We start from the raw sequence: 144,179 nt of genomic DNA on the forward strand, positions 1-144,179 counted from the left end.
GCTGGGGATCATGGGACGTGTAGTCCAACACATCTGGAGAGACACCAGGTTGGTAGGTAGGCTGCCTTAAATCGAGAGAGAGCAATTGCCACTGTCACCGTCCAAAAGCTACAATCGCTCCCCCTCCCCCACCCAACGGTAAGATTTCGAACGGTCGCTTCAGAGAGCGGAAAAAAGTGGGAGGAGTCAGCGCGCGAGCCTGGATGGTCTCCTCCACACCCTACACCCCACCCTCCTACCCTTCCTCCTCCTCCTCCTCCTCCTCCTCCCCCTTAGCACGTGCTCCTCAGGCATGGCAACCTCACTTCCGGCAGCACCGAGTGGAGTTGATGGAGGAGGCGTGCTGAGAGGGAGGGGGGAGAAGACGAAGGAGGCAGCGGTGGCGAAGTACACGGTATCTAGAAGAGTGAGAGTAAAAAGTAAACAACGCGCGTGCGCGGATTATCTCAGGCTTTCTCCCCCTCCCCCCTCCCCCCTCCCGTGCCCCACCCTTCCCTTAGCTTGCGAGGAAAAGCCAAGCAAGAGCGTTGGAAGTGGTGAGAGCGCGAGGAGGAGAGGGCGGGAGCGAAGTCCAGCTCGTGTCTTCATCACCGTCCGCCGCCACCTCCTCCTCCTCCTCTTGGCGCGCGCAGAGCTAGCGGCGGAACGTTAAAGGGCGGTGCGCGAGCACCTCCAGCCTCGTTCTGAAGCTGGAGGGGGGGAGGGGTCTCTTCTCTCCCCCCGGCCCCGCTTTTCCCTTCAGAGCTACGTTGAGTGTGTATCTGTGAGGGAGGGAAGGAAGGAAGAGGCGGAGGAGGAGGAGGCGGCGCTGCAGGCGGGGGCGGCCGAGGCTCGGCTTCCCTCACACGGACTTCCCGCTCGGAATGTGAGGCGCGGCGCGGCCCCCGTTGGCGCTGACGGTCCCTTGTCAAGCGCCGTCCCCCCACCAGCCGCGGCCTCGGGCTTCCCAGTGCGGGGCCGGGCGACGGACTGGCTGGCGGTGTGAATCTCCACGCTCCCGGCCCCTGAGGGAAGAAGGGGCGGCTCCTCGGGCGGCGGCGGCGGCAGCAGCTCTTGCTCTGTTCCTCCTTCAGCCACTTCCCCGCGTCCCTCCCGAGCGTGAGACGCTCCTCGCCCGCCATGAAGAAGTTTTCTCGGATGCCCAAGTCCGACGGTACCGGAGGGAGTAATAGCAGCGGCGGCGGAGGACCGCTGGCGGCGGGTTCGAGCTCTGTGGCTGGAGGCGGCCCGGCCGTGGGCAGCAGCAGGGTCTTCTGTGTAGGACGTTTCCAGGTCACCGTGGAGGAGCTGCTGGCGGAAGGTGAGCAGGGAGAGGATGGCTAGGATCTCCCTTTCGGGGGACACCATAGGTACACCCCTCGAGGTGTGTGTGTGGGGGGGGGGGCTTGGAAAACGCCTAACAGCCTCTACACGTCACTCTTGGGTTCCTGCAGGCTCCGTTGGAGTCGTAAATGCCGCTGACATGTTCTCTCTCCCCCCCCCCCCGCCCCAAACTTACGCTATTCTGATGTAAGAATCTCACACCCACTACGCCGGGGAAAGAGAGGTGCTACTACCAGACGCTGATGTCAACAAGACACTGTTTCATCGGTATAACGCACCTGGTAGGGCTGGCCGCCTTGCCTTTTTAGCAAAATCCCAGTGTTGCTCATCTAATAAAAGGCAAGCCAGGGTGTGTATACATTGGACTTGACTTTCGAGCTGCACAGGACCAGCGGGCTCTTTCCTGAGGGAGGTGTGAAGTGGGGTGTAAGTCCCAGCGTTGTATTTATCCTCTGGGAATAGGGGGAGAATCTTAGACACACTAATTAAGTTAAGATCCTGCTCCCTTTTTGTTTGGCCCGGAGACAGCCACCAAAAAGTCCATTTCAATTGGTTTTATCTTAGTGGGTTCTGTAGGCCTTTGGGCAGTGGAGTTAGGAGTTAAGTCCATTAATGGTCAGATTCAGACTCTGGCTGTAAGTATCTATTTCTTACTATTATTCAAGATATTTATAAGGGTTTTTTTTTAGAGCCAATCCCTTACATAGTGGCTTTTAGAAGAAGAGTGATACAAGATTATTAGACACTTTAGTGGTACCAAATGCATGAACAGTTATTTTGAATCATATGTTCTAGTTGCATCCTTGAGGAAAAGCTGTGGTGAAGAAATAAGTTAATAAGGCCCTCCTAACAGCCTGAAATGAAGGGGCTAAGAATACACAGGCTGGAAGGTAGTTCCATAACTGTGGGGCCACAATCGAGAGGACCCTGTCCCGCGTGCTTGCCAACCTAACCAGTTTTAGTGTCAGGTACTCAGACGGCCTCCGAAACAGAACGTAGTAATTGGGCATGGAAGTATGGTACAGGTGAAGGTGATTCTTCATTTAACCGAGTTCAGAATTGCTTTGAATGTTAACACCGGAATTTCTGAATTGGGCCTAGAAATGGACTGGCAACAAGTTCAACTGGTGCAAAAACGGTGTTGCATGCTTAGATTTTCTAACCCTTCTTAACTCAGTTTTATTTCTGATGAACATATTTAAGATCAGGTGCTGTGTGTGTGGAGGGAGCCTTCCCTCTTCAGGTCAAAACACAGAAACAAGCAGGAGTGTGTGTTTCCTTGGAGTTGCTCTGGAGTTAAATCACACTAATCCTTATGGGGGAACGGGGATGAGTGTATATTATGTGCAGTGTGTACTTGAGTTTGAAGGACAGTTGCTTCTTATATTACAGATTTCATTTAGACACGTTCTCAAGTCACACCTGTAATTAAAATAATGAAATTGAAAGGATCTATCTTAAAATAGTGGTTTACAGGAATATTCTTGTGAGCAAAAATCTAATTGGGAAGTAGTCCTGAAACTTTGGGTTTGACTATAACTATATACGTGTATTGCTTATCTTGCAGTAATTAAAAATGGCACTAGTCCTCAGGCAGAAGAAAGGATGCATTGCCTCTGCTTTTGGGACATAGCTTAATCTTATAAACAACTTGTTTTCTTTCCTGTTTTTATTTGCTTTGCTTTTCTGAGGAGAAAGGTGATATTCCTTTCCAGGTTTGCAAGCACTCCACTCATCTAGGGGCCTTACCACTGTACATAAATCGTGAGAGTCTGTTTAGGCGGTTTTGTGAGCACATCTGTCATTTATGACTATTGAATCCTGTAAATCACTTTGCTGTACTGAGACTTTTTCCTATCATCTACCCTGATGACATTGAGAAAAAAAATGAATATGTATTTTATTATTCTTAGTACTCATTTGCCAACCTACATAAGCTTCAAAGCCTGCAAGTTTCTCTCCTTTTCTTAGGATTTAAGAGATGCTCTTTATAAATAATGGCTGTTATTTGATTTATAACCCCTCTTCCTTCAGGGCTGGGATATAAGTTAAATCAAATGTGGAATCCTTTTTAAGGACTTGTTCCTTTTGGAGTATCTATTTCTAAGTTTGAGAACCGCTGATTTGTAAAATGTCTATAAAACTCTTATGGGCTTGTTAGAAGTATTAACCTAAAAACTATATCTTGTGAAGTTTTCTCAAAAGTTCCCTTCCCTTCTGTTGATTCACCTGAAATCCTATCCCCACTTGTAAATGCATAGACATCTTTCTACAAATATCTCTTCCTGTGGTCATGCAAATGCTGTCCTCTGTTACAGTCATAAATGCCAATACTTAATATAGATATCTTGTGTTCTTATTCAAGTTAGGAAAAAGAGGTAAAGAACATGTACTTTGAGCTAAATAAAATAAACTTCCTTAACTTGGAGCAGCTGAGCATTCTTCAGTTCAGAAATACTGATCTACTTCCTCCATGCACATAACACCATACATGTTGGATCTGAATTTATTCAGTAGAGCCCTGTTTCTCCCACTGCCTATATATATAGATATATACATACACACACACACACACACACACACACACACACACATATACATGCAGGCAGCACATAGGATGTTACGAGAAATGGGAAACGTATACATATATACATATATTCATCCAACCCTTCCTCTCTGCCTGTGGAGTTAAAGTCTCGAGATATTCCTTACTTATATATATTAACATTTTGTTTAGTAGGTTGTAATGTATTTTGCTATTGTATTTTATTAGTTTTCATTAGTAATCTGTGATCATACAGAAGTTCTGAAGTAGGTAATTAGCCCAATTATATAATGTTTGTGATTACCAATTTTAGTGAAGGGCCTCTTAGGGCATAATCTGCCACCTGCGAAATATGTAAGGAATGTTAGCACTTTTCTGTGATGCTCTGCAAAAATGTCTTCAAGTTGCACTGTATAGGATGATGCAGTTTATTCAATTTGAAGTTTAGAGAAGCAAAGCTAATTGTAGCAGTGTTTTTCAGATGCATTGTAAATAGTTAACTGAAAGTGAATGTAGCTGGCATGGATTTAATTTTGATAAGTTGTCCAAAGGGTATGATCCAATCAAAGTTAAGCACTTAAGTCCTAGTGACTTCAGAGAGACAAATTTAAACATGTCCCATTGAAATAACTGGAAGGTAGAGCTGCTTAGCATTGCCTGTATCTGCCTTGAGAATGAGGTATCTTAAACTCATCTTTCATAAATACGTTAGAACATTTTCAATTCCCTTAACTGGATTGAATGAGTTGCAAAGTAGTTCTGGGCAATTTTCTGTCTTGCATGGCTGACAATATTTGAGTTGTCATTGCAAAACTGAAACTGTATATGTTAAAATAAAGGAAATACTGATATGTGTGTGCATGAGGGCGATACGTTCCTCTATAAATGGCTTCTTGGCATTTGATGATCTCTGGGGTTCTTTAGCTTCAAGATTTATCTATGTCCATGTCTTCTTCCATATAGCTCACTTGCGTCACACCATGGCTGCCTTGTCATTTATTATTGGTTGAGAGGCTGACTTTAGTAATCCTAAACACTCCTGCGACTAAGTCTCATAGTTTGATGGGAATTACTTCTGAGTAGGCATGCATGGAATTGTGCTGTTAGTTGATTGAATTCATACATCGTTTATGGCTTCTTGGTTATGGTATTATTGGATTCGTTTAGAATGGCCTATTGCAGAAGATAAAGTTTACATTCCAGCTTGGTAAATAAATGCTAAGAAATTCAGTAGTGCTATGATGGCCAGTCCTGTGATTCTTTATAACTCTAGTCAGCAACATGTTTTTTCAAAAGGACCAGTTTTAGAAGGAAGAGAGAGCCAGTGCCTAAGCCATCACTCCCATGATGATGATGATGATGATGAGTTGTTTCCCACAGCAAAAAGCAGTTTCAAAATTACTTGTATACAAGATACATAAATCTATCATTAATATAACCAAGTGGGGTGGAGGATTCAATATAAAACCTGTTTGACCTGCCAGCAAGTTCTATTGTTGCAAAACCCACTTACATTTATACCTCTTTCATCTCCAAATTTGTGTGTTTTGTTTTGTTTATATATTTATATGAAGATTTATATCCCCCTTTCTAGTGTTTACACACAATTAAAACCAATTCTAAAATACAAGAACAGTAAATAAAAATAACTAAAATAAAACAGTCAGCTTCAGCCGATAATCAAAGACATTGGATAGGAAATTATCTTCCTGGTAAAATAAAGGCCTGCTAGAATAAAAACATTATTACCATCTGGCGTAACAGCAAGTGAGGGGGCCAGCTGAGCCTCATTGGGCAAAAAAAAATATCCATAATTTTGGTGTGACCACTAAGAAGCCCTTTCACTTGTCCACATCAGCTGAGCTTCCATCACAGGGCATAGAAGGACCTTTCCCCTCAATTTTAGGGCATGTGTAGGAAGAGGTTCCTACAGTGCTGACAGCTAGGAAACTATGGGGTTGGATTAGCTCAGAGGCCTTTAGTTGCAAACCCTTTAGTTGCAAATGGAGGGCTTTTTAAACCAATGGTCTCAATCATTATAACGCAGCTTCATACTTTCAGATGTTGTTAACCGGTGAAGAAACTGCTGCATTGTGATGCAGTAGCAAGTGAATCAATTTTTTAAATGCATTTCAAATTCTATTAGTAATCTATATTGGGTTGGATCCAAATATATATATGAGCGGAAGGAGCTTCCTCATTTGTGCTGTTGTACGAACTTTTGAGTAAATAATTATTGAACCTGTGTTGCAGTATGCTTGCAACTATGTGTCAGTACACACAGTGCATGCAGTTTCCCTGTAGAAAGTAAGCTCTGGTGGCTGGGGCACATACAGTTCCTAAATAGAAAGTCACAAGCACAGCTGCACTGTAAGCACTGGACTGAGAAGTAGGAACTAGAGGGAAGAGCTAGTGAAGCAAAATAAAGCATGTTCTTGTTGCTTTTGTTTGTTTTGTCTAGGATCTAGGCTCGGGGTCTCCAACCTTTTTGGACCTGTGGGCACATTTGGGAATTTAAGATACTGCTGTGGACACCACCACAAAATGCTGAATCAGTTGATTGCTTCTTTGGCATCTGCCTTTTGTGTCTATGAATCTTAGTCTGCTTCTTAATCAGCAAAAACATTTGCTTTGTGTGTATTGGACAACATCTCTTTAATAAGGGATTGTCTAGTTCAACTAATTGCTGGCAGTGCAATTCTTTTAAACATACCTTTTGGCAATGTCTAGTAGTTGCTTATTTTTATAGGGAGGTTACCTGCTTCATGGAAGTTAACAAATAGCGTAAATAGATTTTCTGTCCTCTTTTGACAGCTGAAAGACTGATACTGCAACATTGGAAGGATAAACACTCACCTTCTATAATGCAATGGATCAAGGACCTTACAACATTTTCAGTATTTGAAAGAGTAGCATATAAGATGCCACCTTCAAATGGATACTTATTTGGATGTTTGGTCCACATTTGTTGAAGTTCATGTATAATTGCTATATTTAATTTTGGGTGCCCATGGGCATCATATTAGGGAACCCTGATCTAGACATTGGACTGGTTTGCCACAAATAATGGGTTAATTAATTTGTTTATTAACCGAAGATTTGCCATGGCACATGCCTGGTGGGTTCTGCAGCCATTTTGAATATTTACTCCCTTATCAGAGGTTGCTATGTGATGTCTGAACCCAGACACTATAAGTTAATTGTGGATTAAATAGCCACAGTTAACCTACAATTAGTAGTTAGGTGAACTGTGGATTATTTAATTGACAATTAACCTATAGTGTCCAGGTTTAGCCGTCAATGCGGAATGTGCTCAGCACACACCACAGCAAATCATGGGTTAAACGTCTGATTTGCCACTGTTACATGAAAACTGTCCCAGGGCTGCTATAATGTTCGAATTTGCATTAGGAGAAATTCTGCAAATTGGCTTCTACAGTCGCTGCAGACAATTGTGAATTTGTGACCCTAAGGCAGAAATGACCAAGAAGCAGGTTTGGGAGTTGAATTCACATTGATTTGAACTAACCAGTCAATTCTCTGTCTGCCGGCTCTATTCACTAACACTTAACTGAGATGCTATCTGAAATATGGTGTCCTTTCTCTTAGTTTATTTATGACATTTGTATGCTATATCATAAAACATTACCTGGATGGCTTACAATAAATTTATACATCACTTAGAACAAATAGATTCCAATTTTCTACTTTGTTCTAATGGTTTATTGTTTAGCTCTCTGGACTTTGATGTGCAGATACGTTTGATGCTCTAAAATCTCATAGTAGGTTTTTCTTTTAGATCTGGTGTGTAGAACCTCAGTCCTGAGGTGCCATTCTTGCCCTGTAGTCTTCTTCATATGGCCATTGCCTCCTTTTCTTGACCACTGATTGTTGGTGGTTTCCATTCTGAAAGTTTGAAATGCTGCTCCTAAAGTTTTAGTTACTGGCAGTAAGAATTGTGAGCTAAAATAGACTTGTGTTGCTTTAGGCCCTACCCACCACTGGAACCCTTGAGAGCTTCTCCAAATGAATTCAGCCCTTGGGATGAAAGAAGTTCAATACCAATCTTTTAGAGCGAAGCAGCTGCATATGTCCTGGATGGGGAAAGCGTTTTTTTTTAACCTTCCTTAGATAGCTTTCCGTATTTAAATGGTCCCACATGCTGCTACTTGTCCCATGCTCCTCCAAGTGCCAACTGAGTCTTGGCCTGGGAATCCCTGCTGTTATCTTAATCACTGATTGGAGATAACGGGGGATTCTTCTCCTGGACTGGGAACAGGAGAAGTGACAGGCCCTCAGATGAAACCTCTATGGGTCAGATATTGACCTTCCTTCAGCTGCATTTGGTCTCTAAGTTGGAGGTTCTGCACCCTTGGTGTAGGGCAGTTTTAATTAAATACAATTGCAATTTACCTGAGAAGTTTACTTCACCTTAATTTTGGGAAGGATAGATTTTAAAATAATGTTTAAAAACTGATTTAAATATATATTTAAATCAAATTATATGTATGGACATTATTGTTGAGCTAAAGTATTTGCTTGCAACTAAATATGATAGTAGGTGTGTAGATGCCCTAATCTAGACCTTTAGTCATTTAGCCTATATTCCAATTGTATTATAGAATTCATATTGATCTTGGAAGGAACTACACATAAAAAATATCCCACAAATACACAAGGTGTTTTTGAGTGAGAGACAGGGGTGGGAAGTGTGAGAATTAAAATGAGGACTACAAATGTGCTAAATTAGTTTCAGTTTCTTATTCTTGTTTAGTGTGTTTTGAGTACCGTTTAATTGACATATGTTGCATCTTGAAAGGAACCCCTTTGAAAGAATTGTTCAATTTGTGGGCTGTATTGTTGCAACACACTTAAGTTAAAGCTAAAGATGCTGCCAGATTACTTTACCACCCCCAAATTACTTTACCAATTTGGGGGTGGGGGAATTTGTTTTCCTGCAACAGTACCACACCTGAATAGACTTGGGCCTTACATCAGGGATAAAGTAGACTTTCTGTAAGGTCTCCATAAGAAAAGAGGCTTCTGGAATACAAAACACATTTTGGAATGGGGGTGTAGAATTGTGGAAGATATCTATCAAAGTCTTCTAAAACATGAGCTCAGTGATTCAGCTCATTTCTAATCAGAAGTCACTTCTGGTAGTGGTAAGCTGTTGCACCCTACTGCTATCAATGTATAACAGCAGTTACTAGGAAATAATGTCAGAACTCTTTAGTTCTTGGATTTAACAACAAGATTACTGTTTTTTAATTAGAGGCATATCAATAGAGTGAAAGCTTGGATGTGGGGCATCAAATCAAGAACTGAGTGAGGTGAAGGCAGACAGCATACAAGAATTGTTCAAAGAGATTGAAGTTTAGGAGGAAGGTAGAATGATTGTTAGATGGCAAATGAATATACACTGTAGATATGCTGAAGCTAGAGATGTAAATAATAAATCACAGTGGAGTTATTGCAGAACTACATTCAAAACTGATCTAGCCCAAGAGTGTGAGGTATGATTTGAGAAGTCTTAGATTCAAAACTCTCCTCTGTCAGGAGCTCATTAGGTAGCCTTAGAAAAGCAAGTCATTCTGTCTCAGCCTCCCATGAGCAATATGTAGATTGGAGTAATTTATTGGGTTGTTACAACTTGAGAGAGCATCTGTGAAGCTCTTGAGTATTCAAAGGGCCAAGCTAAGGGTGCTTTCTAGATAGAGGTCTCCTATCACTACCAATCAGAAGGTATTGTGCAGCAATTCCGCCTTTTGTCTTTAGCAGATTTTCTGCCGCAAGAAAAAAGGTGGAAGAAGCAGTGGAAAACATGGAAGGGTTACAATTGAAAGAGGATGACATCTTCCCTGCTCTAAAATTTTGTGAATGAGACAGGGCAACATTGCAATAAAAGCCTTGTCTGCAAGCATTCTAAGTACAGCTGTGCCTTGTCTCATATAAGGGGGGATTAGCTTTAAAAAGCAAAAAAGGTATTTGGGTGAGGTGCTAGATATTCCCTATGCATACAGTTAAGTTTTTCCACGGATGGCGCTTTTCAATAGGCTCCAATATCAAATGTGTGGACAGCTAGGAGAAAAGGGCCGTTTGAATAGGGCCCTTTACCCCTGCTTTATACTTGATTGGGGCAGGTGTGCATTTAAGGAGATATGTCTGCTCCTGTTGCATCTTATTTGGCCGTATGATACTAAATAAATGTTGCTCTTCCCATATTAAGGGAGCATCTCAATGTGAACAAGCTGAGAAGAAAAAAGTCCTAATGTTCTGTAACATTTTGATACTTTAAAAATGGTTTATTACAGCATTACAGCCATCTCTCTATATTGTAAACATAGCCATTAAATATGACCTGGGGAAAATTTAACAAGTTTTATAACTTTGAGAAAACATTTCCCTACGTTTATAGAATCAGTCAGACATACAAATTGAAACTAACTAAAATGTCAAAAGGTTTGGGGCTCCGATATTGGCAGTTTTAATTAAAGCATTTAAAAAAACAGAATTCAAAACTGTTGTGGGTTTGCAGTGGATTGGCTTTAATGTCTCAGTGTGATCTAACTTTTAGATCACAGAAGACTTGTGTGGCTCTAAAATTTAAATTAGTAATGCAAGATAGACTGCAGTTCTTAGATGTTTTGAACTAAATCTCCCATAACTCCCGGCCATTGGCTATGTTGGCTGGAACTGATGGGAATTGTAATCCAAAACACATGGAAGGTATGAGGTTGCTTTTCCCTGGGTTAGAGCATAGGGGTCCAAACAACTCTTTCCCCAGGTAGAATCTGTAGGTAAATATTTGAAAAGATCCCTGAGCTTGTCATACAAAGAGCAAATCTGCTCTGTCTTGACCAATGAGTAAGAGTAATCTGTGTGCCTCTAAATCTTAGAGGTATTCAGTAGCAAAGCCCAACAAATCAGATCTTTGTGCAGTACTGTGTTGGTTCTTAGAATACTTGTCTGATCTTTAAGATATCTGATTTTTATTTACAACTATAATAAGTTTCATACTTGAATAATGTATTTGAATGCTCTTAAATTTTAGGATGCTACACACTCACTTTAAAACAACCTAAAATTTATAGTTTGACCATAAACAAGTATTCCACTTACTTGGGAGTAAGCCCCATTGAAATAAAATGAGTCTTCTGAGTAGTCATGTATAGAATTGCTCTGTGAGGCATTTTAGAAGTGCTTTTTGGTTGCTTGAGGTGATAAAAATCAGTTCTTCATGGTTTCTGCGTATCACATACATGGTCTCTGCACCTGTGTGTGATTTCGGGAAACTTCTACAACTGAGGAACTTTGACAAGATAACTCCCCCACCAACTCAGTCCATGTGTCCCTAGTGGGTTCTCGGTTATTTAGTTCTCTTTTGACCACCGTTGTGGTAGCCTTGTTGGGGAACATGTCTGCATTCAATCAGTCTAGCCCTGCTGAGGATGTGTCTGCCTATACAAGTGTTGGGGTTGGAATTGCCCATAGTCTAGCTCAGACCTCACAAGAAACAGAGTCTTGTCTAATACAATCTGGTCCAATCTGCCCACTGGGCGGGGGTGGGGGAGGGGAATGATAGCTCCAGTATCCCTTCCCCTCACAGCTAGCATGGAAAGAACTGCGCTGGCTGCTTTCAGAGGTCAGGAACTCAACCTCGGTTTTAGTGCATGGGGCGGGGAGGAGACTTGTGGGGCCGGGATACGAATTCTCCTGAGGCCCTTCCAACATCCTTCCCTCCCCCTCTGTTGCGCCTTGGCTAGATGGGCAAAAAAACTTGTCTAGCGAAAAATGCAAAGTGAGAGGATGGGAGAGAAGGAAGCTGGAGAGGCCTCCGCCGTTCCTCCAGCCCTTCATAGGATGCTTGTAAGCCTCTGAGTTTGGGGGTTATGATCGAGGGTACAACCCATAGAATTGCACCCTAAAATATATTGTCAGTCTAGTAGGTAACACTTGAGTAAAGGATGATAGAGAAGTGCAGTGCAGCATTCTGAAAAATGTCTGGGTTGTCCAGATGTGATTTTACAATTCATTAAGATATTTCATAAAGTATATTTTTCAGAATTAGGTAAGGGAGGTGCATGAGGAAAGGGGATTGATTACAGAAAAGAGCATATTAATGTATATATCCATCACAGAATAAACAGCAAAAAGATAAACAGGTGAAGTGGACTCTACTTCACAAAAGGTTATGCCATAATAAACTTGTTAGTCTTTTAAGATGTTTCAAGCTACTCTTTGCTGCAGCAAAATTAACTCTTTTACCTCTCTAGAAGTTGTGTCCATTATAGATGTGCTTTCAAAAATCTTGACCAGAGCAGAATGGAGAACTTATGGATCAGTAAATTGAGGCATGTAAAATTTTCATAGTTCTTTACATCTACAGACTAGAGAAATTGTCCTGCTGGCTTACATCTACTGTCCTGCCATGTGCATGCTTGTTCCACTTGATTTTATACAGGAAATGTAATTAATTGATCCTGTTAACTTTGTTTTAATAGTCTATAATATACGTTCACTATACTCTTTGTAGAGTGTTTCATCTTCTTTCTTTACCATTTTCAAAAGCTATGGGAACACAAGTCTTAGCTATCTCCCTCAGGCTTCCTTAATCAGAATTAGAAAACGGAGTAGAAGTAATGGCTTTCTAGCACTTAGCTTTTGTCTGCTATTGTATAAGAGGAGCTGTATCAAACCAAAAGCCTTATATAGTCCAGAACCCTGTTTCTCATAGTGAAAGAGATGCAGTAGCTCTCACCTCCTTGTTTCCAGCAACTGGTATTTAAAAGCATGTGGCCTCTGGGTAGTATATAGCCATCATGACTTGTAGCCATTTTTACTCAAAGGTAAATCCCACTGGATTCAATGGCGCTTATTTCCAGGAATGTGTGTAGAAGATTGCAGCTTGAATAAAGAAAGCTGCACACTTATAGAACTTGTACTATGTTTAGTATTTTACAGATGTCAGGTGTCTGAAAATGTAGCTCAGCAGTTTCAAAAATATAACATAAATGTTAAACTGCTTTTGCACATTATAATTTTAGTTCTTACTGTATAACTACATATGCAGAAAGAACGTGTCACATCGATGTATGGCATGACTTGACTTGAGTGTCATGTCAAAATTTCTCATGGGGTGCAATGCTGTGAATAGAACTTGCAGTGTGGGGAACTACATTTTACATTATTTGGATGCATATTTTAAGGAGATAAAAGTCTGATGTCTGGGTTTTGCATAAACTTGAGTATTTCTCCAGGTTTTATAGTAAGGAAGGGATTAAGGGTAGCTAAAATGCCCTCAGTTCTCTGGTAGAAAGGGTTTTGTTGTATAGTAGATCCTTTATACCACATGTGGGCAACCTGCTGTCTGTGGCTATTCTTTATGTGGTCTGTTGAATCACTGGGTGCCTTGCCCACTTGCCCTACTGCTTAGCTGGTCAGCTTTTATTATTATTGCTATTATTTACATTTCTATATCACCCCATAGCTGAAGCTTTCTGGGTGGTTTGGGGGGCAAAAAGCAGATAGTGTGGAAATGGCAGTCCTGATCAGCATCGTAGTGTGGGGGTTGGGAGGCACTTACATTGCTGAGAGGGGGGATTTCTGTGATGTGGGAAGAGGCCTTTACCTTGCCTTCTGCCCCTTGCCCAATGATCTTGATGAAGATAATTGCAGCAGGGAATTAGCAATCTTGAGCAGGATTGCTGTGGGGAGTATTGAGTTTAAAGCTTCCCCTGGGATCAGGATCAGGATCACTGAGAAGTAGCGGGGGAGAGTTCAGAACATTTCCCTCCTCTCATTGATTCTAATCAAGATAGCTGTTTTTCCTCTACTAATAGCAATGAGAAAACAAGGATCTAGGTCAGGATTTCTGGGAGAGTGTGTGCACACAGGATTGTGGCCCTTGGGCAAAAAGATCGTCTAGCCTTGTGCTCTTAAACTCTTAATCCCCATAATTACTTTAAATATTGAGCAATTTGACAACGTTTCTTATATTTTACATAGTTATATAAAAACTATTGATTCCATTATTGAACAAAGCTCAGTGTACAATTTTTTTTCTTGTCTCGCAGAACAAAAAAACAACTCTTTGATATTTTTCTGATTATTGCAATATAGAATCTGGTACTGTGATGGATTTAAAGGTCTCTGTGTTAGGATATGTTGCCACCTAATGGTAAAAGAGTAATTATGTAGATCTCTACTTCAGTCGTTTTCAGACTGCTCCGTGGAATCCTATTTGTTTCTCAATGAGAAGATGAAAAATAGTGTGCAAGCTTTCTGAAAAACAACCTGCCCAACCTTAGTGATCTAGCCTTGTAACGTGCAACCACAGCGGGCCAATTCAGACAACACTCTAAGCCATGGTTAAGCTTCTAACCCTTTTGCATGTTAGTGAGTGGGTTTAAACCATAGTTATGTATCCACCATGGTTTGGTTCACATGACATGCTAACTCAACGCTGTTCAGATGACACGCTGAGCCATGGTGGTTAAGCATTTTGAGCTAAACATTGTGGCTTAGCATATCGTGTGAGCCATGACCTAGCATGTCATGTGAACCATTCCTAACCATGGTGGCTTCATAACTACAGTTTAAACACACTAACTAACCATTTGCCAAAAAAGGGTTAGTGGTCTAGCAATGGCTTAGCATGTTGTCTGAACAGGCCCATGATGTTTAGCTCAAAATGCTTAAATACTGTGGCTTAGTGTGTCAGCTGAACAAGGTCATTGGAATGTTGTGTTTTCTGGTGCACATTTTAATTTGTTTATTTTATTCAAAGATGTGTTTATTTTATTTATTACATTTTTTATACTGCCCAATAGCAGTATATAAAAAAATTAAAACCATAATAAAACAACCAACAGGTTAAAAACCCAAATACAAAATACAGTATAAAAAGCACAACCAGGATAAAACCAGGCAGCAAAAATGATATAAGATTAACAGAGTTAGAACAGTAAAATTTAAGTTAAAATTAAGTGTTAAAATACTGAGAGAATAAAAAGGTCTTCAGCTGGCGACAAAAGGAGTACAGTGTAGACGCCAGGCGGACCTCTCTGGGGAACTCATTCCACAGCCAGGGTGCCACAGTGGAGAAAGCCCTCCTCCTAGTAGCTACCTGCCTCACTTCCTTTGGCAGGGGCTCATGGAGAAGGGCCCCTGTAGATGATCTTAAGGTCCGGACATCCTTATAAAGAATTTACAGTACTTAGAGCAGCTTATTACAATCAAAATACCACAATCAATTATAAAACAATATAAAAACAGGCTCAGAAAATAATAATAATAAAGCTCTAAATAGGGTTCACTATATGAAACCGTATTTGTACAGGAAGACTAAAGCTTACTGAAAAAGTAAAGATTTCACCAACTGATAGAAAGCAGCAAGGGAAGGGGCGAAATGAGTCTCATGGGGCAAAGTATTCCATAATGTGGGTCCAGCCACTGAGAAGGCCCTTTCTCTGCCACAGGCGAGATACAGAAGGGCCTCTCCACCAGATTTTAGGGAGTGAGTATGTTGGTAGGGAAAGAGGTGGTTTCTAAAGTATCTTGAACCCAAGCCATTTTGATCTTGATAGGTGATCATTAACAATTTCAATTGTGTTCGAACAAATTTGCAATTAGTGCACCTGTTACAGGATGGATGTAAGATGGTATTGTGGGTAGGCTCAGGTTTCCATGTTCTGAACCAATTGAAGCTTCAGAAGACCCTTGAAAGGTAGCCCCATGTAGAGCATATTGCAGTAATCCAATCTGCATTTAAGTAATGTTTTGGTTCATTTAGGACTGCCAGGTGGTTCTTTTACAGATGATTTAATCCGAAAATAATTCTCTTACGATAGGAAGCTTGAACTATTTCTCTAGCTGAGTAAGTGTAATTTGTGCTAAAGCTTTTGTCCCTTATTTGGGCTTCAATTTTTTTTTGAGAATTTTAAGCACTTTTAGGTTCAAATTTCCTAGACATTTGGTAGGAAATGTAAATACAACTTTCTTTCAGGGCGGGTTGATCAAGGTAATATAAAATTAATGATCAAGAGAAAAGACTGGTTTAAATCATTATGTCAAGTTCCCACTGATACTTAATATTGTTTAAATGCTACAAATTCAGATAGTACAAATCTGATCACTAAACCATGTTATTTCACATCTAAACAGAGTATTATTTACACATGGTTTCATTCTTCTGTATGTCACATTGCATATTTTACTTTCTTTCTTTACCCATATAGCACATGTCTTTAAAATGTTCTTATATAGAGGGAGAGTTCGAACAACACAATAGTCAACCATGTGTTAATAGTCAACTCCATGGTTGACTATGTAGGAGGTACTCCCCACACATCATGATAATAATTGACTGTGAGTTGACTCTTAACACTTGGTTGAATGTTGTAGCTGATCCCCGTTCACTCTCACCCCTTCTCTGCCCTCCGATTGAATGGCAGTGCAGGTTCCCATGAGAATCCCCCTTTGTGCTGGGTTCCCCCACTATTAGTACCTGGCAGCTTGCGAGAGCCTGCATGGGCTCTCTCGGCAAACTGGAGTCACACTCTGCTCCTCCAGCTCTGTTGTGCAGCCGTGCTTCCTGAGAGGTGCACATCCCATCCCTGGGTGGGGTGCTACAATCGTTGGCTCCCCAGATGCTTCCTTGGAGGTGCATTTGCCCTCCCTGGGTGGGGCGCCCTGATATCCACAAATGCGCTTCAGAATGGAAGCCCGTTTGTGGATATCAGGGTGGGGAGAGGGAAAGCTGCAGGAGAAATCCTTCCATCCGCCTCAAATTCTCCTGCAGCTTGACTTTACATGTCAAGCTGCTCAAGAAATCCTTTCACTTCCCTCGCCCCACCCAGGGATGGCAAGTGCATGTCCCGGGAAGCACGTGGGGAGCCCCCGATTGCAGCGCCCCACCCAAGGACAGGATGCGCTCACCCCAGGAAGCTGACATATGTCTATGGAGCTCCGCTGGGCAAGAGCGGCAGGAATTTATGCTGCTCTTGCCTCACGACTCTTTAGGCATGTGAAATGGAGTCAATGGAGCCTGCCACATATTTTTCAACTGTTCATGTTGTTGATACTTTTCAGCCCTAGGATATGGACAATCTAGTTTGAGGTTCACCATATGATCCTTGCCCATCCTGGCTGTTCAAATATGCCAGAGCTCAGTTGGAGATATTTATTTATTTATTATTGCATTTATATCCCACCTTTTTTTCCTCCAATGAACGCAAGGTGGCATACATAATCTTCCTTTTCTCCATTTTATCCTCACAACAACAACCCTGAGAGGTGGGTTGGGCTGAGACTCTGTGACTGGCCCAAAGTCACCCAGTGGGTTTCCATGGCTGAGTAGAACCCGGATCTCCCGACTCTCAGTCTGATACTTTAGCCACTACATCACCCTGACTTCAGATATGGACTTCAGAGGTGGTTAATGTCCCTTCGAGGAATGGTGTGGTTCCTACTGGGGCTGTCACACATAACACAGCATTCAGCAGCAAATGGTGGGTCATTTAATCCAATAGAAAGAGAGGTAGGCTCTAATGTGGAAGAGTAGAAAAGTTTTAAAACCTCTCTTTTTATTGGTTCTACATAGTGTTTTTCCTTCATCATTTTGACGGGTCATTTAATCCACAATTTGCTGGGGATGCATTGATTGTATGAGCCACTTCCAGATTGCAAAACAACTCATGAATGCTCCATAAGATTCTTAATCACATGGAGCACCTTCACAGATATAGGGCACTCTGCTTTAGATCGTCACCCTACACAAGTACAAAGGGATGGAAACTCTTGAGGAGGGGTGTTGGGGCTAGAGTGCTCCTTCTCCTCACATGTTGATTCTACACAGATTCTCAATGCCCAAATAGCACCAGTTTAGAAACTTGAACTGATACAAAATGTGTCTACTAGGAGCTGGGTGATAGGATTGTGTGACACTTATATTGTACCAGTTGCACTTGCTGACAGTGTGTTTCTGGGGCCAGTTTAAAGAGCTGGTGTGGCCTTTAAAACCCTAAATGGTTTGGGTCCAGTTTACCTGAAGGACTGCCTTAAGCCATACTAACCTACTGCACTTTGAGATCAATATCGGTGGCCCTACTTGAGTGCCTGCCTGTCATAGAAATTAAGTTGGCAGGCACAAGGGATAATGCCTTCTTGGTAGTAGCTGCTTACTTGACGTTTTGATTAGATTATTTTTAGCATTTTTTTAATTTTTATTTTGTAGCTTTAAAGTTTGTATGGCACCTTGGAAGAGTTTCTCCTAAAATACAACTTCTAAAACTGAGGGTAGTAAAATTAAGGATAATTAGAATGCTGCTAATAAATTTACTGTTTTTAAATAGTGAAACTTCAGTTGTTTAAACAGGTGAACTTGTTTATGATTTAGTCTCTGTTCTTTCAGGTGGCTTTTCTACAGTGCTCCTTGTGCGCACACATGGTGGCATCCGGTGTGCATTGAAACGAATGTATGTTAATAATGTGCCTGACCTCAATATCTGCAAAAGAGAAATAACAATAATGGTAAGTAAAATCATTGTTACATTATGAATTTATGCATTGGTTTGTGATTTTAAATGTTTAAAATGTGAGTTTGTTACCTCCGCTCAGGTTACTTTGAAAGGCACGCATGAGCTGCTAGATGGGGCAGTATATTACAATTTGAGGAAAAAATACACTTTAAAACAGCATTTCTCGTGGTGGGGGAAATATGTACTCCAAGATTCTAGATTAGTTCTGTAATTTATTGTTATTGTCCAAAAAGAGGTTCAAACATATTTCAAATGTGGGTGCTGTGAGTGTTTTCTAAGATATGTGACAAGTCTTCAAACTGTATTGTAAAAAAAAAAAGCTTACTAGAGGTTATCATAACGTTGAGAGGCAGCACACAAATTACTCATGTTAATTTCAGTGGATTATTGTGAAAGCAATAGTAAATCTTTAGTTGTCTACTTTTTTTAGATCTTGGACCTACCTTAATCCCAACCTGTAACATGGGGCCCAGTTTAATGTTGTAATGCATATGTCCCCTGCTCAGTTCTCTCACTACGTTTTTCCCTTGGTATCTTTCTCAGAGCTCACCTACATTTAACAGTTATTCATTCTCCCTAGGGATCCCATGGAATTGTGGTTCTGGTGGTGAGGTAGAGATCTCTCAGAGCTTTACCACCTACATCAAACTGGTATTATTTGGAATGGAGAAGTCATGACAATTGAACTAGTATAGAATTAGTATAAGTTTTTATTGTAAAGATTCTAAATGTTTTGCAGTCTCTCCTCCCATAACCACCTTTCTACTTAAAAACTCCAAAGCCAAATGTTGTGCTACTGGACCATCTTGAGCCAAACGTTAACCTACTTGAGGGTCTTCACCCACTAATGTCAGGGTTTGACAAATTAATTCAGGAGAGACTACTCTGAATTGATTTACAAGTCCTTTAGTCAAGATGATCATGAGAAGCAAATGTTCAGGAATTTTGGGATGCTGCTCTGATTAACTTATCCCATTGGCTGGTCTCATTGTAGTTCTTTCCTGATTTTCTCTACTTTTCCCCCAAACTTTTTTTTTTTTTTAAAAAAACAAGCAAACTAAAAAACCCAAAACTTCTTTGCACTTAAGAGTGTTTTTCCTGTTTCAGAAAGAACTATCTGGACACAAGAACATTGTAGGGTATTTGGATTGTGCTGTCAATTCTGTTAGTGATAATGTGTGGGAGGTGCTGATCTTAATGGAATACTGTCGTGGTAAGTAATTTTTTGTAATTTTAAATATAAATAGTTCCAGGAGAATTGAGGGGCTACCCACTTCCTGTTTCATTTGCTGGAGCTCCTGCACTTCACCTCTTTGAGAAAGCAGGAGCAAAACGGGGCAGCTACACCTTATTTATGTATTACATTTCTCCCCATTAACACTGTTCTGTGTTTCCATAGTGCTGTGCTAATGGTGATTATTTTTTTTATCACACAGCTTTCAGAAAGCAGACCTGGATTGAACAGGACTGTATTATGGGGGCTGCAGGTAGTGCTGTCTAGTCTAGTTATTCCGTCCTGCTCTTTCAGAAGCTTCCCATCTAAGAGCCTGATCAGGTTGACACCTTAACTTCAGCAATACTGCAGCTTCAGATGCTTTTGGACTGTTCTCTGGGAGCGATTATAGAGTTGATAGCTCTATAATACTGCAAGGGAGAATGAGGCCTCTCTAGGGGAGCCTGAACTAGATATAGTTTTGGTATTCTACCTAACTATAAATGGACTGTGTTTTCAGTTAATTTGTTTTCATTGTAGAAAGTAGAGTGTACAATTCTATTCTGTCTTTGAAATGTTGAGGATATTTAGTCCACTTTAAATTCCAATACACATCTCAAATGTCTCTAATGATCTGTGAATAATCTTACTGAAAAACCTTCAAAGAGCACTCCTGAACCAGTGTAAACATGCCTTTCCTGCTGGGACATTATTGCTTTTATTTTGTAAAGTGCCATGCATAATGATAGTGCATAATAATAATAATAATAATAATATTGTCTCCCTTAATTGGTATTTAGCTTATGCAGTGCTTCGCAAAGGAGATCACTTTCATCAATGTAGGCAGATGCCTGGAGAGATTTTTTTGCTTGGTAATCAAAACTGGTAAAAAGAAAAAAGAAAATTACTTGAAATTGGAGACACAGGCCCAGTTTGCATGACAGATGGGTTCACTGTGGGTTGTTTAACCTCTGATGGGCCGTTCTGTATGCCTGGTGCCATTTTGAATATGCAACCCCCAATTGGGGGGTTGTTGTGTCCAAACCTGGACACTGTGGGTTAATTGTGAGTTGAACAACCCTCGAGTAACCCTAATACAAACCGTTGGTGAGCCCAGTGTGTCATGCAAACTGGATCACAGTGCTAAACTTGAAGGTACTATCCAGCCAAATATGAATACTTTCATTCCCATTTCAGTTGGGAGTGTGAAGCATGTGGTTAAATTTCTCCATTGAAGTCAGTGTGATTTATGCCCAGTTCAAATGTAGAGACAGCCCATAGGAATGAGCGTGCTCACTGCCTCCTACCTGCTTGCCACTTCCACTTTACATCTGGTTTCTCAAACAACCCAAGGTTGTTTGATGTGATGGCAGAACCTATATCTCTGGGGTGTTGAGGACAAACAACCCCGAGTTTGAACTCATGGTTTGTTGTTGGGTTAAAATTCTGGGTTATTTGTCCTGCAATGACCCAGAGTTCTAGGTTCAGATGGCGCATCAAACAATCCAGGAATGGGAGGTTCCTGGGTTGTTTGAGAAACAACCCATGAATTGCCATTATGTCAAGGGGCTTGGCATTTTGACCTGTTTCACCCCACCTAACCTCGGAGCCTGATAAGCCTGCTGCCTGAAGACCTGTGCTAGAAGGAGTATTTGGTGGAGAGGAACTAACATCAATGGTGTGAGCATTTCCACCTGCTTTGCCCCACCCACTCTCACCATGTGCATTTCATCTTGGCTAATTGTGGAGAACCCTCATGTGGAATGGAGATTTATTTATATATTTTAATATTTCTGCATTATGCTTTATTCTTTCCCTGTTTATTGCTCAGTTGTTTATTTTATTTTATTTGTACTGTTTTATTGGAAATTGTATGTATTAACACTTGTGCTATGTATTTAACTGCTGACATTATGGTTATTTGTAATTGTTTTATTGCATTTTTGAATATTGTTATATTTATTGCCATTTAATATCTTGTAAATTATATTGCGAGCTGCTTTGGGCACAATTTTGTGGAAAAGTGGCATGCAAATAAATGATGATGATTACACGTGAACCAAGTCTTAAAGTGCTTAGCTTTGTCTGGAAGTCTCTTGATTTTGATGCTGCTGACTGAATTGGCAAAATCTGTTAACACTTCAAAAGTTACCTTGCTGGCAATTACATCTTAATTTCATTGGTCTAGCTTGACCTGCAGGAGAAATGGAACAGAATTTAGTATAAGACTTTGATTCAGTTTATTATTAAGCCATATAAAAGCTACACTATTTATATTTTCTTGTGATGGTCTTTCTCTATTAAGTATGATACCCTGAAGATAGATTATTTGAGCTCTTCTTTTAAAACGTAGAGCTGTTAGCTGTTCAGAATGTTAAATGTTTTAGTGTTCTAAATAACTAGTGTTTCCATTCTTACAAAATTGTATCACATCTACCCTGTTAAGACCCTCTTTAAAGCAATACTGTATTATTATTTTTCTTTCCTTTTGTAGCTGGGCAGGTAGTGAATCAGATGAACCAGAGATTGCAGTCAGGCTTTACTGAGCCAGAAGTGCTAAGGATATTTTGTGATGCCTGTGAAGCTGTTGCTAGGCTGCATCAATGCAAAACTCCCATTGTTCATAGAGATTTGAAGGTGAGAGGAATCATTGCTGTTCTTGGCTATGAATGAACGTTCCCTTATTTGGCTCCTGTTTTCTTCTTAAGTATGACAATGCTAAATTTGAATCAGCTTTAGATACAGCTGCCCTTCTCCTTTTCAATTCACGAACTTGCAAACCCTTGATGCAGACATTTTTGTGGGGATGGGTCAGGGATTGCTTGTCGACACAGTTGCTCCCAACATCTTCTGTTTGGTAAAAGCATAGACTCTTCATTCTGGCTTTAAAGGCTACTTACCTTTAAGGCTAGGAGAGAGTGAGCTCCTCTGTAGTTTGAAAAGTCCAAATATAGGCAGCTCAAATAGCAAGTTATTTTTGGGAGAGGTACAGGCAGATTGCGGGAGAAGGCATGAATGAGTGAATCTCCATAATGGTTTTGAGAGGGATGGGCAACCTTTTTTTCTGTCAAGGGCTGCATTCCGTCAAGGAAATCTTGACAGAACGCATGCTGGAGTTGGACAGGGCTGAGGCCAGTGTTGAGCAGGGCAAGAGCCAAAATGGTGGTGGTGAATCTCTTCTTTCTCTTTTCGGCCATCCTGTTTCTTTTTTCCATCCTTTTCCTCTCCACCCAGTAGGCTGCTGCAGGAGGGACAGATTGCCCTTGCCAGAGGTCTGAGCTGATCATTTGCAGAGGGCTTTTGAAATTAGGCTGAGGGCCTCAGGTTGCGCACCCCTGGTTTAGAGGATCTTAAACTGTTGGCTACACCCTGAACACCAGTACTTTTTCTTGGGGGAACCGACATTCAAAGTTTGCTTGTGTGGAATGGTAATAGTAGTCTTTGTGCAAAACATGTTGGCTGAACACACAATATTTTGGTTTGTTTATCTGGTCAGTAGAGAGCCTTTAACCATAGAGTATAAAGCTTATGTGCATATAACAGTACCATAAAGATATACATCTTTGGAGAGCGTCAATAAATTTGGTCTCCAGTATCGTTGCTGATGTGTGAACACCGTAGGCACTGCTTATCTGTCAAGTTGAGGATTAAATAAGTGAAAGATCCCTTGCTTGAAATGAAGGAGTGTCTTTGATTTGTATATATGTATGTGTTTTAAATTGGCTTCTTTCTTTCTTTCTTTCTTTCTTTCTTTCTTTCTTTCTTTCTTTCTTTCAAGGTTGAGAACCTTTTGTTGAATGACAGTGGGAACTATGTCCTGTGTGACTTTGGCAGTGCCACTAATAAATTCCTTAATCCTCAGAAAGATGGAGTTAACGTAGTTGAAGAAGAAATTAAAAAGTAAGTTGCATTTCTTAAGGCAGCTATTTAACGCCAATGTTCTGACAATCCTAGAATTAACTTCATAATAACATTAATAGAAACACATACTTAAAATGCTTAACAATTTTAAATACTGATTCCGCAACGAGTATTTTAAACTTCATAAGATCAACAAAGATCCCATTTTCTCTATCTGAATACCAGTTGGTGTCACTGTGTCCAAGTAGAATAAATATTACCTCTCCATGACTATGGGAGTTCCAGATTTTCTGTCTTCTTCTCTTATATACATACCGTTATGGTAATCCTTTTTGTAGTCTCTCCTTACATGGGCCCAGTCCAGGAAAGAAGATTAGTTCAGTCCTTTATTACAAGTTGTTGAAGCTTTTCCAGCCCAAGGAATTCCATTTTGGTGACGCTCTCTGGAGCCACATTTCAGTATTGGGTGAGACCAAAGGCAAAAGGGGCAGGGTCCCAAATATATACTAGCATATTTAAACTTAAAGCTCTAACTGCCAGTAATGAAGTCTTAGGAGAGGCATTTCAATCCTTTTGAACGGGGGAAAGCTGCACAAAAGCTGGGAAAGGAAAGAGGTTGGGGCCAGAGGAAGGGCACATAGCCATCTGGAACCCCAGGAGGGCTGAATTTGGCCCATGGGCCTGAGGTTCTGCACCCTGTTACACTATTTAACACTAATTTGTATATGTTCCATGACTAGTGGACTGCTTGGATATTACATTATGGTTGAGTTTTGAATTTCCAGTTTCCTTTTTCAAATTAGAACTTTCCAAGAATATAACCTAATTAAAATGAAATGTGTTAGTGTAAGTTGAGGAAACATTTGACCTCTCTTAGGGCACAATCCTATGGTCCCTGGGGGTTTGCCCTGGGGCCTGTAGGATTTTTCACATCTCACTTTCTGAGAGCGGAGAGGGAGATCTGACTTTGCAAGCCTTCTACTGCAGTGGTGGAAAGGTCTGCAGCTGTTGTTTTTCTGACGGAGAGGGCACAAAGGAAACAAGTTGGGAGAGGCTGTGGATCCACAAGATCTAAAGCCCTCCTTACGTGCTCCTGGAAGGTGGGGAAAACTATGCCAGTCCTGGAGCCGGTGTAGTGGGGGGGAATTTTTTAAAATCAAAAATATTACTGCCTATTGGAAGTACTGTTGTAAAAACAACAACACAAATTCAAAGTGGGGAAGCCTTTTCTCTTCCACCTGTTGATAAGAGCAGGCAGGGTACAGGAAAAAGTAGTTCATCTGCCTAAGCTTCTCCCTCTTCACTGCAGCTTTCGTTATTTTCTATTTTCAAAAAGAAGCCTTTTGTCCACAAGGCTGCTTGGGTCAGTTTGATAACCTGATTCCAGAAATGGTAAATGAGTGAAAGCATGTCAAATGGAAAGAAAAGTAAATTTTATTGCAAGTTAGCTGGTTGCTAAAAATACAGTTGCAGTAAAAAAAAAAGGTATTCTGCTTAGTTTCATACTGAGTATTAATTGAGAGAATAAGATTGTACATACTACAAGATTCTGTGTTACGGAGAGAAGTAAAATTTACACAAATATAATGGATCGGTCTAGTTTACATGTTACAGTTGTATACAGTGCAGAAGGAAAATAATTAATTAGAAATGTCAAAAGTACATCCTACCGAGATACATTACATTTTGAATGCTTTTTCAAGTCACTACAATGAATTTTGTTGCTCTAAATATGACATCACTTAACAGCTCCGACTGGGCAGTAAAACCACTAATTACTCATGTTTGAATTTCCTTCTGAATTTTAACAAGAATGATATTTAGCTCATGGTTGGTTCCAAGTACATTTCACACTCCAGTAAAAATGTGTAAGATGCTCCAGCACTAGTGAATTACACAAACACTTCAAAGGATGTGCCTTCTATGTCAAATGTAGAAAGTAATAGGGAGATTGGCTTTAAAAGTTCATAATTTTTCTTCCATTTTGAGGATTCTTGTTTGGAATAAGAACTAAAGTGCAATGTACCCACCAACAGAAATCTTCCACTTCGCATGGTGATAAACCAGTTATAAGCAAATTAGTGTTACCTCTTCGACTCAATTTTAGCCTTTTGCCTTCAGTGCTAATTCATATTGCCCCAGTATTCATATTGCCCCTTCCCAGTGAGTATCAAGTGTTTGCTCTTGTTACTTAAAACAAGTTACTAATTTTTGAATTTACATTTAATCTTTATTCCAATTATTTTCTCTTAGGTATACTACATTATCATATAGAGCTCCTGAAATGATCAACCTTTATGGAGGAAAACAAATTACTACCAAGGCAGATATCTGGGTAAGGAAAACTGGATAATTTTGCTATAGTTAATAAGAAGTAATTAGTCCTGTGAAGAAATACATTGGGGAAATGTCGTTATGAGGTTGGGTCCAGACTTAATCATAACTAAGAATAGACCTATTGTAATCAATGGGACTTAAGTCACACTGATTTTAGTGGGTCTACTCTTAAGTATGACTAAGTCTGAATTCAGCCCATAGTATTGTAAAGGCTTTATAAATAAAAAAATGAAATTGCTAGCATATATTCAACCAAATACAGAGTAAAATACATCATTTCACTTAATAAAAAACATCATGATCAGTTATTTACTTAACGTCCTTTGTTCCAGTGATGGAATTTACAGAAATAAACATTTGGATCCAATCCAATATTTTTGTAGAGTGCTTAAGATGAAACCACTCTCAGTAATTCTACTGTATATTTTAATGCAAAAAATTAAGGACCTTACCTTCTGTAAAGCTTCATTGGGCCAAAGCGTAGCAAAATATTCATATTAGGAAAGCTTTGTGTAATGAGGGAGCAGATTTGACAGAACTCCCCTTAATAAAATTGTGTAAACCAGATTACTGATTGAAGTTCAACATCGCTGTCAACAAGTGCCAAATGAGATGGCCCTATTAGCAAAAAACCAAAACCCTACCCCAAAAACATTTTAACAGTCTTGCTATTGTTTACATTTATTTAATAAGCTTTGAAACACCTTTTGCTAATTAGCGTGAAATCTGTGATGTTTGAATTATCATTGAAATGTTAAGTTCTAAAATGTTGTAGTCTTACATTTAAGTTGCTGTGGCGAAATACTTGTTGGTGCTTTTCTCTCTAACACTATGTTTCTCTTCATAGGCCCTTGGCTGCTTGCTATATAAGCTTTGTTTCTTCACACTTCCCTTTGGTGAGAGTCAGGTTGCCATTTGTGATGGAAACTTTACGATCCCAGACAATTCACGCTACTCCCATGGTACACATGGTTTAATAAGTAAGTAATTGAAGCAACTTTCCAATGCAGTTTTGCTTAGATTCTACATAATGTACTGAACCAAAACAGATTATCTTGGATTGTAGATTTCATTGTCGAGAACTGTACTCAGTACATCTGTAGCAATAGCATGTCTTTGTTTTCATGCAAGGTCATACCAGTTCTGGTGTAAAAGGCAAGCTATTCATGAATTGAGATAGTATTTGGGGAAGGAGGAACTTAGGATGAAATGCTCTGGTCCCCAAGAAGGTATAGAATTTGGATCTCTATCTCTGAGGGGGGATTGAGAGAGAGAAAGAGAGAGAGAGATCCAGCCTCAGAGAGGGAGATCTGACCTTTGCAGTTGTGGAGAGGTCTGCTCTGGAACTCCAGCACAGAACAAAATGGGAGGCACGTCAGGAGGTGCTGTGATGCATAAAAGTCCTCCTGTTTGCCCAACATGGCCCTGGAATGGGAAAAAAGCTACACCAGCCCTGGACCTGGAGTAATTTATTTCTCTCCTGTTTGGATAGTATGTAGGAAAAGGCAGTTTCTCCACTTTGGTTTCTCTCTCTCCAATAGGTTTAGTATATGGCTAATGGGTTTTAACTACTCATTTGGGGCAACAGTAGAATAAATTGACAAACAAACATTTTTATTATTCAGCACCTCAGTGGGCCTGTTTAGATGACATTTCAGGGTCTGTGGTTAGCGAAACAGTGGTTCTCTGGGGTTAGCACTAACCACAAGCCATGCTGTCACACAAGACACCATAAACCTTGCCCATTTCCCAGTTTCCTAAACCACACATTAACCACAAACCTTTCTGCTGAACTCCTGAGTCCTCCGAATGCTCCACCCCATATTCCAGGATCCCTTGTGGTACAAGCCCCTTAGTGCTTGCCATTTTAGGTCCGCTTCTTCTCTCATCAGCCATTCGTTTTATGCCAAGTGCTTTGAAGCTGATGATCGCTGCCTCCATCGCTGGAGAGGACATTCGCTGTTCAGGAATATGCATTCCTCCCCCTCTCTCACTGGCCATGACAGTCACCGGCAGATTCAAAACCATTTACAGTGCAGAGGCACTGTCCTGTTCACGCCACCATTTTGAGAGGGTCGCCCACTGTACTTTACACTGGCGGCCATTTTGAATGGCTGCATCAGCACAGCAGCGGAGATCAAGCTTGCGAGCGAGCTCTATGCGCCGCTAACGCTGCTGCAGAACAGCATTAGTGAAGATGGTCTGAATGTGGTTACAAAGTGACCAGGGTTTTGCAAAATGCATCACACAAGACACCCTAAATCCTGCTGCTTAATCAAAAAGTCTTAATCTGCAGGGTTTAGGGTGTCGTCTGAACAGGACCACAGCGACTCTATTCAGACGACATGTTACACCACGGTGGTTAAGCATTTTGAGCTAAACGTTATGGCTTAGTGTATTGTGTGAACCATGATTTAGGATGTTGTGTGAACTATTCCTAACTATGGTGGCTACATAGCCATGGTTTAAACACGCTCACTTACCATTTGCTGCAAAAGGGCTAGTGGCCTAACCATGGCTTGTCATGTTGTTTGAACAGGCCCAGAGTTGTAGCTCACACAACACGCTAAGCCCTAATGTTTAGCTCAAAATGGTTAACCATCATGATTTAGCGTATTTTCTGAACAGAGCCAGTATCAAGTTAATTAATAGTCCACAGATCTTCAGATTTCCAAAACAACTATAGAATTTCATACAGTCATGGAAGGGAAACTAAACAAATTCAAGGAAGTCCACTAAAAATATATTTACAGTCAATTCTTAATAAGCAAGATTGAGACTAAAGGAAAACAACCTGTAATAAATAAAAACAACCTGTTCCTTACCAACTCAGCAGAAGCAGTTCTTTATGGCTTGGATTACAAACTTTGCAACTAATTCAGTTAAATAATAATGTTCTCTTCCTGACTTCTTTATCATGGTTACACAATCAAGGACAAAAATCTGGTTCTTTGATCTATATAAAAATAACACAATAGCAACACATAGAGTTTCTAACTCTTAATTATCACCCAGATATATACTGTTCACATATGGAATGCCATAGAATCTTCCTTCTGAGATGGCTGAAGGAAGAACAGTCAATGGAACCTTATGGAACTATAGCAATCCCCAATTATAAGTGAGACTAAATTTTCATAGCACATGTTATCGAGCTCTGATAATACCTTTAACCCTCTGGGATAAACCAGTGCCACTACGTAGCTCAGGGGGAAAAAAACTATATTTGTTTTCCAAAGAATTCTTCCCAGTCACTCCTATAAGAGTCTTCACACACTAAACATAACAAATTAGAATTATCCTCAGTGAATAATAGAAATCTCAAGTCAACCCTTTCCTTCTATTGAAATGGAATCAGCTTCTGTCCTAATTATTATTATTTATTTATTTATTTATTTATTTATATAGCGCCATCAATGTACATGGTGCTGTACAGAGTAAAACAATAAAATAGCAAGACCCTGCCGCATAGGCTTACATTCTAATAAAATCATAATGTAAAATCATAATGCATGTAAGCACTACTGCTTACATGCATTTGGGTAAACAAAGTATTTTATGCAAAAAATAAATAAAATAAATTGGGACAACCAACTCACATTAAGAATTTACTGCTACAATCCATGTTTGACCCCAAACAAAATTTGTGCCAGGAATTTAGTATAGAAGACCTGTAAAGCATATGGACAAAATTGCCTTCTTTTGTAATCTAACTATAGACTTGGGATTGTTGGATGCATTCTTGAAGCAAAAAGCTTGAGCTGAACAAGGTAAAGAAGACTGGCGACATACCACTCCCTTAATTCCCCAACATCATATCTCTTCCTACTGATGACAACACTAATAGGACCCCTCATCCCTCCCCAGGTTAGCTAATGAATCCCTCAGCTATATAACAAACAGCCATTGTGACTGGAAAGACCCCCCAAGCATCCCTCAATCCAGTATACCTCAGTTAAGCTAATAAACAGCTCAACTAGTACATATTCAGATAAAACTTTTTGAAAGCTCTAGCGTTATACTAGTAAAAGGGCCACTAAATGTTTTTGAAGGGCTACTAAAGTGTTCAGCAGTCTCACATCAGAGGAGTATGCTGCCATGTTTCACCTGGCAGGAGATACAATTAGTCCATGGGGTGGTGCTTGTCTTCCTTCAGGTCCTGGCTTGTTCCTTGGTGCAACAGCAGTGGGAGATCTGAGGGGGTAATGTTGCCAAAAAAAAAAAAAAGTCATGCCCTCAACTGAACTTTGCAGCTGTTTGCTTTTTGTCTGTCAGCCCTCAAAATTAACTAGAAAATCAACTTGTGAAACACTTTTATTGAATTTAGTTTTCTTATTATAAATCTAGACTTCTAATTTTCTTGTTAGAAACTTAATTTGCTGTAATCTACAGGGTATATGCTCGAACCAGATCAAGAACGGAGACCTGATATCTTTCAAGTATCTTATTTTGCCTTTAAACTTGCCAAAAAGGACTGTCCAATATCAAACATTAATGTAAGTAGATCTGTATTTGAATCTGGCTTGATACAATACAATGTTTCAGTGTAGCCAAAAAGAATGGCAGTGATTTTTTTAACTTTTAAAAAATGAGAATTTTTAAACTTTTTTAAAAATGAGCCATTTTACAGCATATACTGAGTTTCTTAACTGACCCCAGAATAGTTATTTTAAATGGATATTGTCTGTTTTTGTTTGTGTTTCATGCTTTTTATGATTTTAAATTTTGTGTATTTCTTTTTAATATTCACTGTTTTTAACTTTTGTAAACCGCCCAGAGAGCTTTGGCTGTGGGGTGGTATATAAATGTAAATAATAATAATAATAATAATAATAATAATAATAATAATAATAATCATTCTCCACATCTTCAAACACATAAATGAGTTTAAATTGGTTCAGAAACTTTAGATTACCTTTGCACTGATAATATTGATAAAACACCTCCTGATATGCTTTGAAAATACTAAATAAGTTACCATATTTTTATTGATCATATCAAATACATCGTACAGTTATGTATTTCACTTGCTGTGCTTGCTCCCAAGAGTTGTTGAATGACCAAGTTAATAGCTTTTCAATAGACTTGGTTCCCACCAAAAAACTATGCAAAATTCAAGAACATGGTAGAACAGAAGAGTATTGCTCTAGCAACGATCTAGAGAACTGCATGGATAATTTTGCAAGCTCCGCAGGGTTACTGACTTAATCCCTACCCCACCCTATCCCAGTAGCCTTTCTGCTCCAGGCCATTGTTGAAATTTAGGGAAACTTCAAATGCTGTATGAGGGCTGCTGCCAGCTTCACAGGCAGTATGTAAGCTCTTGGGCTTCCTTAATGAAATGTTCTGGATTGTGGCATAAAGATTGGATCCAGACATCGTTCTATGTAGAGTAGATCCATTGAATTAAGCGGCAGTGATTTTGATGGATCTACTCTTAAGTATAACCAACAAGTGTTTTGTCTTTGACCATGTAGGTATTTAAATGTAGTCTGCTATATTGGTTATAGAATTTCCTATCATAGATTTAACAATGGGGGTTAGGGAATGTAGCATTCTCCCCCCCCCCCCCCACTCTGAAATTAAGTTCTTATTGATGATTTAATGCCGCTCTCCCCATTTAAATAGGGAAGATGGGAACCTGTAACATAATTTGTAATACATTTATTCCTTCACTAGTCAATGTTCTAAGGTATGTTCCCTGAGTTAGGATGGGTGAACTTTTCAGAGACTCTAGTTCTATATCTTGGTTCAAAATAAGAGAACATCAATAATCTGCAGAATCTGCCTTATGTGGTATGCCTGAGCTTTGGACCTTTAATGACATTTGGTAGGAAGTTAGTGAAAACCTTTGTTTTTAGGAAGGTTTGTATTTGGCTTAGGTTTGTAGATTAATGTGGTTTAACAGTTTAACATTATAAAAAATATTTACTGCTATTGTTGGTGTATTGCTGCTTTTTTCCTACTGCTATTTTAGGGTCTTAATATTTTTAGAATTGATGTTTTAAATTGTTTCTTTTTTTGGTTTTGCTCACCTTGAGCTTTTTCAAGGAAAGACGAGATATAAATACTTTAAACAAAAATTAAACGGATATACATCAAGACAATCCAAGGTTTGAGTACAGGCTTGTTATAGCTAGCCTGCAATAGGACTTTCAGTAGTCTTGAAATATTTATGTTAAATGTATCTCTTCAAATTTCTAAAACCAGCCATTAGAACAAGAGCATACTTTGCATCTGTACTTCTTAGAACACTATGCTTGAGTGTACACCTTGTTCTCGGATGAGACCTTCGCTCCAAATATGCTTTGTGCTCTGTGGAAGAGGATTATACTATCCTAATGGACAGTTCTTCTTCGTGGTCATCTATGCATTCACACATATGGGCTTTGCGCCTGCGCAGAGACCAGACCGGAACCTTCTATAGCTGAGTGGAACGTTTTTGGCGGGAACCCCTCCCCCACGCTACCGTGCATGTCCATGGGGTTCCCGCCCTTACCTCAGTTCTTCTTCGTCCGCCATTGTGCACAGACCTGTTTAACCGAACCTCTAGCGTTTTTCTTATTAACTTTATTCTCTCTTTTACGATCTTCTTCGTTTTTCGATCTTTTTCTAAGACTCTTCTTACTACTTTTCTTATATTAAAATATATATATATATATATATTATTGTAGATAGTTTTCCTCAGCGACTTCGGTCGCGTGAGGCCTGTATGGCAGTTGAAGCCCCGTTTACGAAGTGTGTGAAGTGTGGGGCCAAGCTTCCACCTATTGACGGACACTCCCTCTGTGTCCTTTGTTTGTGCTAAGGCCATATCGTTGAGGCCTGCCATCATTGCATGTCGTTTACAAAACAAACGAGGAAAAGCAGAGCTGACGACCTCCCTCCATCTTGGGGGGAAAAAGCTCTCAGAGCCACGGAGGCTCCTACTATGGATAAAACGGCAGTCAGTAAGTCCGTTACCGACAAAACGGCAGCGAGTAAGTCCGTTACCGACAAAACGGCAGCCAGTAAGACCGTTGATGACCGTTGCACTGAGGTGCCTGAGAATTCCAGAGCGGCTAATAGGGCTCAGATACCCCTAACGCCTGGACGGTCACTGGTGAGTTCCGCGGCCAGGAAAATCTCCAAAAAAGGCCCGGGCTCCCAAATCTTCGACGATCGACAAAACGGCAGCCAGTAAGTCCGTTGATGACCGTTGCACTGAGGTGCCTGAGAATTCCAGAGCGGCTAATAGGGCTCAGATACCCCTAACGCCTGGACGGTCACTGGCGAGTTCCGCGGCCAGGAAAATCTCCAAAAAAGGCCCGGGCTCCCAAATCTTCGATGATGGACAAAACGGCAGCCAGTAAGTCCGTTGATGACCGTTGCACTGAGGTGCCTGAATATTCCAGAGCGGCTAATAGGGCTCAGATACCCCTAACGCCTGGACGGTCACTGGCGAGTTCCGCGGCCAGGAAAATCTCCAAAAAAGGCCCGGGCTCCCAAATCTTCGACGATCGACAAAACGGCAGCCAGTAAGTCCGTTGATGACCGTTGCACTGAGGTGCCTGAATATTCCAGAGCGGCTAATAGGGCTCAGATACCCCTAACGCCTGGACGGTCACTGGCGAGTCCCGCGGCCAGGAAAATCTCCAAAAAAGGCCCGGACTCCCAAATCTTCTTCGGAAATGGAGCGGCGGAACCGGCTAGGAGTCACTCTACTCCTCCTGCCATACCGACCGCTTCGATACCGAGGCCTCCCTCGGTATCGAGATTCCAGCCGCTACCGAGGGCTACGGTACCGACGCACCCTCCCAGTCTATCGGAGGGCGAGTTGCGGGATTCGGTTTCAGCGGCCTCTTTCCGAGAGCCTACCAGGCCGTGAGAGGTTCAGGGACTAATCCCTCTACCGCCTTCGGAATGGGATCGATATCGCCCACTTCCAGGGTGACCACCAGTACCCTCAAGAAGAGTATTATGCGCACCCTTCGCTTACATCGAGACCACGATACCGACGGAGCATGTGTCATCTACCGCTGCCTCCACCGCCCGCCCACCAATGTCCACGGTGTCGACGCCTCGACACCGTACACAGCCATCGGCATCGACTGCCGCGGTTACCACGATACCGACGGAGCATGTATACCTCCAGGTGGTTACAGTATCCTTGCCTGAAGAAAATTATTCATCGGATTCTGAATTGGGGTTGTCGGCTACTCCATCGATGCCTTCACCATAAGATGAGGTTCATGACAACGACCCTTCTTCCCCTTCCGACGATATGGTCAGATCTTCTGACCATATGCTTAGAATGGCTCAGGCATTAGGACTGGTGACCCAGCACCACATGCTTTAAAGCAAATGGCTCAATTATTCTGGAAAACACCGGCTATGTCTCAAGCCACATCGTAAAGGCTAGAGACCCTCTATCGAGTCTAACAAGAAAATGTACAGTTTCTGGTCCAACATCCCAAACCTAATTCGATCGTAGGGAGTCGGCTCAAGGCCGCTCACAGAAGGCACATTCTGCACCCGTGGACAGAGAGGGCAGAAAGTTGGACCTTACGGGCCGGAGGATTTACTCCTCTGCTTCTTTGGGCATCAGCCTACGAGGCTACCATGGCACGATACCAGCTCTTCCTCTGGGAGAAAATAGGATCACTAGGTGAACATCTCCCAGAGGACAAAAAAGAGCGGGCATGAGTCTTCCAAAGTGAAGCTTCAGCCATAGCCAGGCAACAAGTGTCGACAGCGCGACACCAAGTTGACTGCCATTCCAAGTCGATGATGGGATCCGTGTCCTTGAGGAGACATGCTTGGCTCCACTCCGCTAATCTGGCTCATGACACCAAAGCCAGGATTGAGAACATGCCTTACGATGGCGAGGGCTTGTTTAATAGCAAGACGGACAAGACCTTGGACTCTATATACAAGGCTCGCACAACAGCCAAGAAAATAAGTTTCTCTACTCAGCCTGCCCAATACAAGCTGAGACGGTGAACAAGACCGCCTGCTCAACAACAACAGCAGCGGCCCTACTATCAAAGCCAACAGAGGCAGCAACAACAACAACAACTCCAGAGTAAGCGGCCATATCAGTCTACATTTCAACAAGACAAGCGTCAGCCTGACTTCACCAAGAAGCAGCGACTTTGACTTCTTTGTCCCACGTCCACCTCTCTTTGCGAACCGCCTAGCACCCCATTACCATCAATGGGAGTCAATGACATCAGACTCCTGCGTGCTCACTATCATCAACTCGGGGTATGCCATCGAGCTCGATGTCCTTCCGCCTTCTTCGGGGGTGAAAGTAACGGCGCCATCCTTTCCTCTGCTTCCGGAGGTACAGACCTCTGCTATCGAAGAGAGCCATCTCTCCCGTACCCGCAGAGGAACTCAACCAGGGTTTTTTCTCGCGCTACTTCACGGTCCCGAAGAAATATGAGGTCTTCGGCCGATCATGGACTTAAAGCAGTTAAACAAATTCATCATTCCAAGGAAGTTCCGTATGACAACGGTTACTTTTATTCTGCAGCTCCTACACTTGGACGATTGGCTTCTGGTAGCGGACAGCAGTTGCATGCTCCAGAAGGACATTTCAATCACCCTCAACCTGTTGGACTTGTTGGGTTTGTGGATCAACGAGGAGAAATCCATCTTGACCCCACATCAGAAGCTCGACTTTATAGGGGTAACTCTGTCGTCTCGAGATGTGAGAGCATACTTACCGTCGACCAGAGCGAACACCTTACAGCAGTTAGCCATCGATACCGAGAGCCGCCGAAAAGTTTCGGCATGGACAATTCAGAGACTATTAGGCTTGATGCAGTCATCAGGTTTGCAAGACTCAGAATGAGAATATTGTAAGCCTGGGTTTTAAGAACTTTCGATCTTCGAAACACTCCTTCGGTAACGATCACGACGGATGCATCGTTGATCGGATGGGGAGCACACTGCGACTCCCTCACAACTCAGGGCCGTTGGCCTCTTTCCCAGAGGGAACATCATATCTACCACCTAGAACTGCTAGCGGTGGAGAATGCAATAAGAACTTTTTCACAATTGATCGAGGGCTGAATCGTCCTGATCGCAACAGACAACACCACAGTAGTGGCGTACATCAACAGACAAGGTGGGACAAGGTCTCATCCTCTGAATCGATCGGCACTCAGGATTTGGAACTGGTGCATAAAGAGAAATACTCACCTGACGGCGACCCATGTAGCGGGCAATGAAAACATCATCGCGGACGCCCTCAGCAGGTCTTTCCACGTCGACCACGAATGGGAGCTCGATACCGAAGTAAGAGACGTTCTCTTTCGGTACTGGAGCCTCCCTGCTGTCGATGTCTTCGCTACCGAAGAAAACGCAGCTTGTTCCAGGTTCTGCAGCAGAGCAGGAAGAGGAAAGCACTCGCTAGGAGATGCTTTCACCAGAACCTGGAAAGGAAATCTTCTTTACATCTTTCCTCTGTTTCCACTGTTGACGAAGGTGCTGGCCAAAATCCAGTCGGACAGGTCGGACTGCATCCTTATCACACCGTGGTGGCCTCGATAGACGTGGTTCTCCACGCCCTTCGACTGTCGGACAGGAATTACATCAGACTCCCGCCGATACCGACACTGTTGTCTCGACACCAGGGCAGGGTTCGACACGCAAACCCGTCGACCCTCAAGATGATGGCATGGAGGATATCATCCACTCCTCCTCTCGTATCAAAGATTTATCTGTAGACCATATATTTTTGGCATCACTAAAGCCTTCAACAAGAAAATCTTATGCGGCAAAGTGGCAAAGATTTCAAACTTTTGCCTTGGAAAACGATCAAGCACCTGAATCTTGCCCTTTAGCGTTAATCCTCAAATACCTACTGACACTTTATCAGCAGGGACTCGAACTCACTTCCATCAGAGTTCACTTAGCAGCTATTACGTCTTTCATCGAGGCATGATTGGTTTTACACCTTTTGTGCATCCAACATCGGGGAGATTTTTAAAAGGGCTTAAAAATATGATACCGACAGTAAAGAGTATCGTTCCACCATGGAGCCTATCAGTGGTGTTACAGGCATTGACAAAGAAGCCCTTCGAGCCCATGGCCTTATCTGACCTTAGGCTTCTAACATTCAATACTGTCTTTTTAGTAGCCATCACTTTTGCTAGACGTGCAAGTGAGCTTAGAGCTCTCAAGATAGTTGCTCCTTACACTATCTTTCACAAAGATAAGGTTGTGTTACGCACAGACCCTGCCTTCTTGCCTAAGGTAGTGTCAACTTTTCATCTGTCCCAATATATCACTCTACCAGCTTTCTTTCCGAATCCTACATCACCTGTAGAGTCTGCTTTACATACACTTGATGTAAGGAGAACTCTTGCCTTTTACAAGGCTAGGACAGGGAATTTTAGAAAAACAAAGCAATTGTTTATTTGTTATGGGGAGCCTTATAAGGGACTCCCTGCTTCATACCGGCGTCTGTCACGCTGGATTGTAGAGACAATTGAACTTGTCTACTCTATCTCTAAACTAGAACTGGTGAAACCTGTGACAGCTCATTCTACCAGAGCCGTCACAACATCTGTGGTTTTCGGCAAAGGGGTTCCTTTGACAGAAGTCTGTAGAGCTGCAACGTGGTCCACTCCATCCACGTTTGTTAGGGACTACAGTTTGGGCACCCGTGCGAGGCAGGACTGCTCATTTGAAGGACAGTGCTCTCGGAGATCTTCAGATGATGCACCAACCCACCTCCAAATATATGTCAGCTTGCTACTCGCCCATATGTGTGATGCATAGAGACCACGAAGAAGAAATGCAGGTTGCTTACCTGTAACTGTAGTTCTTCGAGTGGTCATCTATGCATTCACACAACCCACCCACCATCCCCACTTGGTGGTGTGAGACTTATAAATGACACAGTTATATGTGGAATGTACTTGTATTTTATTTACACTCATGTTTATGGGGGCACAATGTCGGACTCCTGTAAACTGAGGTAAGGGCGGGAACCCCATGGACATGCACGGTAGCGTGGGGGAGGGGTTCCCGCCAAAAACGTTCCACTCAGCTATAGAAGGTTCCGGTCTGGTCTCTGCGCAGGCGCAAAGCCCATATGTGTGAATGCATAGATGACCACTCGAAGAACTACAGTTACAGGTAAGCAACCTGCATTTCTATGATTACTCTGAAACCCACATCGATCGTTGTCACTCAGATATTCAGGATTTACAAAAACAAGGGTGTCCTGTAACAGTGTTGCCCTGTGGAGTGCTCCTGTTCAGGAAACCAGCCATGCCCTCAATTTCATTCCCCATTCCAATAGACAGCATTCCATGGCCACTGAGCATGTTCATTTCTTATTGGGCTGTTATAGGTCCTGTTCTCCGCTTGAGGTCCTTTTTCTAAAGTTTGTACTTCTGAAAACCTTGGGGCTCCCCCAAGCCTGCTAATCTCTTCTTATGCATGGATGGTGCCCTTTTGGCTGCAGAAGGACAAGCACTCAGAATTGAGTTTGCTATTAGTGTGTGTGTATGTATGTAAGTGTATGAATGATTGATCTTTACTATTGGTTTCTTATTTTATTTTCCAAAATCTATTTAACATATAGTAACTTATTTTCCAAAGAATTCTCCTCTCCCTTCAACTCTTCCTGAACCATTGACAGCTAGTGAGGCTGCTGCTAAGAAAAGCCAAATAAAAGCTAGGTGAGTGTAATCTTTTCTTGGAACGTATTATACATGGTTTGCATAATAATATTGCATTTTAATATTATAAAATGTATTATATAGCTTTTTTGTGTGGCAATGCAGTTCAAAAGCATGTCAGACATTTTCTATGAAGTGAACACCAATGTTGTTGATCCCTCTCTCATAATGTTAGAAACTAGGGTAATCAGATGAAGGTGAATGGTGGGAGATTCAAGATAGATAAAAAGAAGTACTTCACACATCACATACTTAAACTGTAATTGATTACCACAAGATGTATTGATGGCCACCAACTTGGATGGCTAAGGGGATTAGACAAATTCATGGAAGATAAGGCTACCTCCAGTACTGGCAGTACTGGAGGCAGAATGCCTCGTTGTATCAGTTGCTGGGGAACATGAATGGAAAGGTGCTATTGGAATCATGATTGACATGTGGGCTTCCCACTGGCAGCTGGCTGACTACTGTGTGAAGAGAAAGCTGGACTAGATACGCCTTTGGTCTGATCCAGCATGTCTGCTGTTATATTCCCATTGTTGGGGCGTAGTCCAGACGTCCAGTCCCAAAGACTACATAAAGCAAAAGGAACAGAAGAAAGCATAAGGCACAGAATACTTCTTTATCTTGTTCTGGCATAATATAAAATAAAACAAACGTATCTACTCCCTGCCTTTAATTTGCCAAACTTGTTTCCAAGGAAGACCTTGCGCTTTCTGCCCCAGCATCACTCCTGAGTGGCCATGGTGGATTTTGGCATGTGCCATCAGCCATTTTGAATATTCAACCCCCAGTTGGGGATTGCCATGGTTCGGTGGCAGGGGTTGTTGGAGGGGCAAACAATCTTCAAATAATCCATAGTCTGTTGTAAGGTTGTTTTCTCCTTCAGCAGTCCCTGCCGCTGGGGGTTGAACATTCAAAATGGCTGCTGGCACACACCATTAAATAGGCCATGGTGGGCTGCAGTGATTATGCGAACCTGGTCAGTGTGTGCAGGGAGGAGGAAGCCAAGAGGTTGGGAGGAGGAGGAGGAGGGAGAAAGATTTGATAATGCCACTCAGAGAGCAATCCTATGGCCCCTAGGCAATGTTTGTGGCTGGTGGTGGTGGGGACTGTAGGGTTGTTCACTTTCCTGCTTGGGGCAGGGAGGAACTATAGGATTGTTCACCCTGCCAGCTACCTCTCTGCGCTAGGGAAAACGGAGTGCAGAGACAGGGAAAAGGGGGTGTTCCCAGGGGCAAGGAAGGGAGGAGACCAGGGTGGCTGCAGCATGCCTTTTACTGTGACCACCCCAGCCTCCTTTCCTTCACCTCTGAGGCACCACTGCTAGAGAGCGAAATTGTCTGTCTAGCAGAGCAGCTGGAGTGCGAAGGAAGTTTGCCTCCACTGTCCTCTTGCCCTACATTGGATACTTGGCATGTAGCCTCTGAGTTTGGAGGCTGCTGATTCTCCGCATAGGATTGCACCCTTAATCAATAGCCTTAAGGGGAAAAAAACCTGGGAAAATGAATAACATGAACATAAAGAGAACACTTATACTCACCACTGGTGAACAGGGACAAAGCTTCGAGTTAGAGGAAAGCAGGGACAAAATAGCTAAATTTTATGGCTGAACCAAGTAAAGGGATTCCCATCTATGGAAATAGAATGGAACCTCACTTCTCATAAGAATTAGTCCATGCACCCAAAATAGAAACTGTTGGGTTCCTCCAGCCCCCCCCGATGTAGGTTTGAAAGAGTAATCCAGTAGCTTTATACATCAAGTATTTACTCCTGAACTAAGAAAAAGTGAATAACAATATTTTCTTACATGAGTGTGCATTTGTGTACTCAGTAAATTCAATGCAGAAGTATGTGTTGAATGGCACATTAAAGATGTCAAATCATTCTGTTGCTTCTGGAAAAATATTGCTTAAGCCCCCTCTTGTGGTAGTTATGTGTATTGAGAGAATATATGAAATAAAATTGAATATTCAAGTTCTGAAGAAATAAAAAGTGTAACTTATAAATAACATTCTTAGAAGATATACTTCTTAATTTAAACTTGTAAACCTAGCCTCAAAGTTACTAGCTTGCAAAATGTTTACTCACCTGCCTTTTATTATACAGGAGGCTGGTGGAGGATGGAATTAAGCACCATGTTCCTCCTTTGCCAGTCTGTCTTATGTGTGTGAAAAAAGTGGTGAGAAAAATATTTTGCAGAATAGAAATGAACCCTCCCTGTTTCATCTTTCTACTGCTAAATACCTCAATTTCTAAGCTGGACAAGCAGGAAGGAGCTTTGGCTCCTGTGAATTCAGTAAGGAAATGTAGCGGACTGCTGATAGACGGATGAAATACTTCATGCCTCAGCCAACAGTCACCTTGGATGCTTTGGTGGGTGGGGTTGAGGAGGGAGCTTGGTATAGGAATGTGATAGACTACAGGAGGAGGGGCCAAGCACACATTCCCTCTTCTGGCAGCCAACTTCCTTACCTGGTAAGGTTCTTAGACACCTATGAGACCCAGGTGAGTGGTTAAAAACAAAGGCTGTTCTTTACCCTTTTTTGAAGTATGGAAATGTCTCAGATCTCTTTCTTTCTAGAATAACAGATGCCATTGGACCAACAGAAACCTCAATAGCACCACGACAAAGACCAAAGGCTAATACAGGCACTGCCAGTTCTAGTGTACTAGCGATCCAGAGCTCAGCGACACCAGTGAAGGTGCCAGTCCCTGGTGATTTTAACAGTGGGCAAAAAGGTATTTTTTCAAACTAATGGAGTAAATTGAAAAAAGCTTCTCTCCTTTAGTACTTGGGGAAAATCAAGTATTAACTTTATTTAAAATTAGATACCACCACCTTGTAAAAACCTTGGTAATTGTAGGTGTACATGAATCGAAATAAAGTAATTTTTTTATTTACTGCATCTCTACTCTCCTTTTCAGACAATTATTGTCTCCCAAAACGGCTTGCATCAGTTTTAAAACACCCACCCACCCACGACCAGCGCTGACAAGACACACAAGGGAAGGGTAGAGGAGTAAGCCGGGGGGGGGGGGGGGTGAGGAAGAGGAGGGAGATCAGGTTTCAAGGCCAGAGCAAGGTGGTGTGCTGTAAGTGGGAATTTGAATGCACTTTGGGCTAGTCTGAATTTTCCTTGCTGGTGTTCTTGCTTGAATGAGGCTCTTGTTCTTTAGGCCAATGGATGAGGCCAGGGCGTTCTTTCCCCTAACTTTTGCAGCCCAAAGGCAACTGTCAGCTGGAGCGGAGTGTTCTTTCTGGCAGGGAGTGGGGATCGAGCTTCCTGCTGCTGTTCCTTTTCTGTCTGGTGGATGGGCCATGTTGGTATTGTATCGTATTCTTCCTATACCACATTGCCTGCGTTTCAACACAGAATGAGTTGCCCCACAGAGTTGCAAAAACACAGTACTTGGAAAAATACAACCGGGTGATGACTACTTCTTCTTCTTCTTCTTCTTCTTCTTCTTCTTCTTCTTCTTCTTCTTCTTCTTCTTCTTCTTCTTCTTGAGGCAGCCTGTTCACTCACAAAATGAACACGTAGATTGATACACACTTTTTAAGGAAATATGTTAAATTGCATATACTTGTGATTTTCTGTACTGTGTGAGAACAGTATGGAATTTCATTACAATAATTATTTAATAGCCAGTATTAATTGAAGCATAATATTACAGAAACCTTATTATATAGTAAATTTTAACAGTTACAATGCCAGGAACAGTGGTGCCTCATCTTGTCTGCCTGAGGCTTTACTCCAGATCTATAGTTAGGATTTATCCCCTGCCCCAAGAAACAGAACTTCAGTTAGAGAGTGTCTCATGACTGAAGAAAAAAGCTTGCAAACTGTTCTGTAGAGAAATATTTTCCATTTCTTTGCTAGATGTGTCTTAAAATGGAGGAATTTTATTTATTTATTACAGCCAGTGTGGTATAGTGGCTAAAGTGTTGGATTGGGAGTCGGGAGATCCAGGTTCTAGTCCCCACTTGGCCATGGAAACCCACTGGGTGACTTTGGGCCAGTCACAGACTCTCTCAGCCCAACCTACCTCACAGGGTGGTTGTTGTGAGGATAAAATGAAGAGGAGGAGGAGGATTATGTATGCTGCCTTGGGGTTCATTGGAGGAAAAAAGGCAGGATATAAATGCAATAATAAATAAAATAAATTTCTATACTGTCTAGTAGCTGAAGCTCTCTGTATTGTTCATAACAATTAAAACCATCTAAAAATTATAAAACCTAATATAAAAATTTAAAACTATAGTATAAAAGCAAAATGAAAAATAAAAGCTAAAATAAAAGATAGCATCCGTGTGAAGGTTTAAAATAAGTAACTTATTTAAAAATAACAAACCGAGGGATGAAAATGCCTGGGAAAATAAGTTTATTTATTTATTTATTTATTGCATTTCTATATAGCCAAAGCTCTCTGGGCAGTTTACAAAATCTTGACCTGGTGCTGAAAAGACCACAATGTAGGTGCTAGGTGACCCTCTCTGGGAAGAGTGTTCCACAGCCAGGGTGCTGCAATAGAAAATGCATTCTTCTTAGTAGCCACCCACCTCACCTCCTTCGGTGGGAGCTCCTGGAGAAGAACCTCTGAAGATGATCTTAGGGTCCAGGCAGGTATATATGGGAGGAGATGATCTTTCAGGAAACCTGGCCCTAAGCCATTTAGGGCTTTGAATGTTAACACCAGCACTTTGAATCAGCCGTGGAAATGAACTGGCAGCCAGTGCAGATGGGAAGAACTAGCATAATATGATCATGTTGTCCAATCCCTGTCAACAAAAGGTATAATTACTAGGAAGAGTTTTGTGTTTGGATTTTAGAAATGCATTAAGCAGATAATGTGCTTTGAAAATATTCTAGGAGCCTTAAAGCCTGGAAATAGTCAAGATAATGTGTTGTCCCAGGGAACTAATCAGACCCCACAGCAAAATAGAGTACTGCAACAACTACAGCAAGGTGACTGGAGACTACAGCAGTTGCAGCAATTACATCACCAGCAACATCAGCAGCAACAATTGCTTCAGGATGCATACATGCAGCAGGTACCAAGGTGTTTTGGCTATTGTGTAAACCAGTTTGAAATGTGCCTCTTCTCTTACCTAATCAGCCTGTAAATATTCCCTCCGAAGACTTAGTGGATGGGTTTTCCATACTGCCATTGGGAAGAATTCCAGCACATGAAACTAGAGCCTGGGACTTCTTTTGACTTCCTTTGTAGTTTAACTCAAGTTAAGTTTTGGGGAGCTATTTACCTTGCAGGCACCTTTCTGTAGTACATGTATTCTCTACTTGTGGCTTGCTTATCTGGGTTATATTATTTTGGAAAACAATTGGGTTGCCGTCTCCTCTTACTTAAGATTAAATGATTGCATTAGAATAGGGGTCTCTGACCTTCTTGAGCCCATGGGCATATTTGGGAATTTGAGAAACTGCTGTGGGCACCACCATTCCTGCCCACACCAATCCCATCCTTCTGTCCTAAGATTGCATACTGAAATAGAACTCCTTGGGACTGAGTTCTGAGTAGGTCTACATAGGATTGGGCTCTCATCCTATCCACGCACAACCTTTCCCCAGCTCTAAATGAAAGACAAATGCCCTCCCCTCCTCCAATTCCAAAGGAAACTATTCCAGAGATTTCCCTATTTTGGCCCCAGGCTCAGCTACTCTGTTCCCTATCTACCACTCCTGCCTCCTTTTCTGATATCCATGCCCCTACCTGGGAGAGGTGCTGTGTGTGTGAGTAGGTGTTGAAAAATGAAAGAAGAGGCTGGGAGGGAGATGAAAAAAAACAATTGAGGGTGAAAGGGGAGTTAAATAGTGAGGTAAAATGGTTAGGGGGAGAAAAAACAAGGCTCTAGGCTCGGAGTTGCACGGGGAGAGAAACAGTGAAGTAAAGGGTGAGGGAGAGAACTAAGGTTAGAGGCTATGAGGGGGGAATAGTGAGGTAGAGGGGAGAGGGCAAGGCAAGTGACTGGGAGTGGGGAGAAGCAGTCAGATAAAGGGGTGAGAGGGAGAAAAAGAACAAGGCTAGGTGCTAAGAAGTGGGGAGGGAGACAAAGAAGAAGGCTAGGGACAGAGGGAAGGGAGAGAAATAGCAAGATAAAGAGGAAAGGTCTGCATGGGCAGAGGCAGATTGGGCAGGGCCAGGAAGTAACTCTTTCCTTCTCTACCTGCCTGCTGAACAGCTGATCAGCAGCAGGTTCAGGGCCAGGAAGGGACAACATAGCGCTCCAATGTCTTTAAATTTTTTCAATTAAAAATACATTTTTGAAGGGGGCAGGGAGTGGGAAGCTTTGCAGGTGCAGTTGGAAATTCCCAATGGTGTCTTTGCACCTGTGGGCGCTGTGTTGGAGGCATCAGCCTTAAAGTATTCTTAAGTGTGGTTACGCGTTAAAGTGCTACTCATATTGCGAGGACAGTTTTTAATGTGCATGATTTTACTTGATTAGGTGGTATTCTTGTTTTACTAGTGTAAAGCCCGTTGCCAAGGACGGTAGTAGTCTGAGGATGATTCGATGAAAATACGTTTGGCCGTTTCCCTTGTGGCAGGAACAACTTTCAGGGAGCATTTCCTTCTTCCCTTCCATCTTCATTCAACTTTCCAGTTATGTCCCATACCAGCTTCCCTTCCATTGAGCACCCCAATAATATGACCTCTTCCCCTCCACTGTCATAGCAAGTGGAGTTTTCCAACCCACCCTCTTCCCTCTCATTCATCCACACAATTAGCCTCTTTCCTTCCAATAAGAACCGTCTCCCATTACATAAAGCATAGACAGACCCACGCCTCCTCTTTTGCAGGAAAAGGGGGAATTCCAAGCCCCCGCTTGAAAAGCCCTGTGCCCACCTTCACCTGGGCCTGAAAAACATAAAGGGGGGTGGTGGAAGAGAAGAAAAAATGTCTCTTTTCTCTCACCTGCCCTGAGCCAGAGCCATCCATTATGCAGCTGGTGTTCCACCCCCCCCCCACTGCCCACCTCTCTCACACGCAAATACACAAACTCCACCTGTGCACAGGGCATCATGGGAGACCCAGCCCCTCTGATTTGTCCCACTTGAAACCGTGCAGTCCGAGGGGGAGAGCGGGGCTTTTGCACCCAGCAACCTCCCCAAGGCCTAGCAGCAGCCTGTGAACCCTGCCTGTGAAGCAAAATGAATTTTTAAAAAAAGGAAAGCAGGACAATGCAGGTAATGGAGGTCAAAAATATGTGATTGCAGATGAGGTGCTGTTTGGCGCAGAGGAAATAAACTGGTGCTGAACTGTCGTGCAATAGCAGACTTTTGTTTTTTATTCGTTCAGTCGCTTCCGACTCTTCGTGACTTCATGGACCAGCCCACGCCAGAGCTTTCTGTCGGCTGTCGCCACCTCTAGCTCCCCCAAGGTCAAGTCTGTCACCTCCAGAATATCATCCATCCATCCATCTTGCCCTTGGTCGGCCCCTCTTCCTTTTGCCTTCCACTTTCGGTAGCATCAGCCTCTTCTCCAGGGTGTCCTGTCTTCTCATTATGTGGCCAAAGTACTTCAGTTTTGCCTTTGTATCATTCCCTCAAGTGAGCAGTCTGGCTTTATTTCCTGGAGTATGGACTGGTTTGATCTTCTTGCAGTCCAAGGCACTCTCAGAATTTTCCTCCAACACCACAGTTCAAAAGCATCTATCTTCCTTCGCTCAGCCTTCCTTATGGTCCAGCTCTCGCAGCCATAGGTTACTACGGGGAATACCATTGCTTTAACTATGCGGACCTTTGTTGTCAGTGTGGTGTCTCTGCTCTTAGCGGAGCAAATAAACATACTGTTTTGCTATTTAAGTTCCAGGTTTGAGCTTTCTTGAAACTTCAGATGTTTTCTGCATGTTTACACCGCTCAAACTTCATTTTTTTAAAAAAAAATTAGCAAAATCAATTTGGTAGATCTCTAGTTACAGCCATTACACTGTTGTATTCTTATATAGATAAGAATCTGTCCCTTTTTAAATTGTAGTATCAACAAGCAGTGCAGCAGCACATGATTCAGCAGCAGCTTTTGATGCGTTCGGTGTACCAGCAGCTACCTCCCCCATCTCCTTATCCTGCCATGGTAAGTTACCTTTGGATACAAAATTATCTGCCTAAATCTGCTTGATTTATTTATTTATTTATTTCATTTCTATACCGCCCAATAGCCAAAGCTCTCTGGACAGTTCACAATTATTATTATTATTTATTTATATAGCACCATCAATGTACATGGTGCTGTACAGAGTAAAACAGTACATAGCAAGACCCTGCCGCATAGGCTTACATTCTAATGAAATCATAATAAAACAATAAGGAGGGGAAGAGAATGCAAACAGGCACAGGGTAGGGTAAACAGGCACTGGGTAGGGTAAAACTAAGAATTAAAATAGCCTAAAGTATAGAAGCGTAAAACCAGAATATAAAAGTACAACCAGAATAAAATCTAGCAATAATATAGAAATTCAAAATAAAGATTTAAAATAGCAGAGCTGAAAGCTGTATGCTAAAATGCTAAAAAACCAGGAAAAATAAAAAAAAGTCTTCATCTGCTGCCGAAAGGGATACAAGCTAAGGTGCGTGGCCAACCTCCCAAAAATTGTTGCCAAAAGCCACATTACACCTGATCAGCCCCAGTGATTCATGTTGAACTGATTGAATTATTTCCCTTGTATAGCTTTTCCACTTAGCGAAAACAAGTATAAAATTACTTTAATGCCATTTCATGTTTAGCATAATATGTAACTAAATGGATGACCACTGCATTACTTAGCTATGCCACATTTAATTGGCTGAACTTATTTTAACAAGTGACTTATTTATATTATTGCTTAGTATCACTAGGGTATGCAAACTTTTGTGTTGCTGCTTTGGCTGAATTCTGATATGGTAGTTAAGCAGTTCACTACAAGGTGAAATTGAATGGATAATTGAAGGGCTATATGATGTATAATCTTGCAATGTTGACTTTCTCCTCCCTTTTTCTTCGAGATGCAGCAGTACCAACAAGCTCTTCTACAGCAACAGGCCCTTGCAAAGCAGATGCCCCCACCGAAACATTCTCCTGAATTCCCTTCCTCTCCTCAGGAGTTCTCACCAGCCTTAATCTCTCATTCTAAATCCTTTCCATCTCATGTTGGTGCAGCTCTGGACACCTCTTATACTACAAATAGGCAAGCATCTTCAGTTGATGTTAGTAATAACTGCACAGACGTGGTTTATGATTGTTCTTCCCCAATTTGATTCTTAGACTGTCACTCTGGTTTTTGTCAGACATTCTGCTTAATCATTTTAGACTAAAACACAGTGCCCTATTTTTTCTCTCAGTTGCAAAAATAATTACATTAATCGCATCATGAGTATGTTCTGTATCATGTAATGTATTTCAAATTCTGTTAATAACACCGTAACTCATTTTCACAATCAACTTCTATAGGTCATCTTCCTCGGACGCAGAGTCTGTTCCCAGCTATCCAAAACAGAACATCAGTAACCCTCCTGATATGTCTGGTTGGAACCCATTTGGAGAAGACAATTTCTCCAAGCTAACAGAGGAGGAGCTGTTGGACAGGGAGTTTGACCTTCTGAGATCAAGTAAGGGACGCTTGAAGGCTTATTTCACTTCACAATAAATAAGAGCTCTTTAGGTACAACCGGCAGTGCCAAAGACTGTTCTGTTCAAGGGCCACACAGTCTGTTGTAGAGAGAACTCTTTCTGAGCATTTGAGGGCAGATCTAGGCCCGCTGTGTGTCTTGTCCTTCTGTTATAAAAATGCGTACAATAGAAACTAATTGTTTAGCATTTGTAATACCACAAAAATGTCAAGGTCATCTCTTGAGTACTTATTTTTCTTGAGTGTCAAATGCAAAAAGAAGAAAAATAACAGAATGTCTAACAATGCAGAACACCAGTCAGCTGCTTGCATTGCTTCACTTTGCAGTTTTGTTCCCTTGCACACCAGAACAGGAGATTCTGTGGGTCTGGAATGCCTTTTGAAAATGCCTGAAAGAGGGAAAATGACCTAGTACATTATGTTAATGTTTTGTAATGTCTTTTGAGTGGCTTAATGTTAAAGGCTGCTTTATTGTTCTGACACAATAATAGTTGAATAAACTCTCTTCAAGTCAAAAAGCCAGTGTGTTTACTTGAAATCTTTTGCTCTTTTTTCTGCAGTGGATGAGAATATCTTTGAATGGGTTGCTCCTGCCACTCGCTGGAGGAGCAACCTATAGGCAGAAATATATAAATTAGTGCACTCCTTAGTGGAGGAGCAGCCTACTTCCAGTTTTGTTCCTGCCTAGCTCTGAGGCAGAAGTTTCTAGACAAGATCCTGAGATCTCTATCCAAACAAACACATTACTGAGGAGAATTTCTTTTGCATCGAACAAGTGGCCTACTTCCATGCATGATATCAACCTTGGTTTATCTGGTGATTTCCCATGCGCAAGTCTGATCCTCCTAATTGGGAAATCCAGCACAGGAGGACTGTAAGGAAGCTAAGGAGCTAGAGTGCACCCATACGGACATGTTCCTCCACATCAGTTAGGAGACTCACTCAAGTTCATTTCCTGTCTTCACAACTTCCAAACATTTTAGGGACAAAATGGGTTGCACCCCACTCCCCACAAGCTGCCAGACTGAGTTTATTTCCAGCCTCTATATCTCTGTTGTAGGCTATGGGAGCAGGGTGTTACTGGTGGACAGATAACTTCCCACCCTGGTTTGGGCACAGAAACAGTTTGGAGGTGGTAAGACAAATGGCAGTATATAGATCCTGGATTTGGCAAAAAAACAAATCTCATCTCAAGTAAATAACGGTTGCAATTGACAAAACTAAAGCTGCATTTCTGGTACGTTAGTTTGAAAGTAACACTAATTTGAAAGACTCAGACTCCAGTCATAAGAACAATCCGTGGTTTATTACAAGCACAAGCCCTGGGGTCATATGTTCCCTCTCTCCCTCACATGTGAAGGGATGAGATTTAAAACTGGTTCTAAATGACTTAGCCAGTGTTCCTGCTATGTAATGTTTTCCACATAAAGGAAAGTGCAAACAAATAACATACAAACAAACAAACAAACAAACAAACACAAAAAGACATTTTTCTAAGAAAATGAAGCATGCATTCCTCAAAACGACAATTCTGTGAGCTAGAGTTCTGAATTTAAAACTACTAGTTTTGGTAGACATGTTAAGAACATGACTGGAGACCTTGCACATTTGCATTGAAATACTGCTGATGAGCTGAATACAGCTCTTTAAATGTTAAATGACTTTGAAGAGTTGTCCACTCTTACTGTCAACTGCCTCATTTAAACACACTGTACTTAGAATCCAAATGAAGTTTGACATCTGGTGTTGCTGTATATTTGTTAACAAATGGAACTAAATTAAAGTATGTGGAAGAGGAAAGCATTACAGGAGGTTTGACAGACCTCATTCTTACAAGAATGTCCAGATGTAGTTAATTTAGCTGAACATGAACACGTAAAATGGCCGTCACTCTCTACAAAGTTAGATTCTAAAACTCCAGAAATCGCAGTTTATGCCTTGAGTGACTTAAAAAGGGTTCCAGAGCATAACTTTGGTGCTATTGGGAGCTTAATTTAAAAATCATATCAGGAGCTTACATAGCTTTGCATTAGATCAAAGGAGAATAATGTTCCGTAAAACAACAAAGCAAAGGTCTCTGATATTTTGGTCAGGTATTAAAAACCCGAGTAAGTGTGGCATGGAAAGGCAGGAGGACTCCTACATTTGATAATAATTTTTGGATTGGTTTTACAGCTTCTTTTGAATGTATTGTATTTATTATGTAATTTTAATGCTTTCTAATGAAGTTACTTCAGGCTTTATGTTCTTGGTGCACAGTGACACTGATCCAGAGTTTACTTCCCCTCTTTTGTGAGGAAATGCTTTAGATGTCCCCAAGTATTTTCCATTGCATGCTGAGAATGTACTTCTCTTTAGAATGAGAAGCCTCTGTATCTTTGTATGTTCCTTTGCGCTGCTAGATGAACAGCATGCCGGAAAATCCAATATTAGTGATAAAACTTCTACTTACTCTGGGAAAATCGTGCAGCAAAAGTATAGCAGGGAATAGAGTGTGTGTGTGTGTGTGTACTAGATAGGAATTCAGAAATGTTTTGCTTCTGTAGAACTACTGTTACATCTGGAATTATGGTATGAGTCCTGGCTATCTCTAACAGATGCGTATTTCGGCCAACATATAACTTGTGCATTTTGCACTGCTAGTAATTGTGTTAGGTTCTGGTTCTATAAATGGAATGGTATTTAAAATGGATCTAGTAGAACTGCAGCATTCTTGTTGCAGTACATATTAGTTAACACACCCAAAATAAACTATGGCCTTAGCTAGACCTAAAGTTTATCCCGGGATCGTCCCTGCCTGCTCCCGGGATATCCTGTGTGTCATTTACATGAACAAGTATGACCCCGGGACAATCCCGGGATAAACCTTAGGTCTAGCTAAGGCCTAAGAAACCTATAGAAGTGGGGCTAGTTTTGATAATAGAGATCCATGTCAGTAACCTGGGGAAATCTCCATTCTTGCCTATTTCTGTCTTGTCCCTTAGGTATAATTGTCCTAGAGGTGGAATAAAAATGTGTGCATACTTTATTGCTGTTTAATAATTGCATTGACTGAATTACTACTAGAAGAGATACACTTTCTTACATCGTGGATTGAGGATTAAGCCTGAAGAAGTCATCCATAATTCTAGCCTCAAAATGTATACTACTAAAAACAACCACCACACCTTCATTACTCATGAGAATTTTCTGCATTTAATCTTTGTTGTCCCTATCACTTTTTGGCAATCAAACTTCAAACAGAAATATTAAGATAAAACATAAGTTTTTTCTCCTACGGCTTTGGTAGTGTTTGGATCTATAAAACAGGAACCTTTATAAAAGCCTTGATTATTTACAAAGGCAAAATTACTTTTGTATAATTAGCTGTGTATTAAAGTAATGCAGCATAATAAATAATCTGAATGTTTTGATCATCACTGTTTGTATGTTGCACTGTGAATAACTATTGCTATTATACCCTTCAAAAAACATTTTAATTTGTATGTACAAGAGTAACTTTCCTGTATTGAAACCTGTTTATTGAATATGTTAAGTTTTTTCTCTCTTTCTTTTCTTGTAGAAGAGGGAAAATTAAACTAGGGAGACTTAAGCACTGTTTTGCTTTTCCAAAACATGGCAGCTGTCAACTTACGTAAAGACTTGCATAAAAACATTTTTTTAATTTGCTGTGTCTAGAAAAGGGTTGGAACTTACAACTGAACTTGTATTGTCCCTTTTAATGTATATGCCAATTAAAGTATTTACATTTTTCTGTCTTCATTTATCACTACATGCTGTTGATTCTATGAATATTCAACATTTTTTATTTCAAGTGGCAAATAGATTGTACAAATTCATATGCAAACTAATTGGCTCTGAGCAATCAGGTCATGTACAAAAAGGAAGACTGCACTTCTAAAGTTGCTTCTTAAATTGTTTTCATGTGAGAGGTTGAAATTTGACTTTAAAGGAAATGTGCTGAATTCAGAGTTCCCATGAGTGAAATTCCACTCACAGAATACTCCTTTTAAATGAAGGGGTGAGAAGGCAATTTTTGTGGGTTCCTCTTTCCCTTGTGCCCCTTGGAACACTGCCCCAGACTTGGTGGCCCTCTGGACCAGTGGATAAAAGTGGCACAAGGGATTGCAGAGGGTTGGGGGAATCTGATGAATTCCATTTGTGAGCAGAAGGAGCTTTTTGGTTTGTGGAAGGGACACTGAGGCCATAGCTAGACCTAAGGTTTATCCCTGGATCGTCCAGGGGTCAAACCTGTTCATCTAGGTGACACACAGGGGATCCAGTGCTCAGGCGGGGTGAACCCTGGATGATCCCATGATAAACCTTAGGTCTAGCTGTGGCCTGAGTCCAAGCTTGCTCAATTGGAAGGCAGCTTTTCCATTCAGTGTCCTCCATAAAGTTACTCCTGTGGGTTGGGGGATCCTTGGGAACCACATTGGATGGGACCAGGGAGGGCTGTAGCAGGAGAAAGATTTTAAATAAAAAGTTAGGCAGAGGCATCTTGCCATATAGATTCAGGAGTGGCTTTTGGGGGGGGGGATACCAGGGACTGCAGTACTGAGGAGGGGGTGGTAAGTTCCCATTGTGTGAGCAGCCATATCGTTAGAACTGAATACGTAATTATTAGGAATATTTGTGAAGCACATGGGCTGGGATGCAGTAGGCATGCCGAAATACTTGCATGTGCATTGTGTGTTTGACTTTGAACAACAGTCTCTCGTGCTGTACTAGAAGAGGAGCTGCGGCAAAAGGACAGAGCCAGTTGATTCAAGGAAATAATTTCTTCAATTAGTTTTAATACCTCATAGAACTCCAAACAAGTTCTGAATGACTGCCAAATAAAATTCCTCAGGGAACTAAATAGTCTTTGTCAGTTCTAACTGATCCAGTCTTATTTGTGCTCGGTGATGACCAAACTATGATCATTTGGTTTTTCTTGATTTTTGCACCCTCATTGTGAAGGCAAGTTCTCTGTGGCTGCTCTGTATTTGTGTGATCCCTTTCCCTTGGACACTTGCAGAAACCTGGGCAATTTCTGGATATATTGAACCTTGTTATCTGGCTTGACTGAAATACTGGATTATGGCAAGGTGACATTGAGGTTTTGTGTTTGCTGTGTTTATCTGTACGCTTCTGCAACTCTTTTATTTCGTTTGGGCTTCCAAGATGAGTTCTGGGATATTGTACCCATGAGCTCCTGTAAGAGCTGGTATTAAAAGAGACTTCTAATTATATCTTTAACTGGCATAAAAAGCTGCCATTTTTATTTTACTTTTTTTGTTTTGTTTCATTTTTATTTTTGCAGACAAGCTCGTGGAGAGGAGAACATCCTCAGATAAGAATGTGGAGCTACATTCTGCTCCACAGAACCATCCTCCAGAAGATCCCTTTGGTTCTGTACCTTTCATTTCTCACCCAGGCAAGTTACATAATGTAACATCACTTTTTTCATGTAAATATATCTTGATAGAAAAGAAATGGGTCTGGTTAGATGGCACAGCTTCTTTCCTGAAGTCAAACATTCCAGAGACCCAAATTAACTTATTTCTTCAATATCTTGATTATTCCCAGTGCATATCTAACCCAGTTTAAATCAAGATGCTTTCATGCCCGATAACTAACATTTAGTATCTAATACTGAATTTAAACGGCTTTCTTTCTCTGGTCAGCTATTGTATTGTGTTAGTCCTTAAAGTATGTTTGTATGTTTCCATCTTTCTACTACAGTCACTACTCAACAGCTTATACTTATACAAGTTCTGGGAATAGTGTTTATCACATGTCTTATAACATGTGATTGATGCATCTCAGAGGAGATTGGAAAGATCCTACAAGTTGCTACATACAGGTTTCACAATTTGAACTTGATAGAATCTTGACCGTATTTCCATACTTGATTGGACTCTAGATGTAGTAGTTCCTGCCAATGTTTGCTGAACAAAGGCTCAGTTATTTGAAATGATTTTATATATCCAATGCAATTTTTGCTAAGTTGTTCAGTTTTTGACAGACATCTTCAGCTATGCCCATTTTTCTGTTTAGCACAAACCTTTCCTTTCACTGTGCTTTGCTAGGATGTAACAGTGTATTAGGTTGTCCTATCTAGTAACTGGTTGAGCCTCATTATTTCCCATGCTATTTTGTCCTCTAGAGTCCTTTTTTTTTTGGTACTGACTCTTGCTGGATTCCTAGGCTGCCTACTGTATTGCTACTTCCAGCTTTCATCCATATTCTCTTATAAACTGAGGCAGGACTAAGGCTACCATGTCATCCTGATTATACTAAAGTAACTAAGCCTTAAATTATGTGTTTTCAGCTGTGAATGTTGCCTTTGCCAGACTTTTATGCCTGCAATATAATTTAGCCTTATTTTCAAAGCAGGTATACTTGATCTCAAGTCAGCAGTAGTGATAAACTGTGAACCCAATAATACAGGCCGCTAGTCTTGACCATTGAGCAGTTTTGATTGTTTTGATTGCAATACTTAATCTCTTGTACACCTTTGCTGCTGATCTATAGAAGTCCAAATTTAGCTCTGGGAAAATGGTATTAAAGCTTTTTTATTCAAATGCAATCTTATGGGAGTGGAATGATGGACGTGTGTAGGGGAAGATATCCAATAGGCATTACTATTTACTATATTTCTATCCTATTTTTCAGACAAAATATTGGCCCCAAAAGCAGCTCACATCAGTGTGTGTGTGTGAGAGAGAGAGAGAGAGAGCGCGAGAGAGGAGAGAGAGGCCCTACCCTAAGGCAAGACAAGACACACAGGAGAAGGGGAGTAGAGGAGAGAGATCAGTTTAACAATGCCAAAACAAAGTGGAGGACTTTGAGCCAGCTACAGCCCTTCCTGGACTGGGATAACCTGGCAACAGTTGTCCATGGTCTGATAATTTCTTCATTGGACTTTTGCAATGCTCTTTATGTGAGGCTTACCTTGTAGACTGTCTGGAAGCTGCAGCTGGTCCAAATGTTGCTGCCCATGTGTTGACAGGGGCAGTGAGATGTGAGCATATCACACCAGTTTTGGAATCTGCCAGTGAGCCACCAGGCTCAATTTTTATTTATTTATTTATTTATTTATTTATTTATTTATTTATTTATCATACTTATACCCTGCTCCTCAGCCAAAAAAGACTCTCGGAGCAGCTTACACTTAGCAAAAAAGACAGTCCCTGCCCTCAGGCTTACAATCTAATAAAGACATGACACAAAAGGAAAAGGAGTCAAGGAGGGAGGGAGGGAGGAGAGAGAGAGAGAGAGAGAGAGAGAGAGTCCAGCAGGAGCAGGCCCCGATGTTACTTCTGCCTGCTCCTGTCCCCTCGGTCCTTCTTCCCCACAGGGCCAAGATGGCAGTTTGCCCTGTAAGGGGGGGGGAAGAGTCCATCAGGAGCAGGCCCCGATGTTATTTCTGCCTGCTCCTGTCCCCTCGGTCCTTCTTCTTCCCCACAGGGCCAAGATGGCAGCTTGCCCTGTGGGGGGGGGGGAAGAGTCCAGCAGGAGCAGGCCCCGATGTCACTTCTGCCTGCTCCTGTCCCCTCGGTCCTTCTTCTTCCCCACAGGGCCAAGATGGCAGCTTGCCCTGTGGGGGGGGGGGAAGAGTCCATCAGGAGCAGGCCCCGATGTTATTTCTGCCTGCTCCTGTCCCCTCGGTCCTTCTTCTTCCCCACAGGGCCAAGATGGCAGTTTGCCCTGTGGGGGGGGGGGAAGAGTCCAGCAGGAGCAGGCCCCGATGTTACTTCTGTCTGCTCCTGTCCCCTCGGTCCTTCTTCTTCCCCACAGGGCCAAGATGGCAGTTTGCCCTGGGGGGGGGGAAGAGTCCAGCAGGAGCAGGCCCCGATGTTACTTCTGCCTGCTCCTGTCCCCTTGGTCCTTCTTCTTCTAATACCTTCAATTCAAGGTATTAGTACTCATCTGCTAAGCTCTAAACAATTTGGGACCCATGTACATGAAGGACTGTCTGCCCTAATACTGACCTTTCCAGAATTTAAGATTGGTCAAGGAAGTTTTGCTTGTGGTGCGCTTGAGGAATGTGGCCCATTGAGCTACCAAACATGGCTGGGCCTTTTTGGTGGTGGCATCTTGGCTGTGGAGCTCCCTTCCAGTAGAGATTCGGTTGTCCCGAATAGGTCTTTAACAGGCATCTGTTAAAGACCTATTTATTTGTGGAGGCTTTGGGATTATAGGCAAGTGCTCTATCTGTCTTCGATTTATTGTGTAGATGGATTATATATTTGTGATTTTAGAGTCAGGATTTTAATGTGGTTTTTGTGATGTACTGTGTTTTATATCGGTTGTTTGCTCCCCTGGGCTCTTTCTGAGGAAGGGTGGGAAATAAAGTGAATAAATAAACAAACATATTTTTGTCTTCTAAAAACCTCTTAATGGGCAATCAGCCATACTTGATTTACATAAAACTTGTTTTGTTTATTTTTTAAAAGAAGATTGAGGCATGTGTTTGGAGGAAGCCTCTATCCCTTGTTTAAAAATAGATCTGTAGCCATCTGAAACTGTGGGATTCTTCTTGTCATAATTCCATTACTGAAAATTTAAATGCAATCTTGAGATTGATGGTGTGAGGTAAGGAGAAGGCTCTTGGTAATATAAGCCAGGTATATAGATTTGCCATCTTTAGTCTCTTGTCTTTTCTCATCATTTGTTTGAAAGTGTAATAATTTTATTGAACTGTTCCTCTTAATTAGGGTGACCATATGAAAAGGAGGACAAGGCTCCTGTATCTTTAACAGTTGTATTGAAAAGGGAATTTCAGCGGGTGTCATGCATGTATCCATGCAGCACCTGGTGGAATTCCCTCTTCCTCACAACAGTTAAAGCTGCAAGAGCTGTACTAGAGTGCCCAGATACAAAAGAGGGCAGGGCTCCTGCAGCTTTAACTTGTGATGAAGAGAGCATTTCACCAGGTGCTGCATGCATACAAATGACACCTGCTGAAATTCCCTTTTTCTATACATCCGTTAAAGATACAGGAGCCCTGTCCTCCTTTTCATATGGCCACTCTAACTTAATGATCATAATTTCACTACCAGTGAATGTGAGCTCAGAATTCAAGAGGTTTCTGTAATACTGACGTAACAACACATTTAAAGTTTTATATGAGATGAAGAAAAACATATACAAATGCAATTTCCAGGTTTTGTTTGTCTCTTAAAATAAGAGCCGTAAGCAGTCCCTAAATCCATCACAGTGTTTGACATCTGCTACTCTGGCTGTTGCCAAAGAATAGTGCAGATTTAGTTGATGCGTCTCAGCAATCCTTGGAGCTGACATGTGGCAAATTGCTCTGAAATGATGATGGCAGTATGTTACCAATTCAGAAGGAGCTTTAAAATGGCTATGCCTCTGCTTTCTCCCAACCCCTGAAATGATGAACTAGCAGAAGGCATGTAATTACTCCAGTTGTTACAAGCCATTCATCCTCTTATAATCGGATGTCTAGAAAAAGAACATCAGAACAGAATTTTTCCTTGAAGATTGGGATCTTATGATTAAAGATGTTCTACCTGCAGTGGATGTGGGGGTAGAACAATAGCCTTCTGCAAGAGGCAAACCTGATTAGAAGTGATGTAATCTGCACAGTACATTGCAAGCAGATGTTATACCATAAAGTTCTTCAGCTCTTCATAAATTTAGATTTGAAATGTTCGTTGCAGCAGTTTAGAGATTACTTCAATCAAATCTTTTCTGCATGTTGATGTTAAAGCACCTTATTACAACATTATTATGGCATTAATTTAAAAGTGAACTTGAGATTTCCCCCTCTTGGGCATTCACCAAATGTAACGATGTTAAATGAAATATGGATTTATTCAGTACGAGAAGCTGAATTGAGTTTAGAAGTAGGTTTAATGCCATATGCGTGTGTGTGTGTGTATTCATTTTAAAATAGTATTCTGTTTAAAATAGGGCTGAACTACAAGGGCTCAGACATGGGTTTGGGAGAATTTGAATGTGGTGCTACCATAAAGTTAAATGAGGAATCAATGTTATGCCTATGAAGTCGTACAAAAGACTTCAAAGGAATTTATTTATTTATTACATTTATATACCGCCCCATAGCCAAAACTCTCTGGGTGGTTTACAAAAATAAGAAATAAGATGGATTGCAGGTATGTGGAAGATGAAAGCACCTACAGAATGCTGCATGAGTTCCTGGTTCAAAACTGATCTCAGACAAAAACTTATTTGTAATTACATTTCACAAATGATCTGCCTAAAATTAGGAAATGTTTCACCTTCTAATTTTAGCATTTTCTTAAATGTATTAAAGTAGAAATGCATGCTTGCTATTTCCACGTATGCAGGTAAAAGAACGGCTCGTACTGAAAGCAGTTTGAAAAATGGTGTTTGAACAATAAATGTTGTGTTACATCTTTCATGTGGAAAGATTAAGCTTTTAATCTTAAAAAATAATCACATCCATGTAAACAATAACAGTCATCTAAGCAAATGTTTAAATGGAAGGATTTAAATGACATGGAATTTTTAAGTTCTGCATTATGGGTATTCCTTTGGGAAATCTACATCACATCAAGAGATCAAATCCACATTTTAATTTGGCTATAAAATAAAATGTACTAAACTAAGAAGAATCTGACACCAGAAGCAAACCTGAAATGGTTCAAAGCTTGTTTTTGTTCATTCCAGTCGAGCAAATATATCTTGATTTTTATTTTATTTTTTAATTCAATATTGGTGAGGCCAGGGGAGTTACTGAATGTTAAGCCCTTCAGCAGGTAATAACCCAGACTAGTATTCCCCAACCTAGTGCCCTCCAGATACATTGGACTGCAACTCCCATCATCATGCTGGCTGGGGATGATGTGAGCTGTAGTTCAAATCATCTGGAGAAAGCACTAAGTTGGGGGAGGCTAACCTAGGCTCACTTCTACCGCTTTGTCCAGTTGCTGAGATGCTTGAAGGGATGGTTTTACATCCTATAAAATATTTGTGGCTTATAACTTTTAAGGTAGGCATGTGCGCATGTGTGCCCACTTGAAGATTGCTGCTTTATTGCTGCCATCACAGCAAATTTGGCTGTAATTTCAGCAGGAGTGGAGTAGAATTCCTAGTGGGTTCCATGGGGCAATGTGTCCTCCTGACACCTGGAAGTTTCCCACCCCTATTTTAGGGCATATAGCAGACATTAAGAACTCCAGAGCCGCCATACTGGATCAGGCTAAAGTCCCATCTACCGTATTTTTTCGATTCTAAGACACCATCGATTGTAGGACGCTCACTAATTTCAGTACCACCAACAGAAAAAAGCTTTGATTCTAAGAAATAATAAACACACCCGCGATTCTAAGACGCACCCCGTTTTTAGAGATGTTTATATGGGAAAAAAGTGTGTCTTAGAATCGAAGAAATACTGTAGTCCAACTTCCTGTAACTAACCAGATGCCTATGGGAGTCCCACCAGCAGAACATGAGTGCAATAGTTCCCTTCTGGACAACAACTTCTATTTAGAAGCATATTGTCTCTAGTCCTGGAGGTAATATAGAGCCATCATGACAAGTAGCCATTGATAGCGTTATCCTCCATGGATTTGTCTGCCCCCTTTCTAAAGCTGTCTCTTGACAGCAAATTCCATAGTTTAACTCTGTGCTGTACGAAGTACTTCCTTTTGTCTGTGCATTTATTTATTTTATTACATTTATATCCCACATTTTTTCCTCTCCCTCTCCCTTTTTATACTCACCACAACAACAACCCTGTGAGGTAGGTTGAGCTGACAGTCTAACTGGCCCAAAGTCACCCAGTGAACTTCCATGGCTGAGTGGGGACTAGAACCCAGATTTCCCAACTCCCACTCCAACACTGTAGCCACTACACCACCCTGTATCTTCCACTGTTCAGCTTTATTGGATGATCCCCTTATTCTGGTATTCTGAGAGTTTTAGTGTCTCTTAATTCTTTGTATTAAAACTAGCTTTTACATATTTGTGGGCACCTTCTAATGCAAACCTTTTTAGTATCTTTTTGTATTTTACGTCTTTGTATTGTAAAGTTTCTGTGTACCTGTATTGCTGGGGTATGCATTTGTAAAGTTGTTATGACCATGATGGTTGAAACGACAAATAAACACGCGTATTCTGAGAGGGAGAATGGTTTTTTTTAATTTTCTCCACATCATGCATAATTTTATGCACTTGATTATTGTTTCCTAAGCTAAGGAGCATCTAAGGTTGTACACTTTACTCATTGGGGAGATGTTCCAGTCCCTTGATCATTTTGGTTGCCTTTTCTGCACCTTTTCCTGCTCTATAATATTAGGTGCAGTCAGAAGAACTGAACATAGACATCCAAATGTTGGTTGCATCATAAATGTGTATAATGCTAGATGTGTAGATACAGTGTACATTTACATTCTGATCCACCCTTTATTCAAAGCTAAAATCCCACCAGTCAGCTGTTTGTGTGGATGGGGGAGGGGGTAAGGTGGAGTGAAATCTGACTCCTCTCCTGAACAGCTGATAAATATGATGGTTAAAAGCATTTTTACTCCACTCTTCACACCCCCCCCCCCCAAAAGGCTCCCAGAGTGGCTTACATAGATCCAGTATCTGAGGCAATAGGCCCATATGCACCAGTTGCTGGGGAACATGGGTGGGAGGGTGCTGTTGCACCACATGCTGTTTTGTTGGTCCATGGCCGACAGCTGGTTGGCCACTGTTTGAACAGAGTGCTGGGGTAGATGGACCCTCGGTCTGATCCAGCATGGCTCTTCTTAGTGGTAATAAGACAATTGCTGCCCTCAGACTTACAATCTAAGTGACAGGACACAGAAAAAGAAGGGATTTTGGATTTTGAAATAATAATAATAATAATGATGATGATGATGATGATGATGATGATGATGCAGCAGCAGCAGCAGCAGCATACACAGGCATTAGTTTGTATAGTCTCTGAGATCACCACCATCCTGAGATACCAAATGAGGCACCTCCTTCTGTATAGTATCTGTTATGACCTGCAGGGTGAATGGGCCCCTTCTCTCCAAGAGATCTCCCTCCTTCCCCAAAATTCTTGATAGGCTGTCAACAGTCATGATGAACCTCCTGATATGCTGTAGTCTGTCCAGCTGCTTGGCTCTTCCTGAGCCTTTTTGGCCAAAGCCCCTGCCTTCAGTTCAGTCCTAGGAAAAATAGCAAGAAAGGGGGCTTTGGGTTTTCTTTCCCAAAGCTGAGAAACAGAAACACAGCAAGACCTTGTAAAACTCATGAGAACACAAGAAGTCGTTTTGTAAACCTGTGGCCCTTCATGTCGACAAAGAGTTTTTTAATGAGAATTCCTTTTTACATCGACCCAACGAAATATTCAAACATTGAAAAAGAGTTTATTTAGAGGGAAAGGGGGGGGGGCAAGGGAAAGCAATAATCACACATGCACAGAATTCCAAATAAAACCAAAAAGTAAATCTAACTTAGCTAGTTATATGTTACTTGAGTAGAGTCTTGGGTTCCAGAACATATGCAGAGTTCATTGCAGAAAGGATCTTCGCCTCCCATTAGATTGTATAAAGAAGGCTCTCATGGAGTGAGCAAACTCTGATAGTATTACACGCTATTTTAGCTTTTTTTAAATGTTGCCTGTCTCTTAATTAAGGAGATACCGTGTTACTTGCAATTAACACTATGCAAGTAAATATTGAGGAAATTTCCACCAAAGCGGTAAAACCAGTAAAAGCAATGCTATTTCCCCAAACTATTGTTTAGATAGTCACTTTATACTTCCAATCATACAACTTGGAATGGCAAATTCCTAAGCACACATGTTAGGAGGACAAGAGAATTAAGCTCCCTGAGCATAAGCAAGTTCCTTTGGGTGCAGATGGAGGCTTTTCTCTCCTAGTCCTTGTCTGAAGCCCTCAGTTATACTCTTTTGCTTCTGGTTTACGCATCCAGCTAGTTGCAAACATGGTGACACCCAGCAATAGTCCACTTTGCAGGCTGTTTTCTGGCTTGTGTTTCTGGCACACGCAACAGTGCCTCCATGCTGTTTTCTTACGCCCTTCGGATTGCAACAGTCTTTCTCATGACTTTGTTAGAAGGGGCCAATAATGTCAGGGGTGCGTCTTGCTTGAACAACTTGTGACTTGCTTCTGAGTGGCATCAATCTTTTATCTAGTTTGCAACTCGTTCCTCTTCGTTCACCGTAGAAAATCTGCAGAAGATCTCTGGCATCTCCAGGTCGGGCTGGAAAAACTCCTGCCTGGAACCCTGGAGAGCTGCTGCCAGCCAGAGTCGACAATACTGGACCAGATGGACCAATGGTCCGACTCCTCATAAGGCAGCTTCCTATGTTGTTCCTATGTTCACCCTTACTTTTGCCTTCAGCCAATAATACTATTTTCACATTTATTAAGCACATATATTCCTTTTAAACCAACAGAGCAACTATTTCTAAGTAAATGCAAGTTATAGGCCTAGCAGTAGTTGCTTTGACCAGTCATGCAATAACCTCATTTTTTATGTTAGTGGTTTAACAGCAAATCTGAAAATCACTTAGTGGCTGGACCTACGTTTCTAACACCTCTAAACTAAAGACCCGGCTGGTTTGAATTGGAGTCGATTAGAAAAAAGTATGTGGTTTTGGATGTGTTTAGGGAACAGAAGGCGAGAGAATCCTACTCAGGCATCCTGGCATGTTGCCAACTTAACAGATGCTCCAGGGAGCAGTGTTGAGCTACATCATACATCCTATGACCCCACCAAAACCAACAGCCAAAGAGTTAAACATTTATACGTATTTAATTCCCCCAAGGTAGATCAGGGACTTGAATATTCAAGGAAGTTTTGACAAGTCTCCTTATACATACATAACTTATTAAAAGCTCAAGAAAAAGAAAGCTGTAGTAAAAAGACAATTTACATCATGGAGGAAGTAATCTGTATCATGAAGTTATTCAGAATACCAATGTCTTTAGAAGCATATGGATAGAGAACCTTGGATTTTCAGAATTTTTAATAATAATGACAATGGTAACTTGGATTATTTACCATTTGCAGGCATCTAAATTTTTTATGTGCTGTACAAATACAGAAAGATGAGATACATCCTGCCTGCAGGCTCACAGTCTAATAGACACAATCCCAAAGGAATGGTGAGGAAAGCAAGTGGTGGACCAACGGCCTCCTTTGACCAGAGAAGGTTTGATGCTCCACAACTTGCTTTCTTCCCCATTCTTTTTGGATTGTGTCTGTTAGATTGTGAGCCTGCAGACAGGGAGTATCTTATGTTATTGACCAATAGATGGGTCTAGGTTAGCCTCTTGCTCATGTCCTTCTTGGCAGGGTGCAGCCTCTCAGTGGCCCTTGATCTTCTGGCCGACGGATGAGGCTACAGCGTGACGCCCCTTCATTTCTCCAGCCTCAAGGCAACAGAATGGTATTTTGGATTAACTAGCATCTGCTGTGAAATCAGGAAGCACAATTATTTACTTATATTTATATCCCGCCTTCTTTCCTCCAAGGAATGCAAGGCAGCATACATAGGCCTCCTCATTTTTATCCTCACAACAACCAGCCTGTGAGGTAGGTTGGCCTGAGCGTCTGTGACTGGCCCAAAGTCACCCAGTGAGCTTCCATGGCTGAATGGGGATTAGAACCTAGATCTCTCTTAACACTCTAACCACTACACCACACTGGCTCTCAAGTATATGTTTCAAGTATAAACAGGTGTTTTTTCCATAATGGAGGGATATGAACCCTGGGATCCCCTAAGGATCTGCTGTGATACTGGAACTGGGAGAAGTTAGATGACCAAGTTAACACCAAGTTCAGAGAACAGGGTTGTATCATATTCATAAAACCTAAGGACTTAGACTGCAATCCTAAACATACTACCAAGGTATTAATCCCCAATGAACACAATGGGACTTACTTTTGAGTAAACATGCATAGCCTTGCAGAATACTGTGTGTAGACCCTCCTGCAATCAAATCAAAAACTTTAAAAAAAAATTTTTTTGGGGGGTGGGGGAGAAAACACAGAAAAGGACAAAATGATAACGATATAAGATGGGGGAGTGGTTGTTGGTATAGTGTATTTCACCTAGAAGTAAAGGTTAAGTTGGGAATTCATTGTTTTAGTGGGGGAAAGCAACTGGTGCAGCGGTGTAAGAGTTCCCAGCTGCTGGAGGGATTGAAAAACTGAGTAGAACTGCTTGTAAATGGATAAAAGGAGATGAATGATGTCCGGGGCATAGTTAGGTTCTATTTCCCCCCTCTCCATGCACTAGAACTTGGTGTTAACTGAGGAAAATAAGGAAGGCATTTAACTGCACAGCTAGCGAATGCCACATTCAGTCCTTAGTGTCTCTGGTCAAAGGGTTTTAAGTGAACAGACGGGGAAGATTCATCTGTGTAAGATTTTACAGAGTTGCTGCCAGTCAGAGTAAATGTACTGGGCTTCATGGACTAATGCTCCAACCACTAAGGTAGCTCCTTATAATTTAGAATTTGCTGGCATTGTTTGGGGTTTCCGAGGGGAAAAAAGCCAGTTCGCATAATCACTAATTCCGGAATTCATTGACAAAAAATTGTAGTGCTAGCCACTAATTGGATGGCTTTAAAAAAATAAGACAAATTTGTGAAGGATTATGAATAAGAGTTGCTATTATAAAATTGCTGTTAGGAATGGAACGCCCACGCTCTGTCAGTGTTCCTCTAGTTGGGAACAAACAGGGTGGATTTACTTCCATTATTCCTGGCTTACAAGCTTTTCACACTTATGCAGTTGTTCACTGTTGGAAACAGAATGGTAAATTAGAACAAGATGGACCTTTGGTCTATTGCAGCAAAACAGGCATTTTCTTATACACAATGCATTTTTGGCAAGACAGATATTGTTGAAATGGGGGCTCCTTGATATGGTATATTTATGTAGATCTCACAATACAACAGTTGCAAAAATTACTGCTCAGTGAGAATCTAATCTTCTGATTTGCCATCATTTTATTGTAACATTTACTTTAGCTCTGTCAAGGAAATGGTAGTATATCCTGGTTCATAACAAGATGAAGTAAAGTGTGTGTGTGTGTGTGTGTGTTTAGGATGTGAAATATCAAGATGAAATTGAAGTTCTCTTTCATATTCTTTCTTTCAGGTTCCCCAGGAAATGAAATTAACAACTCGGTCAGCAATCTAGAAAACAAGATAGGGAGCCCAACCAAAATTGAGATGTCAAGCTTGGTTTCTGAGGACCATGAAGCCAGAAAAATGGTGACAGAAGGACATACGAAAAAAGGAAGTGATGAATCAGAAAGTGACTTCGAATCAGACCCTCCTTCTCCTAAGAGTAGTGAAGAAGACGATGAGCAAGAGGATGAGGAAGTTTTGCAGGGTGAGCATGGAGACTTCATAGATGACAATGATACTGAATCTGAGAACTTTGGCCAGCACCCTCTTCTGATGGATTCTGAAGAAGATGCAGAAGATGATGATAAGCAAAGTTCAGAGTCTGATTCTGGTCATATTAGGCCTGCAGAGGAGGCACCTGGCAGTAGATACAGAGAAGGGCCTGGCAATTTTGAAGGCAGGGAGCTCATTGTACCGTGTTCTGTGTTGTCTGAGTTGCCAAGTACAGTAACCAAGGTGAGCTCCAAACAAGAATTTGATGTCTTTGGAGCAGTTCCATTCTTTGCTCTTCAGCCTCAAGAGCCTAAACAAAAAGAAAGCCAAGACTTCTCTTCCCAGGCTGGTTTTCCAGGTTTGGAGCAAGATCAGGATGACTTTGATGTCTTCACCAAAGCCCCATTCAGCAGAAAAATATCTCAGCAGGACGACTTGATTTCAGGTTCTGAAAACCAACCTTTCCCCTTATCTCCCAAAAGTGTGGATGTTTTTGGTTGCATCCCATTCCAGCCTACTACTGTCTCAGAAAACAATGAGAGCAAAGAGGACCTCTTTGGCCTTATCCCATTTGAGGAGATCGCTGGGAGCCAGCAGCAGCAAAAAGTAAAGCAGCAACAACGGAGTCTGCAGAAACTCTCTTCCCGCCAGAGACGCATGAAACAGGAAGTATCTAAGAGCAATGGGAAGCGCCATCACGGCACTCCAACTAGCGTCAAGAAGACATTGAAGCCCAGTTACCGTACGCCAGAGAGAGTCCGTAGGCACAAAAAAGCTGGACGTCGGGACTCTCAGAGCAGCAATGAATTTCTGACTATCTCCGATTCCAAGGAAAATATAAGTATTACCCTGTCAGATAGCAAGGATAGAGTCAACCCTCTGCAAGCAGATGATGGTCTTCTGGATCCCTTTGGAGCCAAGCCTTTCCACCCCACAGAATTGGTGCGTCTTCCACAGCACCAAGGATTGGCTGATAATCGTGGGGACCATAACACAGTATTGCCTGGTAGACCTAGGCAGAGTTCGCTACTTGGCAGCATTCATTCTGGCGATGGGGTAAAATTAACAGATGATTTTGGGGCAGTTCCTTTCACAGAAATTGTTGTTGTGCCAAGTGTGACATCTCAACAAAGCCAACAGCAACAAGCAGTAGAGTTGGATCCATTTGGAGCTGCTCCGTTTCCTTCCAAACAGTAGATTCTTCCAGGAGCACCCCTACATTATTTAACTTGGATTCTACCACCACAATCCAACTGGTTGAACTGAGAAGAAACTGATTAATTTTTTAAATACAACATATTCCTTCTCAACTCTGACTAGATCCTAAGATTTTAAAATATGCCAAGTTAAACATACAATATTGAGATGGTGAGATGAACACATTTCAATTAGCAGATTTCTACAAGAGAAATCAGAGGCTAGTATTGTTGTGGGTACTAACTGTGACTACATTGCACAAAGCCACTGTGCCCTTTTTAGAGTGCAGTTACACTTCAACAAAGAGATGGATAAGTCTGACATGCTGGCCAGATGGGACAGGATCTATCAACCCCAAATTGAGAAAATGCCTAAATAAGCCAGGTTGATCTAGAGTTACTTCACTTGTTCTGAAATTTTACATGTTCTGAACATCAGAGTTTTCTGGCTTGGCAATGATTCCTAAACATATACAAAGAAACACAATCCTTTCTATATGTGTATGCCAGAACTCTGCTTTTTCCCAGTAAGTGCCATTAATGTAAAACAGGGATAGTTATAACTTTTGAGATCTCAAGAACGTAGTGGAATACAACATTAGAACAAGTTGGAAATGGAACGAGGAGTTAACTGTATACAACTGGATTATGCAGCATTTTGAAGACTACACAGTTCATTTCGGAAGAGACCCTGGTTTATTTGCATACAGTGCTTGATAAGACAGGGAAAATAAAAGCCGGGAAATTTGTAGCAAGTTCAAACTTGTAAAGATATTAAGTTGGAATTTCACCCAATATCTGGTTCATTTTACTGGGGGTGTGGTGTGGGGTGGCTGTGTTCCAGACAAACTGTGCATACCCTAAAAACGTTCTTAATCCCTTTCTAAAATTGCTCTCCCTTAATATTTTTATTCTGTCTCGTAAATTGTACTTCTCTAAGAGTTCATGCAAAATACACTGAGCTCTAAAGAAACCTATAACTTGAATTCAGGCCGTTTTCAGCAAAGGAGGTATAAAACTGGAGGGTTTACAGAAATGGATAGTGATTTGAGTCTATCAATAAACTGCATAATAAACCACCAATGCCTTACAGCCAGGATTACCACGTCCTGCTATAAACTTACCTCTGAGCCAATTGGTGCCCTTGAGACACTGCTTAAACATTTCTAGAACTTAGAGGGGGAGTACATGACGCATCTTTGAACTTCCCACTTGGGTGAAGCTGTTCATAACGTCTATGGCTCCACTGTGGCCATTCCAAATGGCAGCCAGAAATGCGGTGAGGACTTTAGTTGCATACCTCCCACATTTTCAGTTCATTTGGCTAAAACCTGGGCCAGCTCGACTCTTTCTGAAATGGGTGGGTGCGAAAACCCCACAGTGATCTATTGTATCTAAATTGTACAGTAGTGTATGGCCAGGATCCAGAGATCACTGCAGTGTGTGTGTGTGTGTGAGAGAGAGAGAGATATTAATCCTTGAACTGCAACTTAGTTTATGGCATGTAGTCAAATAATCATATATAATGTCAAAAAATCCATTGAGTGCATGTAAGCCTGACCTCTCTGGATCCTGGGCCTTGCATCTGTGTGAATCTGAACTGAAGCACTTCTGTGCATCTAAATGCAAGGTACATGCATTGAGGCTCTGGGTATATCTGGGTATTGCTTGAATATGAACTTGTGCAAACATGAAATATAATCTTTAACTGGGGGAAGTTAAGTACCTGGTGAATGAATTTCCTTAAAAGGTGCCCAATGGTGGTTTCTGCCCTCTAACACTGTATGAAAGCAAAATATCAAAAGAGAAAAACTCTTTGGTAGTTTGTAGCATGATGTTTGTAACAAGGATGAATTCTGAAAGAGGCGAAGGATCACGATCCCTTAAAAACATACCTTAAAAAGTGCTTTTGAGAAAAATGTTGCATTTATGTAATGGGATGGGCATTTTTTTTTTTGGCAATGTTTTAAAGATATGATTTGAAGTTCTTTCTAGATGTATGTCTCTAGCCTTTCTCCCTTTCTGCCATATGAAGCACAACTCCCACATCAGTTAGGTGTATATCTGATGATACTAAATATTTCTATAAAGCACATATGGCTAAAAATTAGTAGCTGTGCATGTACCTCAGAATGCCTGCTCCTTTATTCTTGTGCCAAAGCCTCTTAGAATGCAATCCAGAGTTGGTTGTTAAAAGTTTGTGATTTTAAAGGTGCGACCAGATAGCTCTCTGTTCAAGGGCTGCTTCAACCATGATGAGATGTCCTACCCTGAAAGTGATAGCCTGTGGCTTCCCAGCAGATGAGCACACAATCTAATAGATGTAGAGATCCCACAGAGTACATGTATTTATCCCTGTGACTATTTCTTATACGGAAGGACTTCCCATGTAGGAAACATGTCATGATGGATGTGGCCATAGCAGGTTGGGATTCCAGAGTGAACACAAACGCTTATTGCAACTGTCCAGTCCCAATGCAGTAGTGTCTCTGTGTGTTTCTAAAGAGGTAGGTGCTTTCCGGAAGCATAACATTCACACACACACACCGCCCCAAAGTAATCACATTGAAGTCCCATTGAAATTAATGGGACTTAAACCGGAGCTAACTTGTCCTACTGATTTCAAGTAAATTTCTCTGGCTGGGGATATATAATGTAAGCTGGCATCTTATATATGTAGTCTGTCTGAAAATCAATCCTCTCCACCACAGCTTGCTAGAAACTTTTTTCTGAAAGTGCTTAGAACGATCCCAATTTGTGCTATGAAAAATGAACAAGTTATGTTTAGAATAATCGCGTCATTGCATTATTTGTATGAAATTAACCTACATGATTGCATTGGCTGGAAGGGTTTTCCTTATATCTGTATTTTGTAGTCTGTTGTTGACAATTCCATTCTGTACATCTTGTATGGACACATGAAATGCCTTTGACGAAGAGGGATGCAAAACTGATTCTGCAATAATTCAGTGGTGGGGGAGGGGGGGCAGACGTAGCATATTTGCATGATTCTCATAAACTTATGGATTTTCCAAGTGCTTCTCTCAAAAACTGGTTAGGTTGAAAAATGTTCAAGGTTTTCTGAGTCATCACCACTGGTGTTTTGACACACTTTTCAGCAGAGATTCTCCTGGAGGATATCAGCATCAATCTGTGCGGTTAGATTGGTAGGATGGACGAAGATGTATGGAGCTCTGCAGGATTGGGGCGTAGCCATACATTCTGTAGCATAACTTTAAGGCCAAAGTTAATAGAAGTGGCCACTCACATTCTTTGCTTTGAAATAGGGTCTTTAATACCCTCCGTGCTTCATATATTCTTATTGACTGGACACACCTTTTTTTTTTTTTTTTTTTTGCATAAGCCTTTATTTTCATAGGTTACTGTAAATAAAAATAGTATGTTGTTTTTGTCCTTTGTGATTGCTGGGACATACAGGCAGACCCCACGAAGTTGGATTTCTGCCTATTTTGCTTTTGCCAAGTGCTGCAGAATCAATAATTTGAATTTCTGTTCAGTTCTGGACTTCATAGAAAAAGGTAATCACTACCTTTGTGGGGAGATATCTTTACTTGCATTGTGTGTGAATGTATGCATATATCTGGACTCAAATCGATCATGGTCTTTCCTGAAATACTGAGAAGGTTGGGAGTTGATTCATACCAATTACTGTCCAAGGAAGGCTTTTTTTTAGTCCCCTCCAACATTTTCTCTCCTAAGAGTTTGATCTTTCCCATAATAGCAGACAGCTCTGTGCACCTTCCCAAACCAGCTGTATAGCTAGTTAATCTTGGGGACACAATCACTTGTTACATTATAGTCACCCTGAGGTGCTTTTATTGTATTGATTAGCTCTGCACATATTTAATTTCAAATGTGATCCCAAAGGCTGAAAAGCGACATGCTCTTCTTTTCCTTTACATGGTAGATACCAGCTGTTTTTTTTCTCCTCATGGTGACTGTACCCTGTCATCCAAATCTGTGTGATTGTTATCTGACGGTACTGTTGTTAAGCTCGATGAAACAGGTTGAATTTACCACCTAGTATCCAGTATCAATTTGAGGATATTTCCTTTCTTTTTACCCTGTATAAATGAAGAGTCTATATCTTTGTGCTTGATTCTGCCCCTGTTGAAATCAATGCTCACCATCGATTAATTTAGAGGATCAGGATCAACGCCTAAGTTGTGGGTGTGAGCTGCCCAGAACTCTTCTCCCAAGAATAAGAAAAACCTACTGTGAGAATAAATGGATATAGCTACTACTGTGAGAATAGCATCTAGAGTTTATCTGAAGATTTTTATATGATAGGGTGTATTTTTATAGAGAGCGACATATATAAAACATACACACGCACACATCACATATCTCTTGGAGTTTGTGATCTAAAACATAACATTGCATTCACAATCATTTTCATGGCATTCAAAAAAGCATAGCCAAAAGCTGCTAAAAGAGTAACAGGGAAATGCAAAATGGTGGCTGCCCGGTTATTTTTCTAGAGCGCGTCTTTGAAAAGAAGAAATATAGTAATAGTGTCTATTGCCAAGTTTGGTTTCTGTGACTAGGACATCAAGAGTCAAACAGCATAATACTATATTTTAATTGCTGGCAAACAGCTTTAAGTGCACTTTTTCGAATTACACTTCCATTTCTTGTTAGACTTGAAATTTCTAAAGCTTTTTGTGTGTGTGTGCGTGTGTGTACCACTAATACAGAACTTTCACTTTTGTGTGAAATTGATGTACCTGAGAAAACAACTTCCAGTTGTTACTAAATAAATAAACCAGATACCATGATTCTGTAGACCCATCTCCTAATTCTGTGATTTTGCAATAGCATTTGGGGTGTTGTAGGCAGGCCTTGTCATTCAAGCACCAATTGAGTTTTCTGTGTATGTTCTCTTTCATGACATATTGTATTTACAGCTTCTATAAGTTTCTCTTGCTGCAGTCAATGCCGCTGGTGTGCTTGTTTTCGGAACTCCTTAAAATGTCTTGTAGTACCTTTTCAGAGATAAACAAATTGAAGTCCATGGGGAAAAGACTATTGGAACACATGCTGCAGATGTCCTTACCCTATTAAATTCACATGCTTTAATATTAGTGCATCTAGTTACACTGTTACTGACATGGCTCATGTAGACTAAATATGCTAGGAAAGGAGGTCACCACCACTCATTCCTCGTATCATGATCCTTCAGCTTGGTCCAAGTGCTTAGGCTATGTCAGCCTTCCCCAACATGGTGTCCTCCAGATGTGTTCGACTACAACTCCCATCTTCCCCAGCCAGCATGGCCATTGGCAAGATGCTGAGAACTGTATCCAAAACATTTGGAGGACACTATGTTGTGGATATGACTTAACCTAGTCTTCCCCATCACAGCTTGTCAATTATGCCACTCTTAAGTCATGCTGTCTTGAGTTTTTCTGACACGTTCTGTGCCTTCTCAGAATTACATCTCAGTGATATTTTGGGAAAAGCCGTGTCCCTTATATTTGCAGGACAAATAAAGCGGCCTAAAAGGAACCCAGCGGTTCATCACTTGCTTTGAGGAATAAGCTATACTTTCACAGTCTTCCTATGAACCCATTTTCTGCCAAATCACTGTCACAGACATAGTTATTTCTTCATAGAGCAGATCTGGTATTCCAAGGGAGAGAAGACACACAGAGACTGATAGAAGAAGCAAGCTCAAGTCCAGACATCACTTGAGAACCCAGGTATAGGTTTCACAGAAACAAGAATACGAACTTAGGAAGCTGTTTCATCCCACTCAGCGGTTCCTCTTGTCTTCATTAGTAGCAGCACAAGAAAGTCTGAGGAACTTGGCCAGCTGTTTAAGACCTTAACTGGAGTGAACCTAAGACATCCATGTGGCCTTTATCATAGCTTGAGCTGTAACAAAAGAACCTGGTGGAGCCTTCCTTTCTGTTTCTTAGAGCTATAATCCTTCTTACAAGTTATAATTAGTATCATTATTTCTCCCCCACCACCCTGCCTCATCCCCTCAGTTTTCTGCTGCCCAATACTTCCCCTGTGCCTGAAACAACACACCACATCAGGTACGTCTGCCATAAAGTGTTTATTTACATAGGCAATATATACATAATACATACTGTGCAACTTGACTAAATTGCACTCAAGTGTAAATAGAAACAACTTTGCAATGACTTTCCTTTGTACATGGAGTTGAAGATGGGCAGAGGAAATAAACTTAACATACAGCAGTACTGATCAATGACCCATGCTTGCAACAAGGTTTATAGTTAACTTAAAATCAGGCTTCCATAGCAGATATTGGCATGTGTTTGCTTGGCCGATAGTCAACATTAGCAGGGTAAGATTTAGGAGACAAAAAATCCATAGCACTGTTTTTACCATTTTGCATTCTGTTTCCTGTAGATTTCTAAAGATCTCTCCAGTTAAAAGCAGCTTATCTATACATTTGCAACAGGTTTAAAATAAATATTAAAAGACTAGTTTACATGCATAAGCAGGTATTTACAAAAGGTTGTGATGTACAGCTATCACTGGAGTTCAATCTATCCATTAGCAGGCAAAACCTCTCCTTCCCTTTGTATTACTAAGCATTTAAATCCTACCAGAAGCTTTTTAAACAATTAATTGAAGTTATTTTTTTAAAAAAGGGTTAGGGTCTAAAAAGAATATTTCCTTGTAATGCTAGAGGCTGTAAACAAAAAGTATATTTTTCTTTCCGAAGCACATTAATTTTGCATTCAACAACAATGAACAGGTTAAGGCCAAAGGGTAAAGGATTTTACTTGAATACAAGCAGGTGTTGAAGGTGATCTGGAGAAAAATGCCAATCAGCCTTTAACTGTCGCTGATATCTGCTCCTGAAGTATTAGTTTTTTGGACAAGAAAAGCCCGCTGCCAGAGGGGGCTATTTTTCAGTTATAATTAAAGTAGTTGTGTACAAGGATAGATTCAGTCATTCTAATATCAGAAGACTAGCCTAACCTATTTTTGTAGTAGTAGATTCCATCATGGCAAGAGATCAACAGCTGTAGAGTTTGTTTTTTTCACTCTCCAGAGAAGGACAGAAGGCTTGTAGTTTTGGCACCTTCAGACTTTTTTTGTTACAAGGGGGAAAGGATTAGGAGAGAGATCCACACTGTTCACAATGAAGCAATAATTCCACTGCTTCTCTGTACACTGCACTGCGATCAGTAGTGACAAAGCAAAGTCAAAAGCAATGTTCAAAGTGAAAAGTTTTTGAGAAGGCAGGCTTGGACTTGAGAAGCAAATGCTTATTTTCTTGTTTGAAGTAAGTACAAGGCAGAGTGAGGTGCAAGTCTGTTGCTGACAAGACAGTTTCCTTCCAGTTATTTTCACTAGCTCATGAGGAACTCTGGTTCTCCTCTTGTCTCATAGAGCAATTTGAAAACTTTTAGCTCAGCTAAGAGGCTTCATGAGAAATTAGCTCAACAAGAACCCTGATTATTATTTTTTTAATGAAGAAAACACACTTGTAATCAGAATTTTCTGCTGTGGCTTGAAATATAGTCTGGGCATGTAGATCATGTGTAGTCTCGCCCAGAATCAAGCCTTTCCCATCGCCACCAGGCACAGCAGCGCCTTTACTGTGAATGGAAGTGTGAATGCACAAAGGTCTAGACCAGCCTTCCTCAACCTGGGGCGCTCCAGATGTGTTGGACTACAACTCCCAGAATGCCCCAGCCAGCTGGCTGGGGCATTCTGGGAGATGCAGTCCAACACATCTGGAGCGCCCCAGGTTGAGGAAGGCTGGTCTAGACAAATTCCAGTTAACATTAAAATTTCAATGCGTGGTGATACGTGGAGAGGACAAACCCCAGGCTCACTCTACAGTTAACTACATGTAGTCCCTGTGGGAACTTTTCCCTCACTTTAAGGCCTGCATTCCCTCAGGTGGAAGCTGTCAGCCCAGAAGACCCACCCCGTCCATGTACACACATCTTCACCCCATCTCTTTCTCTCTCCCTTTGCTGTCTGCCACCACTCCTCAGCCCACTCCTGCACAGCAGAAAAGTCCTTGTTGCGGGATACGGAGTACTGATCTGAAATTACTATTCCCCCCATCCCCAGTAGTTCACAAACTTACATTTTTACCAGGTCTCCCTCTGTATCCTGAGACCGCGATCTATTTAAGAAGTATATTATAATGCATACTTACAAGAGTCAGGTGCTCAACCTCTAGACTATTGCAACCTATACATGAACAAAAATCATGCTGTACTAATCTATAAAAAAGCCATTTTCCAAAATCTAAACTTAGACCACAACTACGTGGTTCTGCAATCTTATTATTGAGACCCTGGCTATTGCTCCTGGTAAAGCAGCATCAGGAGGACATATGTAACGGAGAAGGAGTGGACAGGAAGAGAAGCACTTGATTATTTAAGGAATTTATAAGCTGCTCTTTTAGGGCAAGATCCACCTCAACCAGCACACCTTAACAATTCCCCTGCATACCAATTCTCCCCCCCACCCCAAGCTAGGGGAAGTGGAACAGGGTAAGTACCTCTTTCCTCCCACTTCTCCTCCTCCTCTCAAAACACCAGTTTGCTGCAAAATAGCAGCTGGATGTTCAACATGAGGTCTCCACACCACTAGCCAGATACAAAAATGTTCTGGACTGACTGAAACAATAGTCCATTGGTAGTGGACTACGGACATGTTTGCCACTCAGTTCAAAAAAGAGCAATGAGGCAGGGAGTAGCTGCCCAGGCACAAACGGCTGCTCTACATTTGGCAACATGCAAATGTCATCCTCCCAAAAGATAGCTCAGAGCCATTTTGCTTAGCAAAGTAGCAGCAAGCATCTTGATGTGTTGTTTTACTACCTATTATCCTCTGTTCATTTACATACTTTGCAATAGGCAACACAAGGGGTTTCAGTTTAGGCTTCGAACTGAATGGCATTTTAAAGAGCAAACTGGAATCTAAAATTTTGGACGGGAATCAACACCTTTTCCAAAGATAGGATTAACCTGCTAAGTTACCACTGAAGAACGCTGCAGCAGACAGTCATACTGGAGTTCCTTTCTTCTAAAAGAATTTCAAATTCATATTTAAAATTTTACAACAGCAAACATCAGTGCAAGGACACAGAACACGTTAAAAGGATACATCAGACGATCTGGATTTTCAAGTTCCAAGGTGAGGTCCCAGAATGAGAATTTATCACAGGAACTTCATACGCATGCATTTTAGAGAATGTTTCCTCAGCTTATCAACGGTCCTCCGGCAAAGCCTTATTACCATCAGTAGTTCAAATAGTGATCCATCTTTTTATATGGCCCAGTAACATTACCCCGATACAGGGTGACCGCTGCAGCTGTTTCACTGTCCTAAACCCGAACAGAAAGTTATTTGGTTGCTGCAGACCTATTCAATTGCCTTGGGAATGTCTGCTAATATACCAACCCTAATGTGGAGAGGATTCAAAGCAAGCAGGCATTCATTGTCACACCTTCGGTGAAACTCTGAAAAACAAACAAATTCCATTTCAAAAGACTACAAGCACAGCATGATGATCAACCTCTGTTAAAAGGAGCCTTCTTAAGTCAAGGGGGTACTGGGGAAGGTCACTTACTCCGGAGTTTTAAAGCGAAATAAAAGATGGGGGAAGTGGGCTTTATAGTGGGGCGTTTTGGGTCTGGGAAGGTACACATAAGTCGTTGTAGGATGGTAGAGGATGAGGTGGGAGTTTATGCTTTGTCATGAGAGATCTCAGGTAAGCAAACCGTGGCAATTAAGTTGATGCCAACATTTGTCATCTACATACACACACAGCTATTTCAAGGGGGGAGGGTAGCCCACAGGGCGGGGCCAGATTTCAGGGAAGGATTTAGGACTTCAGCGAATAGATGAATAACAGCTTGCTGAGACTGAGCCCAAATACAAGGAAATCAGGAGGACAAAGATTTCATATTTGAAGAAGAAAGTCCGTAAGAGGAAAGGCCAGAAGCTCAGTGGTAGAGCGCATGCTTTGTATATGTGCAAGTCCTACCATCTCCAGGTAGGCCTGGGAAGGACTCGTTTGAAACTGAGAACTGCTGCCTGTCAGTGTAGCCAACACTGAGCTACATGGTATGACTTGGCACGACGCAGCTTTATATAACCAGACTACCGCAAAGGAGCAAAGGCCATTGGGAGAAGAGATGGGCCTTAGTGATCAGAGAGATCCACAAATTATTCTGAAGGGAAGTCTGCGGCATCAGTGAGACACATCCCCACTAACAATGAATAGACAGTTGGAGGCCCTTTCTTTATGAACCTCTGGGCAAGGCGTCCCACTGGCGCCGTTTTCAGACACAGCATAAAGGCAAATTCCCTTCCCACAACAGTCCATCTTCATCTCCTCAACAAAGACCATCATACCTTGGTGTGCTAGTGTGCGCTGTGGTCAAGGCAAGGCTTGCTGTGTCTGTACTGCATGATGTACACGGTAGACTGATGCCACCAGTACAACATCACCACTGCGAGAATGTGCCATACTTGGTGGCTAGAGCCGAGGTAGTTTAGCTGCCCTGTTGGAAAGGAGAAGGTGCGTGCATTAAAAGATCATGTCTCCTATACATCTGGAGCAGATGTTGGTTGTACGCACCAAGGTACCCATTCATATCCACTCCTGTCTGGCTGAAAATGAGTTATTCACCCTACAGATGAACTGCCCAGAGAGCTCCGGCTATTGGGCAGTATAGAAATGTAATAAATAAATAAATTCAGATGCGTGAAAGGTCCCTGAGATAACATTGCTGGAGAACATCTTCCTAAGCAAGTATCTCTGGACAAGAGGGGAGAGCTACCCCTTTCATGTGAGTTTCCAGAGGCATCTGCCTGGCTACTGTTGGAAACATGAATGCTAGGCTACATGGATCTTTTTGGCAACCCAGTTCTTACGATATTTAAAAATGGGTGGGTGGGTGATGGGCAGGGAGATGGCACATGCCATTTTTCTTTACTGTATACCATAGAACACAAAGCAGGCGGTGCGCAGGACAGTAACTCATTCTCACCATGAATATTGGCCTATGACGCATAGATTTCCTGATGCCCACACAAAAGCAGGTCTTTATAATAGTAATATCAAGATCCCCAGACTTCTGTAGGTGACTAAGGCTTCAATCCTATGGTTTCTATGAGGGTATCCCAGAGCCCCCAGGATTCATCAGATCTTCCCTACTGAGGATGGCAGGAGAGATCTGCCTTCAGAAGGGGAGATCAGCTCTTAGATTCTCTCTCACTCCCCATGGAAACACCTGCGGCAGTTCTTTTTTGATGTCATAACTCTGATGGAGACAACAGGTGCAATGGAGGGTGTTCGAGGACAGACTATGGTATCCAAGAATCCACAGCTCTTGCAGCTCCCAGACACAACTCTGACATGGCTACTAATACATGCCAACCCTGGAGTTGCCATAGATCAGTTCCCTTTCTGGGGCCATTTTTCTTTTTCTAAAAATGGCCCTAGAAGGGGAGGAGGAAACAGTAATGCCCCTCTTCCCTCCCTTCTGCTCTGCTAGGACCACACCAGTAGGGCTCTGAAATCATTGGAGGTTCCAACATCAGAGTCCTCCACCACAAGAAGTATGACTGCCCTGCCTGCAGAACAGCCTTTAGAAGCTGCATATATCCACACTGCAATTTGGGGTGAACAACCGTGCTGATTCCTTGGTCGCTCCCACTATTCATTCTTATAGCAAGGTCCAACAGCTCCCAGAACTTCACTGTGTGTGCCTTCAACAATCCAGCAGAGGAATATCTCTACCTGGGAAATATCTTTCTGGGACTTTGGAAATATAGAAGAGAAATGCTATGCCAGCTATCAAGTACATCACAAGCACACGGGGAGCAAATTCCTGAAATAAAGAAAGAAAAGGGTTAGCATTCGTTGTTGAGGTCAGCAAGTTCCAGATCTATAAAAACACCTGATAAGTCAAAGAGTAACCTTCTCAATAGTGTCCAAATGTTAAGTAGGTTCCGAAAACCAGGATGCACCCCAGATCGGCTGGGGAGTTCACATCCCTATATACTTCTGCTTATTTCTAAAAGAATCATACATAACGTACATAATACTAGAACCCGGGGTCATCCCATGAAGCTGATTGGTGGGAGATTCAGGACAGATAAAAGGAAGGACTTCGTCACACAACGCATAGTTAAATTATGGAACTCACTACCACAAGATGTAGTGATGGCCACCAATTTGGATGGCTTTAAAAGGGGGGTGGATAAATTCCTGGAGGAGGAGAAGGCTATCAATGGCTACTAGACCTGATGGTTGGGTGCTATCTCCAGTATTTGAGGCAATAAGCCTGCGTGCACCAGTTGCTGGGGAACATGGGTGGGAGGGCGCTGTTCACCATGTCCTGCTTGTTCATCCCTGGCCAATGGCTGGTTGTTGTTGTTATTATTATTATTATTATTTTTATTTGTATCTCGCCTTTTGCCCAATGCTGGGCTTCAAGGTGGCCTTACAAAGTTTAAAATATACATCGGGGGGGGGGGGGGGGAGGGAAACAAAACCATAAACAATTAAAAAATACACAACAAAATTATAAGACATTAACATAGATGGAGGGCTGGATTATTCTCCAAAGGCCTGCTTGAACAAAAAAGTTTTAGCCTGCTTCCGAAAGCCCATCAAGGAGGGAGCCAGCCTAGCTTCCCCGGGAAGAGAGTTCCAGAGCACCGGAGCAGCCACCGAGAAGGCCCTCTCCCATGTTCCAACCAAGTGTGCCTGTGAAGAAGATGGGACTGAAAGAAGGGCTTCTCCAGAAGATCTCAAAGCACGGGCAGGCTCATAAGGGAGAATACGTTCTTTCAAATAACCTGGACCCGAACCAGTGGTTGGCCACTGTGTGAACAGAGTGCTGGACTAGATGGACCCTTGGTCTGATCCAGCATGGCAATTCTTATGTTCTTAACATGGAAAAGAATGATCATAACCCATGGAACGATCTCTGCAGAAAAAGGGCATGCATGCTTAGGAAAGGAAGGCAAACTGAATGCACCTTTCTTTAGCAGTAGCGCTTGCCCAAACCACACAACAAACTTCTTTTCCCCTTCCTCTTTATTACGCCTCTTCAGTAATCAAACTAACAATGTTGGATCAAAGTTACTGCTAAGAAAACTAGGAAGTTACTCCCATTGTTCCCCAGAAATAATAATTTTGGTACAACCTAAGAACAAGCCATAATAACGTAACTCTGTCTGAAAACGGATGCTCTCTTTTGCTTCATATTGAAAGTAGTGCTGATTTACAGAAAACTGTTATTGTGTAAAAAGAATTGGGATGAAGTTAAAGGATGCAATCCCTAAGCCAGCTACCTGGAAGCAAGTCTAAATAGCCAATGTGGGTGGGTTTGAGATGCAAGGACAGTAACTAGCTTCTTAGCTTACCTGCACAATAGATGCACTGACACCTCCATTGAGCCAAACCCAGTGGATGGTAGGAATGATTCCATAGCCCGACACGGAGCAGAAGATGACGGAGCGTAGCCTGTGCCACTGTTGAGTGAGGTAACTGGGGTGGATCTGAGCAAAGAACACTGCCAAGATCATAGCAAGCACAGTGATCAAATATACTTGACGCCAGTACTGGAAAAGGGGGGGAAAAAGTAGGCAGCCCCTGAGTGATAGCCAACATTAAAAAAAAAAATCATTGGGTCAAGACATAACAAAATCAAATGAAGTGGAGTTTTCTGGAATGTGCCCTAAAGGACGCCCAATAGCTTCAGCTATTGGGCGGTATAAAAATGTAATAAATAAATAAATAATAAATAAGACTTTCAGGTCATGGAGATGAGCCACACCAACTATAAAAGCACTGCCATATTCTCTGGCATATTTTTTTTAAAAAGTGTTTTACATCTTAAGTGGCAGAATCGTTTTTACAAACTTGCAATCTAGTTTTGAAGATTTATTTCCACCATCATCATCATCATCTTTATTACGGTCACCGTCCAGACTTTACACATTCAAAAGAGCAGGGAGAAATTACATACAAATGTGAGAAATATTTATAACCGAATGGAAATCTCTTATAGGCTTTTTGCGGGATCCAGAAAAAAACGATTTGTTTATCTGTGGATTCAAACGAATAAGAAGAAAACTTTAAGATATCAAAAAGAGGGGAATTTCTCATTTTTTGTGATTAAAGAGTAAGAGAACGTATTGTTACTTATTTTTGCTGTGCAGAAAATCAGAAGCCTATTTTAAATGTGTATGTGTTGTTTTTGTGATGTTTGTTTACTTGTTTGTTTTATGTTTGGAAATAATAAAATTTTTATAAAAAACAAAACAAAAGGAAATTTGAAAAATATGCAACAAAACCAATGCTGGAGAGTCCTTATTCTCATAGTATTCAGAAAGAATTTAGCGAAAGCCTCAATTGTGCCTCTGTCCTCTATGTGAGATTTATTTCCATAGTAGGCTGTTCAGTTTGATGGCACAAATTTTAAGTCCCCGATGAACAGGACTCTCCCTCAAAACAACTGCTAATATTATTTGCCTGCAAATGAACCTGTTTTCATTTCTCATTATCAACTGGATTCACAACTTAGGATCAGTTCTTACATTCACATTATACGGAATACATTCTTGTGCATAATATAGAAATCCTGAAAGGTTTTCATATTGAATACGTGTTAGTCCACTCGTATGAGCCTTTTTATTGAGAAAATGGCACACTTCCTGCAGCGCAGCATTGACTGGTAGTTAAAATCCCTTCTACAGGCACAATCAGAATATTGCCAATACCAGCAGATGCCACAAACTATTGCACAGACCTACAGTTTTAAGCAATTTAAATGAGCAACTCATTTACCGAGACAATCAAGGTGTTGGATCAGATCAAAGGCCTATTTAGCTCAGCATTCTGTTCCCACCGTACCCAACCAGATGCCTAGAGGAAGCCCACAAGCAATAGTGCCCTCCTGCTCAAATTTCCCAGCAATACTGAATATATAGCCATCACTATGAGCCGCGGATAGCCTTGTCTGCCATGAAATTGTCTAATCCTTTTTTAAAGGGCACAATCCTATGCATGTGTAGACAGAAAAGTCCTCCAGCTGCCAGCATGCCCCACCCAACATGCTGGGAGTTGTAGGACTTTTTTTCTGTTTAAACATGCATAGGCCTGCACCCTTAATAAACAAAAAACACCAGTTCCTGCTGTTAGGAAAGGTTACTTTGTGTGCTGGCCCATCCCCAATTTCCCCATGCATGCCAGCTCTTGACCTTTGTGCATTTAGCGTGAAGTCATTCAGGTAAAAATATTTAGAAGCTTCTCTGTGATTAGGAACCCTGTTGAAGCAGGGTTCCTGACCAAAGGGAGGCATGTGAGTGTGTTCACCTGAACGCACTTAGAATCCCCCTTCAGACCGCTGTGCTGAATGTGTGAAAGTCAGAAATTGAACTAATGCATGCGGGAAAGTTGGGGCTTATGTGCAAGCCCTCTCCCCATATTAAGACCATACGGGTTCATCCAAACACCTGAATAGCACTAATATTATGGAAAATCAAAGTTTAAGGAGATGCACTGATATTTTTAGCTGAGCATGTTGTTTGTTAACTGGCTGAGCAAAGTGAGGCCTTTGATTGAGCTGATCTGCTTGGCCTTCTTTTTCATTATATATAACATGACATCTTCCTTGAACTTTGTGATACTAGAATTAAATAGGGTCCACTTTTCCAGGACACCGTTCTATGGTTTAATTGGAAAATCAGCTTGATGCCTGCACCTACATTTTAAGAGGAGAGATCTCATTTTGAAAAGCTTATTTTAAGTAAACATAGTATTACTGGAATTTTGAAGGAAAGCTGGGATACCAAAAACTTCAAAGGCAAAGCAACACCAGCAAAGGAAAAGCTACAGCAAACAACAGAAATGCCAACTTACATTATTGCAATAAAATGCGTAAAAGACTCCAGACACATAACAGCCCAGGATACCAATGGAAATGCCTGCATAATCCAATGCCATCCACCGTCGACTGGTCTTTTCTGAGCGATGGCAACAGAAGAGGTGGTACCCTACTGAGCAAAGCATACAGACCTATAAAAACATTCAAACAAATCCATATTAATTTCCTCAGGGACTAATTTCATGAGATCCAAACAATAAGACACCATTTTAAATAGTTGGATTAAACTATATTTGGGGCCCGGGAAGGGGGGGGGGAATATACAAACAGCTGATTGACCACCTGATGTTAGTAGACCATTTTGCTCTGACCTTCACTATTGGGAATCAATAGTACCATACCACCTTCTGCTTGGGATATATCAAGTACTATTACAAATCACTATTATTACTAACAATATTTATCTACTGCTCTGGATTGGTGCAAATAGGAATGAAACAGGAAAAATGAAAGATTAAAAACAGCAAATTAAAATTGTCCAATTTTTTAAAAAGAACAAGTAAAAACACTGGCTCCAATTGGGTCAACATTTCATGCGGAACCACCAGGAGCATGGTCTCCAATGATCTATCAAGTAGCACTGTGACATGTCCTTTGTCCAGATTCAAGCTAGAGAGTAAGGTGAGGGCTTCTCTTATCACCTTTTCTCAAGGGTGATGACACACTTGCCAAGACAAAGAAGCTTGTGCCTCTCCAATTGGGCTACAAACACCTACATAAAGAGCAGGGCAAAACTATCTGCTCTGTTCTACTACCAAGAATCCCCTACCCCATTCTCACTATTCAAAATGACTTACAACAAACAATGGTAACAATATGAAAACGAAGACGGGCTTGACAGATAAAACTTTTTTAAGAAAGGTGGGGGGAGGAAAGAGGAGGGTTCATCACATAGAAGTCACCAGCCCAGCAAGTCAAATGCTTCCCAAAATAATAAAAAGAACGCTTTGACCCAGTGGCAAATACACACAGAAAGGTGCCAAATGAATCCCATGGGGCAAAGTGTTCCATAAACTGAACCCTAACAATATGCCACCCCCTTCCAACATACAGTGGAGTGAAGCCTGTAAATTATTGCTGCACTTTTAAAACTGCATTATGATGTTTTTGTAAGTAGCTTTGGGGTTTTTAAAAAGGAAAATGGGAAACAAATGTTTAAAAGCACAAGCTAAGAGCATTGAAAGCAGCTTCTCCTCCAGGACTGGGGCACAGACTGAGTCCAATCCCTGGTGTCAAGCTGCTGTAAGTGAGCTAGAGTTAGCAGAAGGGCTCCATATTGGGACAGGATGCAAATGTTCTTCCCTGCCTCTTCTCCTTCCCCAAGTTGGGCTGCAGTTTATAAAGGAGCTTACTTGAAAGCAGAAGAGACAAACAGAACAAATTACAAAATCTTCTCTAGAGGCACTCGCTGAAGGCAACACAGAAGTCATGTCATATATGCCCACAGTGAAGAAGAGGAAGAAGCCCAGTAAATGACTCCAGATGTTGACTGTCTCATTGGATAAAATGAATAGGCTGGAAAAAAGAAGAATGAAACAATCATGACTGTCTTGTTCACAACTGAAGCACTTTGTTTAAAAAAAACTTGCGAGCCAAGCCCTATGTTCAAGCTAAGATGGCTGCTACTGCATTCTTGCTTGATTTATACAAGCTAGTCAGTATGCAATTCCTCCACCCTGCCTGTGTGTATATACAGAGAACTTGTTTATACATCTCACCACAGGAAGAGTTCATGCGTTCCAAGGGAGGAAAAACTCTGCTTGGTGGGGGCGGGTGCCGTTGGGAATTGTCTTACGTGGGAATGAGTTGTGTGTGGTGGTGTTATTTATATTTCTGCTGTGTGCATGTGTGAGTGAGTGAATGCATTTTTGCCTTTTAACCTGTGTTTTTGGAGAATAGCCTTGTAATGGTGCAAGAGGGCACTCCAGTTCCAACACTAACTCAGTTTAAGGCAGACTTCCGCAACACACAGCGATTCATATGTGTTGGACTACAACTCCTATCATCCTCAGCCAGCATGGATACACTGGAAGCCCAAGTTAGTCTAAGGCCAGGCATGGATGCACTGCACTTGTGTAATTAGATGGGGGAGCTGGGCTGCTTAAGCTTCTTGCATTATCATAAGAAACAGGACTTCAGGCTCTACCCATCAATATGTTAACAGACAAAAGGAATTACTATATCTCATATAGAAGTACAAATCAGCTTGCTTTGCTCTTTGATTATAATTTAAACACAAGCAGAATAAATATAATGAAACATGTTCACAATCAAAGTTGTGATTGCTTCCTTCCTGTTATTGTTTCCTTATTGTTCAGACTAGTTGGTAGATTTCACTTTGAACCATTTGGATCAGTTCCAAACCTTTTTAAACACAGCCTGGAAGGTAGGTATGCTCTGTAGCCATCCGTGATATAAGGATTGTCCTTAAGGAACACTGGAATCTGTTCATAGGTGTACAAGCGAATTCCTCGAGGGACCAGAATAGGCCAGTACTGGTAGCTTCCTAGCTCAATGTAATGAGCACTCTTCAGGAGTTTCTGATGCATTTTAGTAGTGTTTCAGTCACCAACCAACACAAGGGTAAGATGAGTAGTACAAGGCATTTGGACGATGCTACAGTTTATCTGCAAACAGACCAAGACAAGACATACAGTAGCTTAATATTTAATATTATTATTATTATTTATTTATATAGCACCATCAATGTACATGGTGCTGATATAGTACAAAATATCCAGCCCCACCCTTCACACATCTGTCAAAAAGCAGTTCTCTGTGAAGTACACAACAGATATTGTGCAACCAGAGCAGCGGAAAAGGGTATCTTATCAACTCGAGATACCTAAAGGGTTAATGATTAGCAACTCTTGGGGGAAAACCCAAACAAATCCACAGATTTTTATCTGTGTAGATAAAAATCACACATTAGAGAAGACTAAGTGCCAGGTAGGACAATATTCAAACAAGCAGACCTACCCTATAACCAGGAATCAAACCCTAGAAGAAGCTTTACCAAGGAAGTATGTCAATTGGGGTGGGGAGGGGGGGGAAGGAAACCCAGCCTTAAGGCAGTGATAATCACACACAAACACACAACGTATTTTGAACAAAAAGATCCCCTATATAATGATCATCTTGGTTACTAAAACTCCTATGTTTGAGGAGTTGAAACCCATTCCAACTCCATGAGTAAAGGGATGGTCTCTCAGGAGCAATGCAGCAACCAGCTGAGTATTTATTACACTTACTTGCAGAAGCAAACCACCCACCCACACAACACACAAGAAATAAACACACACACACACACAATTTTGCAGAGGTGTAACCGTTAGTAAATTAACAGTGAAAATGACAAGGAAACTTGTGGCACCTTAACGAAGTGGGCTATAGTCCATGAAAGTTTATGCCAGAATAAATGTGTTAATTTATTCTGGCGTAAGCGTTCATGGACTGTAGCCCACTTCATCAGGTGCAATGAAAGGACCTGCCAAAATGGACAGCGTCCACGAAAGCTTATGCCAGAACAAATGTGTTAGTCCAGGTGTCATGAACCTCTTTCGTTTTTTTAAGGAGTGGAGTGCAGTGGAGGCTGGTGGCTCCAATGTCGCTGGGGTTGTGAATCGGCTCCGGGTTTCAGTCAGAACTGCAATGGAACTATCCAAGGTGCTGAACCCATTTTGGGGATGGGGTTCAGCACTTCTGAGAGCTCCTTTAGAGTTGTGACTGAAACCCAGAGTGGATTCACAGCCCCACTGACATCGGAGCCACCCGCCTCCACTGCTGTGCGTGTGCTGTGGGGGGAGAATAATGGGCTCAAATATTACGGCCATTAAGGTACAAACTGACAAGAAGGGCTCCTGTACTACAGCCATTACAGTAAGAGATAGTCCCTACCGCCGTCAGCACCCACCGCTTATCCCGGTCGCTGCCGCCGCCTCAGCCCTTCACGCATCATGGCGAGAAGGGAAAGGGGCCCGGCTCCTTCTCTTCCCGCTACAAGAAACGCTCACGCCGCTTGCCGACGTCCTCGCTTGCCGGCCGGGCCCACTCGGATTACGCAATCACCGCGCGACAGTCACGCAGCCGCTGTGTCGCAAGTCGGGGCAGGCGGGCGCGCCAATCAGGCGCCGCCGCTCTCCTCCCGCCCATCAACTGTGCACGTGCTGAAGCGCCTGCGTGCACGCGCGCCCCACGCAAAAGGACAAAGCGAGCGAGTGAGGCGAGGCTGGCTTTAGCGATGCGATCGCGGGCGGCATGGGGAAGCACGCATGCGCATAAAAGAAGGGCGCGGTTGTAGCGGCACTTAACGGCCTCTGGGTTTCGAATTTAAATTCTCAGGGAAAAGCGGGGGGTGGGAGCAGGAGCAAGGTTATCAGTCTGATTGGTTGAGCCTCCTCCTTTTCTGCACCGGTTGGTTCATATTTTACCCCAGAGACTGACTGGACACACACTTTGCATACAAATAATATAAACTGGTTTCAAGCTGGTTTACCCAAGGCTGTTTCCATTGGGAGTCCTCAGCATGTCCTAAGCAGGGTGGCCACTTTTGACCGCCAAAAATGAAGACACTAAAGTTTAAATAGAAATACAGTCAGTACAGCCCACCATAGTGTGGAAGATCTGTGGGCATAAGTCCTGCTTGGAGTAGATGGATTGAAATGAATGGGACTTCGGTTATTTATTTATCACATTTATATCCTGCCTTTTTTCCTCCAAGGAACCCAAGGCGGTGTACATAATCCCCCCCCTCTCCATGTTATCCTCACAACAACAACCCTGTGAGGTAGGTTGGGCTGAGAGTCTGACTGGCCCAAAGTCACCCAGTGGGTTTCCATGGCAGAGCGGGGACTAGAACCCAGATCTCAATACTCCCAGTCCAACACCTTAGCCGCTACACCACACTGGTTAGTCATAACTAACAAGCCCCTTTCATTTTAATGGATCTACTATAAGTATGTTAGATTTTCTCTTTTGTGTCTTGCTCAGTCTGCTGTCCCAGTGCTGTTGCTGGGCAATTTCAAGGGCCTGCTTTCCCTTCTGATGGTTGTTTCTAACAGACTCGGCAGCCCTTCAGACAGAATGCCTTCAAAATAGAAGAGTCCCCAATAAAGGACTGTCCTCTGTAAAAGAGGACACTTGGACACTTTAGTCCTTATTGGTAATCCTGCCTTCACTCATACCCCCCCTCCACAGCAGGTTTAATCCCTCCCCCCAACTCAACTCAAGATGTAAAAAATCACCCCCCTGCACCTCCACTCCTGTGGCAGAGAGAAATTTGGACTATGAAATACAAAGATGGAAAGTCGGCTGCCAAGGGCCAGATGTTATGGCCTTATAAATTACGATGGAGTGATGCTGCCAGCTGTGCTACATAACCCAACAATTTTTTAATATTCTGCCATGCTGTATTGTCCAATGCCACTGCTCTGCCAGTTCCAGCCACACGTAATGATGGCTTTCAGATATTTTCAGCAATCAATCATGCACTCATGTGAATGTTATGAAAATATTCTGTTCCTTTATTGATAATAACAGCGTTTTTTTTCTCCCATATCACCATTTGCAGCAATGGCTTCCTACTGCAGTTGTATTACACATTATGTGGGGAATGAAATAATTTCTTCCACTTTCCTACTGTACCTATTTAACACATACAGTACCTAGCACTCTCCCCCGCCCCCCCGGGCTCCCCGCCGCCAGTCCCAGGGAAGATGGAGAACACCTACGACTATCTCTTCAAGCTGCTGCTCATCGGCGACTCGGGCGTGGGCAAGACCTGCCTGCTCTTCCGCTTCACCGAGGACGACTTCAACAACACCTTCATCTCCACCATCGGAATTGATTTTAAAATCAGAACAATAGAACTAGATGGGAAGAAAATCAAGCTACAGATATGGGACACTGCAGGACAGGAAAGATTTCGCACAATCACGACCGCATACTACAGAGGAGCCAAGGGAATAATGCTGGTATATGATATCACAAATGAAAAGTCTTTTGACAACATTGAAAACTGGATAACGAACGTAAAAGAGCATGCAACTTCAGATGTAGAAGGAATGATCCTGGGTAATAAATGTGATATGAATGAGAAAAGGCAAGTTTCGAAAGAAAAGGGAGAAAAGCTAGCAATTGATTATGGAATCAAATTTCTGGAGACAAGTGCAAAATCAAGCATAAATGTGGAAGAGGCTTTCTTCACTCTTGCACGAGGTATTATGACAGAACTCAACAGAAAAATGAACGACAACAGTTTAGCAGGTCCAAGTGGGCCAGTGAAAATAACAGAAAACAGCTGCTTTGATGAACTCCTAATAATAGACTGCAGCATACCTAGAAAAAAAACCCTTTTCCTGCTTCTCTGAAAGCACAGGCTCACCAGCCTCAGAGTTGACTTTTTCTGAATGTAGGTTGTTGCCTTTCTGCTCTTGTGTACAGAAAATGCCCCCTAATGGCTTATGACATTTTTATTCTGTTTTTATTTTCATTTTACCTTGTACACTGCTCCGAAATTTTTTCAATGAGGAGCGGTATATAAATATTCTAAATAAATAAATAAATAAATAAATAAATAATAGTTCACACAGTGACCACAATCCCATGCACTCATGTCTTCAAGGAAATCCCAATGAAATCAGAGGGAGTTTTGTAGAAATATGTGTACGATTGGGCTGCAGATGTAGGAATTTAGGAAGCTGTTTTATGCCAAGGCAGAAGATGATTTGTCTTCTTGCCCAATGTTGTCTTCTCTGACTGCCAGCTGTTCTCTAGAGCCTTGACAGCAATCATTCACATCACCTGCTACCTGATATCCTTTAGCTGAAGATTCAGGGGATTGAACCCAGGACTTTTTGAATCCAAAGCAGGTGCTCTGCCATTGAGCTACAGCTCCTCCTCACCCCAAGTTTTAGTATTTGTTTACTTGTGATGTATAGGATTTGTAGGACTGGATTTTTTTTAAAAAAATGTGCTATATTAGTTTTAGCACATCCTTACCAATAACGTTAGTTTTAAACCATTATCATCTGTAGTGAATTCTCCAAATGTTCACTTCTCTTCTCTTCCCAAGCCAGACTTCCTATGAAGACCTTCTGCAGGAGATCTCCAAACCTGGCTATTTTGGAGTCAGACCATATTAACCAGCTCAGTAAAAGTTTTCAAGCTCCAAAACTGTGTAGTGAACATTTGAGTTAGTCATGCATTCCACCAACTTGTGTTTTTGTTTTAAAGTGATGCACTTTGATACTTTCCCAAAGCGTTGGCCTGCCCTCAAGTGCTCCGTTGTCTCACAATGCCATGATAGTGCCCATTTAGTTTTATGCATTTGGGGGGGCATCCCAACCCTCAGTACCTGGTTTGCTCTGTGGTAGATATTATTTGTAAAAAGCCCCCCTTACCTTTAAACTCTTTGTTTAAAAAAAGTCCCCCCCCCCCCCGCCGCCGATGAGCAAACCCTAATGTGTCTGAGTAGAACCAAGATGAATGTGCTAGGTCAGGGGTGGTGGAATGAGGAAGTCCCTGAAAAGCTGGGGTTGTGGCCAGGGTTGAACCCGGTCCCCACATATAGTGCTGGGAAAAATCTATTTATTTATTTATTGCTTTTCTATACCACCTGCCACGACACAGGCTCTGAACCCCAGACCTCACGTCTGCCACCACTTATTATGGGGCGACACAGGCTCTGAACACCAGACCCGGCCGAGGCTACTCCCTGCTCACACCAAGCACCACCACTTGATACATCTGGGGCAAGGGATAAAGCCCACCTTCCTCCAAACTATGTGGAGAAAGGGGTTTAAAATGGAGAAGGATTTTAATATATATAATAATGCGCTGTGAGTTATATCTGCTTAGGTGAATGATTGTCAGAGTGGGTGCTGAATGTGTAAACTTAAGATGATAAACGCCAAACAGACACGTGGGATTTTTGTGGTAGTTTTAAAACAATCAATCAAAATTTATTTTTAAAAGTTCATAAGCTTTGTTTCAAATAACATTTAAAAACCTTTTTGAAACCTTCCATACAATCCTGTCACTCTCACATTCGCGCTTTCCTTTTTCTCACACAATCATTCTTGAACTTTTCTTTATTATCAGTATTGATTAATATACTTCCACTACGTGCACACCATACTCTAAAGACACCACTCACTACACTGACTCTCAAATTTCCCAGGACTTAAGTACCATAAATACAGAGAGCACTACAGACTCTAAGAGTACCTAACAAGTCTCCCTGAAAAGGTTCTCTCCAAAAGAACCTCTCTGAAAAGAACAAGAACAAGAACTCTCCATCCCCTGAGTCCTTCCCTTATATATCACTCCTCCCCCCTCCCAAGACCTTCTAACTCCGCCCACTCAGGCCAACATTCTACAAACCACAGACTTACAAACTGCAGACATACATTTGGAATTGACTTGTGGGGTGTAATGCCACATATTCCCCCCCTTTTTAAAAAAAACCCGAGTATGGGGCTGGTTTAATACCTGGACCTGTACATAGGGTTTAGGGAAATAAAATAGTTAAACATTTATACATAACAATTAATAGTAATAACAATATATATATACATACAAACCTCTTGGCAAATCAAACTAAGCATAAAAACCACATTTTTATTAGTCCACCTTTTGGCTCCAATTTTAAAAGTCCAGGAGCATCACAATGTCCACAACAAAGTCTCACTTTACTGGTGAACTGGATGATTCCTGGCGAGACAGTCCGTCCGCAATGATGTTCTCCCGACCTGCTACATGCTGGATCTCTGCGTTGAAGCTCCAGATCCGCCACGACCACTGCTGCAAAAGTACGTTGTGGCTTTCCATGGGTTGCAGCCACAACAGTGCTCGATAATATGCTCGCATGATGAACCGCTGTCCCTCCACGCATGCCTTGACTCTGTCCATAGCCCAAACGATGGCCAGACACTTCTCTTGGACAGCAAAACAGTCCCTCTCTCTGTGTGTCAATTCTCCGCTGGAATAGGCCATGAGATGCCCCACATCGTCCACCGTCCGCACCAGCCTTGCTCCAGACCTCTGAAGCGTCTGAGGTCAGAACAAACTTCTCTTTTACTGCCTTTGGTACTCTTCTATCCACCCTATAAGCAGATGTCTTAATAGGGGCATAGGTTCCAGTCTTATCCCGAACAATGCAAGGTCCCTCCCAGCTTTTCCTCATAATACTTAAGGGACCAAGTACATTCCTCCCTAGCATCAGCTCAAAGGGGGAGAATTCAGTGGAGTCCTGGGGAACTTCATGACAATCAAAGAGAAAGTAGGGCAATTCTTTGTCCCAGTCAAAGGGATAGTCTGCCGCATAGGTCTTAATCATCTGCCCATTTGTTTAGGGGTGGAAAGCAGTGGGTGTTATATGTTTGACACCACAACACCTCCACAAACATCTTGTTACATCCCAGAGAAAAGCTGAGCCTTGATCCCTCAAAATTTTATGGAGGAAACCCCAGCAACAAAATATTTTTACTAGGGCTTTTGCTACTGACGCATCAACATTTTGAAGGGCTTCAGCATTCGGGAACCTTGTGGCAAAGTCTATTATGGTCACTTGAAACCTTTTTCTGGTCTGTGTAGGTCTAGGGAAGGGTCCTACCAGGTCCAGTCTTATTTTTAAAAAGGGTTGGTTGGTAAGTGGTAGGGGATTTAGGGGAGCCTTGACCTTGTCCCTAGTTTTCCCCACCCTCTGGTAACTCTCACAGGACTTGTAAAACTCTGTGACTTCCCTAGAAATATTTGGCCAGTAATAATTAGCCATCAGTCTTTTCCGGGTTTTACCTATCTCCATGTGGTCTGCCAAAAAGGAGTCGTGAGCTAATTTCAGCAGCTGGTCCCTATATGGTATTGGTACCACAAGCTGCTTTTCAGCCCCCCAACTTCCTTGTTTCTTCTTGGGCAACCACTTTTGGTATAGGAGTCCCCGATCCCAGAAAACTAGTTCTTTCTGAGCGTCACTAAAAGAAGTTTCTTGTACCTCAGCTTTGGATCTTAAAACTTCCAAGCTGGGATAATTTCCTGTGTTTAAAGCAAACGTGGTATCAGTTTTTGCAACGATGTTTCTTGGCTCAGCAGTTCCTTCAGCTGGGTTGCTAGGCAACTGCAGAGGCATGCCCTCAGCATTTCCAGTTTCGCTGCAATTCTCTGACAAGCCTTCCACTGTTGCTTGTGAGCGTGTAATAATAAACACTTTTCTACCTTCTAACCCCATGATATCAGTACCTAGGATAAGAGGTTCTTCTTGCCAGGAATTAACACCTAAAATACATTTCCCTGTGACTCCCCTCCATGTAACTTCCATCTCGGCCACAGGAATTTCAATTATGGGCCCTGTCACAGGTTTGATGTTAATTTTTCTGTGAGGAATAATCTCCTCCCTCATCACCAGATCTGCTCTAATCAGAGATAAACAAGCTCCAGTATCTAGAATAGCTCTATGCTTTTTACCATTTATTAAAACATCCTCCCACACTAATGTGTAACACTGGGAACTTTGGGAATGTTCAGCATCTTTATTTATATCCACTCTCTTTACTGAGGTACTTTTCTCTTCCCTCAGCCTGGGACATTGTGGTCTAATATGCCCCACCAACCCACAATGAAGGCATGTGAGGTCTGTATTTCCAAACATAGGTTTGGTGGTGTTTCCCGCCTTTTCTGTTGGCAACTGATTTTTATTTACCCCCATTAGGTTTATACCCTGGTTTAATATTATTTTCTTTAGTAGACTTGCTGGTCATATGATAGCCCCGGTTTAAGGAAAATTGATCAGCCAGGGAAGCTGCATCTTGATAAGTTTTCGGGTCTCTATCTCTCAACAGCAATCTTATTTCTTGAGGGATTTGAAAAATTAATTGATCTTTAATCATCAGATCAACTAAATCTTGTTTGGTTTTCACCTCAGCGCAGGTGATCCATTTCTCAAAATGATCTGCTAACTTGTGTCCCAACTCCACAAAAGATTTGGATGACACAGCGTTATGGCTTCTAAATGTCTTCCGGAAATACTCAGGCCCATAGCGAAATCTTTTATAAACTGCTGTTTTAAATGAGGCAAAATCTAAAGCTTCCCCCACAGGAAAACTGTTATAAATTTCAGCCAGGTCTCCCTTGATCAAGTTAGGGATAAACTTCATATAATCTTGTGGCTTTACTTCCCATATCATGGCTGCCTTTTCAAAGGTATTGAAGAAAATTTGGGGATCTTGCCCCTCAACATAAGGGGTAAAGTCTTTAGGAGATAATTTGGGAGGTCTAGCCCCTTCCTCAATTCTCCTCTGATCTTCCCGCTCAAATTTTCTCTTTTCTAAAGCAAGTCGCTCTAGCTCTCTATCTTTTTCTCTTAATCTTATTTCTGCCTCACGATCTTTTTCCCTCAGCCTTTCTTGTTGTTCTATCTCAGCTCTCTTCAATTCTCTATCAGCCTCTTGCTGTTCCAACTCAGCTCTCTTCAACTTTATTCTTTCTAATTCAAGTTGTCTGTCAGCTTCTCGTTGTTCTCTATTAGCTTCTTGTTGTTCTCTTTGTTGTTTTATTTTCTCCATTTCTAGCTGAATGTATTGAGGAGACATTTCCACAGGCACTTGCCTCAGAGGATTTACCTCAGTTTCACCTGCAGCATGAACTCTGTAATATTCTATAAGAGCCCATTTCATTTCATCAACTGACTTTCCTTCAGTTGGCAAATTTAAACGTTTACATCTGTCCGACATAGCATCTTTCTTCATCCCTAAGATCTCCATCGTTATTAGACAGAGACTTAACCTTAATAAATAAAATGGTACTGTGAGTTTTCAATTGAGGTCAGGAGCGGTAAACTTGATATTTTATAATATGTATCTTACCACAGACAAAAATAACCTGTCAGAGAATTGTATCAGCGCAACCTCTGACTTAGGTAATATGTAACTTTCACAGCTAAGGACCTCCGGGGTGCTTTACAGTAACCACCCTCTGTCCTCACAAATAAAATCCTTTTTGACTTCTGTCACTATAAATGAACAGAGTCTACTTCGGATCCCGACGCTGCCACCACTTCTTATGCCACGACACAGGCTCTGAACCCCAGACCTCACGTCTGCCACCACTTATTATGGGGCGACACAGGCTCTGAACACCAGACCCGGCCGAGGCTACTCCCTGCTCACACCAAGCACCACCACTTGATACGCCTGAGGCAAGGGATAAAGCCCACCTTCCTCCAAACTATGTGGAGAAAGGGGTTTAAAATGGAGAAGGGTTTTAATATATATAATAATGTGCTGTGAGTTATATCTGCTTAGGTGAATGATTGTCAGAGTGGGTGCTGAATGTGTAAACTTAAGATGATAAACGCCAAACAGACACGTGGGATTTTTGTGGTAGTTTTAAAACAAACAATCAAAATTTATTTTTAAAAGTTCATAAGCTTTGTTTCAAATAACAACATTTAAAAACCTTTTTGAAACCTTCCATACAATCCTGTCACTCTCACATTCGCGTTTTCCTTTTTCTTACACAATCACTCTTGAACGTTCTTTATTCTCAGTATTGATTAATATACTTCCACTACGTGCACACCACACTCTAAAGACACCACTCACTACACTGACTCTCAAATTTCCCAGAACTTAAGTACCATAAATACAGAGAGCACTACAGACTCTAAGAGTACCTAACAAGTCTCCCTGAAAAGGTTCTCTCCAAAAGAACCTCTCTGAAAAGAACAAGAACTCTCCATCCCCTGAGTCCTTCCCTTATATATCACTCCTCCCCCCTCCCAAGACCTTCTAACTCCGCCCACTCAGGCCAACATTCTACAAACCACAGACTTACAAACTGCAGACATACATTTGGAATTGACTTGTGGGGTGTAATGCCACACCGCCCAATAGCCGAAGCTCTCTAGGAGGTTTACAAAATCTAGTAGGTCTTGGGCAGAGGCTGGCAGAACCTGGAATTAATTGGCTTTTCTGATCTCAGTACTAGTTACTTCAGAATATAGTTTTACTAGTCACTTAGAGCCCGTTTGGTAGCCCTACAATTGCTTTCACTTTATTATCAGTTGCCCAAAGTTCATTTTCTTCACAACTTCCAGCAGATGTCACTCTGTCACTGCAGAATTTCCATTGAAGCACCGTTTTCACTATGAGAAGAATAGAGGGGTTTCATAGTAGTCTGTTTTGGCAACAAACCCCACAAAGAGTCTGATGAAGACTTTATTGTGGCAGAAGCATTTGTGGACTAGAACTCACCTTGTTGGATATAGTGGGCTCAGCCCAGGAAGATAAATCTGTTAGTCTTTAAGATGCCATAAGACTCTTTGTTGTTCGTAAGAAGACTGTGATGATTTTGTTTGAAATTTTATTTGAAAATTTGGGCTATTTAGAGAACCCTTTGGTGTTTGCTTCCAATTAAAACTTCAGACAGATAAGAGAGCTGAATTCTTCATTTTGCAATACCAGAGCAATTCTTCATAATCCAGTTCATATATTTTTTTAAAATGTAAATTAAGTCAGAATGTAGGACTTCTAGAAATGATTGGCTATTGTCCTAATCTTTCCAGGAATACAACTACTTTAGTTTAGAACTAGATTCCAAATTTAATTGAAGTTGGGCTCTTCCTGTGCATAGACTATATCCCTTATGTACCTGCCAGCTTCCTAGCTAGCCCAAGCAAAGCAGGCTGACTACCAGTAGGATAATATCTCACAGTAATATCACAGTAGGATATTAATCTCATGTCAACATGGTGAAGTGTGTTGATAGAGTCCTGGGTTCAAATTCTTCCTTAGCTGTGAAGTGAACTGGGTGATGTTGTGCAAGTTAGGCCTTAGCTAGACCTAAGGTTTATCCTGGGATCGTCCCAGGGTCGTCCCTGCCTGCTCCCGGGATATCCTGTGTGTCATTTACATGAACAGGGACAACCCCGAGACGATCCTGGGATAAACGTTAGGTCTAGCTAAGGCCTTACTCTCTACTTCACAGGGTTGTTGTGAGGATAAAATCAGATAATCTACTGTATACCTCCTGAGATGAAGAGCTGAATAAAAGTATGATTTAAATGTATTGCTGACAGTGTGGTTGCTATGTTCTTATATATGACAGCCATTGTTGTAACTAAGCATGGATGTGCCTGGGCTGTTAGTGGAATTATTTATTTTATTTCGAATATTTTGGGATCATCCCTCTGCTTAATGAACAATCATGGCAATGTAACTCCCCACAACAACAACAACAACAACAACAACAGTACAAAGGATACATAAAAATTAAAAGATCTAAAACTTTTTTTAAAAAACTGGGGATTAAGAATAATTAAGCCCTAAATTGTTTGGGTCCAGGTTACCTATGAGATCGCCTCTCCCATACAGTCTGCCCCGCGCACTCAGGTCCTCTGGGGAGAACTTACTTCAGTCAGCCAAAACTAGGCTGACATCAGTTTCCCAGAGGACCTTTTCTCAGTCCTGGGCCCAGTGCTCTTCAACATTTTTATTAATGATTTGGACGAGGAGGTGCAGGGAATACTTATCAAATCTGCAGATGACACAAAATTGGGTGGGATAGCTAATACCCTGGAAGACAGAAACAAACTTCAAAGTGATCTTGATAGGCTGGAGTGCTGGGCTGAAAACAACAGAATGAAATTTAATAGGGATAAATGCCAAGTTCTACATTTAGGAAATAGAAACCAAAGGCACAGTTACAAGATGGGGGATACTTGGCTCAGCAATAACACAAATGAGAAGGATCTTGGAATTGTAGATCACAAGCTGAATATGAGCCAACAGTGCGATATGGTTGCAAGAAAGGCCAATGCTATTTTGGGCTGCATTAATAGAAGTTTAGCTTCCAAATCACGTGAGGTACTGGTTCTTCTCTATTCGGCCCTGGTTAGGCCTCATCTAGAGTATTGCGTCCAGTTTTGGCCTCCACAATTCAAGAAGGATGCAGACAAGCTGGAGCGTGTTCAGAGGAGGGCAACCAGGATGATCAGGGGTCTGGAAACAAAGCCCTATGAAGAGAGACTGAAAGAACTGGGCATGTTTAGCCTGGAGAAGAGAAGATTGAGGGGAGACATGATAGCACTCTTCAAATACTTAAAAGGTTGTCACACAGAGGAGGGCCAGGATCTCTTCTCGATCCTCCCCGAGTGCAGGACACGGAATAACGGGCTCAAGCTAAAGGAAGCCAGATTCCAGCTGGACATCAGGAAAAACTTCCTGACTGTTAGAGCAGTACGACAATGAAATCAGTTACCTAGGGAGGTTGTGGGCTCTCCCACACTAGAGTCATTCAAGAGGCAGCTGGACAACCATCTGTCAGGGATGCTTTAGGGTGGATTCCTGCATTGAGCAGGAGGTTGCTCGATGGCCTTGTAGGCCCCTTCCAACTCTGCTATTCTATGATTCTATGATTCTGTTGCCCCTGGATTGTGGAATGGCCTGCTGGACGAGATTCGTAAAATTAACTCTCTGTGTGATTTTAAGGCAGCTTTGAAGACTAGCCTTTTATTTCATTTATTTATTTATTTGTTACATTTATATACCGCCCCATAGCTGAAGCTCTCTGGGCTGTTTACAAAAAACCCGGCAGGCCTACCCAGACAATGTAAAATCAAGAGTTTTTAAAGATGTGTTGATTCCTGTACTAATGTTGTTCCCCGCCTCGATCCAAAGGGAGAGGCAGGTAAGAAATTATTATTATTATTGTTATTATTATTATTATTATTATTACATCAGAAAGTGGCATAAACTATTAAATACTCGGCAGAACAATATTGTCTTCAACACTCTAAAAGGCGCTAAAGAGGTGTTCAGGGTGCGAGATTTCCACAACTGGGCTGTATTTACACAAAAGGCCCTGTTACCCATCAACCTCAGCTCTCCAGGAGTTGGAGCAAGGAACAGCACCTCAAATTATGAATGTAAATTTCAGTCAGGTATCCTGGCCCCAAGTTATTCAGGCCTTTATAGGTCAGAACCAGCTCCTTGAATTGGACGTGGGAACAAATTGGAAACCAGCAGAGCTGTTTCCTGACCAATGCTATGTGGTCTGACCAAAATCTGGCTGTAGCATTTTATAATAGTTGAAGTTCACGGACACTCTTCCAGGACATTCCCATGTAGAGCATTATCAAAACTATGGCATCCATCACTTGTCGACAAGCCTCTGTAAAGGCTGAGCTCGATGGTACATTAAACGTGTAAATGCATTTAAAATATCCAATAATGCCACTCCCTGCAAGCTTCTATTTGCTCCAAGAAGGAAGCTGCCATAGGCATCAATTATTATGGTAATAGATAACTTATTTATTCACATGAATCCTCTGGGCATCTTACAAGAATATGTAAATGTGAAGGTAAGACCATCAAACCACAAAATCTAATATGGTATCAATCCAACAGCAGAAGACAAAATCAGTACAACAAATTTCATAGCAACACCAAACTATCAAAAACCTGAAAATTTTAGGAATACCCCCAAAATGTAAATATTACATAGGGTGCAATCCCATACATGTTTAGACAGAACAAAGTCCTATAACTCAAGAATATAAGAGCCCTGCTGGTCAGTCCTCAGGTTGGGGAAGGCTGCCTTAATAATTGTGACTAGAGTTGGAATGCATCACTAGAGTTCATATTTGGGGAAAGCACTGCTGCCAGAAACTGGTCTACTAGTTCTGTACAAATATCTTTTAACTTCACATATTATGAGCTACTATATCAAGCTGACTTTTTGAGTCTGGCACATTTCCCCTAGGAACTGCAGGGGTGTGCGTGGATGGGAACCACACACACACACACACACACACACATCATACAGATGTTTCTCTCTTGAATAAAGCTGAAATTTCAAAGGGCAGCTGGATTTGCTCATATTCTGTGTTTCAACACACTGGGTATAAGGCGCAATTATGGGACATGAGGCAGAACAGCTTGCTTGATTGCTATTGTATTAACTCCACAGTGCTGAGGGTAGTTTTTTTTAAAAAATGGGCAAAGTAAATATATATGGCTTTGGAAGGTAAATACAAGCCGACTATAAACTGTGCCATAGTCTCTTTCTTATTCATGGAGCAGTGTCCTCTACCTGGAAATGCCCATTCATTTTAAATCACTTTGGAATTATTACAGGGGGGAGGAATGATGAAGCCATTTGTTTGTGCTACGTTAATAGAAATAACACCACCCAGGTTTAGCCATGCTGCTGCACGCTGACATTTCATTGGCTGGCTCAGATTTATTTTGCTAGCCATTAGGCTTAATGACAAGTGTTCTCTTATGTTAACGTGTTATCCAGAGCAAGAAAAACAAACAAACAAACAAAATGGTTGCAAGATAATGACTTGGGAAATGGGTTGGATTCAACCTTTTATAGACCAAGATGAATTTATAGAAGGAAGAGGCCTGCAGTGGTGGCGGTAGAGAAAGGGACATTCTAGATATGTGCTCTATAACAATGCAAACATAGATCCCTGTGCTTCCTATATGTGGGGAACAGGCATGGGGGGCATGCTGCTTTTCTACCTGAAAATTAATCGGCTGTTAATCGGCTCTTAATTCGTTGCATCTGCTTTTGGTTTTCTGCAGAATTGAGATCCGAGCACCACATGAGGAGTGTTTCTTTTCCTGCTATTTTGCTACATAACCTCTAGGTGGCCCTGTGGTATAGCAGAATAACACAAATACACAAGACAAAACCATGGTGTTGTTCGCTCTCACAATTAAATGCCACGTTTCCCCTGCTCTAAAAAAACCCACCTCACTGAAAATGCTGGTTAGACGCAGAAATGAAACTGGTGGTTATGACATTGTCTTAAGAACCCACAACCGTGATGAGCTCGTGATAAATGCCTTGTGTAGAAAAGCCCCAGAACAATGTTCCACAGTCAGGCTATACCTAATGTCCATATGCCTGAAATAATAAATACATATTTGTCTGATGCAGAAAAGATTATCATGTTGGTGGTGCGAGGTGAATATTCTTGGGGGGGCGGGGAGCATTCCATAAACATGGGGCTACCACAGAAAAAAAACATTCCCTGAATTACCACCCCCACCCCCACCCCAGCTTCTCTTGGAGGTGGCACACATGGGTTGATTCATGGGGGAGTGATCCTTGACGTACTGGGGTTCATACCTGTGCAGAGCTTTCTTGGTTAAAACCAGTATTTTGAATATGGCCCAGAAACAAATTGGCAACCAATGCATGCAAGCATAACATCATCTAAAGAACCTGTAAACAACCGTGGGTAGGAAATGACAAGCGCACAATAAATGCTTCATGTAGAAAAGCCCTCAGGCTGGACCACCCTTCAAATAGAAGATGTCTTCAAAGAGATAACTGGCCAGTCTTCAAACAGAGGACTGCCCTCTAAAGTAGGCCACATGGGCACCCATACTCGGAGAGTTAGAGGCAGCAGTAGGGCATGGAGCATGGTCCCTGAAGTGTCCCTCTTGCAAGCCCAGGAAGTGGTCAGATAGGCATTGTTGGTGATGCATTTCCTCTTTTTTCTCAACTCACAAGTGGCCACCCTACCTCCAAGATCCCCTCAGTTGCTTCGTCCTGATATGCCACCGATGCTGTAAGCCTGACATTCGGGCACAAGGAAGCGAATGGTGGCATAATTTATTGGTGTTGTTTTTTTCTTTCTTTCTCCCGCACTGTCTCCTGAAAGAACAGCGACATTATTATTCATCTGTACAACTTCAGTTACGAGGCGAAGAGGAAGCAATTACTACCTTTCGGAGTGTCAGCCTCATTGTGAGTTTTGAGTGACAGCGGAGGACGAGGCCTGCCGCGCCACCGCCACGTAGGCTCCAAGTTTATGGACGGGCCTACTGGCCGAGAAGCTCCGGTGATTTAATTTCTGGGACTTGAAATGTATTTATTGTTTGATGGCCTACTAAATTATGAGGCTGCGGGCTTGTCAAACACGTTTGCCAGATTTCTTCACGCATCATCCCAGGTGGAGAGTCTGATAAACAGCCTGGCATCACATCACATGGAATGACCGATGATGCGTCATATATTTTTAATAGACAGAATGTTTTAATAAACATCTACCCACCCGTTACTAAAACACTGGCTTTAAAAAAAGAAGGGAGTGGGTCGCCTTGAGCCATGTAGCTATCCAGCTGTGAATTTTATAATGCAGCCATCTCGACATCATTAGAGGTTATGGTTGCTATTCCAGCTACACTCGTAGTAATAATGAGCTGTGAACACTTTTTTAAACAGAAAGTTTCACATGACAGAAGTGTGGTTTAATTATACCCAGAGCTTGTCAAGAGGCCTCAGCCCTGGAATATGCAGTTGACCTCAGTGTATCTGAGCATACACAGAGTATCTCTGAGTAGCCGCAACACATACACTCATATCTGAGCTTCCATGTCAAAGGTTTGATTTCATGGCAGCACCAGATGTTTTCAAAAAACAACAACTACACACAGAAGTGGAGCTCTCTAAGAAAAGTTAAAACCTAAATATTTTTTCCTAGAACTTAGAAGGCTAAGTTATACTCTATGTTAAATATGTTGAGTGCAGCTAATCCTTACCTTCTTTTTTTTAAAACCTCAGCATAACCACGTGGGGCCCTGATCCAGGCCACATCATGTAGGTAGGGGAGTTTTAAAACTTTCCACGCAGCTATTCCCCGAGTAAATGTATCCCCTTGCCATGGGGGCTAAATAAAAGGGGGGGAACAGCAGCAGCAGCAGCAATGGAAGTTTCTCCTCCACTTTATAGCCTCTGTGGGGATGAATTTAAGGGAAAACAGTGGGTGGGTGAGAAGGTTTAAAGCTCTCCTACTGGTGTGTGATGGTCCTGATCCAGACTGTGTCACTGTATGCTTGCACATACAGCTGTATGCTATGTAGTTATCATAGCATGTTGTGTAGCTCTGAGATCTACCAGCTGGAGTCAGTGCAAAATAGTAGGTGGGTGATGGCGGAGCCAGATACAAAATGGTGGCTCAAGGTGGCATGCCACTTACCTTCTGAACTCCATAAGCCGTGCACGGGGGTGACCTGCAAATGTATATCTGAGTTACTTCAAATCAGGGATTCTCTAATAGAACATTCCAAAACTGGCTACCAAAAATGCATGAAGACCTGGTCCAAGGCAACCAATGAATACATATATTTTCCAGGTGGGGGACACTGAAGCTAAGAGACGAGCAGTTTGCACAAATCCAGAAATGTCAGACAGGGAGGTGCTTTTTTAAAATTTGTAATTCTACTTGCTGCTGTTAAATGACTGGAAATCAGTAATGGTTGCTGATCTACTGAAAATGGCTCAGAGATCTGCTGGAAGGACCTGATTGACCTTCTTCCCCCCTTCTTATACACGCATTTCCAAAATATGATCTCTGGTATAGAACTGCGTTCCTGAGTACCTCAGCTTTTATTAAAATAGGCAAACAAGGAATTTTTTGGGTGCACATTTGAAAGCATAAACCAGGGCTAGGTGAGGGATGATGTTAAACTTGCATCATCCCTCACCATTGGCCAGGCTGGCTGTGGCTGATGGGAGTTGAAGTGTTGCAAGATCTGGGGGCCACAAGTTCCCCAGCCTGACATAAACACACTTGCTGGAGTATTAAAATGCTATGTTTCTTTTGAAAAAGCAAATATTTCCAGTTAATGTTGCTCTTGGAACAATAGAGCTTGTTCAGCATATGATTTTATTTTTTTTATTAAAAAAAAAAGAAAGTCTTGATCCAGAGGAAATTCGTAATGCTTACAGCTGCAATCCTATGCACACATGCTTGAGAGTAGGCCCCAGATACTCCAAGGAAATACACAAAGGATTGGCCTGTAACTATAATTGAAATTACAGAGTGTGCAGTGCAATCCTATGCATGTTTACTTGGAGGTAAATCCCACTGATTTCAATGGGATTTTCTCCCTTGCACATGTGCATAAAGCTGCAGCCTTACATTAGTTATGATATCCAGAAAATGGGAAAAAAGGGATCAGAGACCACTGTGGCCATAAATATTATTTTATAGCAGGATGGGAAACCGTTTTTCTCTGAAATACGTTGTGGGCTGTAGCCTATGGTAGCTGGAGCCAGAGCAGTTGGTGGGCAGAGTTTACACCATTGCAGGTTATTATAGCACACTCTCTCTTCTACACATCGCCGTGCCCCCTCTTTCCATGCCCTCTCTTTCCCTTTCCTCCCCCACACTTCCACCCCATTTCTGCAGGTCATATGAAATTGTCCTCCATAAATTTCCCTAATATTAAGCAAACCAGCCTGCAATTTCCTGGATTCACCCTGGACCCTTTCTTAAAAGTTGGTGTTACACTGTCCTCTCTCCGGTCTCTAGTCCTCTGATTTTAAGGACATATCACATATTTTTGTTAAAAGATCAGCAATTTCCCATTTGAGTTCTTTAAGAACTGGACTCTGTGACTTGATAACTTCCAATTTGTGAATAGGAACTTCATCTCTGGTTATCACTTTTTGCCTCAGTTCTCCAGATTTTTTTCCAGAACACATCAGTTCAGATCTGGGTTTCTGCCTACATTTTCTGTAGTAAAGCAGACACAAAGAATTCATTCAGCTTTTCTGCAATTTCCTTATCCTCCTTTAGTACTCCATTGTCATCAAATGGTCCAACTTCCTCCCTAGTTGGTTTCCTGTTTCTGATGTATTTAAAGAATTCTTTGACCTTCATATTATTAAAACCTAAAAGAATACTTCTTTTGCATCCCTATAGTCTGCTTGCATTTCATTTGTTCAAGTTTGAGTTCCTTTTTGTTCTTATTTGAGCAAGATGCCCAATTTCTAAACGAAGCCTCTTTTTTCTCTCTTGACACTGTTCATTAATGATGGTGATCTCTTGGACTTGTTGCTACCTTTCCTGACCTAAGTACAGATTCTAGCCGAGCTTCTATTATTGTGGTTTTGAGTAACCACCAAGCATTTGGGAGAGATTTAACCCTATTGACTCCCCCTTTCAACTTCCTTCCCCCCCCCACCTTTTTTTTTTTTTACCAGTTCCCTCATTTTGAGCCTCATGTGGCTTAGGGTGATAAGTGGCAGTTACTGCAGCCGAAACTCTCCCCATGGCCTGAGTTCGATCCCAGCGGAAGCTGGTTCTCAGGCAGCTGGCTCAGGTTGACTCAGCCTTCCATCTTTCCGAGGTCGGTAAAATGAGTACCCAGCTAGCTGGGGGAAAGGTAACCACAAATGGGGAAGGCAATGGCAAACCACCCCACTACAAAGTCTGCCAAGAAAACATCAGTGAAAGCAGGCGTCCCTCTAGGAGTCAGTAATGACTCAAGTGCTTTGCACGAGAGGTTCCTTTCCTTCCCCTCTCATTTTAGAGAAGTTACCTCTTTTAAAGTAAAATATTATTTATTTATTTATTTATTTATTTATTTACAATATTAGTATACCGCTCCAAATCCAAAGATTTTGGAGCAGTGAACAGCAAAATAAAAACAGTTTGTTAAAATAATTAATACTTTAAAAAGAAACAGAACAGAGACTATGTTGGACTTCCTTTGCAATTTTCCACTTAGATATACATTAAATTCGATACCACTGTGGTCACTGTTTCCAACTGATTCAACAACACTCACATCTCACACTCTGTCCTGGGCACCACTGGATTAAGTCCAGAACTCCTTCCCCTCTGGTCAGTTCCATGGACAACTGTTCTAGGGCAATCTTTTGGGGGTATCAAGACATTTATCCTCTTCGGTGTGATTGGAGCATGCATTTATCCAGTCAATTTGGGGGCAGCTGAAGTCACCTATTACCACAACATTTCCTCATTTGGATGCCTCAAACAGCGCATAGTCAAACTATGGCATTCACTACCAGAAGATGTAGTGACGGCCACCAATTCGGATGGCTTTAAAAGGGGGTTGGATCAATTCCTGGAGAAGAGGCTATCAATAGCTACTAGTCCTGATGGCTAAGTGTGACATCCAGTAGCAGAGGCAGTAAGCCTTTGTGCACCAGTTGCTGGGGAACAGGAGGGTGTGGTTGCACCACGTCCTGCTTGTGGGTCCCTGGTCGACAGCTGGTTGGCCACTGTGAACAGAGTGTTGGAGTAGATGGACCCTTGGTCTGATCTAGCAGGGCTCTTCTTATGTTCTTATGATTTCATTCTCCATCTCAAGATCATCCTGAGCTTTTTCGGTTTAGGGGATGATAGTATATTCCTAGTACTACATACTCAGTATTTGGGAAGAACCAAGCTTAAGACTGGAAAAATAAGAACACAGAGAAACCTAAATTGATAGATTTGTCCATCCCTAGGCAAGGGCCTCATGAAATTAGGAAGTGGGTCAGATATGCCCCATGAATCTATTAAACACTCGAGTTTAATAGATTCAGATTATAATGCAACTACCAAGTGAAATGCTATTCCTCTCAATATCTATCCTTGAAAAAACCCGGCTATTTTTCCTGCCTGCTGTTGCAGTGTTGGCACTTCTCAGGACCGTATTGATGATTGGATGGCTTATAAATAGGCCTTTCATTGCCCCTTGATCAGTATGCCTTGCCATAGTTCCTTCAAACCCCATCCCTCTCCATCAACCTCTGGTTCCTAAGGGAAGTTGGTTTCATTAACTAGCAAAGAAAGATGTTTCTTCCCTGAAGAAAATATGAGCTGCATTTGTTGCTGCTTGTTTTGGCTCTGATGACTCTGTCTATTAGAGAGTGATTTCTAGCGCATCCCTCTTGTCGCTGTCACCGTCCGTAAACTCTGTTCCCAGCAGCTCTACAGAAACTTGATCTCTGTCTTATTTTAAACAAAGATGTATTTCATTTATTATTATGGCAACCCTGAATGGGTTTTAGCCAGTTACAAGTCATATATAAAATCAAATACAACAAATACATCAATTCATATATTACATTATATTATATAGTATTATTCCACATATGGCTTCCGATAGGACGCCATTTGAATTATCATAGTTCTTAGAGTACATCCTTATTCAAAAAGGCTTTCCTGATTTTTGCCGCATTCACCGCAAAATAGGCTAGATTCAATGGATCACTTTTGTGAACCTCCCAGAGACCTTCGGCTATTGGGCGGTATAAAAATGTAATAAAAATAAATAAATAAATAAATAAATAAATAAATAAATATAGAATTCATTGTGAGAAGGTGGACGTTCCTAGGTGGGAAACACGGGTAGCCACCATGTGCAACCAGATCTGGTGCACATCTACTCAGAAATAAACCCCATTGGCCCCATTCAGAAGACACCTTAAACCATGGCTTTAACCACGGTGGTTAATCCAGAAAGCCGGATTAACCACTGTGTTCAGAAGACACTTTAAACCACGGCTTTAACCTTAGTGAATAAAGTAAAAAGCCTTATTCACCATAGTTAAAGCTATGGTTTAAGGTGTCTTCTGAACACAGCCTGGCTTTCTGGCTTAGCCACCATGGTTAAAGCCATGGTTTAAGGTGTCTTCTGAATGGGGCCACTGTGTCCATTTAGGTTTAACCCCCTGTAGCTGCATGGAGGATTGAGTCCATAAACTAGCAAATTATGGACATTCCAGCTTTCCATATATGGACAGACCAGCTATGCATCAGTGGGTCAATATCAGTATGACATCAAGGCATTGATTGTCCTGGAAGATAATAAGGCCAGCAAGTAAAACTATCTGATGTGAATGATTAAATACAGAATTATTCTTAATTACATGTTTATCTTGCCTTTCCTTAAGAGAAGATAATGGTGGTAATGCACACGCTCCCCACACTATTTTATCCTCACAACAGCCCTGCGATGTGGGTTAATCTGAGAGATAGCAACTGGCTCAAGGCCATTCAGCATGCTTTATGGCTTCATTCAGACAGGGCTGGTATAATGTGTCCAAATCTGACAGCTGAATAAATTTGTTTGATGGCTTCTCTCTACCAAACTAAGCGCTATTCTATCCCATGTAATGCTGGAGCCATTCACTTGTATGTCTGTATATCATCTATCTATCTATCTATCTATCTATCTATCTATCTATCTATCTATCTATCATCTATCAATAAATACAGTCTTTTAATTCTGTCGTTTTAAATCTGTTGTTGTATTTTACATCTCTGCATTGCTGCTAGGTTTTATTTTGCTTTTTACTGTTCTTTGTTGTTGTTTATTCGTTCAGTCGTTTCCGACTCTTCATGACTTCATGGACCAGCCCACGCCAGAGCTTTCTGTTGGCCGTCGCCACCCCTAGCTCCCCCAAGGTCAAGTCCTTCACCTCCAGAATATCATCCATCCATCTTGCCCTTGGTCGGCCCCTCTTCCTTTTGCCTTCTACTGTAGTTTTAAACTTTTAAATTTTATCTGTATGCTGCTCTGAGATCTTAATGATATAGGGCAGGATATAAATGTTTTAAATAAATAAATTTAAATAATTGTATTTTATGCAGTGTTTGGTGGTTTTAATTGTTGTGAACTGCCCAGAGAGCTTTGGGTATTGGGTGGTAAAGAAATATAATAGATAGATGATAGATAGATTACAGAGGAATGAGATGACACATGTGGGCGAGGAATGTGGCGAAAAAGGATTTGTGCGAAATATAGGGCTGGCTCCAAATAACAATATTCATTTCTAAGTAATTTCACTCACATCGCAATGGGTCGAAATGCTTCTGGTCAACCAGACATCTTCGCCAGACGCTGAGACCCAACAAAATACTGAATCAGCCTCTCCTCTTAAGAGGGGACGGTGCACTCTGCAGTTGTTACAAGGTAGCTTCTGTGAGCAGTACTGACTCCATTTTGAAGCGACCCAAAACCCCACCTACAGACTGAGAGCATTCACAGAATAGGGTGACCATATTTGGGAAACCAAAAAAGAGGACACCTAGTGTGTGTGTGGGGAAGCAGCTTTCTGAGTCCTGCAGAAAGTATGTTATTCCCCCGCCACCTTAAAGAACCCGATTGGAGTGGAGGAGGGGAAAGGATTTCGTTTTGCACCACCACCATCCACTCCAATTGGGGCCTTTTCTATAATGTCCACGAATGACCCACTTTCCCCTTTAAGACCTCAATTGGAGCTCGGGGTGGGAGAATGATGTGCCTCAAGAAAGCCTGTCATTCCCTCCTGCCATGCTAATGGCAGCCTAAAAGGGGAAGGTGTGTCATTCCAGGACATTATTGAAAATTATAGAAAATCCCCCCTGACACCATGGAAAGAACAAAAACCAGGACAAATCCGGGGAAATCCTGACAGTTGGTCACCCTATCACAGAAGGCCTAGGTCAAGTAACCATTTCCTGATAGACTTTTTCAAATGCATTCCCCAGAGACAAAGGTAGGGGTAAAACTAAGCAGAATATGAATGCTGGATGGCAAGAGTTTTACCTGGTCATACACATGCTAATGTAGCCCTGTTGCTGAACTCCAGGCTGCATCAAGTACAGCCATCATCCCAAATCACCCTCTTTTGTTCCCATAGCAAGTAGATCTTTAGATAAGATCATACAAAACCCCTCAAGTTTGAGAGAAGAGGCAGGCTAGCTCTCTCTCCCTTTTTGAACCAGAAGCACAGAATAGACTACCCATTCCAGCTTGCAATGCAAGCTGCCATGGGTGAGTCCTTTGCCTCACTGTATTCTTTTCCTCTTCACCTAAGACCAAGAGCTGCAACGCTCCCCAGTTCTGCTCTACAGGAAAGGGCTGCAGCCCCAGGAAAGGCATATTGCCTTTAAAGATTCCCTCTACTCTTTCCCCTGCTGTCTCTGTGTGTATGCTCTTAAGTCTCAAAAAGTATATTTTTCAGTCTTGAAACTGCTTCTAAGCTTCTACTTGCTCAGCTAATTTCCCCCAAACTAGCTTGTGCTTTTGTATTTGTTTCAACCTCAATAAATGTGCCATTGTGGCGTTATCCCCTTCAGTGCTGTAAGTTTCTTGAGTAAGAATCGCCTTACTTAGCCACAGACGCCCTATCGCCCATGTCAAAAGATTCCTTATAAGCGGGTGTAAGTCTTATTAGAACGTGTGCAAGTTTGTACACGGGTCTAATGAGAGCACATCACGTAACACAGTCTTCAATCTTCTTTTTTATTTAACCTCATGTAAGGGCCCACTTTTCCGGCAGAGTTGCTTGGGCATATGGTTCCGGGCACAGTGTTTTGACACTCGAAACGGAACGCCACATTTTCCTTACCACAATATTTACACAGCTGATGCGCACCTTCGGCGAAGTCGTCAACGTCTTTGTGGGTTATGACATTCCCTCCTAGATGTGCTGAGCTTTTCTTTTTAACCTTTCATAAAACGTCGTGATCTTTATGGACTGTATCATATTGTGCCGTAATGTGCTTTATTGTCCACAGAATAAGCTTTTCTTAAAGATAATTGGAAAGCTGGAAATGGCTGCTATCGGATGATTTTTGTGTGTGAAATCCCCCCTCCCCATTATTTCTGAAATGGAGCTGGTGTGTAATAATGACCCTATCTGTTCAAGATTTAAGATTTGCCTTGGCAGAGAAAATTGATCCATTTCACCTTTGTCTAATGGAAATTTTTATCTTGGATTATCTGTTTATGTAAATGAATGTTCCTATGAAAAGAGAACTTGAGGGGCCTGTAAATCTCACTGACACTTCAGTTTAATGGGGGGGAAATTGGAAAGGAGGCTAGTATTTATCTGCCTGAAATTGGTTATAAAAACAAAATTATCTGCATGTACTTCAGCATCTGATGTTCCCTGGAATTTCATTATGCTTTTGAATAATGCAGGGTTACAATATGAACAGGAAGGGTTTCTTTCGTTTTACTAGGTTGCAAGTACCTGGTGCTTTGCTGTCTAGCAGTGTTCCAGGAGCCTGAGAGGCCCAAACTAGACATGATGTTAAACACATATTTGCTGTGATTAATGGCAGCCGTCTGTCGAAATCCCTCCCTTGATCTGTAGCATCTAATAGAACTCCCCGTTTCCCATTGGCAGTCAGTCACAGGAGGTGGGGAGAAGGAAACATGGAATATCATGATGTCAAAACATCACTAAAACCCACTCAATGTTACTAGGGTGATGATATGAAAAGGAGGACAGAGCTCGAATATCTTAAACAGTTGTGTTGAAAACGGAATTTCAGCAGGTGTCATTTGTATGCAGGCAGCACCTGGTGAAGTTCCCCCTTTCATCACAACAGTTAAAGCTGCAGGAGCCCTGCCCTCTTTTGTATCTGGTCACTCTAGTATAACTCCTGCAACATTAACTGTTGTGATGAAGAGGGAAATTCACCAGGTGCCTTGCATGCCTACAAATGACACCTGCTGAAATTCCTTTTTCCATACAATTGTTAAAGATACAGGAGCCCTGTCCTCCTTTCGATAGGGTCACCCTAAAGAATATTACTGATGGGGAGTTTGGAACACCCAGACACAGGCCCGGTAGCCAAGATGGACCCAATGGGTGCACTGTCTCATTAAGCACCTGTTTGCTGCTTCTAAGCATTTTTTTGAGAAACAGGTGTTTTGAGTTGTGGCAGGATAGTGTCCATTTAAAGAATGAAAGCTTGATTTTTAGAGAGGGAAAAGTCCTGGTTAGAAAAAGAAAATTCCACACAGTGGAATTTATCATTCTTATGACACTTAAGTAATTCCGAAAAAACAAACAAAGCCATCAGCAGCTATAAAAATGAGCATTACAAGGAGCTTACAGGAGACAAGAATCATAAAGGCTGGTCTAAAGTGGAGGCTGGTGACTCCAATGTCAATGGGGTGATGAATCCACTCTAGGTTTCAGTCAGAACCAGGACAAGAACCTAAGCCAAACTCTAAAGGAGCTATCCAAGGTACTGAGCCTGGTTTGGGGACAGGGTTCAGCACCCTGGAGAGCTCTGTTAGGATTCTGACTGGTTCTGGTTCTGACTGAAACGCAGAACGGATTCACTGCCCCACTGGCATTGGAGTCACCAGCCTCCACTGCTACACTCCATGCGTCACTCGTCACAGCCCTGGTCGGCGAGTTGAGCCAATCCCCACCAAACATCATGCATTGCGTAAAGCATCGCTGTCCCAGCGGTGTCAAGCTCACAATAGCTCACAGAGGTTGTCCAATGGTTGTCCAAAACCAAGGGCTCTTTAGTAAATAGACCAGCAGCTGGAGATGGAGCTAGAGCAAGCTGCTTGGACTCCTCTAGGAGATCATGGCTCAGTCTGGCTTTGACCTTTGTTAGAGCAATGTCTTAACGGCCGATCTGTTTAGGCAGCCATTACTATTGGGCAGGCTCTCCCTGGCTCAGTTCAGAATTGGCTCAGTATTTCTGGGCTTTCACGGCAAGCCTTTGGAAAAATGCTCGTCTGTTTTCTGAGAGTGTCATCCCAGCTTGAAAAGTTTTGTGAGGTGCACCAATGATGCTGTTGGAACAGTGATGGCAGGAGATCCCATTGAGAGGAAGTTTGCACCCACAGTGTTAGGATGACCATATGGAAAGGAGGACAGGGCTCCTGTATCTTTAACAGTTGTGATGAAGAGGGAATTTCAGCAGGTGTCGTTTGTAGAGCTTTATCACACCAGTGTTATACTGTGCAATCACTGCAAATTGTGTGCAAAGGACTCTGAAGTTTTCCAGTTTATAATCTGCTTTGACTGTGAAGTACTCCCATGCATCCTGCTTTAATTGTGCTTCAAAGGGAAAAGACCCGACCTATTTTGGTATGTGATTAAAGGAGACACCCAAACACAGCAGAAATGTGTGCGCACATTTTTCCTTCCTGTCAGAAAACTCCCTAAGAACTTCAGCCACATCCCACGGAACATGACTGTAAGCACATCAGATGTGCTGCATTAATAGAAGTGTAGGTTCCAAATCGCGTGAGGTACTGGTTCCCCTCTATTCAGCCCTGGTTAGGCCTCATCTGGAGTACTGTGTCCAGTTCTGGGCTCCACAATTCAAGAAGGATGAAGACAAGCTGGAGCATGTTCAGAGGAGGGCAACGAGGCTGATCAGGGGTCTAGAAACAAAGCCCTATGAGGAGAGAGTGAAAGAACTGGGCATGTTTAGCCTGGAGAAGAGAAGATTGAGGGGAGACATGATAGCACTCTTCAAATACTTGAAAGGTTGTCACACAGAGAAAGGCCAGGATCTCTCCTCGATCATCCCAGAGTGCAGGATACAGAATAATGGGCTCAAGTTACAGGAAGTCAGATTCTGGCTGGACATCAGGAAAAACTTCCTGACTGTTAGAGCAGTTCGACAATGGAACCAGTTACCTAGGGAGGTTGTGGGCTCTCCCACACTAGAGGCATTCAAGAGGCAGCTGGACAACCATCTGTCAAGTATGCTGTAGGGTGGATTCCTGCATTGACCAGGGGGTTGGACTCGATGGCCTTTTAGGGCACTTCCAACTCTATTATTCTATGATTCTATGATCTTGATATTGAGCAAATTCACACTGCCCAAACGTGCAAATTGGAATGCAGTTAGCCTTCATTATTTGCACTTCTCAGAACTTTTGATGCACATCTCAGAACAAAATGTGCTGGCAAAAATGTGTATGTTGAAGAAATCCACTCCAAAATATGTGAAAAAACTATACAAAAGCAGCATTATGTAAGGAAAACTGCTTGCAAAAATGTGCATATTGTGCTAATTTGCACACAAAATGCATATATTAGAAAAAATGAACACAAAAATGCATACACAGTTCCGTGCTGTTTTTTTTTTTTAAAAAAAAAGTTGCAAACTGATGCAGAAATTGGATGGAAAAGTGAGTGGGCTGAGAGAACCGAAATGGGTAGTTTCAACCATCCCTAGTAGGATAAATATGGTGTCGTGAATTCCAGAGTTATATGCTTTCCTTTTTTTCCCCCAGTAGAAATTGCGACTATATATGGGTACGTAAATATTTTTCCTTTCTACATTCTGAAGACCTTGCAGACACAATAAGAAAGAAAGAAAAAGGAAGGAAGGAAGGAAAAGAAAGAAAGAAAGATAGATGTCCCTTCATCACTCTAGATAGGCATTTTTTGGATGGTACGCAAGTTGCATTCACAGAGTAAGCAGATGCTTGAAATGTGTCAGACAGATCAATCAATCAAGATGACAAGGGACATAGTTAGTCTGTTTGGTTGGTTCATCTTAGAAGACGACCCAGCAAATGTGCACTCCAGTGGTGAGACACTAGATCATTTTACCACCCCAATACTTAACAGCCTTGAAGGAAAGGCTCATCACTAAACTGTCATGTTACTTTTGAAAAAAGATAAAGTCAGCTCAACTCATTGTTTCTTAGGCTGGGCGCAGTGGCCAGAGAGCTCCATTGCTATCCGTCGTAACGGCAGTGTTAAACTTATTTTATTTATTTATTTATTTATTATATTTTTATACCGCCCAATAGCCGAAGCTCTCTGGGCGGTTCACAAAAATTAAAACCATGAAGAGCATAAAAACAACCATTTAAAATAGGGATGTGCTCCGCTCCAATTAGGAGCGTAGAAGCAGTAGCGGATTGGCCTGCTTCGCCTTACCCAGAGGCGGAGTAGGAGCGGACCGCGGACCCCCTAGAAGCAAGGCGAAGAGAAGCGCCCATTTTTCGGAGCTCCGAGTTCAGGCGGAGCGCTCCGGTCGCCATCTTGAAAACATTTCGCCATAGGATTGCATTGCGGCAAATAATCACGCATAACTACGTTGTTTTTGAAGCTATCATTCTGAAAATTCTTGTGCACAGAGAGTCGTGGATGGGGGTCATTTTGAGACCACTCTCACCTCTCTGCGTTGTCTGGGTCGCGGGCTATATTTTTGTGAAAATCGGGTCAACCGCGCAGCTCAAACTGCGTTTTCGGCTTTTCGCCCATAGGATTGCATTGAGGGAAAGAATCGGGGATAACTGGGGGGGGGGTTTAAGCTATCGTTCTGAAAATTCTTGTGCACAGAGAGTCGTGGATGGGGGTCATTTTGAGACCACTCTCACCTCTCTGCGTTGTCTGGGTCGCGGGCTATATTTTTGTGAAAATCGGGTCAACCGCGCGGCTCAAACTGCGTTTTCGGCTTTTCGCCCATAGGATTGCATTGAGGGAAAGAATCGGGGATAACTGGGGGGGGGGTTTAAGCTATCATTCTGAAAATTCTTGTGCACAGAGAGTCGTGGATGGGGGTCATTTTGAGACCACTCTCAACTTTCTGCATCGTACGGGTCGCGGGCTAGAAGTTTTTAAAAAATCGGCGGGAAAAATACCTTTTTCAAAGGGCTGAGGGGCAGAGTCAGCTCCCGGTCATGATGATCCCAAAGTTGGAGGAGGGCATAGGCAAAACAGTAACTTGGGATTCTGGGAAACTTCTCTTTCTTCATCTGAACGGGCTTTTCCCCGTGTTTTTTAAAACAGTAGCCCCACCAAATGCACAAACACAACCTGAAATCATATACTAAGCCAAGAATAAGAGATAGAAACACAGCACTGCTCCCCACCCTAACCTTGGTGAACAACTGAATCGATGTGGTGCAAGGGGATGAGCTCCCCTAGGGCATCTCATCGTGGACGTGCCCCCACTCTCTCCTGCACTGGAAGGCCATTAGAGCCTTCCAAAGAGAGTAAAACGGTGGAGCAATGCCTATCATGAGTTGAAGTGAATGGTCACTTTTCAGTGGTGGAGCAATGCCTGTTATGAGTCGAAGTGAGCGTTTTACTTCTTCTCAGAGCTGTTGGTGGCTGTCAGTGTCTTGAACTGGCAGCTACTTCCCCCTCCCCCGGGCACGTCCCCCTATTGCTGGTAAAAGACAGATATAGCCTTTTTAAAAAAATTCTTCTTGCTGTTTATTGAGCAACACTGCTGCTTTTAATTCCACCCCTCCTTTGTTTATTGATTGATTTATTCCATTTTATATGCATTACTGGCTTATCCTTGGCTCACTTCCTTATGCCCCCAGAAATGCCAGCTGCATGCCTGCCTGCCTTCCCTCCCTCCTCCCCTGCCCACCTCGCAGGGATGTTGTGTGTGGGGTGCCCGATTTTCAAAAATTCGCCAAAAATCAGGGGATGATGGGATTGCTTTGAAACTTGGCGTGCGTGTGTATATCCCCATGAGGTGTCATGGTGCCAAACATGAGGTTTCTAACTTGAACAGAAAAAAAGTTGTATAATTTTTTAGCTTTCAATGCAAGCCTATGGGGGGGGAAACGGAGCTCCGGATCCGGATCCGGAGCTCCGGGCGGAGCGGAGCGGAAGTGGGCGGAGCGGGGGCGGGGCGGAGCGGCCCGATCCGGAAAATGGTGGATCTGCAAGTGTAGCGGAGTGGGGGGTCCGTGCACACCCCTAATTTAAAACACAAATACAAAATACAATATAAAAAGCACAACCAGAATAAAACCACACAGCAAAAATTGATATAGGTTAAAATATGAGATTAAAACAGCAAAGTTTAAATTTAAGTTAGATTAGCTGTTAAAATACTGAGAAAATAAAAAGGTCTTCAGCTGGCAACGGAAAGAAAACAATGTAGGTGCCAAGCGAACCTCTCTGGGGAGCTCGTCCCACAACTGGGGTGCCACAGCAGAGAAAGCCCTCCTCCTAGGCATAACTTCAGTGCTATTTCTTTGCAAATTGAGCCTGGTTTTGTTGGCTAAACTGGGGAAACCCAAAATAAGTCTTAAAACTGTATATTCAGAATTCCAGCCAAAATCAGTGATTCTCCAACTGCTTCCTGGCATATATTAGTGTGGTGTGGGATAGGACTATTAACGTTCCATAATAAATAAATAAATAAAATAATTGCAGGCTTCTGTGAATCTAAACTAGCCCCTTGCAGAGCTGGGATGCTGGACAAATAGGTGAAGAATCAAATGAATTTGGATTTTTATGAATCTGACCGCTGGCTTTCCACCTGTCGGGTGGATTCTATGGACCATTTTTCTAACTTTCCGGAAGTTTGCGCAAATTTCGTAATTGACAAATATGCAATTAAAAAAAGAAACTTTCAAAAATGTGTATTTCTCTCCTAGGCTAAAGCATGACAATGTATATTTTGGGGGGGCATTTGTACACTTTTGTGAGTGTGGCTTTGTGTAACTGTTCATTTGCGTCAATTTGGAAACTCAAAATAAATCTGAAGCCACCTGACAGATTGCGAAATGCAAATGGGATGGAATTTAAAACGCCTGGACATCTGTATTGCATCTGTATTTCCATCTCTGTATGAGTCCCTTTGGCCAACCCCTTTGGCCTTGGCTCTTCTCAATCACCCTTGAAGGAAGTGAAGGCAGTGAGCAGCACCACACAGTTATTCTTGGAGGCAGGCCCAAGTAGCAGGGCACACCGACGGCTCCTCTCCACCAGTCTGACATGCGAAGCTGCCTTGTTCTGCATCAGACCATTGATCCATCTAGTCCAGCATTGACTACTTTGAGGGCCAGCAGGTGGCCAGGATCAGGGCAGAGGTATTTCCCACACCTGACTTAATAAATAAATAAACCTGGAGATGCTGCAACCTTCTGCATGCAAAGCACGTAATCTATCACTGTGCTATGGGCCTCAGTCGGGTAGTGGAACCAGGGCTTGCAGGGACTTTTTGATTAGTAGGGATGCTGATGTCATCTGCCACCATCCCCCCTTAGAAATCCCTGTTATCTCTGAGTTTAGCTGCAACCATCCATCAGAACTGGTGGGGATAAGGGAGTGGGGAAGGATTTCCCCAGCAACAATATATTGTTCCCTGTTTCAATGCAAAGTACTTTCAGGGTGGCTGGGTCTTGAATAAGCAATTAAGACCCCATTAGATTACAAAAGACCTGCTCTCAGTGAAGATGAAAATGGCTAGAACTGGTTGGTTGATATGGATCAAACACAAATGTTTGCATTTTTGGCCTCTCATTGTCATGGCAAGCATCTGCACTTCAGAATTTACCACTGCACCATTGATGCTCCCGCCCCGCCCCACCCTGCAAGTTTGTGACATGGATCTTTCTTTTTTGCTTGTGTTACTTTGTAATGCACCATGTACATTGTTGGGGATGTATTTATAGTAAGTAGAACAAGTCACACCAGCAACAAAGGGTTGCAGCGTGAAGTGCTCCAATTCAGAGTGCCAACCAGCCATGCCCTTTTTTTTTTAGGATACTCCATTCCATACCACTCCTAATCCCCATTGTGCATGGATGATGCTATTTTGGCTACATAAGGATCCACACTCAGGGAATAGGTTTGCTCTTCATATGTAAAGCAGGGGTGTCCCTGCTAGGTGTTGCAGGAACCTGTGGCCCTCTAGATGTTGCTGGACTGCACTTCCCATCAGCCCCATCCAGCATGAGCAATGGTCATGGATAATGGGAATTGTAACCCACCAACTTCTGGAGGGCCACAGATTCCCAGATAAGGACATAAGATAGAAGATACCTGCACAACTTTTATATGTTGTAGAATTTTTTTTTTTACTTTCATTAGGAACTGACCTCCTACCAAGCCATTTAATTGTAAATGTTTCATTAAAATATCAGTTATAGACTAAGATTTATAATTAGTGAATTCCTTTATTTCTTTAGTGATTGTGATTAATTGTTATATTTCTTCTTCTTCTTCTTCTTCTTCTTCTTCTTCTTCTTCTTCTTCTTCTTCTTCTTCTTCTTCTTCTTCTTCTTCTTCTTCTTCCCTTTATTTTGTTAACCTTATTTCAAAATAAAATAAAATTTCATGAGAAGAAAGAAGAAGAATTATGCTAGATCAGACCAAGGGTCCATCTAGTCCACCACTCTGTTCACACAGTGGCCAACTAGTTGTTGACCAGGAACCCACAGGCAGGACATGAGTGCAACAGGACCCTCCTGCCCATGTTCCCCAGCATTTGCTGTACATGGGCATACTGCCTCTGGTACTGGAGGTAGCATAGAGCCCTCAGAAGTAGTAGGCATTGATAGCCTCCTCCTCTAGGAATTTGTCTAACCCCTTTTTGAAACCATCCAAACTGGTGGCCATCATCACATCTTGTGGAAGTGAATTCCATCATTTATGGAAATGGATATATATTAAAGGTTCAGGAGCTTTGGTTGCCCTTTGCATCTGGCAATCCTATTTCCATTGGCTTCTACATATTATTTTTTTTGCAGGGCTTAAGAGCTGCAGGATTTTTCAAGGGTAGAATCAGACACTCCTCATTATATTTTCCCAGCAGAGGTGAACTCTCAACACATTCCCACTGGGAACAGTGCTGAATTTCTGATGATGCTCACGGCATTAATTGCCACCCAAGTGCTTGGCAGGTGAGATCGATGGGACAGATAAAAAGCAGAGCTGAAGTACAATAGGCAGCTTATTATTATACCATTTGTGTACAACCCAAAGGGGAGGCCGGGGAGAGGCTGAGGGCGTGGGGTGTGTGTGCCACAGAACAATGACATCCCCTGCTAGTGTCACAAATAAATAGATTAGGCTGCTGCGGAGACTCTGTGACACTACAAGGAAGGACAGCCAAACTCCTGCCACAAGTTCATGTCGGCAAAACTTTATTCTACTGCTGGGCTTCAAATAAACATATTGCCAGTTGAGCCACCGCCCCAGTTTGCAAGATCACAACAATCTACGGTGGCTTAAACAAGTCACCATAGTTTGCTGTGAACTGTGGCCCATGACGTCCCATGCCGGGGTTGGTTTACATAATCAGCGCCTGGCTGTGGCTTATCGTGGAATCCCCTTTCACTTCCGAAATTAAAGTGCCTAGGTCTAGGACTTTCCCTTCCAACAGGCTACTAAAAATGGAGCAGGCTGGGGCTGCGGGCGGGGGAAAACGGAGGCGGAAGCAGGCGGAGGGGGAGCTCCGGAGGTGGCCACGGCCACGGCAGGCTCTTTTCCACGGCGAAGGACTGGGAGGAAGAGGTCCATCATTTCTTTGAACTCATCTTGCATTCAGCCGGCTGCATATAAATTTCCTCCGATCTCATCAAGCCCTCACTGTTTGGCCTCCACTGACTGATACTGCCTCATCATACTTAATCTAGGGTGAAATTTCCTCGTCTGAGCTAAATTACTCGCAGCCATCAAGGGAAGCGATATTTATTTTTCGCGGGGCTAATGACCTGTCCCCCGGTCCCACCCACTGATGGTTATTTACTAGGCCCCAGATGCTCGAACTCAAAATGAGCGCTAATGTCAGCAGGTGCCATTCCTCATCCGGCCTTTTGATTGAATTGGTGTCTTCTCATTGACATTGACTCGGTGACTTTTAAGGCCATTAGCCTCCGTGAGAGATGAACCTCTCGTCGGGGCTCCGACGCTGACAGCTGATTAGCAACAAATTACGTGCCAGGAAGGGGGTTCCTTCTTGGGTCGGGGGGACAGTGGGAGAAGACGAGGCAGCGAGCAGCACAGGGTAAGGCAGCGCAAAGATCCCTGCTGCTTTCCTTTCCTTTTCTTTTTGGGTGTTCAAAGTACATCTTTGCAACAACAGCCCTGTAAGGCAGGCTACTATTGTTATGCTCATGTTGCAGGCGTGAGTGCTGAGAGATGGCAGCTTTGTTCATGGCAGAGGTGTGGTTCAAATCCGGGATTTCCTGGCTAACAGCTCAGGTCCTAGTGACCTGCCGATGTGATGGGAGACCTGTTTGGTTAAATCCTCCCCAGTATGGTGCCCTGTACATGTATGGTGCCCTCTGCAACTCCCATCATTCCCAATTAGATTGGGGGAGCCTAGCTTAAACTCTGGTTGGCCACTCTCATATATAAAGACCAAACTAGAGAAGATTGCAAATGTGTTGATGATGATATTTATTTCTTACCTGCCCCCTCTGGATCGCATTTCACCCGTCCCTCTGTTTCTCTTCTAAATGAGAGCTTTGAAGCTAACAGGCAGTGGAAGCATTCAGTGGTGCAGTGGTAAATTTTGCGATGCAGGCACTCATCATGACAGCCCCCTAGCCACGCCCCCAAGGAGAGTCCCAAAATGCAGGTGGCTGTGCTGATCCATATTGAAACACCCATTCTAGCAGTTTTCACCTCCACTAGGAGCAAGTCTCTTGTAAAGCTAATGCAGTGGTCCTGCTCAGCGTTCAGCGATTTCCTCCCATTGCAAATAGCTGGGGGAGGGGTCCAGTCACGACAATGGTGGGGGAAATGGCTTAAAGCCCCCTCCCCCCGTCATGGTCCCAATCCAGCTCCCTCATTTGCTGGTTATTGGTTTTAGTAAATGAACCAACTGTAAACACCGTTGAATACGGTGAGATGCATTTCTGAGTTCACATGGCTAGGATTACACTGGACATGTCATGACAGCCTCAGGGGTGGGCAGCTTGTAGTTGTTGTGATGCTTTTGCCTACAACTCCCATCCTCCTCCACCATTGGCTGTGCTGGCTAGGGCTGATGGCCATCGTAGGCCAAAACATCTGGAGGGCCACAGGTTGCCCATCCTTGACCTAAGGCTTTGGTGATGACGATCCCAAGTCTGCTTTCCTGAGCTTTAAGGATGAACGTGGTGCATAGATAAATGTGTTTCCATCCTGCTAGGGTATGTTCAGGGCTGGTGCCAGGCTTTTTTGAGCCCTAGGCAAGGTGAGCTGCTTTCACCTCCCCCACCCCACTGTATCCCCCCACCCCAGGTAGGCGGAGACAGGTTACCTGTCCCTCGCCTGAAGTCCTCCTGGCTTGGCGGGATGCTGTGGTGGGGTGGGCAGGCAGCTCCAATTCCATCCGTCCGTTTGCCGCCCCCCCCCCCCCAGCGTCCTGGCTTGGCTTTGGCTGGGCGGGCCCAGCTGAAGCCAAGCCAGGAAGCTGGGGGAGGGCAGTCAGACGGCTCCACGTTCTGACTCTCGGTGCGCACCGGAAGTCAGAACATGGAGCCGTTCCTTTCCCCACCCCCAGCTTGGCTTTGGCTGGGAGGGCCCAGCTGAAGCCAAGCCGGGAAGCGGGGGGAGGGCAGTCAGACGGCTCCACGTTCTGACTTCTGGCGTGCGCCCAGCTGAAGCCAAGCCAGGGACGCTGGGGCGCGGGGCGGAAGGCTTCAGAACGGCGGCCCGGAAGCTGCCCTCACTCAGCCAGTGTGGCTCTGGGAGTGGGAGGGCGACTTCCGGGTGCGCCGTTCGGCGCCCCCTTACCTTGACGCTCTAGGCGGCTGCCTAACTGGCCTCTATGGAAGCGGCGGCCCTGGGCACATTAGAACTTGGATGCAGAAATGAGCAAACAACAATATCATGTTGTTTTCAGAGTTATGCTAGGACAAATCCTGAGTAATTTATTTATTACATTTATATATCACCTTTCCTCCATGCATGCATGATTCCCCTCCTACATTTTCATCCGTACAACAGCCCTTTGAGGTAGACCAGGGCTAGGCTGAGAGAAAGTGACTGGCCAAAGATCACTCAGTGAACCCCGTGGACAAATGGGGATTTGAACCTGGGCACCCTGCTCTTAAAGGAATAGCAATCAATGCCCAGTTCTGCCCGCTTCCAGAAAAATAGGGGTAAATATAAAGCTTCATCTTGGCATTTTGCAAGTAGGAAACATTTGACGGCTGCCTGTGAGCCCACGGCCATTTTATTACCCAGCTGCATTTCTCGCCACGTTTGGGCTTCTAACGAACGATATGCAAATCGATCCTAAAAAGAGATCAGCTGCGGATAAAAGGCTGGAGTTCAGTGACTGAAATTTTATGAACAGTGCGATGCGTAAATCTTTTTGAAGGAAGTGGAAATGACTGTCCCATGCCAATGTGAGAAACAGCCCATCCCTGGCCTAGGCAGGAGCTAGCTTAGGCTGTAATAAAAAACTCTGCACATGCCATTGGCTGTTTGGATTGGGAAGCTGCTTTGAGCTCGTTCAGATGGGCAGGAACTGTTTCGTTCCCCTCAAGGTTTGGTACACCGACCGGTCCCTAGAGCCTTAAAGCAAACCCGACAACCCTCTAGTAATTGCGGACCCATGATTATGATTTTGATTATGACTATGATGGTCAATATTCTATTTTTAATTCTCTCTCTCTCTCTCTCTCTCTCTCTCACACACACACACACACACACACACACACACAATGTATCTCAATACAAACACATCAATCAATAATGCATCCTTTCTCCAGTTCACTCGAACAAAGAATGTACATTTTCGCACTCACTTATATAAGCATTATATGTTTCTGGAGCAAAATCTAAATTCATCGCTAAATCATTGTGGACCCAACGGAGGGAACTTTGCCCATCGCTACCTGAAACTTCTTAATTGGAGAAGAGTGAGCTGGGGGGCTTCTTGCGTGCAAAGTCTGTGCGCTACCACGGCGCTACTGTGGACCCTACTTCACAGCTAGCTTTTCAGCAACATTGTCAGCAATGCACTGATAAATAATATCAAGCTGCATTCATCCTTTTGGGTTTGTGCACAAGTCACTAGAAGAAGAAGCCACCAGCAACTGTCCTACTGGCAGAGTGGATGATGATGATGATGAAGAAGATGAAGATGAAGAATAATAATTAACTGTCACGCAAGCGGGTATGGTGTGCCGTCCATCAACTGGCATTTGTGAACTTTTTCCTCGAATACAGGTTGCCTTCTATCATCATGGGGAATAGATCAGAGGCGGGTATATCCCTAAATAAACACAGCGAGGTCATGCACCCATTAATTAGAAGCCTCCCTGCTGTGTCAGAACATGCCGGAAATTACTGTCAAGGCGATGGATCGAGCTGCAACATTTGAATCGTGAGTGAAAGGGCTATGAAGCTCTGATCGCATTGTGCTCTATCTACTGCCTGGTTAGGTTTGTCGGTTTTTCTCAGGTGCAGCAAAAAGGATGTATGTCTTAGGCATAACAATCTCAAAGGATCAAATGCCCCATTGACTTTGAATGATACCACTCTATTCAAAACAAAGCAAAAAGCATAGCTGGTAAGTTGTTGTTGATAATCAGCCCGCTAACCTTTGCATGGGTGAATTAAAAATGGTGTCGGTTAGTTAGCAGCCAGGTAAATGATGATGATGATGAGGAGGAGGAGGAGGAGGTGGAGGTGGAGGAGAATGATAATGATAATGATAATGATGAATATGATGGTGGTGGTTAGGTCCAGATTTAGGTGTGTGTAACTGGGCTGGCAGAAGCTGACTTCCTTGTAACAACCCCTCCAGCCCCCTGAAAATGCTGCACAGTGGGTTGAGCGACGCCGTTGAATGGGTTGAACTGAGGTGAGGGGGTGGAGGGGGAATCTCTAAATATCAGGCAGAGGCGTCTTCCGGGTGTGGAGCTCTTATGTCAATGGAAGGCAGACCCAGGATCTAACCCCAGTGTCTTAGGGTATCTCCACATTCAGCACAGCTCCACATTCAGCCTTGCTGGGGCTTTGTCTTCCAGACACTTCGTGGGTTTAGCAATCGGCTCAATACACACGCTCCCCCCCCCCTTGTTTTTGCCAGTTCGTTCCCATATGTTTCAATTCTACTGCCAGCAGATGGCAGTGTTTTATAGCGCGTTTTCCATTTATTACTGCATTTTCAGGGTTTTATAAAATGATGGATTTCCATTTGAAAACAAGGGGAGCGGCATCGGAGGTTGGCAATGTCATGAAAAGGCCCCAGAAATGTCTGTGAGAGACCCATCACGACTGTGCAATAAATCGCTATTTTACCCATAGTGGCTTACAGCAAAAGTATAAAAACAGTACAATATAATCATTTTAAAAATCAGACATGAGGCTAAAATATGTTAATGCATTAAATTTTTTAAAAAACAGACAAACACTAGCACGCAGAGGGATTTTGAAATTAGGCCCAAAGTCTCATGCAGCCACAGGTTGCCCAACTCTGGGGTATAGTCTACCATGGACACTATAAAGGAGGCTATCAATGGCTACTAGTCCTGATGGCTCTATGCTACTGGGGAACATGAGTGGGAGGGTGCTGTTGCGTTCACATCTTGCTTGTGGGTTTCCTGTGGGCAGCTGGCTGGCCACTGTGTGAAGAGAATGCTGGACTAGATGGACCTTTGGTCTGATCCAGCAGGGCCCTTCTTGTGTTCTTATGTGTGCACCAGCCTCTGCAAAATATTCCTACGTTTCCAGAATTGTTGAGTACATGTGCACATCTGCGTGTCTGTGTGCACATATAAACAAGGACAGTCAGTAATACAGGGAAGCCTCACCTTCAGCAGGAGACAAGTTGGAATCAGAATGACTTCATAGAACCATAGAATAGTAGAGTTGGAAGGGGCCTATAAGGCCGTTGAGTCCAACCGCCTGCTCGATGCAGGAATCCACCTTAAAGCATCCCTGACAGATGGTTGTTCACCTGCCTCTTGAAGGCCTCTAGTGTGGGAGAGCCCACCACTTCCCTAGGTAACTAGTTCCATTGTCATACTGCTCTAACAGTCAGGAAGTTTTTCCTGATGTCCAGCCAGAATCTGGCTTCCTGTAACTTGAGCCCATTATTCTGTGTCCTGCACTCTGGGAGGATCGAGGAGAGATCCTGGCCTTTCTCTGTGTGACAACCTTTCAAGTATTTGAAGAGTGCTATCATGTCTCCCCTCAATCTTCTCTTCTCCAGGCTAAACATGCCCAGTTCTTTTACTCTCTCCTCATAGGGCTTTGTTTCTAGACCCCTGATCAGCCTCGTTGCCCTTTTCTGAACATGCTCCAGCTTGTCTTCATCCTTCTTGAATTGTGGAGCCCAGAACTGGACACAGTACTCCAGATGAGGCCTAACCAGGGCTGAATAGAGGGGAACCAGTACCTCACGCGATTTGGAACCTATACTTCTATTAATGCAGCACATCTGATGTGCTTACAGTCATGTTCCGTGGGATGTGGCTGAAGTTCTTAGGGAGTTTTCTGACAGGAAGGAAAAATGTGCGCACACATTTCTGCTGTGTTTGGGTGTCTCCTTTAATCACTACCAGCTGTGCAGAGAATAAAGGTGTTTTCTTTTCTTTCTTTTTTTACACAAGGCTTCCCCTCCTTACCAACTATGTTTTATAGTTTGAATCACTTAATGTCGAGCTCAGGATGCTGGTAAGATATATGTGAATTGCTAAGGGCACCCAGTAAAATATGACGGCCGTTGGCTTACGTTGCTCGTGCAGGAAAAATTTATGCCAGCCATTTTTACTTTTGTGGTTTGAATATAAGGGACAACAGCTGCTGAATTTATATTTACAGCTCTTTATTTAAGCAGTTACACTTTGAACAAATGTGTGCGTGTTTATGCAAGAGCAATGGCACTCGAGTGCTGTGAGAAATAGCTGTGCAGTGCATTAGTACATCATTGCCAGCATTGATAGATCACACCAAAGGTCCATCCAGGCCACCATCTTGGTTCCCTCATGGGCATCCAGATACATCTGGGAATCTCACAAGCAGGGTGTGAGACGATTGCCCTCTCTTCCTGTGTTGTTTGCCCTCAGCATCTGATTTTCAGAGATGTATTGGCTCTAAATGTGGAGGTTTTAGTTAGCTCTCATGACATAATGACTGGGCTCACACAACACACTAACCCACACTTGATTGCTGAAACATGGGCTGTTTGTTGAACTATGTTTTACCATGTTGTCTGAACACAGGATATTTTCCACAATGTGGCTTGTTAACCATGTAGTGTCACTTACTTTTCTCCAACAAGCCACCTTGGGAACCCATGGTTTGTTGTAGGTTTGTTCGGGGTGGTTAACAAGCCACCCTGCGGAAAATGTCCTGGGTTCAGACAACACGCTAACCCACAGTTCAACAAACAACCCATGATTCAACAGCAACCCACACTCAACCACTGAATGTGGTTTAGCATGTTGTGTGTGAACAACCCAATAGACGTATCTGACAAGAAGCTGTATCACCACATCTTATGGTGAATGCCATAAGTTATTATTATGCATTGTGTGTGCCTCTCCTAAATATATAAGTTCTAGTGTTATGGGATAAAGTAAACAAATTCGCTCTGGTCATAGTCTTTTCTCAGCCCTCTGCATCTCTTCTAGAGTAAGAATGAAAAGAAAGAAAAAAGATGTAGCTGCTAGAAATGGGTCTAAAGTAATGTCTGTGTTGACCCTAAATGTACATGTATCACTTGGGAGAAAAAAAATGAAAAAGGTGAACAGCATGCCTGAAGCATGTGTTGGCAGAGGTAGCAAGACTGGCAGGTGAACCAGGGTTTGCTTTGATTCAAAGATTGTGTGCCAGGAAAATGAAAAGTTGAGAGGAAGGCAGATGCACAGCATGGGTGAAACATTTTTCATTTGATTCCATGCATTTGTTTTATTACTCTTTTCATCCAGTTTAATTTATGATTTAGGATTGCTTGAGTGCCATTTTTCTTGGTAGAAAGCAATGGAGCCTGGTGGCTCCATTGTCAGTGGGGTGGTGAATTCACTCCGGGTTTCTGTCAGAACCAGTCAGAACTCTTAAGGAGCTGTCTAAGAGTAGGTGGTGAATCTGCTCCAGGTTTCCATCAAAACTCCAAAGGAGCTAGCCAAGCTGTCATGTCTAACCCTACTGCTCCTGTTTTGGGAGAAGGTGTTTCAGGTAATCAATCAGAATCAGATTTGGACCTAGAGGAGGCAGTGCCAGACACCAGCCAGCCTGTACCAGTGGGGGAGGAAGCTCTCATGGGCAATTCCCCAGCTGGCAGTAAGCCCTCTCCAGAGCTTTTCTCCTCAAGGCCAAATCCTACACACTCAGCTGGAAGTGAGCTTTCTTCTGGAGGAGAGCACTCCAACAAACTAGCTGATGCTAGGGTCTGCCAGAAGCTAAAACACACAGAGTGGAAGGAAGGTGTGAGAAAGTCAGTCCGACTAAGATTGCCCCAGAACCTGCCTCCACACCAGGCTCTCTGAAGTTACAGGCGTTTGGGAAGGGGCTTCCTGTTCTCCTTGGTCAGACAATTATCTTACTTAGTTTGCATAGTTTTGCCTAGGGGGAAGTTTCCAAGAGATTAGACTCTCTTCAGGTAGAAGAGATGTTTGCTGCTTAATAAAAGCTTTGAGAATTACCTAGCAGGCCTTGTCGTTTGTCTCCCATTGAAAGCAGAGGCCTTCTGAGAAACACGACACAAGCCTGGACATGTTTAGCCTAGAGAAGAGAAGACTGAGGGGAGACATGATAGCACTCTTCAAATACTTAAAAGGTTGTCACACAGAGGAGGGCCAGGATCTCTCCTCGATCCTCCCAGAGTGCAGGACACAGAATAACGGGCTCAAGTTAAAGGAAGCCCAATTCCAGCTGGACATCAGGAAAAACTTCCTGACTGTTAGAGCAGTATGACAATGGAACCGATGACCTAGGGAGGTCGTGGGCTCTCCCACACTGGAGGCATTCAAGAGGCAGCTGGACAGCCATCTTTCAGGTATGCTTTAAGGTGGATTCCTGCACTGAACAGGGTTTTTTACTTGATGGCCTTGTAGTCCCCTTCCAACTCTACTATTCTATGATTCTATTAAGGTGCTGACTGGTTGAGATGGAAACCCGGAGCAGATTCACTGTCCCACTGACATCAGAGCCATCAGCCTCCACTGTTATAAAGATGGGGTATAAATCAAGTAAGAAATAAATAGCGACTTCTTTTTACTAGATCTGCCTTCACCGGCAGTTTCAGCTAACTGGGTGTCTGCCTGAAACACTTCCACTTTCTCTCCCCTTGCCCCCCGCATCATCACGGCTCTCTGTAGAAGAAGAGCTTTGAAAAGAAATGGTTTGCTGACTCTTGGGGCCACGTGGCTCTTGAAATCCCAGTTTGGGTCCCCTTAAAAAAAGAAAAAGAACCCACCAACAACCCCAACTTTCTTGCACCTAAGAAGATACATCTGCACTCATCACAGCGTGCCCACAATGCTTTCAGGAAGGCTCCCTTCAGAAAGGACTCCAGCCCTCCCCAAGGGCTGTTCTTCAACTTAGTGCTCCCGTTTAGCAGGTGGTACTAATAAATTTGGGGAGGGGGCAGCAGCCCTCCCTTTTGCACAGGGAAAACAGGAGGATGCCTCGGGCAGCGAAAACCTCCTGCAAAGCCGGTTAAGCAGTCCAAGTTTGCCTCAGGCAGGAGAGGCCCTGGAGCTGACGAAACGGTGCCCGAGCAAGAGGATGAGAAGCTGATAATAATATTCTGAGCAGTGGGGAAAAAAAAAGGAAAAAAGAAACTGAAAGAGGGAAAACGAAACCATTCCCTTTAGAACACAGAAGAGAAGTGAAGTGAAGAGACAGTGCCTAATGCAAGTTGATGAGACGCCATGAGGGGAGTGTTTCGCTACCTTGTGTGGTAAAAGAGGGAATTTCTGCTAGTGCAGTCGATGGTGCAGTGAGGCAATTTTAGACCCTGGACCAAATGGTCTTAATAGAGCCAAATGTATTACCATAGGTGTGCGCAAGGGGTGTGCCAGGTGTGCCCAGGCACACCCTAATGTCTCAAGCAATAAGCTCCGAATTGAAGCTTTAGGTTTTCTGTGAAATGTGAGGGGCGGCTGGAGGAGTCAGGGGTGAATCGGCCTCCCAGCTGAAATTCCGAAGTGGGATCCAAAGCCACCCCCTCCCCCACCTTGGGACATCTCTACTGTGTAGGGCCCACCATGAGGAAAGGTTTTAAGAGTTGGGATTGTTTAGCTGGGAGGAAAGATGAGCAAGAAGAGACATAATAGAGGTGTACAAAATTATGCACTGTGTGGAGGAAGTAGATAGGTAGACGTTCCCCCCACCTCATAATACTGGAACTCAATGGGGTCATCCCAAGAAGCTGATTGGTGGGAAGTTCAGGACAGAGAAAAGGAAAGACATTATTATTATTATTATTATTTATTTATATAGCACCATCAATGTACATGGTGCTGTACAGAGTAAAACAGTAAATAGCAAGACCCTGCCGCATAGGCTTACAATCTAATAAAATCATAGTAAAACAAGACATCTTCACGTGGAGCATAGTTCATCTTTGGAATTCATGTCCACAAGGTGTAGCGATGGCCACCAAATTGGATGGCTTTAAAAGGGAATTGGACAGAGTCCAGTATCAGAGGCAGTATGCCTGTGTACAGCAGTTGCTGGGGAACATAGACGGGTGGGTGTTGTTGCACTCAAGTCCTTCTTGGGGGGTGTCTGTAGGGAGCTGGTTGGCCACTGTGTGAAGAGATTGCTGGACTAGATGGATGTTTGGGATGATCCAACATGGGTCTTCTTATGTTCTCACGACAGGGGTGATGTGACTTACCCTAGCATACATGTAAGGAGCCCAGGCAACCCGGGAGTTCTCATGTTACCTTGCCAGCCAGTGAAGGGACTTCACTTGCACTGAGATATCTCCTTTTCTCACCTCTGTGGATCTCTGATATTACAAGGTAGACCTGCCAAAAAACCCTTCACAGGGGATCTGTAGGGTGGCCACTTCCACATTGGTAAAAAAGAGGAATAGTGACACTAACAAGAGGCCAAAACAGGTCACTACCTTGCATCATGTTTGCTTCTACAGATTTATGAAAATAGGGTAAGACCGTTGCCAGGTGACCCATCTGCTTGCTTAGTTTGCTGTCCGTGTGCACTTTACTGATCAGCGACTTCAAGGACCTTGCTGTTCTCCGTTCTCCTGGTTCTCTGGGCTTAAGACTTGTGGGACACCTCTTCAAATAGAGGACTGTCCTCTACTAGCTCTCTAAAACAGAGGACTGTCCTCTGTGAGTTAGGACACCTGGCTATCCTACGATCTGTGTTACAGTTACAAAAGTCCCGGCCTCTATTACGTCTGGCCTCTTTCACCAAGGCCCAGTGGAATTCCCTCTGTACAGTTATCTCATTTCCGTTCTTGTGGCAGGGATAAATTGCTCTGAGCTGGTGGCAGATTCTTTCTGTATGCCTTGTGAAGTACTGCACTTTACAGCCGAACTGTGTCCTTCCTGGGAGAGAGGAGGGAAGGGGGGGGGGAACCCATTGCGTGTGATGTGGGGAAAAGCAAAAAAGAAAGAAAGAAAAGGAATTGTCAGGTCAAACGATTGAGTACAATTTGGAATTACAAGGGGCTATTGATTTTTCATTAGACTACCATGTCCCACTGTAAAGATAGGGAATGGTGGGAGAGTAATTCATTGATTTGAGCTGAGGGCCATGTTCTCCTATTGGCTTCCTGCCACATCCCATTATTCCCAAGCTTAAATGTATATTGAAGTCCGTTTATTCTAATCACTGCCTCCTGTCACTGCAAATGCCTCTCAGTAACTATTAGTTTAATCACCCCTTTCTTACAACGTTAATGAGCGGTAATTTCCAGCATTACAGCAGATTTAGAAATATTATTCATGGTAGGCCGTGGTGTTGCATCGGGCGATGTCACTGTCAGGCGTCCGTCAGACTTGCCATTCAAAAAGTTTAATAAATCACTCCAAAACATTCAGTTCTAACCAGAAATGGAGAGGGAGGGCGGGAGAGAGAGATATATTTTCTGAGACCCTAAGAACAGTGTCTTGTTGTCATTGGTGCTTGGGCTATTGGACTCTATCTGTGAAGAAAAATGGTACACATGCTCATGAAATCAAAATTAATTTAAAAACATCATTTCCAGGGGGAAAGATACACCCCAGAATATTATTTGTCAACCCCCCCACCCCCCGGTTTGATGTGAGGAAGCATTCTTGTGGACATAGCATCAGATTATGAGATATGTTTTTTATTATTAGCAAGATGTCTGCCATATCAGGTCACGGGTGTTTTGGAACTGACACACATACACACTGGCCAGACTATTCTCTGTTCCAGCCTCCCCCAAATTAGCCCATTCCAGTTTTTTGGGAATACAACACCCATTAGTACCCTTGCAGACAGAGATTGCCAAGCGGCTCAATGTCATTTGCGCTCAGCTCATCCCATTCCTGTCCCAGAAGGTGAGTGTTTCTGGTGGCCGCGCGTGCTTGATCCCTTCCCCCGTGCCCCATAGTGGGCTCCCCTTCCAACTCTACTATCTTCTGATCCTATGATAGAGTTGTATAAAATTATGCATGGTTTGGAGAATGTGGATAGGGAGACATTTTTCTTCCTCTCTCTAAATACTAGAACCCAAAGGGGTCATCCCATGAAGCTGATTGGTGGGAGATTCAGGACAGACAAAAGGAAGAACTTCTTCACACAGCACATTTAAACTATGGAATTCACTACCACAAAATTTAGGCAGGATCCACACTACTGCTTTAAAATGGTTTTGAAGTGCACTGATAACTGTTGGGACCCATGGCACATTCCATATACCATTTTCAAACCATTTTCGAAGTGTTATATCCTGCTTGGTGTAGCTCTGGCCATAGTTATGGCCACCAATTTGGATGGCTTTAAAAAGAGTTTGGAGAAATTCCTGGAGGATAAAACTATCAATGGCTACTAGTTCCAAAGCTTACATATTAGCGCTAGTATAGGAGGCAACATGCCTACATACACGCGTTGCTGGGGAACTTGGGTGGGAGGGTGCTGTTGCACTCATGTCCTTCCCACAATTCTCATGGGCAGCTTGTTGGCCATTGTGTGAAGAGAAGCCAAAACTAGATGGAGCCTTGGTCTGATCCAGCATGGCTCTTCTTATGTTCTTATCAGCTCCAGCCAGCAAGGCCAATGGTGAGGGATGATGGGAGTTGTAGTCCAAGACATCTGGAGAGACTCAGGTTCAGGAAGGCAGCTTGATGCTACCAGGAGCACTGACTTCAGAAGGGAATGGAGACAGGAAGACCACAACCTGGAATCCTGGTCTTGAGGGAAGCAAGTGATTCCGAATAGTCAATTCTGTGTCACTGCCTGCTATAAAGCTCCTGGATACACTGCATTGCCAAGGGAGATCATGGGCTCTTCCTCAGTGTGTATTTATTTATTTACTTGATTTGTACAACGTTCTACCAGAAACCGGCCCTCGATGCCACTGACGGCAAGGTGGCTGTGTTGACTGGTGGACTTGCCAGGTGTAAGCCTTCCCCTTTAGCATGTTTATGAGCTGCCCAGCCCAGTTTTGCCCCTTGAAGACTGGTGTCTCCGTTTCCCCCAATCTTACACATTAGCTAGGGATGATGGGAGTTGTAGTCCAAAACACCTGGAAGGCACCAGGTTGGGGAAGGCTGTCTAACCTTGTCACTCAGTTCTATGTCAAAAGAATAGCTTTGCTTCTAGGCCTGTTAGGCAGTGTGTTGGTTCCTTCTTTCCTTAGAATGCAGCGTGTTAGTTGCTATTCATGCAAATAGACCTGAGATGTGAGCAGGGAATGATGTAATGGCTGCTGATGTCACAATGCCATTTGTGTTTCCTTAAGTGGGGGAAAGCAGTGCTTTCCTCTATGGTGTTCTTAAGGTGGAAGGTCATTTGGAGGCCTAGTCAAAATGCCCTCCACCAGCAGATCTTATATAACTTGTCCCCCTTGAACTGGCCAAGTGGTTCAAGAGGAGAAGGTGTACTGACAGACAGACTCACAGAAGCGCGTTACATGAGCCATTTTATGGGAAATATTTTATACTGCTTTTCTTTCGAAAAGAACAAAGTGGTTTACTGCTGAAGGGGGAAAAAGTGGGCAAGTTAGTGTTCCAAGCATCTAGACTAAAACCAGCCAGGTGGCAACCATAATTACTTACCATGTTGAACACCCCAAAGCATTTGAACAATTAGGAAATCAGATAAACAAGATTGCTATTTACATAGGATTATCATGACATGGACCTTCTATGGAGGTAGACGGAGAATTTAGATGTTTAGCATAATGAAAGGCTATGTAAAGGGAATTCTCTTGTGTCAACACAATGGCAAATTAGCCCCAAAATGAACGATATTTTAGAAGCCTCCTAATGAAATAAAAGCCAATTTAAAAAAAAAAATGGCAAGAAAAGGAAATGTATTTTTGAGAGCTCTCAATCAATTAAAGTTCTTTTTAGCTGATTAACTCATTTGCTTTTACTGCTGTCTCTTGATTATCCTATTGAGAAAAATATTTCAATACAGAGCTTCATCCCATGTACCTGTTTCCCTCGAATTATCTCCTACAGTGCTAAGCTGTTGCCGTTGTTGTTGTTGCTACCGGGCGGCAATATCCTTTGCATATCAGGAAATGGGTTTAAGGGGGGAAATGTAAAAAAAAAAAAATCATAAAAAATCAAAGGATGACCCAATCTGATTCAAATTTGGTATGCTTAAAGCTCTTCTTAATATCTATTACTGTGCCAATTTTGATGCCTTTATCTTTAAAGTTTACGCAGATGTAAGCATTTGTTTAATTTTTCTTCAAATCCTGCTCCTGCACTCCAGTGGCCACTTGGAAAACAACAAATGATACGTTCGAAAACTAGCAGCAAAATATTGCACTTCTTTTGGTTAAGAAGCGCAATTAAAGCAGGATGCATGGCAGTACTTCACAATGAAAGCAGATTATAAGCTGGAAAACTTCGGAGTCCTTTGCATGCAATTCACAGTGATTGCACAGTTTAATGTTGGTGTGAAAAAGCTTACAGACAGTAGCGTGCTTCGCATGATCTTTTACATGAGCTTTTACATTGTATTTTATATTATGGTTTTATACTGTTGTTTTATATTTTGAATGGTTTTAATTTTTGTGAACCGTCCAGAGAGCTCCAGCTATTGGGCGGTATAGAAATGTAATAAATAAATAAATAAATAAATGATCACAGGGTCCTTGCTGATTGTGTGCCGGCTGGATTTACATAATTACTCTCGCTGTCACAACTTGTTGTGATGTCCGAACCCAGCAAATTGGGTAGTGGGGTGGTTAACAAACTACCCAGCAACCTTAAAATTGGCCATGAGTTCTGGGTGGTTTGTTAACCACCCTACCCATCTACCCATGCTGGTGAGGGAAATTATGTAAATCAAGTCAGAAAATGAGTCACACTGGGGCTGTTCACACAACATGCTAACCCACACTCACTGGTTAAGTGTGGGTTGTTGTTGAACAATGGGCTGTTCGTTGAACACGCTAACCCACAGTTCAACAACCCACACTCAGCCACTGAATATGGGTTAGCATGTTGCGTGAACAGCTCCACTATGACTTATTGTTTGGCTGTTAGCATGCTGTGTGAACCCAGTCAGTTGAACTGTAGGTTGTTGTTGTACTGTGGGTTATCCTGTTGTCTGAACCGAGGACATTTTCCTCAGGGTGGCTCGTTAATGATGTAATGTGGCTTATTTCTCTCACACAAGCCACCATGAGAAGCTATGGTTTGTTGTTGGGTTGTTCAGGCTGGGTAACAATCCACACTGCATGCTTAAGAAACCGCCCTGCAAAAATGCACTGCATTCAGACAACATGATAACCCATGGTTCAACAACAGCCCATGGTTCAACAAGCCACACTCAACCACTATGTATGGGTTAGTGTGTTGTGTGAACCCATCCTGCAATTGTGCAAAGTAGGATAAATAAAATAAAGCCTGAATTAAGAGATTAGAGTCTGGAATAACACACACACACACACACACACACACACACACACACACACACACACACACTTTTCATCGCTAATGGGACCCAAAGGCAGCTAACGACCATAGTAAAAAACATCAGTCCAATGAAATGACATAAAGAGAATAACAGTAGGCATGCAAAGACCAAAATAAATGGCAAATCAAAATGTTCAGTGGCTGATCGTTTTGTAAATATGTAGCCATGAAGTTGGCCCATAGGTGAGTGATTTAAGGTCAGACCAAAGGAAGTACGTCTTCACACAGTGCATGGCCAAACCATGTTTCCAGCAGATCTAGGCAACTTGCTGCTTTAAAAGGGGTATAGGGAGGAAAAAGCTATCAGTAGCTCCTAGTGATGATGCCTGTATGTTACCTCTGGTATCAGAGGCAGTATGCATCATCATCATCATCATCATCATCATCATCATCATCATCATCATATAATAATTTATTAGCCACCTCTCCCTCTGGATCGAGGCGGGGAACAACATTAAATACAATATAATACATAAAGCTAGTTAAAAGAGCATATAAAACCAATACAATATTAAAATAACAATCACTACATATTAAAATTCTTAGGTTTAAAATTCATCTGGGTAGGCCTGCCAGAAGAGATTAGTCTTTATGGCTGTCTTAAACTCAGAGGGTATTAAGGCAACGAATCTCCTCTGGCAGGCCATTCCACAGTCTGGGGGTGGCAGAAGAAAAGGTCCTCTGGGTAACAGTTGCCAGCCCAGTTGTGGCTGACTGGAGTAAACCCTTCCCAGGGGACCTGAGTGTGCGGGGCGGATTGTACAGGAGAAGGCGATCCCTCAGGTAGCCTGGACCCAAACCATGTAGGGCTTTAAAGGTAATAACCAACACTTCGTACTTCGCCCAGAAACTAATTGGCAGCCAGTGGAGTGATTTTAAAGTTGGTGCAATATGGTCACCCCTAGGTGTACCAGTGACCAACCCGGCTGCCATATTTTGAACTAGTCGACGTTTCTGGACTAGGTGCAAAGGTAGCCCTATGTAGAGCGTATTGCATAGGGTGACCATATGAAAAGCAGGACAGGGTCCTGTATCTTTAACAGTTGCATAGAAAAGGGAATTTCAGCATATGTCATTTGTATATATGGAGAACCTGGTGAAATTCCCTCTTCATCACCACAGTTAAAGCTGCAGGAGCCATACTAGAGTGACCAGATTTAAAAGAGGGCAGTGAACCTGCAGCTTTAACTGTTGTGATGAAGAGGGAATTTCACCAGGTTCCCCTGCTGAAATTCCCTTTTCAATACAACTATTAAAGATACAGGAGCCCTGTCCTCCTTTTCATATGGTCACCCTAGTATTGCAGAAGTCAAGCCTTGATGCCTAAGTACATCAGTTGCTGGGGAACATGGCTGGCAGGGTGCTGATGCACACATATCCTGCTAGTGGACTTCCCATGGGCATCTGGTTGGCCACTCTGGAAACAGAAGGGTTGGCCAGAGAGCCTTTCGTCTAATCCAGCAGGGCTCTTCTTATGTACCTATGAATTAAGAAATGTAAAGAAATTGCTCATTACATCCCTGTCAGTTCCCCATCATCACCCACCATCCCAAACAGCCTTTCCAAGGGAAAGCTCAGATTTTTAAAAAGTTTATATTTGAATAGGAAGACCCTATGGAAAGGAGGACAGGGCTCCTGTGTCTTTAACACTTGTCTAGAAAAGAGAATTTCAGCAGGTGTCATTTGTAGGCATGCAGCACCTGGCGAAATTCCCTCTTTATGACTACAGTTAGAGCTGCAGGAGCCCTGCCCTCTTTTGTATCTGGTCATTCAGAGGACAGGGCTCCTGCAGCTTAACTGTGGTGATGAGGAGAGAATTTCACCAGGGGCTGCCTGCATACAAATGGCACCTGCTGAAATCCCCTGTTCTAGACAACTGTTAAAGATGAGTCTTCTCCTTTTTGTATGGTCATCCTATATTTGAGGGGGGGGGGAGGATCTCAATGGAAGGTGATAACCAATGTAATATTTAAAGAGAAGCCACTGGAAGTCCATTATTCCCCTATGACATGAGACCAGCTTTACAATTTGAGTGACAGACACATTCTAAGAAATCAAATCTCTGGGTCAGTAGTCAGTCTTTCCCATTTCCGTATGCTTCAGGTGGGCTGGCCATCTTAATATATTTTTTTCCACTGGAAATGCCACAATCACTTTTATGATTTCATGTTTCACCTTATTAGAACAGGAAACCTACACACACACACACACACACACACACACACACACACACACACACACACAAAAGTGGATCATGTTGAGAAGGAGAAACCTTGTTGACATCACGAGCATTAGCCAATGGGTGCTGTCCACAGCTGGCTTTTACTGAAACCTTGCAGAGTGATGTTTTTCAGAGATGGCCCTTGGAGAGAAAAGGTACATTTGTACTCCATGTGAGGAGGGCATTTCCACGCTGACCCCACCGCTCTCTGAATGTTATGCCATCCATCTTCATCTTAAATTAATCTAATGACACATGCTTGCATTCTGCTTTCGATTTCATACTTTAGTTTCCCCCCATTTTTATTACTCCCCCCCACAGTCCAGCTTGCTGTTTAGAGCTCTTACTGAGGGGGGGGGGAAAGTATTAATAATAATTAAAGCCCTCTTTGCATCTTTCAGCTGCCCACTCCCATCTGTGGCTGTATTGTGCGGCTGGCTGGAGCGATACGCACATAACCCACCCACCCCAAATTGCTGCATCACGCATGCATGACGTTTTGTCTTTAGGAGCAGGCCGGCCGGCCGGCCGACTGTCGCAGCGAATGAATGCCGTGCATCCCGTGGAGATGAAAAATACTGACCAGCAGTACTTGCCGTGTTGAATGTCACTCCCGCGATCCTCTCGCTTGATCCCCTGACACATTTGGGTGCCCCTCCTTTTTTTTTTCTTTTACTCCTTCTCACCTACCCCCACAACTCCCCCACCCTTAAGTAGAGCTGACACAGATCAATACCTTTGATGGAAAGTAATAATCAAGCCTATTAAGTGACAAAGGTTTACTCTGTAACAGCTGTGCTGGCAGGAGAGAAGAGCTTGTCTGCCTAATGAATCATGAAACAATCAGGCAACCGCCATTTGTGTTTAGATCTGTAAATATGGTGTGGTTCAAGTGCCAGACCATCTCCAGCATTCCAGCTGGGGGCACAGATGGTCCACATTCAAAGCCGCACACGAGTGCAAAGAAAAGGAACACCCCCCACTCCGCAGACTCTCTCCTTCTCCATCCCATATTGCACCTCTCAGAGGAACAGGCCAGCTAGCTTCAGGTTAAACTTGAGAGGGTTGCATTAGGAGGCTCTGAGAGATACACCGTGGGCAGCAATGCACAGCGGCAGACGCACGCACACGGGCAAAGTCTGTTTTAAAAAATGGTCTAGGGAGATTTTTTTAAAAAAGATTTTTTTTTTTTAAAAAAAGGGCTGCCAGTCATAGATCGTGCACTTCTGTTTCGTTAAAATCGTTGACGGAACTCCTTTATGCACTTTTTAATTTGCAGTTGAACAGATTGCTTTGCCTCCTGGTGGGATGGAGTAGTCCTTAGCGTGCAGCTCCTCAAGGACGGTGAATGGCGCATGAAAGAATGCAAAACCCCAAATCTAAGCTGGCACAGGAAGAAATGGAGAGATCCTCTCTCTTTCTCTCTCTTTCTCTCCCTCCCTCTCAGAAATGTGGCATTTGTCAATATGGCTGACTACCCAAATAAACAAATTTCTCATAAGACGAGCCTTTGCTGGATCAGACCAAAGGTCAATCCAGTTTGGCGTTCTGTCTGGAAAAGACAGTGGCCATCCAGACACCTGGATGGAATGATGGTCCCACCCCTCTCTTGTTGTTCTAGTGCTGAGCAGTGTAACATGGGTGAGAGGGTGCTGTTGCACTCAGGTCCTGCTTGTGAGTTTCCCCATGGGCCACTGGTTGGTCACTGTGTCAAGAGAATGCTGGACTAGATGGACCCTTGGTCTGATCCAGCCTGGCTCTTCTTAAGTTCTTAAGAGCTTGAAGCTAAAATATGCCAGTATTTTTGGGTATGTTGGTCCCACCTCTCACCTTTGGCCCAGCCCACCAATGGAAAGTGGGTTCAAGAGCGTCTCCAAAATTGAATTTATGCCTTTGTGTAGAAAATTATGCATGGTGTGGAGAATGTGGATAGGGAGACATTTTTCTCCCTTTCCCATATTACTAAAACCCAGTGGGGTTCATCCCATGAAGATAATTGGTTGGAGATTCAGCTCAGATAAAAGGAAGTCCTTCTTCACGCAGTGCATAGTTAAATTATGGAATTCACTACCACAAGATGTAGTGATGGCCACCAATTTGGATAGCTTTAAAAAAGGGTTGGATAAATTCCTGGAGGAGAAGGCTATCAATGACTACTAGTCATGATGGCTATGTGCTACCACCAGTATGAGTCAGTAGGCCTACATACACGATTTGCTGGGGAATATGGGTGGGAGGGTGTTGTTGCATCATGTCCTGCTTTGTTGGTCCCTGGTCAACAGCTGGTTGACCACTATGTGAAGAGAGTGCTGGATAGATAGACCCTTAGTCTGATCCAGCAGGGCACTTCTTATGTTCTTATGATCTTGGGCTGAAAGAGGTCCCCCACCCCTGGACAATCTCCAAGCTCTCTTCCAACTTGATGATTCTGCCAGGCCCTCAGGAAACAATACAGCTTGGCTACTGGCCCTTGCTTAGCTTGATGCACAAGACCCTCATCTTAATCTTAATCTCATTCTTATTTTGTTGAATTCTTTTACTCTTAACTTGTGTGTGCATGTTTATATTGTTTCTCATGTGTATTTTAGCGACACACTTTTGCCAAGAGAGTCATTGTGCATTGGGCACATTTTTAGAAACTGTTAATGCCCATTTGGTGCACATGTCATCTCCTTCCCCAACTCTCCCAAATGTATTTTGCTGCGGCTATCTTTCGTTTTACTCTGTCAACATCCGCTAGTTTCTTTTCTCAGCTGTAATGACCGCGGTAATCCAGCAGTCCTCACAACTACTATGTCACCTACCATGGAGAATTTAGACCTTAAGGGAAATATATTCAAAGAGACCTGTATGCCATCTCCATCTGTTTGTACAATTGTAGGCACAGCTGTCCTAGTTTTGCCTTTTCCTTACAACGTTGGGCAGCAGTTATTACACCTGCAAAAAGAAAGGAGAAAAATATTAGAAATGGTTTAAGAAAGAACCCACCCCCTGCCCCTGGGTGGTCTCCAGATCAAGTTGCTGAAGGGAAGCCATATTTCATTTTTTTAGTTTATTTGTAGATAAAATTTCACATGCAAAATCTGATTGAAATTATGCAGATGAAAAGTGGTTTCAGCCCCCAATAGCATGACATTTGTCAGATAAACTTGTAGCTTCTGATTTCTAAGGTGTATATGAGAGATGAGAGTGGTTTTGGAAATAAAATAAAAACCAATACAAAATAAAGGCAACAGGTATTGTGCAAATATCCCTCTAAAATAATAAACAAAAATCTGTACTCCACGCTGACTAAATTAATCAAAGTTAATCAATAATGGAATGCACTAAGGCTACCAAATTGTCACTTTTATTTGTTTTTACTTATTTATTTCCTCCTGGAAGGAGTACAAAGCAACATAAATGGATCCCCTCGGGTAGCCATTTATGCATTGTCAAAAAAGAAAAAAAAAAGAGGAATTGCATCACCAAAAGGAGACAAAAAGGACATCGATTTATATGTATAGGCACAAATCTTATATAAGAATATGGTAGTGTAAGGCTTATTACTCAAGTTCTACCAGACAGAGTTTCCTCATTTTTGTTTTAAACGGAAGCTTGAGCAACATCCAGAGGTAAGGCCTAGCTCTGATGAAACTCTGCCTCCAGTAGCTTCATCGCAGCTAGTCCTGGGGCACCAGTCAATCCCGTGTTTTCACCGGAGGCTCATGTGGTCTCAGTGGTAACCATAGGGTGACCATATGAAAAGGAGGACAGGGCACCTGTATCTTTAACAGTTGTATTGAAAAGGGAATTTCAGCAGGTGTCGTTTGTATATATGGCTACCCTAGGTAACCATGCTTTGTGGCTATGATGGTGTGGCACCTATGATCTGGGTAGAGATAGCCTAGCTATGGTTTCCCATGCCCTGGTAACCTCCAGATGAGACTACTACAGTCTTCCCAACCTGGTTCCTTCCAGATGTGTTGGGCTAGAACTCCCACCAGCTCGAGCCAGCATGGCTATTAGGCATCCTGGCTTGGGCTGATGACAGTTGTAGACCCACACATCTGGAGGGCACGAGGTTGGGGAAGACTGGGCTACTGCAAAACAAGCTATGTGGTGCTGCCTTTGCAGACTTCCTGGCAACTTTAACTGTTTAACTGGTGTGATGAAGAGGGAATTTCACCAGGTTCTCCATATATACAAATGACGCCTGCTGAAATTCCCTTTTCGATGCAACTGTTAAAGATACAGGAGCCCAGTCCTTTTTTTCATATGGTCACCCTACTGTTTCTTATTTCTGGGAATTTAACTGAAGGGTGGCATAAAACTATTATAAATAAATAAATAAATAAATAAATGCTAAACTTGCTTTAGATTAACCCCCCCCCCGAAAAAGATCCATATAAAATTGAGGTGTCCCCCCACCCTGCTTTAGCACTGGAGCCTTTTCCATTGCCTACTAACCTCCAGCAATTCAGAATCCCCTGTAATGATACTATATGGAGGGCATAAAAACCATTTTTTGAAAGTGGGGCACCCTTCAAAAGCATCGATTGCACGTGAACAATCGCAAGAGTGTTCCCAGCAACAAACCCTCTGAAATAGTGATTTTGAAGACTCTCACAATGCAACTATTCTTTCCCTTAAAAACAACAACATTACATCCCACTCCATTTGAGCTACTGAATGGAGTATCAAGCAAGAAAAGAAGAGTTGGAGGGCACCGGGGCAATAGAGGGGTGGAGGTTTGAGTTGGATGTTAGGTGGGGGCCTCTGATGGCAGCAGGGCGGTGAATCTGCGCCGGGTTGATCCCCTCCAAGTGCTTGCCTGTTAATTTTGCTACCAATACAGGTACCAGCCCAAGTTGGGCTCTCCATTCCATCACCTGCCCTTCCTGCGCATGTATTGAAAAAGGTTGCATGCGACAGAATAGTCTGGCTGGCTTTCTGACAATAATTTGCATTCTAACCCCACTTCCCCTCCCTTCATTCTCTCGGCCACAGTTTCTCCCCAGAAAATCAATTTCAAAAGAGTCGGAAGCTACCCAGAGGACTTAACCGAACCCCAAACAATTTGTTTTGAATGAAAGAGTTTAATGGGCTAATTGTGGATATTTAGCCTGAATGTAGAGTTTTTGTTTCGCTTTGTTTTACTCGGGAGTGCAGGGTATTTCTGCCGAAATGATGGCTTTATCAATAAAGGGAAACGATGACAGTGAATTTCTGCAATTTTTTTGAAAAGTGTGGGATTTCATTTTTTTTTTAAAAAAAGTCAAGCTCTAATGTGAAAAAAACCTGAATTTGTCAAGAAATAACTTAAGAAGTAGCCCTGCTGGATCAGACCAAGAGTCCATCTAGTCCATCACTCTGTTCATACGGTGACCAACCAGCCGTCGGCCAGGGACCAACAAAGCACCCTCCCACCCATGTTCCCCAGCAACTGGTGCACACAGGCTTACTGCCTCAGATACTGGAGGTATTCATAGAATCATAGAATCATAGAATAGCAGAGTTGGAAGGGGCCTACAAGGCCATCGAGTCCAACTCCCTGTTCAATGCAGGAATCCACCCTAAAGCATCCCAATATTTCAAAATGAAATATTGATTTCATTTTGCCACCAGCATCCCAACACTTTTCGTTTTTGCTGTTGTTTTCAGTAGGCTGACCATATGAAAAGGAGGACAGGGCTCCTGTATCTTTAACAGTTTTATAGACAAGGGAATTTCAGCAAGTGTCATTTGTATATATGGGGAACCTGGTGAAATTTCCTCTTCATCACAACAGTTAAAGATGCAGGTGCCCTGCCCTCTTTTAAATCTGGTCACTCTAGTATAGCTCCTGTAGCTTTAAGAGTTGTGATGAATTTATTTATTTATTTATTACATTTTTATACCGCCCAATAGCCGAAGCTCTCTGGGCGGTTCACAAAAATTAGAACCATAATAAAACAACCAACAGGTTAAAAACACAAATACAAAATACAGTATAAAAAGCAGAACCAGGATAAAACCACGCAGCAAAATTGATATAAGATTAAAATACAGAGTTAGAACAGTAAAAATTAAATTTAAGTTAAAATTAAGTGTTAAAATACTGAGAGAATAAAAAAGTCTTCAGCTGGCGACGAAAGGAGTACAGTGTAGGTGCCAGGCGGACCTCTCTGGGGAGCTCATTCCACAACCAGGGTGCCACAGAAGAGGGAATTTCACCAGGTTCCCCATATATACAACATGTATGCAACTGTTAAAGATACAGGAGCCCTGTCCTCCTTTTCATATGGTCACCCTATTTTCAGTTTTGTTTTAAAAAAGCTAGATTATATCTGCACCACCACCAGCAGCCACCCCTCCACACTCTCTTGAAGGTTTCTTCTCAGGGACGAGCCTGCAGCTGGTTTTTGAAAATCAGAGCTGCAGCTGAAAACCTCCCTGCTTTTATCGCAACCATCGTCCCATTATCAAAGTGGGCAAATATCAGCCTTGACAAGCCACTGCTCCCGGCAGGGAAGAGCACTGCCTCTCTAGAAGTGGGAGGGAGAGGGCTGCTAACTGTTCTGCCCCCTGTTGTAAGAGCCGTCAGAATTTCAGATTCTCCTAACAGGAGGCTCTGCTTTCCTTGGCCTGCGTGTCGCCGTCCCGTGCCCCACCGCCCCCCTCTTCCGCCAAACCACAAGAGTTGTTTGCTGAACATTTTGTGAGACTTCAAACTGCAGGCCCGCTGCTCATGGCCCCGGGGCAGGATTTCTGCATTGCTGGAGAGTGAATGATTTAACTATTAAAGTGAGCTGCGGCGTGTGGCTTTTGAATGGAATTAGTTTCAAGGTTGTATGAAACTTGCAACAAGATCAATAGTAATTTCCCTCGCTCTGTCTAAAACAGGAACGGTGAGCCAGTTACATAATGGCAGCGAAGGACTAGAACGTTTGGAGGCTTGTATTTTAGTCTTTGGATGGTCACTCTTTTCTCTGCAGGGTCATGTAGGGTAAGGGAGAGGAGGGCGGGGGGGTTTACCGGGGCC

General features: G+C 42.5%; 3 protein-coding genes across 5 annotated transcripts; 2 read left to right on the forward strand and 1 right to left on the reverse strand.

Annotated features, from left to right (window-relative positions):
• Window positions 1-627: 627 nt before the first annotated feature.
• On the forward strand, window positions 628-71,498 carry BMP2K (BMP2 inducible kinase). Of its 3 annotated transcripts, none has more exons than XM_063135288.1 (16): window positions 628-1,300; window positions 18,282-18,400; window positions 19,516-19,621; window positions 22,116-22,258; window positions 23,400-23,521; window positions 25,736-25,817; window positions 26,667-26,799; window positions 30,212-30,315; window positions 38,420-38,499; window positions 41,084-41,241; window positions 43,374-43,555; window positions 46,495-46,590; window positions 47,499-47,680; window positions 47,944-48,101; window positions 53,427-53,540; window positions 65,252-71,498. In XM_063135288.1, the coding sequence occupies exons 1-16, from the start codon at window positions 1,120-1,122 to the stop codon at window positions 66,691-66,693; spliced, it is 3,402 nt and encodes a 1,133-aa protein (XP_062991358.1). In that variant the 5' UTR covers window positions 628-1,119; the 3' UTR covers window positions 66,694-71,498. The 3 variants fall into 3 exon arrangements, with proteins under 3 accessions (XP_062991358.1, XP_062991360.1, XP_062991359.1); XM_063135289.1 differs by having other exon boundaries at window positions 629-1,300; window positions 47,505-47,680; XM_063135290.1 differs by lacking the exon at window positions 53,427-53,540.
• Window positions 71,499-74,471: 2,973 nt separating this feature from the next.
• On the reverse strand, window positions 74,472-86,679 carry PAQR3 (progestin and adipoQ receptor family member 3). Its single transcript, XM_063136372.1, has 8 exons — window positions 86,544-86,679; window positions 84,995-85,257; window positions 83,983-84,145; window positions 82,606-82,761; window positions 80,106-80,303; window positions 78,472-78,562; window positions 77,082-77,230; window positions 74,472-76,183 (listed from the first exon to the last, which is right to left on the reverse strand). Exons 2-7 carry the CDS (start codon window positions 85,177-85,179, stop codon window positions 77,091-77,093), a joined length of 933 nt encoding a protein of 310 aa, XP_062992442.1. The 5' UTR covers window positions 85,180-85,257; window positions 86,544-86,679; the 3' UTR covers window positions 74,472-76,183; window positions 77,082-77,090.
• Window positions 86,680-88,329: 1,650 nt separating this feature from the next.
• On the forward strand, window positions 88,330-88,998 carry LOC134405019 (ras-related protein Rab-8B-like). The gene has a single exon (XM_063136078.1). It carries the CDS (start codon window positions 88,345-88,347, stop codon window positions 88,996-88,998), a length of 654 nt encoding a protein of 217 aa, XP_062992148.1. The 5' UTR covers window positions 88,330-88,344.
• Window positions 88,999-144,179: the final 55,181 nt, after the last annotated feature.

This window comes from Elgaria multicarinata, chromosome 10 (assembly GCF_023053635.1).
Source record: "Elgaria multicarinata webbii isolate HBS135686 ecotype San Diego chromosome 10, rElgMul1.1.pri, whole genome shotgun sequence".
NCBI lineage: Eukaryota > Metazoa > Chordata > Lepidosauria > Squamata > Anguidae > Elgaria > Elgaria multicarinata.

Bases quoted from the DNA above. Each gene is read 5' to 3' on its own strand.
- BMP2K (XM_063135288.1), top strand. From the start codon at position 1,120: ATGAAGAAGTTTTCTCGGATGCCCAAGTCCGACGGTACCGGAGGGAGT. The intron at 43,556-46,494 runs GTACCAAGGTGT...TTTAAATTGTAG, and splicing joins AGGATGCATACATGCAGCAG to TATCAACAAGCAGTGCAGCA. The intron at 48,102-53,426 runs GTAAGGGACGCT...TTATTTTTGCAG, and splicing joins GTTTGACCTTCTGAGATCAA to ACAAGCTCGTGGAGAGGAGA.
- PAQR3 (XM_063136372.1), bottom strand. From the start codon at position 85,179: ATGCATCAGAAACTCCTGAAGAGTGCTCATTACATTGAGCTAGGAAGC. The intron at 80,304-82,605 runs GTAAGTTGGCAT...CCCCTTTTCCAG, and splicing joins ACGCATTTTATTGCAATAAT to TACTGGCGTCAAGTATATTT. The intron at 78,563-80,105 runs GTAAGCTAAGAA...TCTTTATTTCAG, and splicing joins TCAGTGCATCTATTGTGCAG to GAATTTGCTCCCCGTGTGCT.
- LOC134405019 (XM_063136078.1), top strand. From the start codon at position 88,345: ATGGAGAACACCTACGACTATCTCTTCAAGCTGCTGCTCATCGGCGAC.